The sequence below is a fragment of the Leptinotarsa decemlineata genome, unplaced genomic scaffold (genome assembly GCF_025532065.1).
Source record: "Leptinotarsa decemlineata unplaced genomic scaffold, Ldec_3_MD MMD2_tig00026354_RagTag_RagTag, whole genome shotgun sequence".
NCBI classification, from domain to species: Eukaryota; Metazoa; Arthropoda; class Insecta; order Coleoptera; family Chrysomelidae; genus Leptinotarsa; species Leptinotarsa decemlineata.
In genome coordinates this window covers 4,069,155-4,213,333 of record NW_027412702.1, presented here as the reverse complement: position 1 = coordinate 4,213,333, position 144,179 = coordinate 4,069,155, and the positions used below count along the sequence as shown (strand labels likewise).

General features: G+C 34.0%; 1 long non-coding RNA gene across 1 annotated transcript; it reads left to right on the top strand.

Annotated features, from left to right (window-relative positions):
• Nucleotides 1-44,472: 44,472 nt before the first annotated feature.
• On the top strand, nucleotides 44,473-108,154 carry LOC141486336 (uncharacterized). Its single transcript, XR_012467779.1, has 4 exons — nucleotides 44,473-44,595; nucleotides 95,428-95,566; nucleotides 99,247-99,446; nucleotides 107,040-108,154. It is a non-coding gene; the product is annotated as an uncharacterized lncRNA (long non-coding RNA).
• Nucleotides 108,155-144,179: the final 36,025 nt, after the last annotated feature.

The following is a 144,179-nucleotide window of genomic DNA, read 5'->3' as shown; positions in this document are numbered from 1 at the left end:
ACAAAATATTCGAAAATCAGGAAAAATTTTAATGAAACGGGGTATTCGATTTGATTTAGATTTTTTCCTTTGATATCTATAGTATCTTCAGGAATTTCAGGAGCGGTTTGGGGCAGCCAGCTGCAGAGTTGATGTCTGTATCTGAAATTTCTTCTGAAGACTATATCGAAGAGAGATGCATATATACTTACTAGAAAATGAATATTTCCAAATGAAATATTTGATGGAATTGGCTGACACTTGATGAAAATCCATGTCGTATTTAAGAAACACTATATTGTGAGATTTTCACTGAACAGTTTTACGAAAATGCAATATGTGTTCATCTATCCAGGGGTCCGGATACTATGGGAAAATTTTAACGAGGTCCAGAAAAACAACGGATAATAATTATTTAATTAATAATTATTTATTATTATTTTGATTTAAAATCAAATTATGAATTATTACGAACTCGCCTTAGGTAGCCAAGTCTGTTCCTTCAACCAGCTGTCACATCCCTACGAACGACAACCTTCAAAAGTCGAAACTTGTGCTAGCTAAGGACTAACGAGGTCTTACCCTTTAACGTGTGATTCCTAACACAGATTGGATTATAGCAAGTGAAAATCGAGCGTTCAGCCTGGGGCTTGAACCATCGACTCACACATCGGACGATTGACTCGCGCGGCTACTGACCGATAAAACACAAGACCTAAAATTAATGTGAGAAACTACCCTAACGGTCTCGAGCCTGTTTTTTATGGTTTGATTCTCGATAGGAACAGCAAATTCAAATGTTTTTTCTAGGTGAGCGTCCGTTAATATCGAACGATATATGTTTTTCAAAAAAGTCAATTTTGAGAAAGATATTTCACATACGGATGTTGAGCCAAACATGTGGCCAAATGTTTAAAAAAAATCTGTTTAAAATCTGTTTTTCCGTTAACCAGCTGTCGCACCCCTACGAACGACAACCCTCAGAAGTCGAAACTTGTGCGAGCCAAGGATTAACGAGGTCTTACCTTTTAACGTGTGATTCCTAACACGGGTTGGACGGTAGCAAGTGAAGATCGATCGTTCAGACTAGGGCTTGAACCACCGACCAACACGGCAGTCAATTCGAGTGAGTGAACAAAGCACCCACGCCGAACCGCTTGGCTACCGACTGACCAAATGTACAGATAGTTTCTTGCAATTTTCATGTTTGGTCCAAAATTCTTCAGCGGATACCTTGTTATACATTTGCAAAGACATATCTTCTCGCAAATCAAATATTTATATTTGAAGTGATGGCTGTGACAGAATCAACAACTTGGCAGCCACATCTATCAATTCTGCCGCAACATGAACTAATTCGCACAAACACACACAGGCTAGATAGGAAACTAATCAAACCATATTAGTAAAACAGGTTAACTAGGCAACTTATTGAAGTAAAATAAGTACGTACTAAGTTGAATTGTATGTGACTCAAAAATATTATTTTGATTAATTAAGGTATGGTATACCTTATCTACGTATTAATTTATACTTGGTATACAACACATTACAATATTTAGCGGACCGGGGTTGGACTTTCGCGGTCTGTTTGCGGACTGCGGTCCGCCTGTTGCTGACCGTTGCATAATAGCTACTTCAGACGTGTCTTTACTGATGAAGCTATTATAGAGCGAAACACGTGTTGAATTTTTGTAAAACTATTTAGTAAACTTCTTATGATAAAGTGTTTCTTGAGTTCGAGATAAAGTCTCGAAATATTCGTCTCTCCCAACTACCTTTCCCGTAGGTTCTGGTAAAAATGACTTTCCCGGCTAATATCACGCTGGATATTGAATCGTATCCGATATACATTTATGCAAAATACCTCACGGAGGTTAGACTTGTAAATGTTTCTTTTTCATCCAGGAGCAGGACCATGCTGAAATTATTTGTTTAGCGCCATAATACATACTTTATTATTTCTGATTCCTTGTATCTGACTATTGAAAAGACTTGTTTTATATAAACAATCTGTCGACTCCCTTCGAAAGACAACCCAAAACAGTCGAACCTTGTGCATGCTAAGGATTAACTAGGTGTTAGGAATCACACGTTGAAAGGTAAAACCTCGTTAGTCCTTAGCTCGCACAAGTTTCTCAACTTCTGAGAGTTGTCGTTCGTATGGGGGCGACAGCTGAATAACGGAAAAACAGAATGTGCGATTTCCAGCACGGTTTGGAAGATACGATAAAACTAATATTATCAGGTATTATGTTTTCAGATATTTAGATTAGGGATTGACATTCCCAACCTTGTTGATGAAACAATTAGGTTTAAAGTAAAGTTAGAGCACAGAGTCAGATGCTACAAATGCAATACGCATATATACAGACGGCTCAAAAACCAAAGAAGGCTCAGGATGTGGAGTATACTCCAGATCACTAAGCTTAAGGGTTTAATGGGGAATGGGAGAAAATACCAGCGTGGTTCAAACAGAACTGGCTGGTATCTCAATCGCCACAAAAGAAATAACCAGAAAAGTAATTTCTGACAAAAACGTAACAATCTGCACTGATAGCAGACAAGTCCTATTAGCCTTGAACAGACAACGTGTTACCTCAGGGCTAGTACTAGAGTGCCACCAAGATTTAGCCAAAGCCTCGGTAGATGATAACAATATTTTGAGGTGGATTGAAGGGAACTACAAGAGTAAAAGTGATCACATTGCCGACTTTTCAGCCAAGGAAGCGGCTGGTCTGAAAATTTTGGGACCCAGTGGCACCTACGGCCTGATTACTTCGACAATGCGAAACTAGCCAAACGTCACACCCATGCTCAATGCCTAAAGAGATGGGATGAAATCATAAGGTGTAATCTTACCTGGACCATCCTTGGCGACCCAGGGAAGCTGGCACCGAAGAAATATCAGGCGATGACCAGAAAAAATCTACGCTTAGCAGTAGGATTTCTGACTGGCCACTGTCAACTAAAGTAACACCTCCACAATATGGGGCTAGTGGACACACCTCTATGCAGGATGAGTGAACAGGAAGATGAAACTGTCAGGCATGTCCTATGCGAATGTCCGGAGTTATCATCAAAAGAGTGTGTGTTCGGCGAGTCTTGGCCTACACCTGCCGATATAAAGGAGATGTCTCCCAGAGACCTGTCCACCTTCCTGGCAGACAGGATGGACGATGCCGTAGGGGGACAACTCCTTGGGAGGATGTACAATGGGTCACATGTGGCCTAAGTGCTGTGGGCCCACGCTCACGCCCCCCCCCCCCACTCTACAGTTACAGAAGTTAGATCGTTCACAAACAAGGGCGCATTAATGAGTTGGGTACATACTGATGCAATTTCAAATATGATTTTGGATCATGTGAGATTCACAAGTGAGAACATTACAGATTGGAAATTTCATTGAAATTCTGATTATTCTTTCGAACAAACACGACAACTAATACAAATTAGTAGAGATGATGATTTTCTCCAGAATTCGATATGCTTGCCTGTATATCTTGCTCTTAATACAAACAATTTTTAGCCAAAATGTCAAATCTCTGAAAAAACAGTTATGATCATTATTTTTTTTTCATTTATTCCCGTAGATTTGATCTCTTTCAAACATTAAAATATTCGGAGTCAAAATGTTCAATCATAACGAAAAGAACATTTCTCTCAAAACAAGAAAAAATCCACGCAATCCTCAAGCACCAATAAATTGAAAACAATCATTCGAACGGAAATCGAATTAGATTCGATTCCATTCACCAAACAATGCAAAACTTTTGAGCTTCAGGTGAACATATTTCGTGTGGAAGTTTTACTTTCCGTGCACAAAATGTGTGTAAATTTAGGTAAATGAAGTCAACGCTGGTATGTGAAGTATGAGAGAAGAGAGACATTTTAAGTAAAACACTGCGGATTAGAGGTTTTAAAACCTCAAGTTTGCGGAATTAGGTAAGTTTTCGACTAATCCACCGTACATGCCATATAAGAATGGATTAACATAAACATACAGATAAAACTACCAGCAGCTTTCTTCGTGATTTATATAGAAAATGGGGATATGCTTTAGGAAAATAACATAAATGTAGTAGGTGAAAATTACAAAAACGGTTTTTCGAATAACGAATTTGATTTCATTTTTTTTTCAGCAGAATAATAGTTTAACTAATGATATATCACAATTTGACATTTTAATATACCCAGATCAGTCGGTAACCAGTTGGTTACGCATAATTCAGTCTCACTGAGTTGCAGAAGAATCAGTTAATATTCCTGATTGCTTTGGATTTGATGATTCCGTACACTTGTCTCTACAGCACACTTGTCTCGTCGCGTCGTTCCATTTGGATTCCAGGACATCGGCTCCGGAGGTATATCTTTACCGGCAGCAGAGGGTTGCATTTCTTAATGAGGATGTAGAAGTGATTTCGAATTGAGGTGAAAGTAGCCAGGCTCAATTCAATACCACAAAAACCCAGACATCGGTTCTCTCCAAGAAGATAAATGTATCCGAACCGGATATAATGATGTCAGGTCAGACAATTCCGCTTTCTGCTTCGATAAGTTTGTTGGGGCTTAAAACCTCAGCAAATTTTGCTTTCTTTGATTTCTCAACGTCTTTATTTTATTTTTTTTATTCTCATGAGGCATGACTAGTTCCGCGATTCAGGAAAAAGGCTTCTTTTTTCGTTCCATATGAAATCATGAAATCAAAAACCATTTTGAAACGAAAAAAATATGTAAAGCAAGTCACTAAATTTGACAAGAAATATTACTACGTTCGGAAAAAATTCAATCGAGGATTCATCCAATTCATGAGTGACCCTATAAATTTTACCTATAAACTTCAAAAAACAAAATGAGTGAATTACAAAATGTATTTTCTTTAGATGACTTGTCGAGAGCTATCTCTGTTTCGTTTCTCGAATCCTTAAAGGAAGCATCTCAAAATTGCACACAATTGTAAAAACGTCAATTCAGTTCATTTGAAAAGTGTTTTTTTTAAACTGAATTGACATTTTTTTAAAAAATCTGTGATTGTATGCAATTTTCATATATTGTCTACAGGGACATGGTCTATCAACCTTGGACTTCAAAAGGAAAGTCAGGCATTGGCAGAGCACTTTTTTTTTGTCTACCTCGCTGCGAACAATTTCATGTTTTCATGATGTGGCAGAGTCTCACTCTTACCATCTAATCTGAAAAGTTTCTCACCAAATGAAGTAATCGGCTTAGTTGCAAAACTGAAAATTTGTTTGGTCGAGCCACAATAAACTCTCACGGGTTACAGTGAGTCTCACTCACTCTGGACCTACCTACCTATTATTGAAGCGATAACTTCTCATGGGAGGGTAAATCGCTTCGTTACGTCTGTATGTTTCCCTTTCTCTCATGCATACGTCAGTGGACGGCAGGCTCCCCCTCTATCGTCGGACAAACGCTTAGTGTTCAGTGTAGAGATATCATTATTTATTGTTACAGAAGTAACAATTGGCTCATCATAGTATGAAATAATCAATGAAAGACTTTGAAAATTAATAACGTTTCCTTACATTATCCTATTAATATTCATAAAATTCAAGTCATAACCTGTGATGTTATCAAGTGATAAAAAATGTCAATATTGAAGAGTTCTGACGGACATCTCGAGACGCACACGTTTTTTATTTTAATTGAAAGTGAATTCTGATGACTTCATATCATTTCGTATCTTTTTTCAGGTGTTATTTTTCTACCAACCCCTAAAGCAGCAAACAAAACTCAAGCATCCAAATATGTTTGATGGCATATTTCATCGTTTCTTCAGTACCTACCTCTGATGAAGTACGTAATATTTTAAATTCTCCGGTAAAACAGAAATGAATCAAAACAAATAGTGCAACATTTAATACAGAATTATTAATGATGCCATATTTCTAAGTACAATTTCTATCTAGACCGTATTCTACATCCATCTTACCCCATGTAAATTCAGCGAAATATCAGGGAAAGGGTGTGAAAAACAATAACAGCGTACATTTTAAGAGCAAAACGAACGAAGATGATAAATTCAAGTCCATATTTTGAATGTATATTCGTAAAACACAAGGTTGGGAACAATAGACGCTATTTATTTGATAAATTACTTTGTTTTCACTTATTACTTTGCGCTAAGCAATTCCTTCCCTCAAATTTTCTTTGATAAATTTATCATATGCCTGCTTTTGACGAAATTAATTACAAAAGTAAAATATCTGGTAGCGTCGATGAATCTCAGGTCTACAGTTGAATAAATAACCTGGTTTGGAAACAACATTTGTTTTCTACCACTATTCATTACATGCAGTAAAACGGTATCAATAATTGTTTTTAGTTAATAATTAAAAAACTATCAATACTGAGAAATAAATAAAAATTCTGGGAGAGGGGGCATTTTCAAATCTATCAATTATAAATATTAAACGGTTTTATTTAGCTTGCCATGTTTATTTGGGTCGAATTCATTATTTGAAATTTGACCCCTTTTCTGTTGACAGGTTAAGGTACACACATTTAGTTTTGACGACTTTACAATTTAATGAATTCTGTATCATTGTAAATCCAAGATGGCGGATCACCTCAATATCGGTATGGGTATCAAATGAGAGGGCTTGACTAGTAGAATAGTAGTCTGTCTTCAATAGGTCTTTCAAATGAATAAAAAATGTTGATGATGTCTCACACATTTTGTTTTATTTGAATTTAAAGATAGACTTAAAGATAGACTTAATGCAAGACCGTTCATAAGACTACAGAAACTGATGAAATGGTTACAGATTCATTTTCTTAGCAGATAATTCAACTTCTTCAGAATCTAGGTATATGTTTGATATTTAGAAGTACTAAAGTAGTCATTCGTTTTTTAAATATTTATTTATCGGGTATTTATTTATTTATTTATTTATTCACCCTAACAGACCACATATATCTGATTACAAGGATGATCTCATTACATACAATATTTTACACTAAAAAAAAAAAATACATACGAAAATAAGTCAGTTACAGACGGGGTCGTCTAATAAGTGAGATTCCTACAAAGACACTGCCGCTAGGTGTATAATAACTTTTTTCTTAAATTTGCTAGAGAATCTGTCCAATCTGTATCGATTATATCATTCAGTTCATTTGCGAGACGTAACATACCTGCAAGTGGGACACCTATAGAGCAGAAATTCTGTATATAAAACATCGCATTTGATCTTGTTCATCTGGTTGGAACGTGAAAATCAACTCACGATAATAAATGGGTTATGTTTAGTCTATCATTACGTAGCCGGTGGAGAAATGATATTACACATATTTTGGGCCCATTTTGGAGAGACAGTATCCTGAATTCATTCCTCAGGTGAGACGTTCTCACTAAACGGTAGTCTGGCCATACGAGACATTTTTTTAAGTGAAGATATCTTAAAAATTTGTTCTGAAGTTTTTCCAATTCATATAATATGGAGTGATACTTCTAACCAATGTACAGTATGTTGGAAATACGTTTAATTTTTAGTGAATAAAATTATTTCTTTGACGTATTTGGTTTTGTTCGTCTTTCGAGGTGGGGTGCGGCTGCAGCAGGGAACGTCCCCTTCCTAGGTGCATTAATGGCTTTGGATATGTTCTCACAAAAATCAACACTGCAGGTTCTATGTTTATTATAATATTTCGCAGATTAAAATTTCACGAAGACTTTTGAGAAGTTGTCAATTCTGAAAGAATATTCCTCCTTTAAAGACTGACTTCTAAACTTACGGAGGAGCCTTCACTGAAAGTGAACAATCAAAGAAGGTTCCCCACAATAACGATTGCAGCTCCCTCGTTGCAACCTGCTCAACAAAGCTTGAAGTGTTTTTTGAGAGTTATAATTGAACGGGGTCTGAAACAAAGCTCATGCCGAAACTTGAACGTAATCTAAAGTAGTTGTTTCATAAAATACTCTCGAGAATAATACAATAAAAACTATAGTCAAAATTGTTTCGGTCCAAAGTTTGCTTATTACATTTCCCTATGCGAATTCCATAAAATATAAACTTTCCAAATTAAAACTGTTTTATAATTCAGCGATCTTTTTGTAAGTATGTGTTTTTATTTATCGCATACTTTTGTTTGATTTATTCTAGATTTATTCACATCGCTTGTTTTCTGACCAGGAAGCAACTATTCTGAACTTCAAAAATGAAATCAAAAAGGGATAGAGAAGGGGTAGATTGAGAAATACAAGGCCAGTTGCAAAGTGGTAGAAACCATATTCGGAAGGGTTGTTAGAAGATAAATTCAATATAATTGAAAGAGAAAATGATAAGAAAATTTGCAATTAATGAAAGTGGAGATCAAAGCGGTCACCTGAAAAATAGAAGAGCATAGAATCAGTTTCTTGAATTTGAGGACAAATTCCATATTGGCAAGTAGTCTTTTAGCAAAGGGACATAAGTTCAATCACGACTATGACGTGTTATATTTGGAAGAGAATGATACGCAATCTCTTGAAATGGCTAATTGACCGAATGACTAAATACAAATGAAATATTTCATACTTATTTTTATTACTTAATAAGTAGGTAGAATGTCAGGGTGATACATTATATGAAGCACTGATTGAGTTGAATTCAGTTGGTTAGGAACACGCTTGATGAAGTTATTGTATGATGAAATACGTATTACTGCGGAATGTTGACGACACTAGGTTGATTTCTCACAGTAAGGTCAGCATTTGAAATCGTCCAGACTCGCCGATTTTCATTTCTGAGGGAAAAATCTCCCGAATGTATTTTCAACTTCATGACTTCCACCTCCTCAAGATGAATTGTAAAGTGAAATATTATTGATTTCTTTTTCCAATTGGTCCAAAATTTATAAATTTGATGCGGTAGATTTCGAGAAAAGAACTTTTCAAAAACGAATGTTACACTTCGAGAATTGTCACAACCGGTGATCATCTCTATTTAGAGACCTAACATGATGTGGAAGTATTGATGAAAATCACAACAAAATTCGAAATTTTTTTTCAAATGTAGTAGTCAGATGAGTGTAAAGAATAATTTGAGAGGTATCATTTCAAATTCCACTTACAGATATTAAATTTTTCAATTTTATATAAATATTACTGCTATACAGCATAAAAACAAAAAAGAAATAACTACTCATCACCATAAATATGCTACACGTCGGAATCATACTATCTTCATACCAATAATGCTAAAATCAGTTGGGCAGAAATCCTACCGGTATTTAGGACCAAAACTCTACAGTTTTCTTCCTGAAAATTTAAGATGCGAAACAAATCTCAAAAAATGTATGAGAATGATTAAATTATTTGTCAAGAATATACCACAAGCAGAGATACATAGTCAAATATAAATTTAAATACTTACTTCCATGATGGTGGATGTATATTGTGTATTAATTTGTTTGTAGTCTGGAACCCTTATGATTAAAATCTCTATATCCATTGATTGTTTAATTCATTTATATTCTGTTCAAATATGTCCAGTTTAAACTTATATTCTTATCCATATCTAGTACTTATTCCAATAGATTGATTGGTTTTATTTATTTAGATTCTGTTCGAATATAGCTATTTCAAATTTATATCTTAGTACTTAATTTCACGCATGAATCTCATTCAATGTCAGATTCAGTATTCTCATTCCTTACACACAGGCAGATCCTTTTGCCTCGTAAGATGAATTTTATTTGTTAACTGTTCATTTCTATATGTACATGTATATTTACTGTAAATAATCTTAAGAAAGTAAATAAATACATATTATTATGATTATTATATATGGATAATTATGTAATATCTGTTTCCGAAAATCAAGAGAACAGAGAATTTTTTACTATCTTAATTTCTTTGTTATTTTTACATCATTCATTCTAATATTTAATTTCTATTTCTCAATTCTTCATTTTCAGCTGTTTGCATATAAACAACATTGTCCTGAATGATAAGATAGATATTTATAGTTTTCCAATTATCAATAATATCATCAGTTATTTTCCAAATGCCCCTTGACACCTACCTCTACCTACCAACGCAACTTTTAATATTTGAGTAGATGACATCATAAACCTAGCTTAGGTTAGGAATCACACGTAAAAAGTAAGACCTCGTTAATCCATAGTTCGCACAAGTTTCGACTTCTGAGAGTTGTCGTTCGTAGTGGTGCGACATCTGGTTAACGGAAAAACAGATTTTAAACAGATTTTAAACTGAAATTTCACTTATTGTCTAACCAATTTATTGATTAATTTCAATTTCAGATCATGATAATTTGGTTTCTTTACAAATTTATATTTTTTATTTTTTTTGTTTCTATCGTTTTCAATTTCATCTCTTCTTTGTATTAATTCCTGTTTTAACTGACTCACCTGAATTTTTCGCCCCAATTATTTCAGTATAATTTCAATAATTCATCCATTTCAATCTACTTTTTCTTCCCATAGATTTCAAATCTTTCAATACCTACGTGTTGAAAATGGAAGTCCAAGACTATAACCGTTCAAGCGAAATAATACCATGAAAAATGTTTTAAGGACCCCGCTCCATCAAAAACAACAATTAAACGTTGGTTTGCTGACTTCAAACGTGGTGGAAGAAACACCGATGATGCAGAAAGCAATGGACTTCCAAATGAGGCAGTAACACCAGAAAATACAAAAAAAAACACAAAATCGTTTTGAATGATCGAAAAGTGAAGTTGCGTCAGTTTGCTGACATTGTAAAGTTATCATAAGAACGTGTTGGTTTTATATTGCTTGATCATTTGACTTGATTATCTCGGAGCAGTGTTTGACCATGTATGGACATAGCAAAACGGAATTTTTGCGTCGATATGTGACAATGAATGAAACATGGATATCATCACTTCACTCCGGAATCAAAACAATCGTCATCAAAGTGGTTAGCAACTAGTGAATCCTATCCAAAGCGCCTGGAAGCACAATAATCGGCTGGAAAGGTTATGGCCTCGGTATTTTGAGATGTGTGTGGTGTAATATCCATCGAGCGTTTGAAGGCCGAAATTGCAAAAACGACCACGTATGGCAAAGAAAAAAATATTGTTTCATCAATACAACGCACCATGTCACAAGTCTTTCAGAAGAATGGTAAAACTACATGAATTGAACTTCGAATTGCTCCAACATCCACCGTATTCGCCAGATTTGGCTCCCAGAGACTACTGGCTGTTCTCAGATCTCAAAACAAAAAATGCCCACCGACAAGAAATTTCGCTGGAATAAAGAGGTTATTGCTGAAACTGACGTCTATTTTTAGAAAAAAGATTGAATCGTTCTATAAAAGTGGTATTGAAATGTCACTGTGGCGCTGGAATGATTGTGTGGCTATCGATGGAGATTACGTTGTTGAACAAAACAAAAACGCGTTCTCTTTGTTAGGCCCGGGACTTTTCAGCCCAGGTGTTAAGTTTCTTTCGATTTTATTGATAATAAACAAAAAAAATAAATGATTTCAAAGTTATATTGCAACTTCTGCTTGAAATATAATATTTATATTATCGATTCATATTCGAATTGGACACAGCAATATTCGTTTTGAATACAAATTTAGTGACATATGATTATACTGTCTGTTATCAGTAACAATGTATAAACTATGAACTTAACAAATAAAAAACACCTAGAAATTATTGGCTTCATGTGAATATGGTACTTTATTCAAAGAAATTTTCTGGATAATTTCGTTCACTTAATAATACCGCCCTCTTGGCGAGTCCTAGTAAACTACGAAACACGAGTTGTCTTTTCTCGCCATCTACGGGGAAATAAGTGAATCAACTTTAGTAGAAATCTCTAGTCTGGAAAAGGCTCGCTGTAATAATTTCGGTGGAAAAGGTTTCAATTTTTGAAGATGGATTTAAAAAGAAACATTTGGTGTCGCTTAGGGTGATGTTTTTTGTGCAACACCTGGCTGGAGAGAATGGATCAATTTATTCAGGCACATTGTTGAAAAATTAGTAAACGGAAATTGTATCGGTTGGTAGATTGTTGGACGTAACGGTGTTTAATACATGAATTTCGTATTTTTCATTTCTCTCCAAGAAGAATGCATAAAGGAAAAATAAAATGAGGAAATATTTAAATCTTTCCATCACCACACTAAAAATATTCATCGTAAAAATCAATTGAAACTTTCATGAAAACAAAAATACTTTGTATGAATATTGACGGTTATAAGTACAGTGAGAGAAAGCAAGCGGGTCGAATGAGCAATATTTTAGACAATTTTGGTACTAATCGAAAGGATATTGCAGAAAAAACCATAAAGATGTATTTTCTGAAGCTAGGTAAACAATTTTCACAGTTTTCAATATTTGAAATTCTCTTAAATCATTCTCGTAGTAACTTTTGACGCTATTTGACTTTTCGTTTGTTACATTGGACATTACGAATCTTCAGAACTGTCATCAACTTCGTTTCTTCTAACCGACGTCATGCTGAGTATTCAATTTAATAATGAAAATGTCCTTTTTTCTTCACGAATTCAGAATGGAATTCAGATAGGTCAATTACATGAGAGAAGTACATCATTTGAAAAATAAATTGAGAGGACTTCTATACAGGTTTCGCCAGCTCCGAAATATACTAACCCTTAACAAATTGAAATCATTATACTACGCATTTGTAGAATCTCTTCTACAATACAGTGTAATTGGTTGGGGTGGTATAAATGCAACTGCAGTCCATCCACTAGAAAAAATACAAAATGTATTTTGAAACTCATTTATAACAAAAGCTCTCGTTATCCAACAGAACAGCTCTATGGGGAAATAAAAATTTTAGATTTAAGGCAACTGCAAACGATTATCACATTTTTTCTGAGAAATAGAAATTACTTGAAAAACTTACCCCACAATCAAATAACATGAGCACAGTGCACATACCAAGAGCAAATAAAACAATTGGTCAAAGATGCTTCACCTATATTGGAGCTAAACTTCTAAATTATGTTCCTGTCTCAGTTAAAACACCTAATAATATTGGTCTGATGAAGAAACGCATAAAAGAAAAACATTTGTTTCCACAGACAGGTTCCATGTGAACCAAAGTGGCAATCGTTTTCATTTGTTCACTATATATAAATGTACTTAGGATACCTCTATGCTTTTCAATAATCAATGAATTAATTTCAAGAATATTTGGCAAATAAACATTATTATTATAAAGTTTTTCAGAATCATCAACTTCGTTTTTCTTTATAGTATAATTCACGAGTTGAAATTCGTATACAGAAGATATAAAGCTCCTGAAAATATTGGATTCAGAATGATGTGCCAAGAAATGGGTTCTGATGATAGTACAGCACACAAAAATCTAAATTGAGATTTTCGGTAATAACTCCGAAACTACCGATACTGCTGGAACTGTACCTCCATCATTCATTCTTTAATTCAATGCCAAAATTAGTTATTTGCGCGCCAGATACGTCCTAGAAGCATCGTTGCTGAAGACAGCCACGTGACATTTTTTTTAGTACCAAATATTAATTTGGAAAATTCGAATGAGTTATGGTATTATCAAGCCGTTCAAACATCCGTGTATGAATGATATAGAAGTTTAAACAAAAGCTTGAAGAATATTTGCTTCTTGGAGCCTCTTTGCTACTTAGGAAGATCATTCCTTGAGAGTTTTTCAAATTTTTTTGGTTCAAATGTATTTAAATATCTGAAAAAATGAATTTTTTTCACAAACAATAACAGCAGTTCTGGACGCTAGGTAGAATCTTTTTTACATCGTTTTTTAATAAGTCATTTAATAAAAAACAGTCAATCAAGTCTTGTATATAAAAAAATATTGTTGTGCAACTGTCAAAAAAACTTGACATATCTGTATCTCTGCGTATAAATGTTTACTTTTTTCACAACCAAATATCTGAAAAAAATGATTTTTTTTCACAAAAAATAACGGCAGTTTTTGACACTAAGTAAAGTTTTTTTTACATCATTTGTTAATGAGTCACCTATTTATAAAAAGACAAGTTTGTTATATAGAAAATATTTTTGTATCAGCTATTACGACCAAAATTACATAAAACCTTTGTGAATTGTAGCCCATATGTTATTCTGATGTATAAGCTGTATTTGTGTAAAGTTTCATCTAAATCCGTTCAGTCGTTACAAACTTTCACATTTATAATATTAGTATAGATGATATTTTTGGATTGAGCCAAATGTCCCCTTCGAAGCAGTCTCTCTCGGATATATTACACTTATGCCAGCGTTCTTCCAATCCTCGACGCATTTCTCAATTACGAGTGAGCACAAGGACATCGTCGAGGAAGTGCATTATCCTGATGCAAAAGCCATGAATAGTTTTTCCACAATACCAGACATTTTCTTCGTATTGCTTTTCGCAAAACGAAACCATTATTATACCAAAACTAAACTGAATCAATTGTTCAAAATGTCCGCCTCCTTCTCATTGACTCGCATAGTCTTTGGAAAATTCCTGGAGTATTCCGTATTGCTTCACAAGAAACTATTACGCTGCTTCGTAATTCTTTCTCAGTTTGAATTGGTTGACTGTATACCAAAGTATTAAGATGTCCTCAAAGAGGGGATCTAGCTGGCCATGAGTCTGTTCTCCCACGACCTATACAGCGATAATGAAAGTTTTGGTATCAGTAATGAGATCTGCTCCTAGAGATGACATTCCAAGTTTGCACAAGCATTTTCTTCAGCCTAAAAATGACTGTAATGACAATTTCTGATCATGTTTTTAGTAAAACTAGCTTTGTTCGTTAATGAAATTTCCCTGTAATATAAAGAATTCAAGCTTACTTTTTGCAGAAACCATTGACAGAAATTCAGTCATGATGGAAAGTCTCAAGGAAGTAGACCCTCAATCTTACAGAATCTTTCATACTGGAATATGAGCGATATTCAAATTATTGGCAACTTGCCTCGTACTTATTTCAGGATTTTCGTCAAGTGATTCTGAAACAGCTGTTTCAATTGATGGAGTTCTTGCTTCTTTTAAGTAATGTCATAATTCACATAATGTGCTGTGGGTGCTTGAAATCGTTCGAGTACCAGCAACCGTTCCCGTCAGCAAGCCCATACATTATGTGCATGTGTGCTTATTTTGAATGTACCATGTTTTTTTAATAGAGAACAAAAGAAGAAGTGTACTAGTCGACGTCAATTTTCGTACCTAATCGTAACATGAATGAAGGATAGCTTGTAATATTCTCCAAAGCACTATGGACGTTGTTCACAGTTGGTGCCTGAAGGAGCAGATGTCTGTCAACCCTAGCAAAACTTCCTCACCAAGAGGAGGAAATCGGACGATCTAAGGCCACTTTCCCTCAATGGTGAGGTCATTCGATTTGGAACGGAGGTGAAATATCTTAGCACTGTCCTTGTTGAAAAACTCACCTGGAACGCTCACTTGGACTGTCCCTATGGACATGTCGAAAGATTTGTGATAAAACTTGGGATCCATTGGATTTATGTGATGATTTTTAGACAAATGATCACTTATGGGGCAATTGCCTGGCGGTTGAAGGCTTTACAGAAAACGGCCCAGGCGAAGCTCCCTGGCTTACAGAGACAGGCTTGTCTGACCATCAGTGGTGCCATCAGTACCACACCGTCAGCGGCCATGGAAATCCTTCTAGATCTCAAGCGGAAATCTACGCTATTGAATAATGTGCGGAGAGATTAGAAGAATCCAACCTCATACACAAGTCAATAAAAATATTCTCGGACAGTCAAGCGTCGTTAGAAGATTTTGGTTCCTACCGAGAAACGTCTAAATTGGTATCAAATTGTCAAAAACGACTCTCCTCAATAGAAAGACTTAACAGATTGTCTCTGGTCTAGATTCCTGGCCATACTGGCCTGAAAGGCAATGAGGCTGCAAGCAGCTTCATCGGACCAGAACTTGTCACTGGCATTGCTCTAGGCTTTGCCAAACAAAGATATTGAACACCTGGATGGCAAGAAGATTTATGGACTTCTGGCAAAATTTTCCAGGAATGGCTCACTCCAAGGCGTTTATTTACCCTCAGAAGCTTGTTACCAAACAGTTGTTGGACTACAATAGGGATGAACTACGATGTCTAACAGGCCTTCTTACAGGTCACTGTCATTTGAATCATCATATGCAGAGACTCGGACTGTCGGAAGACAGTGTGTGTCGCCTCTGTTTGAAAAATGATGAAACAGCAGAGCACATACTTTGTGCCTGCCTCGCTGGGGACCGAATCAGGTTTTTAGAGTTCGGCAGAGCCGTACTCTTACCATCTGACCTGAAGGACCACTCATCATACAAACTAATCGGCTTCATTAAGAAGCTGAGTTCATTTAGTCGAGTGTGAATAGGTGCCTTGCGGGTTGCGGTGGAGGATCTAACCTAACCTAACATGGATGAAAAGACTGCACACTGCTCAGAGGAATACCAGATCTGTGAATTCTGGAAACAGAAATTTTAAATAATTGATATGTTACAATCTACAATTCAGAATTGTCGGAAAGGATTTCTTTGTGATCAGATTGTCTCGCAAATAGCATGAAATGAATAGTGGAAAATTGAAATGTCACAGCATGAACCAAAATTGAAGAAAAAGCCAAAGCGGTATAAGAGAAATTGAGGAAGAAATGATTATTTTTTATTGATTTCAAAATCCTGTATCTCAGAAACGAAGCCATTGTGGACCTATGAAGCATTTTTTTTTTAATTATCCAAGGAATATCGCCCTTCAGGATCAGCATTCAATTAGGAAACACCTTGTATATTTTGTCATAATCAGAAAGTTGCAGTTAGTATGATGTGGAATCAATTTGAGAAAGTTAAAAAAGCAGTTTATAAAACAAATATAGATGGAGACTCAAAAGCTGAATAACAATACGTAATTACACGAAGAAGTCATCTGTGGATTCGATAGGAGACTCAATCTTTGAATATGAAATGAAACGAGACTCCCCAAGGCAGTTCTTTGCAAAATCAAGGTTCGATATTGACCGACATTGAATGAAAATCATCCCCTGTCTAACAACAGTTTTCACTGCAAGGTAAATGGTTGAAAACAGAGCCCAAAAAGCCTCGCTTATCTTTAATATTCATGGACTGAGTCTTCTATCGATCTCATAGCGTCCTAATACTTAGGCGTGTCCTTGTCGGGCTGTCAAGCGGCGTTGGAAGCTCTTGGCTCCCACCATGCAACGTCTAAATTGGTAACAAACTGCCAAAAAAGACTCTCCTCGATAGGAAGACTAAACAGATTGTCTCTGGAAGGCAATGAAGCTGCTGACTCTTTTGCAAGCCGCTTCATTGGACCAGAACCTGCCATTGGCATCGCTTTGGGCTTTGCCAAACAAACACTTAACACCTGTATGGCAAGAAGAGTTATGGACTTCTGGCAGAATCTTCCAGGATTGGCTCACTCCAAGGCGTTTATTCACCCTTCGAAGCTTGATTACAAACAGTTCTTGGACTACAGTAGGGATGAACTACGATGTCTAACAGGCCTTCTTACAGGTGACTGTCATTTGAATCATCACATGCAGAGACTTGGACTGTCGGAAGACAGTGTGTGTCGCCTCTGTCTGGAAAATGATGAAACTACAGAGCATATACTTTGTGCCTGCCCCGCTGGGGACCGAATCAGGTTTTTTGAGTTCGGCAGATCCGTACTCTCACCATCTGACCTGAAAGACCACTCATCATACAAACTAATTGGCTTCGTTAAGAAGCTGGGTTTATTTAGCCGAGTGTGATTAGGTGTGAGCCACAATAAACCCTTATGGGTTGCGGTGGGGGGTCGAATAGACCCACTTACTTTAGACCTACCTACCTTCCTACCTAGGCGTGTCCTTTAAAGACAGTTGAATTCAGCCATGCAATTCGTGATCTGGTATCAGATCATAAATTCTGTCCATTTGGGCTCTGGTTTAAGCAAGTTGCCTTGCGGTGAAAGCTGCTGTGAGAGGCGGTGAAAGCTGCTGTGAGAGGCAGAGAAAGATGTTTGTTCAGAGGTTGATGTTGAAGCTTGACTTTGCAATGAGTATCTTTATTATCAGTGAGGGGAGATGTCGTCGTCTCTACTCACTCAGCTTTGTTTAAGGACAATTGAATCCAGCAATGTATTCGTGGATCAGCCTTGCACCACTAATGAGACTTATGACCTGTCGAGACAGAAGTGTCTGTTTTTTTTAAATAAAATTTCTTTACGTGCGCTTAACTTGAGGAGTAAGCTGGTGAATGTGCGACGAGAACGTTACAAAAAGTATGATAGGACGAGGCGAACGTTAAATTTAAACTTCTTTACGCGCACTTGACTAGGAAGTAAGCTGGTGAATGCGTGATGAAAGCGTTACAATGTGATCGGGCACGGCCAACGCAAGTTGAGAGGGAGGTATAAGTTAGTGAATATTGAAACAAAGAGAGTTACGTTTCGTATATCACTGTAGGGGCATGAGAGAGATGCGAGCACACATTTTCGGTCGAGTAGGCTCTAAAGAATTATGAGAAAACTATCATAGTTGCCACTAATTTCAGCAAGAGATCGATGTTATTTTGGGTCCGAAAATGGACAATTCTTGGTAAACTCTTGGTTAGAACTACAACTCTTGGTTAGAACTACAAATGGATAATAACCGAAATGAGCCTACCACAAGAACTGGAACAAAAATGGATGCAGTTTTCTCTGGATATCTTTCTAACATATGAACTGGAAAACATATGTATCTTATTTCTCATACCATAAGCCTATTGTCTCGGTTTTACAATCAATTACAGTAATTACTGATGTGGAATTGGCTGCGGTGGTAGTGCGCCCGACTCACGATCGGAACACCCTGGGTTCGATTCCCGCCTCAACCAGATATTTTTCTCGAGAGAATTTATCTGATGGAAGCTGGAATTATTCAAGTAATTATTGAAGATTCCAAAAATAATATTATACACAGGGTGTTTTCCAAAGGAAGTGGCCTCACCGCATTTTTGAAAATATTTCAGTTGGGTAGAAAATGCTCTCCATTAAATTTTCAAAGTGATCCGGTGTCTGGTTCACCAGAAACTTCAATGTCCCATTCGACGTGAATCAGCCTGTAAATACATACATATAGATTGACCTAAAGAATTTTTACTTCAATCGTGTGGTCTAAAGCACACTCTTTTTTTCAAGGACAAAACACAAGCACTACAGGAAAATCCTTAAGGCGGTGTCTGTAGGGAATTAGCGATTCACATTTGATTTGAATCACTGGAGTTGGATCACGAATTTTTTTTTTGAGCTCTGGTTTGAACATTACTGAAAGTTTGATATGTTTATACGCTAGTCAAAGATCAATAAAATTGCTTTTCAGATTCACTTTACCATTATTACACACTTCTTCTAAAAACCATTGTTTCATGTCAACGAACCTGAATTTGGGTGTTATTTAAACGTCTGGTCTTCAACATGTTTCTTTTCTCAATCTTCATCATTCCAGCAAATCCGCTTGATGGTAAACCCCCCCATCAAAACTCAGCAACGAGGAAATCAGGAGTGGCAGCTTTCATATAATTTTAATTTAATATTCCCGAGGTGGTTTTGGTTTAAAATGATAATCCTACCCTTCTAGGGTTCTTGTACTAAAAAGCGAAGGAAGTTGAAGGTCAGAGTCGTATCTTCTCAATATTTTAAAGGAACTATGAAAGGGTAAGCTAGTGTCAGGTACTGAAATTTCTACAAATGATTGTAGTTTTTGTGATAAAACATGTGACTAGAAAATTGTTTTCCGAAATTATTGTACGATATTCTACAGAGTGAGTGATGAATCATTTTCAGACCTGATATTTTCAAAGGTTGTCATTGCTTTTCATGTATTATTATCACTGATGTTTTGAAAAACTCATATTTCAGTTATTCATCTGATAGTATATGAAAGCTTTGTCAATAGGTTGTTAGTGAGATAAATAATTTTCTGAAATACACATTTTTTCACTTTTTGATTTGTTAGAATGAGAGACAGATTCCTAATTCAATTTGATTGAATCCATCATTCACAAATAATATTTCCCAATAAGTTATATTCCATTTTTGAAACTAATGCCCATGTCTTTCTTGATATTTGAAATATATATATAGGTAGGTAAAAAGTAACTGGGTCTATTCGATCCTCTGCTGCAACACCCAAGGGTTTATTGTGACTTGTTTACAAAGCTAATTATTTAATTTGGTTAGTGATCTTTCAGTTCAGATGATGTAAATGTAGCTCTGCCAAACAGTGAAAACCAGATTCGGTCCGTAGAAGAGCAGGCACTGCTGATTTATCCACAGAGAAGGCAACAGATCTTCCAACGATACAAATTGTAAGTAGACCTGTGAGAAGTTATTCTAACTGTAATTTAACATTGGTAACATATATGGTATCTGTAGAGTAGGGAGGGTTAGTGTAGACTCACAGCACTTAAGCCACATGTGACCCATTGTACATCCTCCCGAAGAGTCGCCTCCTAGGTCATCGTCCATCCTGTCCTTTCCAGGAAGGTGAACAGGTCACTAGGAGACATCTCCTTTATATTGGTGTAGGCCAAGACTGAACACACATTCTCTTTGGCAACCTTGAGGTTGCTCACGGTGATATCCGCGAAGGTTGTGGAAGGTGCACAAGTGAGGGAGCTTTCCTGCAGGGGCAGCCAGTTCCTTGCCTTTATTCAAGGCGGAGCTCTTGGTGCCCGCAGGAAGTGTCCGTCACTGTTGGAGGTGTTCACCTCCAGCCACCGCCTTAGATTGAGGTGAGCACTTCTGTCCAGCCATGGGATTGGTTTTTGTTCTTGTTGTTTCTGTTTTTGTGTTGTTTCATTCATGTGTGTTCCCACGAGTAGCAAGGGAAGAGTTGGTCACCACTGGCAGAGCCCCACATTACCAGAGGAAGGCTAATTACAATGAGGTTTCGCCCAGATCCCCAAGGGGATCGTTCGTGACCGCATATCACCCTGCAGCCATTCAGCTGTCGGCACGATAGCTTACACTTTAGCTTGGGTAGGCTGGTCCACGGTGGCATGTTTTGCAAAGGCTTTTGGGGGCGGCGACCCCGTCTGTAAGGCCACATTGGCTTCACGGACAGGGCCTCCAGTCCCCTGGCCGTTCCCCTATCCGCCACCTGGGGACGCGCCCGATAAGTAGTCCAACTCACGGGATTGGTAACATATTCAGCAGGATGTATGATATGCCTTGTGATGGGCCAATCTTGGTAGATTTTGCTTACAGTCTGAAACATTGAAAGTCTAAACCTATGCTGCTGACAAGTTTTCGTCTGATGAACCGTTTGCAGCTCACTTCCTTGCAAGGGAGTCAATGACTTTTATATATTTCAGGCTAGTGTTGACAGGAATCACAACAGATACAATTTGTCAAGTTTTCCAATTGAGGAGATACTTTTTCGTCAATTCTCTACCAATTTTTGCATTGCGTTGTGCTTAAAGTTTTCTCAAGACCCCATGAATATCTGAAATAGTTTTATAGATTTCATTTCCATCAATCTCTCCAATCATAGATCAATGGTGTAGATTTCCAACTGAAATATGTTGGTTTAGTCGGGTTGATATCTCGGTCATGAAGAGCCTAAAGATGATCTTAGTATTCTCTCCTACCGAAGGATTCAGTTCCCTGTATCCGGGATTGAGGCAGGACGTAGTTGTTGTAATGTTCAATTTCTCAATTTTGTTTTAGACTGAAACCAAATGTACTGTCTAGAACAATGACCTCTGGATGATTTGAGGTATTCCCCAGTTCGTATGCACCCGAGACAATATATTTACTGATAATAGAGTATAGTGCACGTCTTCATTTTGAATTCCTGCACAGTTTATTTTAACTTTCTGAATGGGCTCAACCTATATATGCATTTCACAATATCTGGAGCTTTTTATATACTTTTTTGATACAAAATGCTCTCGAAATGCTCTACTCAGTTCAATTTGATATAGTATAATTCAATCATTCAGCAATCATCATCCGTTTTCTTTCTAACAATGTTCAGCTATGATTTAATAAGATCTACTTCAGTTCTTTGCTAGGCCCGCGCTGTTACTTGCTGATATAAATAATGAAACGATCAGGAAACATTCCAAGGTACACTTTTCCAATTGAAAAATATGGCATTATGAGAAATGAAAATTTTGTCTAGGGCCACTTGTCAACAACACCTTAGAAATATTTCTTTTTGATACTGTATCAAAACTATATCAATTTAAAATTTACCGATAGGTATTCGTGCCATCGATCAATGTAAAATATTTCTCAGGATATAAATCAGGACATAAGGATGGGCACTATCTGGTCAGAGACAATCTTTGAAATGTACCTGACACTGAATTTACGGTTGAATTTAACCTATGAATGATTTTATTACTTACGAGTTCATTGGTCTGCAGGATAGATCTTGCTTGCTATAATTTGTATAAGTGAATGAATTTCTACCGCAAACATTTGGACATTAATAAGGGGTTAAGGTGTTATTTTCTATTTTTCAAAACAGAACTATTGCCAGCATAGTAATTTCTTCTAGCAGATATTGTCATCCATTTGTATCGACCGTCAAATGCCAATATCAGTTTCTTATTCCGCCTCAGTGAATACCCACTGTTGCGCCAATGTCGTCTTGGTCGATGAATGGGCCTGATATTTCTTTGAGCAATCCGTACAAAATGGCAGAGTGCGCAGGTCAAAAATAAATGATTTTCTCCAGGAAAATCCTGAGCTTTATTTCCCTTATACGTTTTCAAGGCGTTTCTTATTTTCTGAAGGCGGCGTTGGAGAAGGAGGGAGAGGGACGGAAAATGCTGACATCTGAAAGTTTACCTCTCTCTGTCGCTTCGTATCAGGGCTGTGCAAGGCGTCAGTTTCACAGCTTTGCCTGGTCAGAAACGAATGGATTAATTTTGATGAGTTGTGTTGACTCTCTCATATATTTTTGTGTATATGGTAATCAAAACTATTCCTCAGCTTCAATTTTTTTGAAAATGCTTTATGCAATATCAGTACTCTAAACATAATTTGTTTGTAGTATTATTGGGTTCTAGATATATTAAATTGAAAGATGTAAATACGCTTCTTTTATGAATATCGATCGATTTTTGAGAATGAAGTCTCTAAAGCGGAATTTATGAAAATAGCAATTTGCAAAGAATCAAAGTCTAATGTTCTCTGCCTCAACTCTTTTGAAAATGATGCAATATCAATATTCTGAAGAAATATTCAACCGAGAATAGATTTATGAGAACATAGATAATTTTTATCTTGGGCATTGAGTTCTGTCGAAAATGTCTTGGATTTGGATATATTTGGTTTTCATTTTTTAGTCATAAAATAATCACTGTCAGATATTTCATTGATCCAGGTTTTACTATCCATGATTTCGTCGTAGCGTAAATTTTTGGATGCCTGTCGTTACTATGAAGTCAAAATATTGACCAAAAAATTTACAATTTTATATGTTTTCACATCAAAATTTGAAAGCAGGGAAAGTACAATTTCTTTTATTTGATTCCTCGTTTCGATCTTATTTGATAGAACATTCTATATTGACTGGAATAAAATTTTTCTATAAGCTTTTCAACTTTTCGCCTAACTCCAAAGTATTTTTCCATGTGATATACAAATAAGTGTTCAGATATTCTGCCATGAGTTAATTTTTTTGTTTGAAACCCTTTACTACTTCCTTATTGAAACAGATCAGATATTATCTTCATTTCCTCATGATCGGAGGCAAAAACTCATCTGAAATGAGTAGATTTGTGAGCAAAAAAAGAAATTGTTCATTGACTTTTACAATTTTGGACAAAACATTCCTGTTCATACCTCTGAGCATGAATGTGAGCCGTAAAAAGTTACATTTTTGTGTATAATAAAACGCCTCCTTACCAACATCTTCTGGTATAACATTGTTAACATTAATCATTATTGCAGGATAGTTACTATTCTTCAATATCAAAGGAAAGTTGACTTTAGGTGTAAATAGATCAGATTTTTCTGGAGTAATCAGTATAATTTTCGATTATTTATATTGAGAACTTCAATAGGTTTCTCTAATTAAACTCCAAAAACTCCAAAAAGTTATATGCGAATCCTTCAAATCTTTCATAATAACTGATTTGGTATTACTTACATTCATATTGTTATTTATCAACTGTTCGTGAAAGTCAAAAATAATCTCTTCCCGCAGTTCATTTGGGAGGAACATACACTACAAGAGAGGCAATGACTACTGAATTTTTCATTACGATTATGGCATCAAAACTACTTTCCTTCTTTTCCCACTATAATATTGAAAATATTTATTGGCCACCACCATAACTCGGAAAAATTTATAACTTTTCAAGATGTTCATGAATTTTTCTGAGAATTTCATATCTTTCTGTATTTATCATTTTCCGATCATATTTCAAAGCATGGAGCCATGTTTTCCTACCATTATGTCGTGATTATTGATGATATTGAATAATTCATTTTGTCACCTGAAGACATAGAAAGTTCTGATGAAGTGAATTCACTGCACCATGATTAATATAATCCAATAAGTATCATCTGTATGTATATATACTGAATTCGAAAACCAAAAACCAAAAAAGAAATTCAAATATTTCAAATGAAACATATATATTTGTCGTCCGTACGCTCTTCTTTTTATTGGACCTTCTGAATTTATCAGTTCGAATCACTTAATTTGACTATTTTCAATTTTTTCCCTTCAAAATTTACAAAAACGATGCTCGATGTTGTTATATTGTTTCGACCAACTCGATAAGAGTAATCGGTATTAAATGAAACATTTATTTCAAGATTCATATTTTTGGTTAACAAATCATTAAATAAATCTTTCGTATCATTTCTTCATTTTTTTGTTAACCAAATATGCCTGTACAGTTGCGCTTGTGAAACTGGTCTCGATGGTTTACTTGATGTTGCAGCTTTTCATAGTCATTTTCCAGTAATTTGATTTTAATAAATTGATGGATGCAGCCGTTACTACGTGGTAGGAAATCATAATGAAGGAAAGAGAATTGAAACTTTTTATGTTTTCTACCACTTTTATTTTTAACTTACGTTACTGCAGTTTCGTTCTATAAGGACATTTTCAAACTTATACTATTGTATAAGTTTGAAAATGACCTTATAGGACGAAACTGCAGTAACTCAAGTTACAAATAAAAGTAGTAGAAAACATAGAAAGTTTCGGTTTGATTTTACCTTCACATACAACAATATTTCTATTGGAAATATTTTTATTGGAACATGAAAGCCTGATCTTCTAAGATAGCTTTCATTGTATCGTTGATCAACTTTTGGAGGTCTTTTTGTTCAATTGTCATGATACTTCAAATCAACGAGTTATATACACTCTTAGATTCTTTTATTACTACCAGCAACATAAGTTTTCTAATTATTCAATTCGTCATTCATTGAGCACACAAATACACTTCTGTTCGCTTCGGCTACTCATAATATTATAACGTTCACTTTTACGAAACGTTAATCTAGGTTCAACGATTTAATTTAGAACCCCTTCATTGAAATTTGTAAATTCAGAGTTTATGAATCGTATTCACTTCAATACCTGAATAAAAAAAATAGTTCGATATCAATTGAAATTTTGTAAATTTCAATGTGATTCATTTGTTTCATATGCTTTTTTTAAAACGGTTTCATTTATATAGTCCATCCGGTATTGTTTGACAGTAAAATAATTCCAAGAATGCAAACATGCCGGTACATCTAAGAAAGCAACATAGTCTTCTCAATCAAGTGGTACTGCAATTCATTCACAAAGTCACTGATATATTTTTACCTGCTATGCCCCTTGAGGACGCCGCTAACGAGCCATTAAAATAGTGACTTGTGACAAACAACGTCAAAAGAGGCGGCCGACGCTTTTTGTCATATTACGTTGAAGATAGTATTATTAGCTGTTAGACTGGGAGTATTAATATGAGTTTTCTAATGATATATTCTGTATGATGCGGTGAAAACTGAAATATCCTGAAAACAATTTATATTTGAGAAAGTGTTTTATTTGTTATCTTCTACAGATACATAAAATAATCAGAATTTCAAATTCAAAAATAAATACAACTGTAGAATGGGCAAAAAATTACTGCATTTGATAAATTAGCTTTTTGATAAAAAATCTAATTTGTCAGTAACATGAATTTATAAAATTTTGCATATAAAAATGAATATGTATCATCTGGTGATGTTTTAAAAACTATCCATTTCCTTTATTCAACCTATTTGAATAAAAAAAACATTATAATTTGTAGGTATAATTCGTTTTCTGATGTAAATCAATTCGATATTATTACTGACACTGATGATATCAAATTCATCGTAGGTTTGATAATGAAGATGAATAAAGTCTTCTCGACGTCATCAGATGAGTTTACAAATAGAATAGGTTTCCGCAACATTTGAATTTCGTTTTTTTAAAACTTACACCTCACGATTTGATCTCCGAAAACTTTATTTGAAAAAATATAATCACAACATGTTTTGCTAGCACAGTGTATGAATAATACACACAAGTGTATGATTCATACACTTGAAAGTTTATGAATCATACACATCATCATGAGTGTATGAATCATACACTTGTGTGTATGAATCATACACTAGTGTGTATGATTCATGCACTTGAAAATGTGTGAATCATACACATCATCATAAGTGTATGAATCATACACTTATGTGTATGAATCATCGCAACAATCAAGCTACTGTGCTAGCAAAACATGTTGTGATTATATTTTTCAAATATGTGCATGAATCATACACACAAGTGTATGAATCATACACTAGTGTGTATGATTCATACACTTGAAAATGTGTGAATTATACACTTGTGTGTATGAATCATGCACTTGAAAAAGCTACTGTGCTAACAAAACATGTTGTGATTATATTTTTTCAAATAAAGTTTTTGGAGATCAAATCGTGACGTGTAGTTTTTGAAATTACTATGGATCTTCATTAAGTAACGGACGAATCAATCAGAAAAAAAAATCAGAATTTTGGGTTAAACTGCGCTCAAAGTTCTGTATTGTTCGACATTTTGGCTTTGACTTTGAAGCCATTTTCAAGAAGTAGAAAAGTGTGGCTGTACTCTAGGAGTACTGTTGATTTGAAAATGAAGATCACGACAAAAGAACGAAAAGAATAAGTTGCAAAAGTGAATGATATCTCTAATGAAGGTGCACTTGATACATACTTCAAAAATCATACATTTGACGGTTCTGACAATAACTAAAAATTTCACCTCAGTATCTTGAATTCACCTGAAATATTGAGTATGTTCAACTCTCTGCATTTATTGGGATCGCTCTAATTTTTTATATCTAGAATTTTTATTTGAAAAAAGATTTTTCATTAATAGAACTTAGTATCAATAGCAGGCAATAAAATTCAGTGGCAGTTTTCTGGGGTTTTCAAATGACTGATTTGAGTGTCTATTCAAGGAATGTACCTACCATTTAGTTAGGTACTCAAGATTTGAATATATAACTTTTCAATTCAGAAGAGGAGTATTTGTGGAATCTCACATAGTGATACACCAAACTCAATGTTCTTTGATGCTCAAATATTCATTCACAAGCTATATAGCTCCTATGATGTCCCAATCACATAATATTCATTGAAATTTAGAACAATTCTTGAGAGCTTTCAGAAATTGAAATCGTGTAAATTTCAAGTATGAAAAAATCAAAATCGTTTCATAACTTTCTTCCATTTCAAGATGCGGTCTTACTTGAGATCCAGAAATTCCATCTCTTGTTTGATTTTCAAATTCCTTTCTCTTGTTACTGTCTTTGAATTCAATTTCGGACGTTAAACATTATTCAAGTCGAATTTCTGTGTTCCTGCATTCATAGACATCGGACCCTAATAATTTCATCCTTTGACCACCGAGGCCGAGTGGCCAGTCCCATTACAATTGGAACAAGTTTTATATTGAAGAGCTCAGTAGGAAAATAACAAGCTATATTTATATCGCATAATTGGATCATAAACTGAATAGCTCCGAAGGAGAATACTGTTTGCTTCTGTGAGTGAGATTTTCATTTGAAAAAAAAACGTATTATTTTATTACATAATAAACTGTCGAGGAATTTGACAAGGAATCCTACTTATTTTTAGAACAACAATGCTATACTACTTGAAAGTCCAAACTTTCATTTTTTAAATTTTTCAACAGGCGTGAATACTAGTTACTTCAACGACCTTTCGACTGAGATCCACATTCGTCTTCGAACGATAACTGTTAGGGGACTGGGAGGTTTTTCCTTCCTAAGGACCTATTTGACGTTATATTGACAGGCCTTAGCATATTTGACGTGATTGCCTATTCTCGATGGACATTTTTCATGTGTTCACTGATACAAACATGCATTGTTCTCTTCCTTTTACCGATGAATTCGGTACACGTAATTTTTGCAGTCGCTTTTTACTTTCCGAGTTTGGTTCATAAGTTTCGGATCATAACGTTGTTAAATGATGAAATCAGCCCAATAGCGTTTTTGACACCTACTAGATTCTTCCGTAAACTCACTTAACTAACTTATTCAAAAGCCTTCTCCAAAAATAAATATCGGATGAGGTCTAAGAATTTGGAAATATGGAGTTGAAATATATTTTTTTTTTCAGTAAGGTCAGTAGCCAGTAGTCTATTTCTGATTGAAAAAGTTATTATATAGCAAAACTGGTACCACGAATTTGTAAATCTTTCAGGGTGAAAATCCCACAGCAAACTGTATTATCAGTTTTCATTTCAAGTACTTTCTTTGACATATTTTTCCTGTTAGGACGATTAATAAATTAGTAATAATGTCCAACTAATCTCAGAGCCTGAGAAATTCAAGTATTACCTTCTGAAAAGGACATATGAAAATAATATTAGAAATGAACTGAACTCTTGAACTTTCATTACCGAAAATTAAATTCTAACTTTGGTTATCCGGCCTACGCAACCTTGTTCCATTGGAAATATTAACTTCGAACGTTTCGCCCATAAATACGATGGGCATCTTCAATCTTCAGTGGTGGTTGGCAGCAGTGCGTTGCGACCTTCTCGTTGATACACTCATTCGCTGAAGAATTCCATCGTATTAATGGGCAAAGCGTTCGAAGTTAATCTCTCCTTTGGACCACGGCTACCTAGCCCGGATAACTATAGTTCGCAACTTAGAAATGCAAAAATTAATGATGATATCAATGCATCATGGAGTGTGCCGAGAATAAGCAGTGCATTGCGACCTCCTTGTTGGTAGACTCATTCTCTGAAGATTCCCATCATAGTATTGGGCAAATCTCCCCATTGGAGCTCGGATAACTATAGTTCGCATATTAGGAATGCAAAAATAATTGATAAATGATATAAACTCATCGTGAAGTATGCCGAGAATGAGGCCAGGCGGATTTAAGTGATGAAGAATTATCAAGTAGCCACTACAGGGCTAACCAATCAGTAGACCCAAAATTTGATTTCAGAGAATCGAGAGAGAGACAAGGTGGTGGGGCCCATAACGATGATTCGCCTGCCAATGACAAGCCTGTCAATGACAACGGACGCTTTGAGTGCACGCATGAGGTAAGAGATAACTTTAGGCATTACTACGAGAGTAGTGAGTCCTTGCGAAAAGGGTGTATGGCAAGAATGCATACTCTGTGGTGTTGAACATATCCGAAATATGCCGCCTTTTCCAACCAAAATCTTAGGGATTACGTATCCTATCTTCGGCGGCAGGGATATATAGCTCCTTCCCAGCCTGCTAACAAAGTGGTAGAAGATGGGAGTTCTACCATCCGATGGCACGGCTGGAGAGGAAACTCGCATCATGCCACCGATGGAGACAATCAGAACACAGAATTAGGCCCCTGAAACCACAAGAGAAGGCTTGTTTGGATAAGGATGTTCATATTGTTCTAACAGACGAGGCGGATATCTGGCAAATCAATACCGCTAGGTGTAGCGTCATCCAATCACCTCTCGAATCCGAAGAACAAAATACCAGCCTTGTGGTTCGGAAGACTGAATGATGTGTACCCAAGATGTAAGCTAAGATCACGTCGAAGAGACAATAAGCATCTCGTATCTGATGTGTGATGGATTACAGGGCCACCAACAGGCATTTCACGCTCACACTGCGGCCAATAGCCAACAAACTGGGACGTATCCATCACACTTCGAATCATAGCGTGCTGCTGACCACCAAACAGCACTGCCTTGATAGGAAACCAATGCTAGTGGCTGCTAAGAAGTCACTAGTGAGGCAAGCGAGAAGTATCGAGAGAAACTTCAGGTTCCGCGAGAGCCTTCACGTGTTGTGGATAATCCGTCGATTGGTGCTCGGGTGGAATCCTTCTGGAAGGACATCTATGAATACCCGCAGCCACTCAACTGGGATACTCCAGCCCAAACGCCGTTCGAAGCTTTCAGCAGAGAGCTTCGACAGCCTGAGCTCAATGAACTGCGCAACACGATAACCCCGGAAGATTTTTAGAGTCCCTGTGGGTTCCAAGAACTTTGCTGCTCCAGGCCCAGATGTGCTGAACACTTATTGGTGGAAAAAACTACCTAGCACTCACCACCATCTAGCCAACGTTTTCAACTTACGGCTGAACTGAGAGCAGTCGATTCCGGATTGGTCTGTCGAGGGGCAGACCGTTCTCATTCTCGAAAGCAGAGATTTGTCGATTCCTAAGAATTACAGACCGATAAAATGCTCCAACTCGTGGTCATCATGGCATCATGGTGTCTTCAGTGAGGCGCGAGGCTTCCGAGACCCTAAGCATGCCCAGCATATGCAGCCTTGGCGTGTATCCATCGATATAACGCGACCCTAGTAGTGATTCATTAAACCATCTACCGTCCTTGTACGGTATTGACGAGACACTGGTGTTGCCCTACATTCCGGGGGATATTGAATTCGTTGTGGGGAATGAGAAGTGTCAAATTCTCATCAAGCTCATACAAGCTAATAAGCCTGATGTAGTCCTTCTCGACCACCAGAGCAAGACGATATTTGTCTTGGAGTTTTCAGCTCCTGACGAGACTAATATCGTCCGGAAAGTGGAGGAGAAACGAATACAAAATCGAGATTTCCTCTTCGAACTCCACAGACTCTATCCAGATCACTCTCTTAAGATGTTTTTTTTTATTATTGGAGTCCTTAGTGGAATGATGCCCTCTCTCCTCTCGAATCTTAAAATCATACCGGCTTGCCGCACTAAGGCAGAAAATTTTTGATTTGTTTTCATCGGAAAGTATCAAAATGTGATATTTTATCAACAATAGTAATAATAAAAAAGGCAAAACATCAGTGATAATAGTGACGTGTTATAATAAAATGCAACTGACATCTCACATGTATATCACACTGTGCTTTACTGAAGGGAGCACTCTTCCTACCACTTAGCAATAATTTCATTATATACCAATACCATTTATATTATTATTTTTAATAACTCTGTATCAATCATCATACTAAGAAAGTCAAGTGGCACAGTGATATACCATGTGATTTTTTCAGTGACGTAGCTGATTCTTTCACTGATCAACTCATGTATTTGGTCACTCGAAGGGAAATATTTTTCCAGCAGGTTCCAGCAGGTTCAATTTTTATCATTTATTTTCTGTGTGTAATATGTCGTAGTCCATGTTGAAATCGTGGCTGTACTCTAAAAGGTAGCAAGAATATGTGTAATTGGTTTTCTCCTTCGAGTAAAAATCATGCTATACTATACCTTAGAGACAGTTCAAGCATTGATGTGTTACTTTCCTTTCACTATGAGTGTATCCACAGAAATGACAGTTCTGGTCAAAATTATATTCTTGTAAAATATCATTCATAAAAAACAAAATAACCAATCAACTACGACAAATGTGAAAATATATCCAGTAGTAACCAAGAAATTCTCTAACAAATAAGTATTTAGTTGAAGGAGATTGAAAAAACATTGTTTTTCTGAAGGCGATATAAATAGATAGAGGGTTTAGTCACAGTTTCAGTCTCAGTATTAGCTTTTGACTGTGTAGATCATGGAATACTGCTGAAAAAACTATATCACTATGGCATCCGTGGAATTACTCACAAGTGGTTCGAAAATTATCTCACAGAAAGAAGTCAGATTGTGAAAACCTTATCATCCTTATCAGAAGGCGAAATAAAAAATGCCACAGGTGGGCAGCTGTTTCAGCCTATTGGGCATCGTCAGTACCGGGCAGGTGGTCCTCGATTGAAGACAAAATGTGAAAAACCAGAAAAGTACTTGATAAAAATAGCTGCGTGAACGCAAGCGAAACATAAGTGGAACCACCTTGTGTAGAGTATCTGTCTACCGGTGGCTCTACCGGTGGCCCTTTGTGTGATCCTAGAGAAGATCTAACACAAAGAAGAGTACCTGATGCAGAACAAATACAGGCAAATTTACCTAAAGTACCTGAAATACCTGAGTTAAGACGCTCTGACCGTATAAAGAGGCAGACAACAGGATGACCAGTTCAGTTTGAGGAGTGCCTAGAAGGTGTCAGTACTACCAACTGTAGAAAGCGCTAGCTTTGTCAATAAGACCTAATGTTCTTTGAGCAATAAAGGATATTATTAGTGAGCCCGTTCAATAAAAAACATAAAAGCTAGTTGTCCAACACTGTTAGCCTTAAATATAAATGAAAAAATAATTGTTATGAATGTTTATAATTCTTTAAGGATACAATATCCTCCCGAAATAAAAAGTAAGGAGGAAGAAGTGCATAAATGCGCGAGTATAAATGGTAACAATAGATCGACAAAAAATTCAAGAAAAGAATTAAGAGAACAGTGCACTCTTTTTACATAAATAATGAAATACCTACATCAAAAAATGTTTTGTCAGTTATTTGTGGGGACAGTTTCTTTCCCGATATAAGAAGAACTGCATTATGGAAGAAATTTACAAGAGCTGAACTTCACTTTTGGAAAACAAGATGGATAGCATGTTATTAGAAAAATCAGAGATTGTAGAATGCAGAAGAAACTATTTAAGAGAAATGAAGAAAGACAGAACACTGGGTGAATCTATTTTTCATTTGGATGAAACATCAAAACCATAGCAGCAGTGAGGGATTCGTGAAAGATGGATTAATGCTCTTTAAATCGAAAATGGGGATTATCATCAAGAAATGGATGCCACAGTATCCGAAGGATGGTTAAAAAATATTCTTGTGAAACTTTCGCAGGGATCCGTAGTAATCATGGATAAGGCAAGTTATCACAGTAGACGAGCCAAGGAGCTGTCGACCTCGTGTTTTTCGAAATTACCAAAATCCAATAAAGGAAGAAATTTTCAAGTGAAGTTTGTAGGTCGTAGAAACTCAAATGAATAGAAATATGTTATCTGCCATAACTATTTTTTACGAATTCCACTACCTGAAACAACTACTCTGTTGAAACTACTTTGTTGAATGATTGTGTTGAATACTCAATTCTTCATCATACTAAGATTTTTTAGGCTCCTTAATTTCCTGAAACGTCTTCGATTAAGAGGTAACTATAGGTAGTAATTAAACTTTTCCCATCTCGGTGGAATTGAAGATATATCTGGGTACAGTATTGATATGCCATTGTTTTGAGATAATATTAGACTTTCTGCGCTCGAGGCTCATTGCATCTCCAGCTTGTGAATAATATCGAAGTGCCAAAACTCAGGGAAATGGAGAAAAGTACAAGATGGCGTCAATTTCCAACTTCGTAATTAGACGTTTCAGATTTTAATTTGTTTTGCTGTCTTTGTCCCACCGAATCGAAGCTCATTTATACCATTTAGGAAAGGTCTTTCTCTCTCTTACGGAGCTAATTGTATATTCGTAATGACGAAAGTTTGCGTAAAATATACACGTACAAAGTTTGATTCATTTGCCTCCAACTTTGTAATTTGAATTGTAACACAGACACCTCAGTTCATTTCTATAAATGTGGAAATTCTGGACAAAATCTTCATGCAATTATAGCGCTGGAGTATAGAACACGACAGAGACTTCCATTTTTGTTACATCTACCACACCACACGCAGGGAGTTATAATTTTATTTGCTAACGAGTTTCTCGCCATTGTTTAATAATAAGTTAGGAAGTTACATTACATCTCATACCGGGACAAGAACCAGAAACGTGAAATATGGATAATATACAAATTCCTGATTCAGTTGTGAGACTTACTTATGAAAAAATATTTTAGGTGGATTAAATGAGAAGTGGGTTATGGTTTTTTTTTATTTTAATTATTCAAAAAGATCCGAAATTAAAAATTACAAATTTGAATAGAACTCAATTATTGGATGATAATGAGGTCATTGAAATATAATGACATAGCTGGAGATACGTGTAGAACTGATAGTACCATGAAGCTGCATTAAAATTATTAGATATTTGGATATGAAGCTGAAGTTAAAATACATTATGGAAAACGAAATATGAAAAACTGTAAATAATAATAATATAGGAAGTAGAAAACAGAAAAAAATTACCAACGGAACAAATTGTATCTAAAGCCATTGTCTACTTGGGAAAAGTCAATCCGGCTAAGGGCACAGCATGGAAGGCGATGTGTCGAGCTCCTCTATTATTTGTATTATTATTATATCTATATTTCATTTATAAACTCATATTTGTCGATTCATTCCTTTAAAAAATAAATAAATTTTTTTTCCGACTCCATTTGGACTGATCAGAAAAACACCCCACATTTTTTCATCTGATCAATACGGTACATTTCTGAGGAGACTGATGTGATGACTGCTACCTAGGACCTTCCGTATTATTTTTTATTTTCAGTACATTATCTACATCATTATTATCTTTTTTTTTATTAAGTCGTTTACCTTAAAATTGTTTTTCACCATTTCATTCCAATATCCATCGGAAAGTCAACATCTCTTATAACACCACGTCGAAATTAATTTTCGTTGAAACATTAGTTGAGAATGTTTCAATAGTTCTTATTGTCCAATGACGTTTAGGTTCACATGACAGAAAAAATCTCGTTCTACCCGAATCTTGTAAGATGCTTGGCAATTCTTATAGTATTTTTTATGTTATTTCAAAAGGAAATCATGAAGCTCATTACTTTACACAGTCTTGGCCACCTGAAAAATCCATGGTTCAATTCAGTCCCTCCTAACCTAACCATAATAACACGTGGACACTGTATGAATTCAATATAATGTATGCAATCCCTTATCACGTCGCACATCAAGCGCCCGGTTCTACATAGTATGTGACCCGCTTGTGTCGTAAATAGTTGCATTGTCCTGATATGATAGTCCTGCGTATATCCTGTCCGTCCTCAACTGACCAGCGAACGGGTTGTCTTTCCCACGACCTGGAGGTGATATTCTGACAAAACGCGTCGTCTTTACCAACTTTCACCCCTTTTGGGTTGTTTTTATTCTCTAAACGGGTTTTTTAGCTGGCGGCCACTGGTCACTATTCAAACATCCCCACCGAAATTATTCACGTTACAGATAGTGTTTTGGATATTTCGAAAGAATCAGTTCAAGGTTCATTTTGGAGCTATGTAACAAATTTATTCATAAATAATGATACACCAGGTGTCAAAAAATCTATGAGACAAATCATAACTTTAGAGAATTAGTTGTATTAAAATGATATTTTTATTTCGTAATTTTGACTTTTATCTCGTAATTTCAACTTTTATCTCGTAATTTCGACTTTTATATCGTAATTTCGACTTTTATCTCGTAATTTCGACTTTTGTCCCGTAATTTCGACTTTTATCTGGTAATTTCGACTTTTATCTCGTAATTTCGAGTTTCATTTCGAAATTTAGACTTTCATCTCGTAATTTCGACTTGAAAGTCATGATTTTGACTCAAAAGTAGAAATATGGCTCCTTGAGTGCATTATAATTTACTATGAGGTGATGTTAACAGGAGGTTCATGAAATTGTTGTGTGATTGAAATTTCAATGGAAATATGTGGTTGAAAGTGGGATCAACCTTAAGCGACCCTAAGGTTAGAAAAAAATCATTAACTCCGAATCAATCAATACTTTCAACAATAATCATTTCGAACTGATGTTGAAACAAAAACAAATATTTCAGTTGAATATACATTTTTTAAGATGCTCGTGTCAATGATATTTCATTAAATTTTACCACACTATTTATTATTTCTCATCTTCACATTAGAAAAAATTTGTAATTTTGAAGGTAATTGGAGGATATTTCTTAAAAGAAGGATGTCCCAGAACTTTATGAACCGATATGGACACTGAAAATGAAGTAATGGAGAGGATACAAAAAACCTTTCATGAAGTATTTACTGAATCAACAAATCAACCATGTTTTTTTGTATGGAAAAAGCATGCACAATCAAAGATTACAATCTTGGTGGTCTATATTACGTAAACATAATGCACAATACAGAATGAATTTATTTCAAACCCTAATAGAAGACAATTTATTTGATGCATCATTTTCGGACAAGTCTCTAGTTCAATTTTGTTTCATACCATTAGTACAAGTAAGAGATGAGTTGTTGTTATTGAATTTTCAATTATACTTTTTATTTCAGAGTGACCTTGATCAAGTATGTTTCGAATGGAATATTCATAGAATACGGAAAACAAGAAATGCTATTGCTCCAGCAGGGAGAACAATATTGTATGCGATGCCTTCCCTTTATGGAGTTACAGATCACTTCATCAAGATTCCATCATTTTTCGTCGGAGTGTACATATCCCCGGACAGCCTGTGATGGGGATTTTTGGAAATTATGTTCAATTTTTATGAAAAAAATAAATACACAAGGTCCCTAGATCCGTATGCCACAATTGATATATACATTAACCTGAGAAGTGAATTAATTATGTTATTTGAATAAATTTTAGATTGATAATTATGCATTTATATTATTCAGTACCTTTCTGGAAAAGTAAATGCTTTTCGCACAAGTAGGAGAAAGTGGACTTTAGCCAAAATATTAGTTTCTCATCATAGTAAATTAATCTGATCAGTAATATCCTTACTTCATTATCAAAACTTATCTAAAATTCAGTTTTTCACTACAACTGACGAAATTTCTAGTAGAAATTTATTAACATTTTGAAATACTTTCAGTATGTTCATCGAAGAGATACAATGTTCATTTCTTAGGTATTTTGGGTTTTCTCTCCTCGTTTCGAAAAATCGTAGAGATCTAATGACGCAAAAAAATTAACTGGAGCAGAATGGTTCCCGAAGGTTCAATCGAAAAATGAGTAGGCTTCGAATATTCAATAAAATCGGTTTCTGTCATATTTATTCGTAAAAAACATACCACTATGAGAAGATTGGAGCACTGTCGAAATGATTTGAAAAGAATGTCCAAATTTCGAGAGGAAAGTCGAAATTACGAGATTAAATTCGAAATTACGAGATAAAAGTCGAAATTAAGGGATAAAATTCGAAATTATGAGATAAAAGTCGAAATTACGAGATAAAAGTCGAAATAACGAGATAAAAGTCGAAATTACGAGATAAAAGTCGAAATTTTGACTTCTAAGTCGAAATTATTGTGGATCAAATAAACAAATAATCTGTGGCCCTTCTACGCTTCCGTACTTCATAGACAGACAGTACATTTTTCTTGATTTCCATTAAATTTCATATCAGTTTTCAATCGAAACAATGTAAACTTAAATTGAAAAGGTGAATATGTTATAATCCCATAGAAATTTTGAAAAAGATGCTGAGTTTGATACTGAGCTATATCCCAATCGACCAATATCTAGCCCATCGGAGTTTTTCGTGTATTGAGGATCGTTTTAGGAAGGAAGAAAATCGAAAGGTGGATCTGAGGTTTATCAAAAATGAAGAGTTTGTTGTGGTTGAAGTTGATAAAATAGTTTTTTCATCAGTCAAGAACTGCAGTTAAGTCACGTGTCAGCAAGAAAAATACTGAATAAGCGTAGAGTTTTATCCTAACACCAAATCGTTATTTTAACACTTCGACAGATGGAAAAGTTCAATCTTTCTCTTGAAGATGATCACTTTGTGATTGAAACAAGTATCGAGGTGTTAAAAATAACGGTTTGTTGTTGGGAAAAAACTCCTGTAATATTGGAAAGCGTAAAAAATATCAGAACTTTGACGCTCTGATTTCTTCATATAGTGACAATTCATTCCTTCATTTCTATGAATGAAGGAACCGATCTGTGTCCTTGCCTGTGCAAATAAGAAGCTAGTCATTCCAACTGGGCACAAATACTACTTTTTGCTCTACTCGTGAATCAAGAAAAGAATAACGATGGGGTATAATTCTGCAAAGGTTGAAAATATATATATCTCATATATAAGTTCATTGCTTGAATATTATTATTTTCTGATGAAATATATTACAATATTAGAATTTTGCAAGAATTCGACACAATGACTGAGACCTTGAGGAAAAATGTTGAAATTATCACTTTCTTTCACTTCTTCTTGGATAAATTAATATTCATTATTAATAAATTGATATCCATAAAATCAGATACATCAATGTGATTTTATGTTTTTATGTTCTAAAGTTACTTCAGGTATAAACAGGAGAAAATTAATTGGAAATAACTACTCTCGATTTTGAATATTGAATTACATGAAATTCACTATTTCATTCATTCTATTCACTAAATACTCGTAATGAAATTGAAACAGATATACAAAGAAGAGCTTCAGAACGTGAAAATTGAAATATTTCTGAAATAAAATGTCTAGAATATGCTGATGAATCGAAAAATTGAATTATAATTACAGAGTTATGTTTGAAATATTAAATTTGTTATTGGGCACTGTTACATGGTACCTACACCCTGAATAAAATGAAAAAATAACACTGCCCTATTCATCCATTATTTCTTTGGTATTGCAATTTTTATAGGTATTGTCTTTCAAATGCAAGTAAATAACAAATTTCCACTCCTCTCCGTCGTACATAAACATTTACGAAACTAAGGAAGGAAAATGGTGAGGGGGCGGTGTTCTTCTGAGCCATGGTCTCTTCAAGTCGCATAATCAACGTAGGCCTCTCGTAGAAGATGAACAATATCTTGAGAGAATTGTATTAGAATATAGTGAAGTAAATTTATCAAAGAGACGTGCCTTGCTTGGCAAAGTAAGTATAAACGACATTAAGAAGTTGCCAATTAGTTGAGTGTGTTGCCGCCAGGAACGCTGGGGAGTTTCATTTGCATATCTAATATCGCACTGTTATATAATATAAATGAATCACGCTACAAGGCGATGACATGAACCAGAGCAGAGTTTCAGGTTCTTTGAAGTAGTTCACAATCTTGGTCTGAAATAATAATGAAATATTCTTTAATTTGTGTTATTTTCAATCAGGTTACACTGTCACATAAAATTCATTCTTGAAACAATTACTTGAAAATGCTTGTATTGAAAAAAATATAAAAAACACTAGACCAGTATATTTGAAATTTTACTATTTTCGACTTCCCATGATTAATATGATTCTAATATGATTTGAAACCTATGAAAAAACGAAAAAAATTGAAATGAATAGCTGAAATATCAATTATATTAAGCAATAAAACGTGAAATGAAATTACAATAAAACGAATAAGATAATCAAGATAAAATAAGCAAAAAATTGAAAATTGAAAAATAAATAAGATTGAAACCAAGTTACTTCACGACGTTTCGATTGTTAGTATCCTCAATCGCCTTCGGGTGATGATTGGACTATTCCTCTGAGAGATGAATACTTATAGGTCATTCGAACGCTTTTATCTGTCCACTCTTCCCCCTCACCGTTTAACTGGTTTTTCTCTGCCTGATTACAGGGTTCCCTATATTGCGTATCTCAACGCTAGCTTGGCTGAATGCATTGTTGGACAGCATGAATGTAGCTTCTTTAAATTTTATCTTCAACCAGTGTTTCTCCCTGTAGATGATCTCAACTAGGGCCACTTGATGTTTCGTTTATGAGTCCAAACATGTTCTGCTATTCTCGATTTCCTGGTTTTTCCTCGCTGTGTGTTTCCGTTGTGCACCGATATAGGATTTGCCGTATTCACGGGGTATTCGGTAAATGTAATTATTGGAATCGCAGTCCGTGTCTGGTGGACTGGTTTTCGTGAGGCTGCTGCGATTGGTGTTTCCGGATCTGAAGCAGGTTTTGATTGTACTTAGACCCAATTCTTTCCAACCTCTTCGGCGATTCTCTGACATAGGGAGGGCAAGCACTGGTTGAGACGGCTTCTCTTCCTTGCGAAGCTTTTGCTGTTTTTCACCCAAAGTCTTTTTTCACCACCACCGGGATATTTCTTCGTATTATAGAGCCCAAAAGCACGATTCACTATAGTTTTGATGACCCCTCTTTTGGTGGAATGATGGTGGTGGGACTCGTGATTCAGTGAGTGGGTTTTTGGTATACAGATGTTTCTCACTGGTCCTCTTCACCAATGCGTGCGGACTTCTTTTTCCATTGTGATGGGCTTCAGAAAGGTGTCTAGTTCTGCATTTCCATGATTCCATATCAAGTGTCATTAAGGTATCTTAACCAGACTCGGAGCTTCTTGAGGTCTTCTTCAATGGGCAGAGTTTCAAACCACTCCAAATATATGTTGGCTATAACTGGTAAAAGTGACGAATCCATAGGCAATCCCTCATATTGCGTATAGGTGAGTTTATCTTCCAGGTCCTTGTCTTCGGAGAGCTTCCATTAATTTGAAGTGCTTCTTCGACAGAAATTTTGGTGTAAAAGCTTTCCACGTCAAAACTGATTATTTGATTTTACTTCGTGACATCGATTGCTTCCAGTTAAATTCACCAGGAAAAATTGTCAATAACTTTCCAACAAAGGTATGTTAGTGTCGTACTGGCTAACAGACCGCTGCATCGAGACCGTTATGCGTATTGGTCAAGTATGTTAACAGGAAAGGCTTTATGTCAGGACAGAGAAAATTAGAAAATGTTTATAGAAACTTTATTATCGTAGTGCATGAGTTACCATTCATACTCAGACCATATTGGCTACGCCACTAAGCCATATATAGTCATAGAAGTCCAGATCAAATGTAATAGTATAGTGAGGAGATGCAAGTCGTAGCAGGGACTGATAGTTCGAGAAAGAAGGACGGAATATGGATATAATGAAATCGATCATAGTAGTATTCACCATCAAGACTGAGAAAGACTGAGAAATCATCACCTCTAGAATTTCGAAGTGAAGAAATACATATGTTGTGGAAGGTTGAATATCTGTAAGTGATACTAGATTCCAAGCTAATCAGGAATCAATATGAAGAGAGAGTTGCAAAAAGACAGAGGTGAAACCGCTGCTAGCCAAAATCACAGACAAACTAATGATTGTACTAGAGACGAATCAAATACATATGTATGCTCTGAACTGGCTGTGAGGTAGATAAGTCCAAATTGAGTACTCTGCTGCAACCCACGAGAGTTGTTTGTAGCTCACATCTATTAAAGAGACCAGCTTCTCAAAAATGTCCATTACTTTAACTGCTGAGTATTCTCTGAAAATAACGGCAAGAGAGGGACTCTTTTGCCAAAGGCTGTAAACCTGATTCGGCCGCGGCAAGGCAGGCACAGAGTATGTGCTCTGCTACCAGAGGGTCTCAATTCTCTCAACTAGCCAAAGAAAACAAATGAAAGTTTCATATATGAATGAATTTTATTATCAACAGAATTCGTTAAACCTACTTTCATAATAATTGTTTTTATGATATTAGTGGGAATCAATATTAGAGATAACTTGATTATTATGAAATTAGTCACTTAGTGTGTGCAGTAGTGTATGCAGTGTATGGCAACACATGAATTAAAAACAAAAAATCATAAACTAGAGCACAAACAAGCCATAAAGTAGTGGTTTTCCTAATGGCATCAGCGAAAGAATTTTGACATAATAGTTTCCAATGAAAAGAAAGTTTTTTTATATGAGTAGGTACATACATAGGAGACAACGAGTATACTCAAAATGATAGTGTGATTGAATTGATAAAGGACGTTCACGGAGAGAAACCAAAGCGAAAATGGATTGAAGTGATATCTTAAATACAATAGCAAAATATGTGTGATTGCAATTTATAAACAGCATGCCATATGTTCTTTCGTTTTCAACGAGAAATGGAAAACTTTTATTGGAAGAAGTATGTCAAGATTATTCGAATATAATAATAATAATAATAATAAATTTATTGCCCATCAAAATAACAAGATAAAAAAACAACAAAAAATATAAGAGAGAGAAAAATGAAAACACTTTGTATTTGATGTGCAAATGGCTTTTCGTTCAGATCGCGAATTTGCATTCTCATCTGCTCTTTTACCAATGTCAAAAATGTATAAAAATGAAATATTCTATTAGGGCTTGAAGAGAAGAAAATAAGGAAGGAAAGTAGAAAAATAGAGTAAAGAAGGTAATAGATATAGAGATATAGGAATAGCTAAAACCTTTTTCAGGACTCTCACCGCGGACATAGTTATTCTGAATGTTGAACAGATGTTGATTAAACAAACTTTTAAATACAGTTTCAAACATGTTAAAACAATTGTTTTTCCATTTGTGGAGATAATTCATTGTGGTGGAGAAATTATAGAGGAAGGATCGTTCAAATATTTCCTTTTAATATACAGTAATGTTTAACACTGTCTTTTTACGCAAATTCAGGTTATAGACATCTGTTCTATAAGATGAATGTTCATATAAGTAGGAAGGATTCCTATATTTCATTATTTTATTCAACCACGTCAAATCTGCTGATTTGTGTCAAATTCTGGAACTTCTGATACCAAATATTAACCTTATGCAAGAGTTTTGAATTTTTGTATGCGACACCTTTCGTTCTTGTTTAAACACGAATGATAAACAGAGTCACAGTGGTTGAAATGAGATATATGAGTTTCAATGATGAATAAGCAATTTCAAGTTTGTAGGTTACATGTTCATGAAATCTCAGTTTATGATATAAAATCAACCCCAAATTTTTTGAATACGGTCCAAATTGTATCTCAGAGTCTCCCATTTTCAAGCTGTAGTTTTCTACATCTTCTCTGATGCTATCACTTGCAAAGATAATAGCTACTGATTTGTTTGGATTGATTTTTAACATTTGATCAGTGAACACTTTTGAAATCGTATTTAGATCAAAATTTATATCTGTTACTGCTTGACCTATATCTGAAGATTTGAAAGATAAATATATTTGAGAGTCACCTGCATAAAATTGATACTTAAAAGACTTCAACTTCTTGATAAATGTGGCACTACAGAGGGTATAGAAAAGTGGACCTAAAATGCTCCTGCCTTGGGGTTGCTTGGGCCGCCTTGGGGTAGTCCTGTTTTAACTTCTCTCCAAGTAGAACAAATACCATGAAACCGTACTTTTTGCAATATATTATCTAGATAAGATATCAACATTACTGATGCATCACTGAACTCAAAAAATGTAATGTGACACAAAGTATTTTATGATTGATGGTGTCAAATGCTTTTGAATAATCCAAAAGATTTGAAATAGTGGCTTCATTTTTATCTAAAGCATTATTTGTGTCATCTACAATCTCTATTAATGCTGTTGCACAACTATGACATTTTCTAAAACCAGACTGTTTATATGGCAAAATATTGAAACGAATAATGAAATGGCGCATTTGGTTTTCCATTACTTTCTCTATATTCTTGTTAAGTGGGTTTCACTTCAATAAAATTAGTTAATACACACAAATTTATAACAGGTTTAAATGCTTTATAGATCATATTTTCACGAGAATAATAACGGATTCTTTCAGTTTTGAATCATTCGTTTTAGGATCATTTTTCATTTCAAAGATATTGACAAAAATGTTCACCACAACAATCTGAAACAAAAAAAATCAATGATAAAAAGATGATGTGTAAAGCAGTCAAACATGAATAGTTTCCACCCACATACTTGTCATAGGGCTTCAGAGTTTTAATTTTTATTTTCACCTTCATAATTTTTTAAGTCCGTTGAAAATGAAAATATATCGTTTAATAGTGATTTGGAATATTTTCAGACTACAATATTCGTCGCCCTTCAATCACAAAATATACCTATTTCCAACGTTTCCATACCTACTCATTGTTTCTCCAGATTTAAACTTTCTATAAAAATGCGTCAGGTTACGTTATCATAACTGACACCTCAAAATTCCACTGTCCCACGGACTCGCAGTTGTCCTTCAAAGTCATCCCTTTCGTGCGGACAATGCAACGCGTAACATACCCTTTCTATTTCGTATAAAAATCAGGTTACCAATGTATACATTAAAAAAATAACACTGGTCACTCGAAACCTGTTCCTCCGAGTCCACATGTGGGAATCGAGAACTCAAGAAAGGGTCAGTTTCGTCCTGGCAAGGGACCCTGTTCCTTACGGACGGGTACAATAACGACGTCGCGCCGCCAAGAAACAACTGCTACCCTTTTTCAAACAATTGCAATGTCCAGCGGCTAACCTGATTTTCTAGTTTTGCTACATGTAAATTTCGGAGGGATTATTCTAAATTATTTTGAATACTTTATTCAGTCCGATTCGAAATTTTACAGTGATAACATCGTGGTTATTTTGAGTGTTGCGCGGGTAAGTTCATTTTCCCTGTCATTCACCGTCTTGGAATATTTCACATGTTATTTTAACCTGTTGACTATACTGTCAGACAATTAAGAATATATCAATATATCATATATTCTGTAGAAATAAGGCATCATTTCCAACTTCTGGACTTTTAATTTTCTACGACGTATGTAAACTAGATTCTTCTGAAAGCCTCAAAAATTTCAATTTCGAAAAAAGTAAACTCTGAATATTAACTAAATAATTCTTGAAGGTCTCACAATCAAGAAAACGTTTTGTGTTTTGATATGCTCATCACTAAAATTTTTAGAAAGACATTTTTTACTATAAACATCTGTAATATAGTAATTTGAATCTCAATGACTATCACTACCTGACAAATCTCTAGTTCCATTATACAGGGTATTTACTTACCTCGGTACGAAACTTCAGATGGTGATTCGTTAGGTCGTTTTAAGAAAAAAGTTTTAATGAACATAATATGTCCGGAGGTACTTCGTTTCTGAGATAAAGGGCTTTAAAGTTGAAAAAACCGGTATTTATAAAACATCATAAATATCCTTACACCGATTTGGTTGGAATTAGCTACAGTTATTCCAAGCAACTAACTAGATTGAAATTATTGGATCCAGGGAAGTCTCAGTGGGCACTACAGCCAACAATATTGGGAAAAAAAGAACGCCACTGACTAGAGATGCAACTTTCATGTTGTTTGTGTTTTCTTTACATCTATTTTCGTTTTCGAGAAAAAAATGTGAAGCCACCGCATATAGTGTTGTATGAAGGCTATTTTCCGAGTTTTCTGGCCATGTTCTACAGGTTTTTATGCTTGACGTTTCGTCTACTGCTGCGGTAGACATTTTCAAAGGCGATGTAGTAACGTGATAGTGTTGTCATATCAGTAAAAATCAGAGTTGTTAATCAGCAGTGATTTCATCATAAATAATTCCACTAACGCTAAAATGGCCGTTTTTTTCAACTTCAACGCCCTGTATCTCAGGAAAGAAACAACTTCGGACATAAGAACTTTTTTTTCTTAAAACGACTTCACGAATTACCCTCTGAAGTTTCGTACTATAGTCAGCAAACACCCTATATAATAAATGTTCATCGCTTTAAGAACAAACTCTTTGAACTGGACATATAATGAATTGAAAACTACCTCTATTGTCATATTACATCAATTAGGATCTGATCTAATTACCACTTTCATCATAACAAAACAAATTCAATGAAGGAAAATTATACAAAAATATTTGACAGTAGTTTCGAAATTCTAAATCTATCGATTTCTAAGCATTTCGAAATATTGAGATTTGAGCTGTTATCTTCCAAATGAAATGTGTTGTGATCATCATTGAATTCGGCCTCCTCTGTGAAAACATTTTTGCAAATATTGAATTGCCATCAGTGTTCTTTCATGGACTAAGTTCTTCCAGTTTGGCCAGTATAAATTCTGGGACAAGAACCACAAGTTAACTTATATATTCCAGATCTATTCGACAATGAAGTTTCAACTTTATTGTTTTTAATGAATACGCACGAATTATTTTTTGTTCTGTAGGCTTCGTCGAAAACTTTCTATGAAACAAGCGATATTAGTAGCGGATTCACCACTGAAATTATTCATCTACCTACACAAACATCTATATCAGCATTAAGGAGCAGCATTTAATATTACGCTTCACAGAATACGAAATATTCGACTTTCGGAAAGAAAAAAAACTTAATTTCATCAAACAAATGGCTGTCAATCAAGAGATGAATATTATTGAGTGGGTTTTAAAAAATTTCTGGAATAGACTTCAAGCCAGGTCTATCCAATTTCAAAAAATGATGGAAAGCATTTGCGATGTTAACACGCTTTGGTGAACTCACTAATTATATCGCTCATTTAAAAAAAACAATGATGGATGTGATCTACGGAAGAAATGAAAATATGAGACAATTTATTGAAGACAAAACTTCAACTATCGGTTAGATCGAGAGACTACATGTTGTCTCGAGGTTTCTGGCCCAAAATGTATATTGGCAAAAAAATGAAGAAAAAAGAGTTAGTTTTTTATGCGAGAAGACCAATTCAACATTTGCAAACCTTCCTTCAACAGAGGAGTACGAGTTCAATGATGATTACAACGTACTGCATTTGGAATTGAAACGCCCTGAACTTCTCTTCAATGAATTTTGTTTTGGAACAATAAGATTGTTGATTAAGGAAGATCCTGATTGACATATTTTGAGGTCTCAGGTAGTTTTATTTTTTCATATGTCAAGTTTAATGAGTTTGTTTTGGAATGGAAAAAATATTGGATAGTAAATTTATTAGGTGAAAATTTGTCAAGTAGAAATAGTCATTGTGATTCAAATCACTATAATTATTGAAAGTACGATGTAAAAATTGTTAGTTAGTACCTACTGCTATGTTATAATGAAACATGTGACGCCCGAAGATGCACTCATATAGCGAAACACGTGCCACGGTTTTGTAAACTTTCAAGTTGACATCTCACTCTAAAGTGTGTTTTTGAATACGTTATAATGGATTTTCATCAAGTATCACTCAGTTCTATCATATTTAAAAAAAATATGGGATGTCGAACATTGCAAAGGTTTTTATCTTCTACTGATGATACAAACTTGATAAGCGAAACGCGTTGAAAATAGTGTTTTTGTCTGGTGGATAAGTGTCTTATTCAGATTGTTAATGTAGTCCAAATGATGGAGTTTTAAATCATTCAGATTTTGAAATTTCTTTCATAACCCAAAACCTGCAATTTGCAAATTTCGCAAAACCGACTAGAACTTTATATATACATATAAATCAGCAAATTAGTTTGTTTCCCCAACTTCTCGCATGAATGTTTCCAATCAATATCTAACGCCACGAAGTTGCATAGATCGTGGCAAGGAAACCACTCCAATGTTTCCTTTTTCGAATTCATTAAGTTCAGGAATTTGCATCGTGCCTGCATTTTGGAAGTTGGAAATTATAAGTGGGATATTTAAGAGAACGTACACCTACTCCGAGAAATTTTGCCAGAGAGAGAGAGAGAGAGAGAATTATTCCGTGGTTTATCCTCCGCACACTTTGGTGATATTAAATTAAAATTAATGACTAATAAGATTATGTATGAGGGAGATGAAAATCTAATCAATTTATATTAGCTCCTTTAAGGAAATCGGCAATTTTCAATCGGATATATAACTACTTACATAAGATTTTGCGGAGATTGAAAATACCTATATCTATTAGCGATTGTAATTTTCTACGAAACAGATTGAAAATTAACGATCCGTCAGAATAGGTTTATATAATATGCTCATTTGACTGTCTCTTGGGGTTAACTGAGAAATTTTTGGGTTCTTTTTACCAAAATAAATATCAAGAAATATTTACGAAGTCATGACTGCACTAAAACTGCACTAATCCAAGAAGATTAACATTTTATTACAACATAAGATCATAATATGGAATGTTACTACATGTTCCATCCGACCATAGCCTACTACCACAGGTTTTGTTCTTTTCAACTATATTGCAATTTTTCTTGCTGAACAAAACAAATCGATAAATTCAATATTGTCCAGATAAACTATCAGGTTTTCGTGGAAATCGTGATTATTTTTACGAAATGTTAAGTTTGATAATTCCGGGCAAAATGCATAGAAACCCTAGTTTTTAGTCTAAAGCTTGGGACACGAGTGAAGAGAATTAACCAACTTTGAATTGACGCTGATAGATGGTGCAAGAATCGAATTTTCTAATACTGGTTACGTTTCGGATGAAAAGGGATAAAGCTCTTTCTTGAATATGAAAAAAATGTAACCCTTAAGAATAGTTCAGCTCCTGGGATAATATGACCACCCAGCTACTGAATTTCCAACCAGGAAAGAAAACTTTCACCTGAAAACATAGCATAATCATGCTACTGTTGGATAAACATGAATTGTTACGAAAATTGGTGAGCTAACATAATTAAAATTATTAGTTCTATCCCGGTGAAAACTAGGCATAACTAAGAGTATATTGGTTATTACATTCTTTAAACAGCTTGTCCTGAAAACTCCCCTTTCATGAGCCCGTATAGGAAGGATGGTCGGTTAGTATATGTTTCTGTTTTTCGTTTCTCCATTAGCGTTGAAATATTGTGGGGTGAATTTTAAATGCCAAATTATTTCTGTCAAAATGATCCACAGACACAATTGCTACTCAGAATCTACAATGTTTTAGGTAACTGTCTTCTGCCCGAACGTATGTAAAGTAATCTGAATACATTTTGGAGTGCTAAGTGCTAAGACAACGTTACCAGAACGTACAAAAATAAATCGAATCAAATATTGGAATACGCTATTTTTCACATGGATCCACGTACCTTTTGAAGCATACCGGGACTGTTTGTAATCAATATCACTGTTTGTAATGGTTTCACAAGAAACTATTTTGCTATTTCTCAACTGCTCCTCAGTATGGGTTGGTGTGCTGTATACCAATGTTTCAAGATGACGCCACAGAAAATAATCTTAATTATTCAAAACCGCTTCCTCAGTGTCTGATGTTTTCACAATGAGTTGTAATCAAATTGAAAAAAGTATATTTTAGGAGAGAATAATTTTTGAAAAAAAAAAGGTTTTGGCTTATTATTTGAAAAAAATTGGGAATCTTTCATATTGAGAAATATTTATTTCAATGCCATTAACGATTGTGATATAATTCATCGATGGTATATTCGATGTTTTCGTGGATCACCATCTCCTAACGGTCAGGAAACTTCATAATGTTATGTAGATAAAACTCGAAAAACGATTTGATATCTGATTCAATGGAGTTTTTCAATTTAGGAATCATACGTTAAAAGGTAAAACCTCGTTAATCGTTAGCTCGCATAAGTTTCGACTTCTGAGGATTGTCGTTCGTAGAGGTGCGACAGCTGGTAACGGTAAACAAATTTTAACAGATTTTTTTTAACAAATCTAAGTTCACATATTTTCTATTGATGATTATCTAAGTCTTGATGAAGCAAAATCTACAAGTTGTTGATCAGGCTTGAACGGAATGACAATAGTTTCTGGTACAGTTGCAATTGTTGACAGTAGAGAACAGCACGAATGTCATTCCTATCAGAAGTTTGAAATGAACGACAACGAAGATATTACACCAGTCACACATAACTTTTCTTTGGTGTACTAAGTCCTTTTTTTGGCAATCGGTTTACGCTTTCGCCTGAGAGATACCCACTCTATGTTACAACTAGAGAAACCATTTATCATCTCCACTCTACTAAAAAATGAGGTGCTGGTCTTCATTTGGACTATATAGAACCCCAATCTTATCGTTATATAAGTTGTATTTATGTAAAGTTTCATCTAAATCCGTTCATTCCTTAAAGCGTGAAAGAGCCAGAAACATACATATAGTCCGTTCATAATTTGTCGATAGCACAAAATGAGGGCCCAAGTCATAAAACGGTCGTAAAACTCGTAAAATCATAGGCGGAGGTTCCTGAGGTGTTTATTCATTAAATATAAAGCTTCAGTTTATATTCGAAACTTGCCTTGAAAGAGTGAAGTTGTTACGAACGAAAATAATTTTTGGTTTAGTACATTTTTTAATCGCATTTAATTTACGGCTCGTTGGTGTTTCGGCGTCTACGGCAGTAATTAACGTCTCTAATATTTATTTTGCGAATTTTGTGCAGTGCGTGAGTAACTTTTTTTCATATTCCTACAAACATATACGTACCTTTCGTTCCTGCTTGTTTTGTTTGATTGCTTGCGATGGCTTCGTCATCATCATCAACATCATCAAGTTTCACACCGGTACTGTTGCGTACAGTCAGTAAGTCTGTCTATTCACCAAGAGAGAAGACTATTGTTTTGAACGTTCACGATGCTCTGGTTTCTCAGAATCCCACAAACACTGTTCAGAATATAATCAAGAGTTGTGCCAACATGACGGGCGTAGGGGAGTCAACAATATATAGGTTCCTATCAGAAAGAAATAAAAAGGTATAGCTAACCCAAATACAAACGAATACTTAAAGAGGGGGAGAAAACCTATTGAAATTGATGAATTTGCCAAAAATGGTATTCGAAATGAAAATACACGAATTTTTTTTACAAAGAAGAAGTACCCAAATTTTACAAGAAGTTAGAGACGACCCGGATTTGCCTCATGTCGGACGAACCAAATTGTGGCAAGTTTTAAAAGAATTAAATTTCCGGTGGGAGAAATCAGACCGAAAATCACTTTTGATTGACCGGGAAGAGATAATATGTTGGAGAAGAAAGTATCTAAGATCTATACGAAAATTTCGGGCTGAAGGAAGGACAATTTACTATCAGGACGAAACGTGGGTAAACGCAGGTCATACTCTCACAAAAATTTGGACAGATAAAAATATATCAAGCTCCAGGCAAGCCTTTATGGAAGGTTGGTCTACTGGTATTTCCCCACCCTCTGGTAAAGGCAGTAGATTAATAGTTTCTCACATTGGCAGTGAAAAAGGATTTGCTAAGCATGGTTTGTTGGAATTTGAATCCAAAAGCACAAAAGACTATCACGAGGAGATGACAGCTGATGTTTTCGAAGAGTATTTTGAGCAGATGATTGAACATATACCACCAAACTCAATTATAGTATTAGATAATGCACCTTATCATTCACGACTAGTTGAAAGACTTCCAACGACTGCGTGGAAGAAACAGGATATCATTGACTGGCTGCGGAATAAGTCCCTGCCTTACGAAGATGGAATGGTTAAAGCAGAACTTTTAAAAATTGCCCGGCAACACAAATCTAAGTTCAAGAAATACGTAGTTGACAAAATGGCGGAAAGACGAAACATCACAGTCCTTAGACTTCCACCCTACCACTGCGAATTAAATCCAATTGAACTCATTTGGGCACAAATGAAAAGCTATGTGGCTAGAAAAAATACGTCATATAAAATACAAGCTGTACGTGAATTGTTATATGAGTCTTTACAACATATTACAGAACAAAATTGGCGAGATGCAGTAAGACATGCAATAGAAGAAGAACAAAAAATGAGGGATCTTGACAATATAATTGATGGGACTGTAGAGACACAACCGCTAATTATTAACCTGCAAGACGACTCGGATTCCGAAGATGATCCTGTTTATTTTGAATTTGAATAGTTTTGTAAGTAATCGTAGTTTATATCATTTAAAAATAGGTATTAATTAAATAAATGTATCTTTTACAAATTGCAAGTAACTTATTATTTTTGAATAAAATAAAGAATTTTTTTTTAAATAAAAATACAGTTTACAGTACCTACAGTTTAAGAATATTAATACATTTATTTATTTAAAGTAACTAATGTTTTAATCATATACTCTACGACACTGGTCACTCATTTCCACTCAAAGTACCTACATAATCGGATTAAAAGTTTTATAGCTGTATTGTATTTCTTCAGATACAAGGTGGGTTAGTCGAAAACATCTTGAACTGCCAGTTTTAGTTTGGTTTTTGTTATTATATCATATTAGCTGTCCTCTCTGTATTTCAGTTCTCTAATGAGGATCAAACTTGCAGTGAGCTATCAACAAATTATGAACGGACTATACATACATCCATCCTCATAAACTTTCACATTTATATTAGTATCTATAGATGACTATGAAATTCTGTAAAATTAACCGACACAAGATAATCTGTTTGATAAACAGATCCTTGAATATACAATAATATAGTCTGAAATAACATAAATCCCAACTAACAATTTTATATTTCATAATGGTTATGGAAACATTTCCCACAAACAAATCATAAAACTGTATTTCTCCCAGAAATGTTTTCATAAAACAGCTATAAATAGGAAATTGGCACTGTTTCATAAAACATTATAGTCTTTATAAATATTTTGTAAGGCCTTTTACAAACACTACAAAATAGTTTTATAAACATTTCAGCAGTTACTATAAAATTTTTCTAACACTATTAAAAAGTAGTTTCGTAAATAATCTTATAAAATTATTGAAATACAATTTCATAACAATGTTTTAGTAACTCCAAGTAAGCATTATAAAATATAATACATCCTAAAACTATAGCCTAAAATAAAAAAGTGTTCAAAATGTTTTTTTGAAGGCGCAAGAAGTAATTTTGTAATGGATACTGGAAAAATATAAAAGATATGTCACCAACTAAAAACTAACAAATAGAAAGGTAGGGGCCATTTTAATAATTTCACTTCTGTACTTATAAAACCGGTGAAGACATTGTTTGTGTTTCAAAGATTGATATTTTAACTGCGAATGTAATTTTTTCGAAAACTATATAATATAGCCTTATTAGTAAAAGTTAAGAGTGCCACTCTTTCATTAAAATTTTTGGAAAAAAATATTAATTATACAAAAATTCACATTGTTCATTTTCAGTTAACTCAGTTTGTTCTAAGTAATATAATCTTATAATATCTATTTACTTTTTGTCTGTAAAAATCACTATATGTGCAGTATTTTATATTTTCAACTTATCTAATGTCAGTATTCAGAATTGCTATCATTTCAAAATGGCGTTGTTCTATAAAATAATTTGGTATCAATAGCAAGAGTTTTAACGTATTTTTTATTTTACCCTATAAAACTGTTGAGAAACACTTAGTTCTAGGAGCTAAAGCTAAAGATTTCTATAAAAATGAAGATAGGATTTCTCACGTATTGTTTGGATGGATATTATCTGTCGTGATGTTTTGACTATGAAGCTTCTTCCATCGATTATAAAGGCTGAATTTCGAAGGAGTTTTGAGCTAGTGATTTGAGCACATGGCGCTCCACCTAAATCGACGGCTTTTAATTATTGATAACCTTTTTCTGTTTTTAGCAAGAACAAAATTGAAGCACTAGGTTACGTGGGTCTTCGCCCAAAACGAACCACTTTTCCTAATTTTTTTCCAATGACCAATATTACACGACGTTATTAAGTATATAGTTATTGGGACGCTAGTCAAATAAAACTGACAAATTATACTTCATTAAACAACCTCTAAAATCAATGTCATCTGGTTCTGCATTTTATTCTTGACGGCAGCAAGAAGCAATTTGAATTCATCACAGTTATTTTATTGTTTTGGACATGTAGTAAATATACCATACTATGAAATAGTTGGAAAATTATCATTAAAAATGCAATATGGTAATGAAAACAAAATTGTGTTCGGAAGCATTCCAATAAAATAATTTCAACAAAGCTGCACAGGAAGCAGTCATGATATAATCTTGAAATAGTTGTATAAAGAGCATACAAACCTCGCAGAAAAGTGCTATAAAACTTCTACAAAACAATTTACTTTTATAGGAAAATATGTTTTATTATAAGTTAGTTGTGAAATCGTTTCTGTGATAATTTCGTGACTATTTCATAACGTATTTATAATTTTATTTTATAAACGTTTCTATGACAAATTTATAAAACACTTGCCTTGCCTACAACTGTATTATATTCACGGCTCGTCTAATATAATCAGTTTTCATTTTGGAAGTAATTATAAAATACCAACAAAATAGAACTGTTGCAGCACCATGAAATTATAAAACAATTTTGCTGGTTGGCAATACCTTATCTGAGATACCAATACAATAATTATTTAACTTCCATAACATATCAAAATTACTGAATATTGATCCAAAAACACCACTTGTGGATTGCTTCAAATAACAATGTAACTCTAGTCCAGATTTTACAGTTCTACCAGTTTTTCACTATTTTTGAACATTCATTTTCGTCAAAGCTCCCTTGCATTCATTAATATGATGCTGAGCAGAAAATATGGCCATTCATTCTACAAGAAACGCCATCTGCGATTTCTCCATCTGATTCATTATTTACATAATAAAATGCCCCAAGCAATAACTCTCCTCCTCAGACCGCTCCAAAAATACCCCTATTCCTGAACACAAACCTCATTCATAAATCATAGTTGTCTTATTTGGAAATTAGAAATGCACCACCCCGAGAATTCGTATTAAAAGATGAAAAAAGCCCCCGGATTTCAGAACTCCTCGTTCTCCAACTGTACACCCTCATACAAAGTTATCCTGAACGCGAAGAGCGATAATTTAAGGGAGGAAACAAAAGCAACCTAAGATGCAATTAAAATTCTGAGATTTCCATTGGCTGTTTCCAACGCAACGATTCTACCCCTTAAATCCCAGAAAATAGGTCCGAAGTTTGCTCCAAGCCTTCATAATGTCGGGTCTAGCATTTTGCTTAATGTTTCCCATTTATAAAGTATGTCTAGAAGTTTTAAAACCGCACGTCAGGAGTTAGTGCGAGAAGGAGGACTTTCTAGAAAAGCGGGATAGAGAGAGATGCACGAAGACTTGAAGAAATAGCGAGAGGAAAATGTGTATACTTCGCGTTATTATACAAACAGAACTTTAAGCAAAATACATAGTAATTTTATGTATCCAGCGAAAATGTAGCTTTCTGCAAATAAGTCTGGTAATTTGGTGAGGAAATTACTGTTTATTCTCGGGAAGTTTGTTTCTCTCCGTTGGGTATTTAATGATCAGATAATTCAAGTATGGTATATGGAAACTTGATTCAAAAAAAGTCGACCAAATCAATAGCATATCTTATGGCTGTGTTTTTATATTGGTACAGACTTGATTGTTCAGCGAGATCGAATTATTAAGTGGTGAAATTGAAAGTGATTTGCACAATATTCAGCTTCTACATCTACGTTTTCTATTTTATCGCCTACGGAGGTGAGTAATTTAATAGTTAGAACCTATTCAGCTGATTTCCCATGTCAAAGTCGTACAGATTGAGTATCTTAAACTGCTCAATTTCTTCTCCAACAACATCAAAGACCTGGACTTATCTAAAGCACTTTACCTCTGTCTGGTTGAAGTCAAATGGGTTCATCGGAAACAATGGATTTTGAATTGTATCTGGATGGTGTCTTGACTGACGCCGACTAATACCAAAGCAGGTAGAAAGATTGTGCTTTGCATTCTATGGGATATGGAATTTGTTGCAGATAGTAAGACCTACTCATTCGTCACTCTCAATACAATCTTAAATACAATCTGATAAACCTGAGTTATTTTTTTTCGACCCACAAACTGGGACGCATTTCTCAGATGCAGATGAGAAGAGTATCATTTGAACAGAGAAGAACGAAGCATAAAATATTGAATTAATTCACGAATCTAGCAAATTTCATTTGAATCCTTATGTTGAAATTGAAATTCTGATATATCAGTCTTTGATAGAATGTTGCCTGGTTTACTATTGAACTTTTAGACTTTACCCGCTTACTTACTGCAGAAATCGTCTACTCAGATCTACTTAGACCATATGATTCTTGAACCCAGTGATTCCCTCACTCGATGATGAGGAAAGTGGTCTTTGGTTGATAGTACTGGTATGTCCTCCCGAAGTATCGGATCTTCAAGTAAAGTGGTTAACAGATAACAAAATAGTAACAAAATAAATATTACTGGAGTAAATATTACTTCAGTAATATTCATTACTACACCAGCCAGTCATAGGACTGAAGTAGGGATGCACTGCGATGTCTAACAGACCTTCTTACAGGTTACTGTCATTTGAATAATCATATGCAGAGACTCGGACTGTCGGATGACAGTGTGTGTCGCCGCAGTTTGAAAAATGATGAAACAGTAGAGCACATACTCTGTGCCTGCTCCGCTGGGGACCAAATCAAGTTTTTAGAGTTCGGCAGAACCATACTCTTACCATCTGACCTGAAAGACCACTCATCATACAAACTTCGTTATGGAGCTGGCTTACTTTGGTCGAGTGTGAATAGATGTGAGCCACAATAAACCCTTGCGGGTTGCGGTGGAGGGTCGAATAGACCCACTCACTTTGGACTTAACCTAACTTAACACCAAAGGTTCCAAATAGTGCATCACAAGTAACGAAATAGTAACATATTCGATGTGATAACAAAAGTAAATATATTACAGCATTGAGGATACATAGAGAACTAACGCTATTCAGACTTTTTTTTTCGGTATTCCCTTCTCATATTCACTACTCTTCTACAATATGTACAAATATGTAATCAATAAAATAACATAATTTTAAAATTACAGACATAAATCGTAATATACATCGTGGTATACCGAAAGAATAGAATTTGTATGCATACTCTTCCAAACTGTGGAAGCACTTTCCCAAAACAAGGTTCTTCACTGCCTTTCTTATTTTTTCAAGTTCATTAATTGATGTAATATGTTTTGGTAGATGATTAAATATTTGTCTACTTCTATAGATTTGAGACTGCCTGGTCAAAGATGATGTGAGCAGTGGAAGGGCAAGTTTTTTATCGTAGACCTTTCTGTATGGCTTTCAAACTTTTACGTTTACGTTGTCAAGTAAGCAGACAGTCTTTAGAATGAATATTTCAAATATTATTAATATTTAATTAACCTACACGAATCACGCATCTTCAATTTGAATATTATTCTCAAAGGTCTTTTCTGGAATATACTCTGCATCAAAATCTGGCTGCATGAGCGCCAGAAAGGAATTCCATACCGGAGGTGACTCTCCATAAGTGAATAGTAGGTATGCATTTATTTCTGCTGAAAATCCGACTTCACGAGATATGATATTTATGGCAAAGCAACCAGAAAATGATTTCCTTTTTAAAGCAGTAATTTGCGCATAAAATTTTAAATTACTGTCAATGAATATATCAAGAAATTTAGTTACAGGCTTACTTTCAATCATGTGTTCGCCTAGTATTACTTGTTGTTAGTCCCACTTGAATGTTATCAGATTTATTTTGTAAACATTCAACGATAGCATATTCGATTCACACCATTTTTTAATTTTTTCTAAATCTGAGTGGATAGACCCAGTCAAAGTACCAGTATCTTTATTACGCCAAAGTACCATAGTGTCATTGGCAAACAAGGTCTTCAGATATATCAAGTTTTACCATATCGTTAATATATAACAAGAATAAAATTGGGCCTAGAACTGACCCCTGAGGAACTCCGCGAACAATTTTTCCAATATCAAAGTGTTGTTGCTCAATGTTATTTTTTGACTTCTACCAGTAATATAAAATCTGAACCATATAACCATATAAAATGTGATGTGGTTTATATAAATATTTATGAAAGAAAGAGTTTCCACATACATTTCGGTTTTATGAAAATAGATCCAGTATTGAATTTATAAATCTGAAACCCTTTACAGACACCCTTGAAGAAGCTATTGCATAGCGAAACACGTGTTGCGTGTGTTTTTTGGAAAAAAACCTTTATATTTGCTCATTTTTAGATTTGAGACAATTCTGGATCAGAACGTGACATTCAAAACTGTGTTCACCTAATCATGTCACATTTTGATTCAATTGTTAGATATTCAAAAATGTACAGGGTGTTCCATTGAAAAATTCAAAACCGGAGCTTTCTTTGGTAAAACCGGAAGTGACCAGCAACTGAAACATATGTGACTCTTTTCTTCACATTCTCGTCTTACATCAAATCTCACTTTGATATACCTGATATTTTAGAAGTTACGACTTGTTCAATAGATCCGTTCACACCTGGTATAACTATACTATTTTTTAAATAAATATTTGACTACTTTCGCCGCACTAATCATCTTCACAAAATAATTTTCATCCGCCACTGCTTCTCTCTCTACCCCTACTCGCTGGTTCTGAATATTCTCGTTTTCAGACTATATCTACAAAAACATCAAAGGACCCTACAAATTTGCATATCGACGTCTTCCTAGCCCTAAGAAACACGTTTCTCTGTACACATCAATTTATTATAAAAGCTCGTCGTCTGGTACACAAACAAAACAAGCCTTTGTGTTCTCTTCTATTTACAACGACTTCAGTTGTCAATATATTCTGAGCACGCTTTTACAAATTGTTTAATTAAATCAATGAGGCCGGGTACTCCTGCCGACTGTCTTCTGACATCACAACTCCTCCAGAGCCGCCTGTGTCTTCAAATTAAATTTAAGACTTGTCTACGAACATTCAAACTACGAATTTGATGGCGCTCTGTTACTTTGGGACTGCTTCATTCCCGATTCAATTGCATTATTCTCTAGAGATCTGGAAATTCGACAACAGAAGAAGATGGTCGTTTTCATCATGATGTTCCGTGCATGGCTTTATAGATTACCCTTACTTTTTTGTTAAATATACTTTGGAAAACATACTTTAAAGATCGTGTAGCAATTTATTTATAAAATTGTCAATAACTGAACAACTTTTTACGGAAAAAAATAATTTTTGGCACAATTCCACTTTGCTCGTGTTCATGGAATGGAAATTACTTCTATGGTAGTCCGTAATAAACATGTTATCATTGTTTTCGTTATCCGCTTTTAATTTCACAATAAATGTTGGGGATTGCCTAGGCAATGAATCTATAATATAAATAAGAATGTTTAATGGAACAATTAAAATATAACCCAACCTAACCTAACCTCTAGCCTAACCTTTAATTACTAGTACTAATATTAAATTGATAAACGTTTAAAAGTTAAATTGAAGTGCGGCGGGACCTACACTAGGCAATATCCTAAATGTCAGATTCCATTTGAAAATTGCAATGGTCGTTGATGGGTCGCAGTGTTGAAACTTGGCCAGAAGATTTAATTGTGTGTATTCGGTATGGTTTTACTTACTGAGTTCAGTAAAAGTATCTCTAATTCAATCAGCATTCAATTTCCTTTTTTGAGAGGAATGTGTTATGTTGGCCATATTTTACCGGAAATTTCAAAAACAAACAATCCAAAATTCTCGTGATGGACACATTTTCCAGAACCAATGACCAAATATTGAAATTTCCCAATAATAATATGATCATATGACAATAAATGAAATGAGAAAGAAAATATTATTGAAACACGAAACCAACGAATGAGGTTTGTAAAAACTGTCCCAATTGTAAATGAGACTGACTATAAAACCACTGTAGATAACGTCAATACCGAAACAATATCTTGCATATAAAAAACAAAATTACAAAAATATGCAGTCCAACAATTACAAGATCAAGTGCACAGGTTAAATGCACATTTGAACAGTAGGTTATCGTCATATAAAAGGGATACTAAAAATCAAAGTTATCAATCTGACAGCTTGCATTTACCAGAGATGATCACTACTTCAAACTATTCAAATTCTGAAGTGCAAACTTTTTGTTGTTAAAATCAATTTTTTTCACACTTAATGGTGTGATGAAAAATGAAGTGAGTTTTCAAATGGAAATTTTAAAAATATCCCCATTTTGAAGTGAAATAAAAACTCAGTATACATTTTTACAGATATTCCAAATAATTTTTTTCAGAGTAGTATTGCCTTTGTGGGTAATATCGTTTGTCCCTTTATACCATCTTTATTTCCTTTGTACTAAATTTGTCACGTTTATATATTTTTATTTATTCTTCTGAAATCTTTCTTCACATCATAATATATACATTCACAAATATATCTACAGATGAATTGGTAAATATGATTTTTGTCGTTATAAAAAATTTTTGGCTTTCTATTTCTCCATCTTGACACAGAAATTTGGGAATCTTCCGAAGATATAAAAATACATCCTTTCAATTTAAACAAGATTCCTTTGGCTGGGATTCAATCAAATGAGCGAATGAATGTACCGTCATCGATGACATGAGTGGATTTAACTTATTCCGTGACCAAAAGTCATAATTTTATGAACGAAATTATTCTTTTTCCTTATAATGTTATCCGTATTTGGTACTGAAGAGCCGATAAGGCAAGTGTCTTACGGCGAAAAATCGGATATCTACCAGTGAGAATGACAGTGTTCCATGTAAGTGAAATTTTACTTCTTTCATTTACTATATAGTGTAGGAATCCTGTGAATACTATCTGATTCGATTCCATATGAATGTTTGGAATACAAACGGAATAGAGAGTTTTTCGAATAATTCAGTGTTCATTCAAAAGTTTTTGTTCAGAAAGTATTTCCCTGTCGTGTAATTCAATGTTTACAAAAAATAGGTGTTTTGAGAGAGCTTTTTCTTTCAGTTTGTGTCTGAAAGTTACTTCTTTGCATGATCTACAAATCTTTATGTTGAGTTAATTTTTGGAAAATTCCCACATTTTTGTATCAAGATGGATCAAAAATTAATCTATCCCAAAAAATAAATCCTTTCAATTCTAATGAAAAATTAGTTCAATATCGTGGTTGTGGTTCAATAAAACAAAATGAACTTGATGATGTTCTAAATGTTAGTCAAAAAGTTTAACACGTCGTCTAACCTATTTACCTATACCTATATTTATTGGATCATCTCACCGTCACAAAAAATCTGCTAATTTATGAACTATTATGATAATCACTATATGTCAAAACCATGGTTACTTATAGTTGTGTATGAAAAAAATCGCTTGGAATAGTAGTTTATTTTTGAAGGGTAATTTTCTGAATATTATCAACCAATATTTTCTAAATCAGGTTAACTCGTTGAATAAATGTCACTTACACCCCCCTCAGAGGGGTGTGATCCAACCCTTGAATTTCAAATGGGATTAGTTAGGGATCAAGATGAAGTGAAAAATCATTGATTTATCTTTCCAGAAATTATGTTTTGAGTTAATGTCAAGTCAAAATAACGATTTGGTGTTGGGAAACAACTCCATTAATATTCATTACTACACCAAAGGTTCGAAACAGTGCATCATAATTATCCATAGAAGAAATATAACGATTCTTATGGAAAAGAAGGGGCGTGACTTTTAACTCCGGGCCTGGGATGGTTGTCACAGTATCTGGGGCAGGTAGTCACATAGGTAATTGAGGGGTAAAAAAACATTCAAATCAATATTTTCATTGAAAGTGGAATAATATACGGATTTGATTATATCCAAAAAGAGAAAAAAAGTGTCTCATTTGTAGGAAAAAAACATATTTGCTACAAATAAATAACTTCCTTCTGATAACTAAAATACGAAAAATATCCATCAGGCCGCAATGCGTGTAAACTAAAAATACCCATCATAGCGAAATTATAGTTAGTCAGTCGAAGATTCAGCGAATATTCGAAATTCCAACTATGGTAAGTAATTGAAACTTGGTAGCCTGTATGGCAAATGTAACCTCGTAAATGTAAAGCTGTTTTTTGAATATCCTTGGGAGACGAACCTAATTAAATGCTTGAAGCCATAAGTATGTATCTTTCTAATTCTTTCTTCTATTTGTCGGTGAAGATTTGTCTATACCTTTGATAACCACTTTTTGTTGATGGTATTGATAACACCGTGTTGCCTATTTTTTCGACAGTGAATTTTTCAAAAAAACCGTGTCAGGGTACTGTAATAATTATTCCCAAAATCACTTCTTTTGCAGCACGCAGTATCACTGCGTGTAATACTAGTCGATTAGACTTCCTCATACGATGCCATGACATTTCTATGATTTTTTCTAAAACAAACAAAATTGTGTGTAGCAGAAGCTCAAAAAGCCAACAAAAATTGCAGCACACATATATGGTGTTGGTTATCACATGTGAGTACCAGTCCCCGTCAAGTTGAGACAACCAGCCCCAAAACACATTTTAAAATAATATAACCCCCTGAAATAACTCTGAATCGATATTCATTCATAAAAACGGATAGTGATATCATGAACCACATATATCACATCAAAAATACATGGAATGATATATATCTAGTATACTTATGAGACTCGACACAAATGCACAAAAATTTACTTTTGTCGTCCGAAAAAAACAAATGTACATATCTCCCTCACACTGTATGAGAGTGAACTGAAGTGCAGTTAGGGTGGAGATATTGCTCTCGCGATCCTTCGATTTTGTTCGATAAACTCTTTCGTTCATTCAATTTTCCAACATGGCCGCTGTGACAACCAACCCATGAGACAATCATACCCGGTCTCCCCTACCTTCTTCAGACGTTCACTTTGCTCATATAGCTCTTGATTGAGCATCTGGTTTGTCCGAAAAAACCGGTTTTTTCCATTTTACAACATGACGGAGTCTGCTTACTGTTTCCGCAAAACAGTACATGTATTTACGTATGACATGAATTGTGCTAATAAATTTATCGGGTGGGATATTTCCCAATAAAAACTCAAATGTCGAGCTATAATTCATACCATGGGGAGCTACTCAATTTCTTTGAACGAAATCGATATCAGTGATTACAATCCAAGTGCGATAAAATGTGAAGTTACGAAGGTTTTGAATGCCATGAAAAAGTCAACACCGAAATTTACCCTTACGCCTAGCAACATTATTTGCTAAACAAATTGAAACACTCTACTCTGCGAGCAAAGAAGTCGTTTTCTTGAAACAAAACACGAGTATAGTGAAGCTGATAGAGAGTGTCAGTTGCCAGAACAGGTATTCTATTCCACATAGTCGGGAGCATAGAAAGTTTTATATTCTACATATACTGACAATAGTCAAATATTGATAGCTTTATGACTCTTGAGCTTATTCAGATAGAATTTTGGTATCTTCCACATATAAAAATTTGTCTTTTCTTGGAGTGAATTCTTCCTCAAAGGAAATTCAAGCTCTGGTAACAGAGCACATACTCTGTGAATGTCCCGCCGCGTATCAGGTTTTCAGCGTCTGGCAGCTGATTCGAGAAATCAGAAAGTGAATATAGTAACCATCACCTTGAAAATTTGGATTTATTGCTCTCTAATAGCAATGAATGGCCGATTGGAACCACTTACTTGAGCCTTATCTACCTACACAACATCCTCTCTATATATTTCCATGCGTAATAACACCACTCAGTACTGAACTTTCAAGTAACTGATTTTTTTTTCATCCTCTCCCATCCCAGATCAGTAATTCATTTCAAATTTCGTCATCGCGGCCCATTACTGGGAATCAAAAGTTCCCTGAAGTTCCTATCCCTCCATCTAAACGAAGTTCAAGCAACAGCGAGAAACTCCTTCGAATATGAAGGAGTAGTTGAAAAACTTTTAATTTGATAGATACGAGGAATATTATTACATGGCAGGCATCTCTCGAGCCAGCCACCATACAAGAGCATAATTTTCTTAGTTTTGCGAAAGTTGAAGGAACGTAATTTTACTTTGAGCTACACTCAACACGATCGCTCAGCAAAATTCTGCTCGAATATCAGCCGAGAAATAAACGAACGCCGAGTCTTACTTTGCACGACTAACTTTGCTCCTACAATGAAATGCATGGCAGCAAAATACGTAGCTAAAATGGCGGTCCCATCTATCTTATTTCAACTGTTCTTCATCTCGACGAGTTTTACAACCCGCTTGCTATCCCACTTCTGCACGAAGACCCTTGCTGCTCGCCGTCTCTTTTCCTAATGGATGACGTGAAGACGTGCACTGTTAATTTTGTTTTGGGAAGAGGGATAATTTATATTAGTGAACACCTTTGGAGGAGAGAAAGGAGTTCATAATGTCAAAGCAAAGTTTCATTTTGTTCAACGGAGAAATATATAAGGACCTTAAAAGCACGCGTCGCGCGATTTATTGGAGTGGAAAACCATTTAACTTAAAAGCGAGCAAGACTAACTGCTCTCTGATGAGGTTGACGCTTATAATTTTCACTAATTTGTCATTAATAAGATGTTATTGAAGCTAAAAATTCCATTAATAAGATACTCTATCAAAGCGTGAATTCATACCTCGAGTTTGATGAGGTTCGGTATTTTTCTGGCGTTTCACATCAATCCACCTGCTCATCAACAGGAGTGGAGCACTTATGGCAGGTATCATTCTCTAGATACTAGTCTAGAATCTAGAGTGTATTGATGTATTGATCAAATGAAAAATTTAGTGAAATTACAGTAAAAGAAGCAATAAATAGTATAGGATATAATTTCAAACTTAAAATATAGAGAAATTTATGCCATAATTCTACTAGATGTACTATCAGTATGTTGAACTGTGTAATTTCACTGAAAATGTGTCTGTTCCGAAGATACTTTACCTACAATGTCTTTATAATGCTTTACAAGGTTTATAATGAGGTCGACTCATCACGTCGTACTATGAAACCATATTCATTTCGAAACAAAATGAGAGACAGTCTCTTGGCCAAGAATGAATAACTCAATGTAATATTTATTTATACTTTAACATTTTCAAAATGAAAAAAATTATTTCCACGCGAACAATTATGATTCTACTTATGTTAACCTGGGGCTGCACTAGAACTTTTCCAAATTGTTTTCAGCTCCATTTTGCATTTCTGTTTCATATTATTTCGCATATATATATATATATATATATATATATATATATATATATATATATATATATATATATGATGAGCTGTTTTCTCGGGTTTCGCTCCGTGTTCTGTGTATTTTCTCCCCATAAGGATTATTTTCACAACGTTTCGGCAAAGTCTCATTTGCCATCTTCTGGTGATGTCTGGTTTTTTCAACTAGACTGATTACTTCGAACTCTGTGTCTCAATTTATAGGGATGGATGTTTCCCTTTACCTGCGTTGCTGCCACTACCTGTGTTTGTTCGACTACCTGTTTTGGTCTTATTACCTGAGCTGCCTCTCCTGTCTCTGTTATTGTACCTGTATTGTCATGTACCGAGTTTTGCCTCTGAAGTTGAGCGGTCTGATTGCTTGTGCGAAGTGATAAAACGGATCTCCATGTTGATGGTAATCTTTGCGCATCATCCCTCTTGTTCATATTATTAGGTCGTTTTTCAATTTCGATTGCCTCTCTGATTGTTCGTGAGTAAAAGTTTTCGTTGCTTGCTAGCATTTTTGTGTTGTCAAAATTGATGCTATGTCCTGTTTGAAGTACGTGTTGGAAGAGAGAAGACGTGGTGACTTTTCCCTTCACTGCTAGTTTGTGTTCATCTTTGCGAATGTTGATTCGTCTGTTGGTCTGGCCGATGTAAGTCCTGTCACAATCATGGCATGGTACTTCATACACTCCTTGTGATTCCAGTGGTATCTGATCCTTGGGATTACGAAGCATGGACCTTATTGTTCGTTCTGGTACGAACGAAGTTGATATGTTATGTCGGTGAAGAATTCTGCTGATTTTATCTGTTGTTCCTGCAATATATGGTAGTGTGGTTGTTATGACCGGTGTATCTCGAGTTTTTTGTTGTTTCCGTGTGGTCTTGGCAGCCGCTTTTATACTTCTTTCTGAGTAGTTATTCATTTGTAGCGTTGTTTCGATGGTGTTCAACTCTTGTTGTCTGTGATCGTTGTCTGCCAGCCTCCTCGAACGTGTAATGAGTGTTCTTGCCACCGCGTGAATTTGTTTTGGGTGGTGGTGTGAATTTGCGTTTAGGTACCTGTTCGTGTGTGTTGGCTTTCGATATACCGTGTGACCTAATGTTCCGTCTGGCTTTTTCATAATCAGTACATCGAGAAATGCGAGCTGGTTGCCTTCTTCACACCACCACCCAAAACAAATTCACGCGGTGGCAAGAACACTCATTACACGTTCGAGGAGGCTGGCAGACAACGATCACAGACAACAAGAGTTGAACACCATCGAAACAACGCTACAAATGAATAACTACTCAGAAAGAAGTATAAAAGCGGCTGCCAAGACCACACGGAAACAACAAAAAACTCGAGATACACCGGTCATAACAACCACACTACCATATATTGCAGGAACAACAGATAAAATCAGCAGAATTCTTCACCGACATAACATATCAACTTCGTTCGTACCAGAACGAACAATAAGGTCCATGCTTCGTAATCCCAAGGATCAGATACCACTGGAATCACAAGGAGTGTATGAAGTACCATGCCATGATTGTGACAGGACTTACATCGGCCAGACCAACAGACGAATCAACATTCGCAAAGATGAACACAAACTAGCAGTGAAGGGAAAAGTCACCACGTCTTCTCTCTTCCAACACGTACTTCAAACAGGACATAGCATCAATTTTGACAACACAAAAATGCTAGCAAGCAACGAAAACTTTTACTCACGAACAATCAGAGAGGCAATCGAAATTGAAAAACGACCTAATAATATGAACAAGAGGGATGATGCGCAAAGATTACCATCAACATGGAGATCCGTTTTATCACTTCGCACAAGCAATCAGACCGCTCAACTTCAGAGGCAAAACTCGGTACATGACAATACAGGTACAATAACAGAGACAGGAGAGGCAGCTCAGGTAATAAGACCAAAACAGGTAGTCGAACAAACACAGGTAGTGGCAGCAACGCAGGTAAAGGGAAACATCCATCCCTATAAATTGAGACACAGAGTTCGAAGTAATCAGTCTAGTTGAAAAAACCAGACATCACCAGAAGATGGCAAATGAGACTTTGCCGAAACGTTGTGAAAATAATCCTTATGGGGAGAAAATACACAGAACACGGAGCGAAACCCGAGAAAACAGCTCATCATACTTTATCCGTGAGAATCTTCGAGTTAACATATATATATATATATATATATATATATATATATATATATATATATATATATGTTATGATATCCTAGAATTTCTAGGATATCATAACATCACCACGGAGGCAGCTACAGCTACCTGCGTGACTTCCGAGTCCAGGATATAAATATATAGAAGGAGGTGTTATCGAGTGTCTATGATTTAATTCAAAAAGGAAAGGATTAGTCGGAACAGCACTGTTCCGCAATATGTAATTCAATCCCTTCACATGATTTCAGACAACAATTTAGCAAGCAGGTAAAATAATCTAAATTCTACCTGATCACCGAGTGCAATTTTTTCTTTAAAAATTGTTTCGGTGTTGCAATGAGTATAAAGATTAATTTTGTTTCGGATGGTAAAATGTTTCCTCAATATTTTGATAAAGGACCCCGCACATTTCTTATGAGAAATGGCTTGCCTTGAATTCTGCCGAAATTTTGATATGTTGTAGTTCTTGATGTGCTGATTGAAAGTGTCCACAGCCAAAGCTCAGAATTGTAGTTTTCTAGATGTGAACCTTTGAATATACATTTTTTCCATTTTTTGCAGTTTTTGCTCATCAATCGAGAGCTTTCACTTCTGGTTGGGATAGAATTTGGATGTTCAGCAACCAGAATTAGTTTTACGAATAATCTTCTTCAGTTATAATAGATGCCGATAATTTTTCATACACTGCTTCACACTATCTCGATAATCTGAGAATGTGGTGCTGTGACATTTTCCTCAGATAGGCTCAAAATAGATGATAGCATCTCACAGAATCTGTATCTTCTATACCTGAGAGTACTCTCCAGATAGAATGAAGGGGTTCAGGTATTGGAAGCGAACTATTTTGCGCCGTAATATGTTTTACCTAAAAATGGGGTGTTCCATCGCGAGTGGCGGACAGTGTATATCACTTTGGCCAACCCCATTCAGGTGGTAGGTGAATTTTGAGCATTTCCATGAGTCCTGTGAGTTTCATCGTTCCACCTCGAATATAACGGAAGATACGGGGGTGTTTCCATAAGAAGTGAGACACAGTCGGATTTTTCAGGACTGAAGTTTTTTCAGCAAAAAAGTGTATTCGTAGTAAGTTGGTAGTCCTGATCACGAATCTGAAGGAATTTTGAGCCTATTTTGCCCCCTAATATGCTTTACAGTGTATATCACTTTGGCCAACCTCATTCAGGTGGTAGGTGCATATTGAGCATTTCCATCAGTCCTGAGAGTTTCATCGTTCTACCTCGAATATTACGGAAGATACGGGGTGTTCCATGGGAAGTGAGACACACTGTATTTGCTCCTGATTTTTTTGCTAGCAAAGGCGCAAAAGACCTACTGAAACAGCGAGCTCTATATTCTTTGGTCCCGGAAGGTTCAGAAACTCAGCAGTGGTAGAGGACATTTACCCAAACTTTTATCATCAAATATTTTTCATCTGGCGCCTCATTTATAAACCTCTGGACTTCAAACGTAAGAGTTTTTGACTCTTTGGGCTTCTAACTTTCATTTTTCCGCTTTAAGAATGCTATTACCCTCAAATATTTGCTTGTATTAACACCATTTTTAACGAGTGAAAACATGAAAATATTTAACTGACGAGATATGTCAAAATGTGTTTTTATGCAAATATTGAATTTATCTATTTCATTATGAAAGCAAGACAGTTGTACAAAAAAAAAACTTTGTATGATATTTATGTTAAAAGTAAGTTTTATTTTGTTCGTGAAACTTTTTCACTCACAAAATAAAACCTTACTTCAACACTGATATCATAAATAGCTATTGACATCAGCCTTATTTTTGATAACGTTGTTGGTTTTATTTCGGTATATATCGGTCGGTAACCAGGCGGTTCGACGTGGGTGCTGTGTTCAGTCACTCAAATCGACCACCGTGTTAGCCGCTGGTTCAAGCTACAGGCTAAACAATCGATTTTCACTTGCTATCGTCCAACCTGTGGAATCACACGTTGAAAGGTAAGACCTCGTGAGTCCTTAGGTCGCACAAGTTTCGACTTCTGAGGGTTGTCGTTCGTAGGGGTACGACAGATGATTAACGGAAAAACAGATTCAAACAGATATTTGGTACTGTGAACTGTGTATTCATGACAGCTTGATAAGTTAATTATTTTGTGTGATGTGTTACACAAAATACTAAACATTTATTGTTTGCACCTAATAATCTTCAATATTTATAAGGATAGAATAGAAAATTGTTTTATATATTGTTGAAAAATAAAGTATATATTCTGAAACAGAAATCCAATATTCTCCTGCAATATTCCAATATGTTAGGAGATCATCATCAAAAACGAGAATCAAAACTTTCTATGTTTTATGCCACTAATTAATTATTTGTAACTAACATTACTGCAAACGAATACAATGAATTGTATTCGTTTGAATATGTCCGTATAGGACGAAACTGCAGTAAAGCTAGTTACAAGTACAAGTGGCAAAGTAGCATCATTGAATTTTCAATGTTTCTATTTGTTCCCGTTATAAAATGATGTGAACATTGAACAGATATTTTGGTGCAATTAGCTGCAAATCTAACAAAGCCTGACGTTTAAGAAACTTAGCTTCACAATTGCAATGACAGGTAACAACTATAAACAGTGAGGGATCATTTGAGTGGCTATAAAGATTTTAATTCGTTAATAATGTAGTCCAATTCGATGGTAAATTGTGCTATCGCTTAATAATTGGAGTATCGAATAAGTTACCGGAATAGTAAGTACTCTTTTGAAAGAACTAGTTCTCAAAAAAATATATTAACTGTGTGCCTTTTCATGCTGTGGAGATTTTTCACTGTTCTTAATATCCAAATGATCTAATATACAATGACTGATGTACAATAAAGAGTTCTCAAGAATATGAACCATTTTCATACCAGCTAATATAAGAATATAGTGACAGTGTTTTTTATTTATTTTTTCATTTCAACGTGAATATATTAAATAGATAAAAATCTTATTTCTTCAATTAATAATATCCTTGAGAGTAAATGAAACTTTTCTTGCGGTGTGATTTCAACTCGTTATTGTGTCAAAACAATATTAATGAATCTGAAAAAAAATTAAACATATACAACGTGGTGTTCGACCCTCTTTCATTTGTTTATATGAACCGTCAAAATTCCATTACTGCATGCAGCCCACCAAACGATAAATAACGCGAAAAATATTCTACAAGTCATGAGAAACAGCTACAAAAACACACTTAGCAACCCTTTCAACATATTTCAAATGAACGATTCTTCTAACCTATTACAAAGAACGCAAAAAAGCCCTTAGTATGAAACCGCTAAGGGTGGAATTCCTGTAAAAACTTCGAAACCCTCTGGTGGGATTTGATAAAAGTGATCCTAAGTGGTAATTTTCTAGCGGTTACACGCGCAAATGAAAAATTACCTCGTTGTCCGAAAAACAAGGAGGGGCGATTTTTCTGGCAAGAAGAAAAGAGTGAGAAAATGTGTTGACTAACTTGTTAACTCCCGTGGCCGTTTTTTAAACTGAAAAATAGCTGACACTTTGGAAGTTAAGTGAATTTTAAGTGGAGTAGATCGTGTTACATTATTTAGTTGTTAGCCGAGTCCATTGAGGAAAAGGATGAAAGAGAAAATAGAAATGAACGGAAAATTATACCAGTCGTATTATGAGAATGTTGATAGAATTAAGTAATGGTTTTTTATATTGCAAACTGAATCAGTACATCGTGCATAAAGTACATATTAGACGGATATATCAGGTCAAAAAAATGAAAATTTACTATTTTCAAATGAATGTCATTGACAGATTCGTGTAGCAATTGTACTTTAATAGAAGCAGAAGAGACAAAATTGATTGTATCAGAAAGTTCATTTAAAAACGATATCCAAATATTGTATAGTTATATTGCATATATTTCGTTCATATTTGATAGACATGAATTAAATGTTGATAATCCTGCTAAATTATTCCCAAAACATATGTTTCCGATGAATATCTACTGACAGTCAATAAATTTTCACAAGGTTTGGTACTCATTGTTGTCATGTATGTCAATGAGGACGATTTGAAAAAAGTCGTCAGTTGCTCATAAGAAACAGGAACACTGTGTAACGCAAATGTTACGTTGAGTAAACTGATTTCAGCTTATTATGAAATGTATTGATAGATATTAGTGAAATTGGACAAGATTTTTCAAACTCATAACATTTGTTTTATCTATTCTAGTATTTTGGAAGTGCAGCCAAAAAAAATCAATCATTATTAACCAAGTATTGATATAACTTCAATTCCCTTTATTTTATTTATATTAATCAACATGTCTCAATCAGCATATAAGTCACTACGTCATCCTTTTCCTCAACATCATTTTCAATTTTGAATTACCAGGATGGTCCCAGAAGTACCGGGACTGACCTAGATATGGCGGTAGTTGTTCGAAGAATATCACTGTATTAGGAAGAACACAATGTATAAAGCATGTATTTCAAGTTTGAAGGCGCTGCGTTTTTTAGCATTTGATTGGCAGTGATCAAAAGCGAACATTTTCGGTGAATTTGTGGAAATAGAGAAAATTGGTCATCGTTGAAAGGTCTCAGCCCAACCAATATAAAAGCTGAACTGGGTTCTACTCTGCTCCTTCGTTAACAACGGTGAAATATTGGGTAGCAGAGTTTAAACGAGGCCATTCGAGCTGCCAAGACGACCATCACAGTGGCCAAATGAGGTGACGAGTTCAGAAACGGTGACGAAAATTCACAAAGCGGTACTGAGCTAGTCGACTGAAAGTGCACGAGCTAGCAGACTTAGTAGCCATTTCAAAAAGTTCGGTACATCGTATATTATCTAAAAGTATTGATACGAGAAAGCTGTGTGCAAGATGGGTGCCGCGTTTGCTCACACCAGACAGTGTCGTGAAGATGTTTCAATTGAGTGTTTAGCTAAGTTCAATAGCAACAAAGCAGAATTCTTGCGTCGTTTCATAGTCATGGATGAAACACGGTTCCATCACTTTACACCCGAGACAAAAAAACAATCAAAACAGTGGACTCAAAATGGAGAACAGACTCCAAAGAAAGCGAAGACCGTTTCATTTACAGGCAAGCTTAGGGCATCGGTTTTTGGGATGCGCATGGGATACTTTTCATTGACTATATTAAATAAGCTAACACTATCCACTGCGAGTATTATGCGAACTCATCGCAACGTTTGAGTAAAGACATCAATCAAAAACAATCGCATTTGGCTAAGAAAATAGTTTTGTTTCATCAAGACAATGCGCCTACTTACAAATCCATTACGGCAATGACCAAAATTGACGAATTAAAGTTTGAATTGCTACTTCATGTAGCAAGATTTAGCCCCCTTGGCTCAGTGGTCAAAGATTTTCTAACGATGAAGAAGTAATGTCGACAGTTAATTGCTATTTTGAGGAGCAAGATAGTTCTTATTATGAAAATGTTATCGAACGTATTGGACGTCGCTGGGAAATCTGTATCGAGCTGCAATGAGACTATGTTTGTGTTTTCTTTGTTTTGCCGGGTACCTACTTCTGGGATCACCCTCGTAGTAACAGTATTATTCTGATAACATTTGGTAAAGTCATTCATATATTTTACTTCAAAAACATTATGCCGAATAAGCTATTCGGCTGTTCCTTTAGACGTTGATTACCATTACTCTCTTGCTTTTCTCACTGACGGAAATGTAATATTTTCGTTGATTTTGAGGGTTTATGTTAATTACGTTAGTTATTGATGCATGGTGCTTATCTATCTCTGAATACCGTCAAGTTGGTTTACTATCAAATGCATATTCATAATTTTTAGTTCTGTTTTCAACATAGGTGCTTTTTTCAATTCAATTTATACCTGAAATGGAGCAAATATATTTCAGTGAACAATCAAATTGTAAATTCCTACGTGAATATCACCGAATCTTCAACATAAACATGTCATATCGTCCATTTTTTTTGATTTTCTTATTTTTCTCGCAGACTTAAAATTAAAATTAGACTTGAAATTAAAAAAATAGACTATTCACGTGAATATATCAAAATGAGATCATTTGTTTCATGGGATATTATAATAATCGTCTTTATTATTTCTACATTCAAAAGAATACAATGAATATTAGAAATCAAGGTTCATATATGGAAATAAAGGGCGAAGTTTGTTATGTAAACACGACAGAAAATATTCTTCCACTTATCCCCAGATTTGCCTCATATAGTTTGTCGATGTCGCTTATGATGCAGATTTTTTCTTGTCGTTCGACCAATTCAATCTCATCAACCAGATACAAAAAAACGAATACAGAAACAGAACTCGTATATTCTTTGAAATATATTTTTTGTGATGTGGGTGATAAACCTTACACAATGTGAGAAATAAAAAATAGTGAATCAATAAAGAATCTGCTGAAGAGCATATTGAAAAGTTCACCACGAAAAGTTATTGCGTAGTATAAACCAATTATTTTTCTTCATATGCTTTCCGTTTTTAAAATCCAAACATTTTCTCATGTGAAAAACTACCTACTCAATTGCAATCAGCTATATTTTCTTCGACACACTTCAGAATGTTTTCAGAGAATTCAGTATCCGTTTTCAACTTTTCGTCATAGCAATGGCAACCAGGTACGAATCATTTTCACCAAGCTATTTAAAATATACTTTTTATCTGCTGACAGAATATATGTGGATTCTTTGAGTTTTATCATTTTTTCGAAAATTCCTTGGTGATAATTTTTGTTCCATTCCATTTTATTACAATGATTACAGGTTGATTCAGGAATGTGCTCTGCTATCCCCGATTCTGTTACGTTTTCTATTTATAGGGTCACGATGTTCATTTTTCTTTATATCTATGGGTTTCAAAGTTTTGCCTATATAACTTCTCCACAGAAAGAATTACTCTTTCATTTTTCAAAATTTTTTTCGAGTTTAGTTTGTGTCAGCATAGTTTTAAAATTTATTCTTACATGTACAGATTCCACAATCTCAACATCACACCTACGTCACAACTAACGTCATAACTATGTTCGCCATTTTTCCAAACAATTTTAACCAATCGGTTTCAGATACGATGTATAAAAACTTCTGAACCGTTAACACATGTCAACTGAAACGAAATGAACATGAAAATACACGTGGAAAACGGAAGAATCTTTGTCCCTGTAAAAAAGATTTGTAGGCGAAACTTTGAAACCCGTATATATAAAAAAATTTGAAATAATGTTGACGAAAGGAAAGGTGAAATTGTAAGAAAAAATGTACATGACGATTATATAAAGGAAAGGCAGATAACAAGACCGGGAGTAGCTCATATTCTAAATTCAACTGATGATGATTAATATTACTGGAGTTTTTTCCCAACACCAAATCGTTATTTTTAACACCTCGACACGTGTTTAGATCACCAAGTGATCATCTTCATCTTTGAAGATGATCACTAGGTGATCGAAACACGTGTTGAGGTGTTAAAAATAACGATTTGGTATTGGAAAAAAAACTCCAGTAATATTCATTACTACACCAAAGGTTCACAAACAGTGCATCATAAGTATGATAATGATTACGCAATGAAATGGAGTGAAACAAAACGGTCATCGAGAAACCTCACGAAAATATGAGAAAACTCAAAGACTCTCCATATACGAGTATTCTTTCAACAAGTAACAAGTATGTAAAAATGGATACTTTTTGGTTGCCGTTGCTAAGGCGAGAGGTTCAAAACGAAAATAAGAACTTAAACTGAATTCACAGAAAACGTCCTGTTCGTGCTCTCTCGTAAACCATCGAATATGACATCTGGAGATTCCATTATTTTGACGTGTATCAATGGAAATATTGCTGTTTCCATTTGTGGCGTTGTTCACTAGAGCTTTATATTGGCTTTGAAAATAGAAAATTATTATTTTCCGTCATGTCAACTATCTAAAAATAGCTAACTAGGTATACAAATTCCATTTATTCCATTGATCATTCAATATCTATGAAAAATTTATGAATTCGACAAGTTACTGACTAATTTAGCTCTTCAGTGGTTTATATTAGGTACGTAGTAACTTTCTGTGATGGACTTTTCAGTTTGCCCTTTATTGCATTTAAAGGTTATATACCCAAAAAAGACTTATAAAAAGAATCAGTATAATTTAAATACATGATACAATAAAGTGTTATAATCAATTTGGGAAAGAGATAATATGTCTAATAATGGAAATACTGCCAAAAACTGTGAAAAATCTACATAGTTGAAGATGAGCTTGAGTAAGATTCGAATGTTTTCAGCAAAATCATGAAATGACATATTTCATAGCATAAAATATCTCATAGAGAAACTGCACAGAGATACTGCTGATGGAAAGTTCAAATTTTGCATTTCCCAGCCCTGAATATTTCATTTCCAGAAGCGGGGATATATTCTTATTTTCCCTCCCAATCACATTCTTCTGGATAGTGTGACTTATCATCAACGTAAATAAACTCAAGTTATTTCAGCCCACTTCGATGCCTCAAAATATTATCTCTCTTAACACTAGACTAAACTGGCAATAAACATACACGCACAAAAACAAAATACTATCAGGGCCTCTCCTTCTCCATTCCTCCTATGATTAATGATAATATTGCGGTCTAAAAACAACCCAACGCGTTAAACACCGTCTTAACTAAAGTCCCTAAGAGACTAATAGGAACATTTGACGTTATCTGGGTAGTAGAAATGCGAGCGCACGTCTTCGAATTTAAATACCCTGGAGAATTTCGACTCGATAAGGTGGTAGAATTGCAGGAATATGACCAAATAAAATATATTATTACCTGAATAGTTTCTGGAATAGGAATTCCTACTTTAGACAGTTTCTACATAGTTAATAAACAGACATGAATAACAAAATCAAACGAGTCACGAACGCTTGTTGGGAATGGAATCTAGATTTTCAGTGGTGATATTCGACGTTTATTGCACGCTAATTGATTCCGTATAATTAATGAATGGATGGATATCTTTTCAACTAAGGAATTCAAATATAATAACTATTATATTCATTCATAGAAAGAATTCCTAAAAAACTTGATGGGGTTCATTTTCAAAACCGTCAAATTCAAGAAGGTAATGAATATAATAATAATGATAATTTCCAATTGGCATTAAATATGCATCGAAATTGTTGATACTCAATTACGTTGAAAAACAATGATTTAATGAAAGTTTTTGAGGCTACGTGTGAATACAAATTCAAATAACATCTTTCAACAGGAGCTTCCGCCGAAGTTCCTCGCCGTGTTTGTCAGTCAGAAAGTGATAAATTCAATAAGAACAGAACGGATTTTGATACTGATAGACGACGTTATAAACGAAGTGATCTGATCCTTTTTTTCTTCCCATTTTTACTTTCTCTCTCGTTTTTATATCATCTACTATACAGAGTACAGCACACTGACCTTCGGTTAGCCGTATTTTGGGAAAATAGAATTCAAATTCATTTGAAGGTGGTTGAAATAACATACAAGCAACAACCACAAAAAAAATCAAAAAAATTGAACACGAGCTGAAAAAATTAAAAAATTATTAACAAGGAACGAAAATTAAAAAATATAAAATTGAAAGAATCTAAACGAAGTTACTTCACAACGTTTCGATTGTTAGTATCCACAATCGTCTTCGGGTGATAAGTCCGAACTGATGAAATAGAATTCATATCCTGAACATTGGCAAACATTGGGATTTTAATACGCTCTATCGAATGAAGCTGGTATCCGCTATCCGGAAGCTGGTACCAACTTCACATTTTCGAATAGCTGGCGCAATTCTAATGTGAGTTTATGTAATACACCGAAATGAGACCGTTCTCGTGATATTTATTTGTTTACTCAAAAATAACCAGAAAATTCGACATTAATAAACTATCGACGATTCATCAAAATACTTAATTTCATCCTCTTGCAAGTGTGATATTTCCAAAATGTTATAAAAGGTGTTCGGAATCGATTACTAATTCTGAAGATATAAAAATGGACCCAGTTTTTTCAAATGGAATACCATAAACCATGCCACCATATAACTAAGGGCTACGAAACCTTCATTTCGAACAACTAGGTACAGAAAGTGAATTAGAGCTTCTTATTTGCCGTCATGGTTTTTATCGAAGAAAATATATCAGATGAATGAAGAATTTTATATAAAAGTATTTTTTTTTAATGATTTTTCTTTCGTGTAATTTCATGTTTATATGAAAGGAGCTATCTTTGCACATCTATGTATAGAGTTACTTCTTTTGAAATTGATTGCTTTCTTTCTTTCTTTGGAAGATTCCCACATTTTTTTATCAAGATGGAGTAGTTGAAAGCCAAAAATTTTCTTTCTAAAAATCAATCAATTAAAATTTAAAAAATGTTTATTCTGAATGTTTCATAAAAGGCCGAAAATTCAAAATATTGCATTTTCTTTCCACACAAAATATTAAAACTATTCCAGAATATGGTCGAAGACATTTCCGTTAACTTCCAGACGTTTATTAATTCTCCCCATCAAATTGTTATTTACAGTACCACGACGGCCATAAAACGTTGAAAAAATGCCAGAACGACTGATTTCATCGACATCTAGGGCGTTGAATGGTTCTAACAATATTCTCCTTACTTGTTGCAGGATCTGCATATACAATATTTTGAATACAAGTATTCCCATACATAGTCCATAGAAGACAAATCTCCTGTCATAAATTAATTAATCCCCCAATTATGAGCCGGAAAAATGCAATGAGTTGCTTGACTCTTTTTGTTTTGATTTCTGTGGAAAATGACTCAATGTAGTACTTTATACTGAATTTGTTTGCTTTTGTTAACTTTTCAACAACAACAAAGTAACTGAAAACAAACACTACCCATCTCATCTTGTACAAATCGTCTAATTCCACCTCCCCGCCCTCACGAAATGTTATATTCATCCGGCGCGATACTCTATTCCTGGCACGTTATTTTGTAAGCACAACCTTTGTCAGCAGAGAAATACAAAATGGGGACTTAATGCTTAATGGAATAAGCCATTCGTATTCCGTTTCTTAAAGCCGAGAGGCGTCCTATTTAATTTTACTACTGTCAAATGCATCTGCGACTGATATATAGCCGAACTTCGACTATTTACACCATCGAGTCGACTTCAGCAGTCATATACAGGTGCTGATGGAAATAAGGGATTCGAAAGACGCCGGGAAACTTCTATTTGCTGAAGTTCTTTAGAAGGGATTGATTTAACGGTACTCGGTTTTATAACCATAATATTCCCCTGGCCGTGAAGGATGATATTGATCTTCAAGATATGAAATTCAATTGGAAAGATATGTCAAATGAGTCAAATCACTTCTTTGTAATTCTACATAAAAAGTTTCGTCCTTCAAGAATGATTCAAAATTTGCTGGTTTATGAATTACCTTCTAATGTGACATTGCAACAATTCAAATTATTATCCTTCCATAAATAACATAACCCAGGTAGATATTACAGAACATATAATTTGATTCAAATATGATTCGAAATCTATGAAAGAACAAATACAATTAGAATGAATAGCTGAAATATCAATCATATAAGACAATAAAATGTTAGAGAAAATACAATAAAACGAATAAAATATTCAAGATTAATGATGAAAATGACCACAGAGTAAAAATAAAAATAAAGAGAACATTAAAAATGAGCAAAAAAATTGAAAAAGAAGATTTCAAACTAAGTTATTTCACGACGTTTCGATTGTTGGTATCCACAATCGTCATCGGGTGATGACTGGACTACTCCTCCTAGAGGTGACTATTTCAAGGTCATTCGAACGCTTTCACCTATCCCCTCTCTGCTTGACCGGTTTGGCGGGAGTTAACAGTTTTTTCGCTTGATTACAGGTTTCCATATATTGCGCTAGCTGGCTGATTGAGTCATTAAATTTCCTCTCAAACCAGTGTTTCTTCCTGTGAATGATCTCAGCTTGGAACCGACACTATACTGACTGTTTACTGAATACTGTATACTGAAAACTCACTAACACAGGACAATATTTGAATCACGAATCCAACCACCATCAATTTAGCAAATGAGAAATCATCAAGATCCTAGTGGATACGAAGAAAGTTCTCGACAAGGAACACCAAACGCGGACTGCGATTCCAAGAATTGCAGTAACCGGATACTCTGTGAGTGCGGCAAATCCTATATCGATGAAATTGAGAGGCCCTTGAAAGTCCGCATTGCCGCATCAATATAAAATCAAGTGGTCCCAAGCTGAAATCATCCACAGGGAGAAACACTGGTTCAGAAGGAAGTTCAAAGAAGCTGCATATATTTTGTCCAACGACCCATTTATCCAAGCTTGCGTAGATATATGGAAACCTGTAATCAAGCGGAAACTTGTTCATTTCTTTAATACCTTTTCAAAAATTATTTTCAACAATAACCTATTTAAAAATTGCATTTTTATTCAAGCCTAGGTTTTCTTACGATTTCAAATTTCATATAACATCGTGTACTTGTATATTCGTGAATCACTCCTGATGCAATGTCAGTGCCCATTATATAGAGATCTTCGTAACCTTTCAATTATTTGAAAGCAATCTTTTAGTACCTATCAATATCATTTTTAGTTATCATGTTATCAAAACATCGTAAATACGATAAAAAGAATACGGGTAGGTATCTGTTGAATCCTGAAGCCATTGGTTTTCGTTTCATTTATCGAACAAGATGACAATTACAAAGGTGAAAATCTAATAATGTAATAGATACGGAAGTAATACAAAGATTTAATATTTCTATAAAAACACATTTTAACATCTCTTGAATACAAATCATGAAATTATAAAACAACAAGAATTTCAAGAACCAGGTTTTAACAATGAACGGGAACGAGAATGTTTCCTACTTATTCACCAAACTCAAACACCTCTTCATGCAGCCGCAGTTTCGTAAGAATGTATCATCTTTCCCACCAACCGATTTCCTGAAGTCTTTGAAGTCCACTAGATACTCGTTAGAACAACAAGAGGATTGTTCCGAATTCTTGGGGTTCTTGTAAGCAAAAAAATAGCAGAATCAATACTCCTGACCGCTCTGGTTTGAATGATTTCGTACAGTCTATCTCGTCTTGTATTTGTGAATCTTTTGCTGGAAAAATCAGCACTTGTTTACTTTGTAGTGACTGTTCAAGAGGTAGCAAAAACTTATGTGAATTTCTGGAACTTCAACTAGCGTTTCCTATATGACTAATAACCAGTCCGTGCAAAGCTTATTAATAAATCATCTGAAAATGGAACTTTTAACAGGTGATGATCGACTGTATTGCCAAACATGCGCCAAACTAACCGACTGTTATAAGAAAACAAGTATAGCTGAGGCACCAGTCAATCTAATAATAGCATTGATGATCTTCAAACATGACTCAATCTCTTACGGAAGCACCAAACTCTGACGAAGGTTCGAAATAGATGAACACTTCAATCTAGCAGACCACTATTATACTCTTCATTTAGTCATTGTTCACTGTGGTTCTGGCGTTGAATCTGGTCATTATTACGCCTTGGTCAAAGACGAAACGGACTGGTTTAAGTTTGACGATAGTCGTGTTTTGGTGGATGTATTGAATTTATTGGAGCCTCTGGAGATATCCTACAATTTGTTTTATGAAAGAGAAGACATTGGCAGATCAAGATTTTGAGATAATGTGGTGCTACAGGTTTTTCCGGGATTTCCTGCAGCTGAAAAAGCAAATTCGCCACTGGAATCATACAAAGATTATCAGATTAGAAATGTTCTTTTTAGAAAATGAAAAAATGATGAATGAAGTTTGTTGTCAAAGCTCTTGAAGTATTTGCAAAATTTGTCTACACACAATACTTTTGTGGTTCTTCACCTCTTGGAATGATAACTGGAATTATTTGCAATAAAAACATGCAGTTCAGATATCACATTCATAATCTAACGAGGATGAGAACGTATGCCTCAATTTGTTGTTTGAGGATATCGTTTCATTTCAAACGATTGAACAGATATTTATTTTTCATATTTTTTATTCTCAAAGTTTTTATATTCTTCTGTTTTTTTGAAATTCCAATGTTTGAAATAACTAGTCTATAATGGCATATATCTAAAGACAATATCTATATGTAGTATGATTGGAAGACCAAGTTTCTTCGTCATCACGAAATGATGAATGAGCGTTCAGAAACTGCACTTTAAATAATAGTTCTCCTTCAATATATTTTCAACTTCCATTCATCATTGGAAAGAGCACCCAGTAGAACATTCCCGTTCGAGATTGTCATCCAACTAACAATCTAAATAGTTCAACTTAGCCTCAGAACAAGCACAATGGAAATTCTAGAGAAAAAGTTTCCAGAGTCTGTACAAAAGCGATGAATAAGGTGTTAAATTGGATCCCCACTGCCGAATCGGGCTTTTACATGTACTTTGAAAGGACTTGATGAAAACAAAGACGAATGGATACATTACTAAATTAATCTTTGAAACAAAGCACTTTCCTTGCGCCTTATTCATCAAAGCCAAACTCATTTATTTAGTTAGAAATAAGGGAGGCAGACTTAGAGTCTATTCGTTAAGTTCTCGTCTTTCTCTTGAGCGAATATAATTTATAAAGGACTGAATGCGAATATAATTTAAATGTCAATCTACAGCGGCACTATACAGAGAAAAGTTTGGTGTAAATGGAAGAGACGTAATAACTACGAGTTTAGGAAATGAGGTAACGCTGTTTTCCATCTGCACTGTAGGTTAGGTGATAGTTAGGTTCTTGAATCAGATAAGTCCAATGTTGAGGCTTTATATGTTCATTCCAAAAAATTATAAAATTAGTAATAAGTCCATGAAAGTCCAACTAGTCATTGAAGGAAAAAAATGTCAGAAAGTAAAGAAGTTTACTCGAAAATGAAGAAATTTAAATAATCGAGAAAAATGGATAGAATTCCAAGGACTACATCACACAATGTGATCGATAGATCAAGAAAATTCACTTTCTAAATAATTTGTATCCCACTATCTGGTTTTTAGGAAAAAACATCATAAAACCAAAACGGTTCAACACCAATGAAGATGTTCTGGTACCATCATCGTTCTTGAAAAGTATTCATTGAACTAGTGGTAGACTTTCGACCTGCAATAGAAGAAAGCTTTCCTTTTTGTTGGAGAATAATTCGAGTGTGATCCATACTCAAGGACAAGAAAAAAGAACTTCACAGAAAACAATTTGAAATTAATAGTTTACAAAAATAATCAGGCTATCCTACAGAATGAAATTATAATAAATATCTCAAGTGAGGTTAGGAGTGTAGGGAAACTAGTTTGTTCTTTGAGAATAAGCAAGTGTGGCTAGACTTTGAACAGGAATCTCAAAACAAAACTGTATCTTTTCTATTAGTCTTTTCTATTTTTTTTGAAGAATATTCAAGTAACCTAAGAAATGCAAAAAACTGTGTGGTGTGGATTTATGTTTTAGGAAAAGCTAGATTAGTTTTTTAACTCACATAATAAAATTCAAAATAGCAAGAGTTGAGTGGTAGAGCACCCTCAGATGAACTCCCTCTTGGGATTTCTGAGTAGCATAAGGAGAATACCGTAGAATATTTTATTTTTCATTGGAAATAGAGACATTATTATTATTAACACATTTTCGGTGCAATTTTTATCAACCAAGTTGGCGTCACCAGAAAAACATAACGTAATCATTTATTTTCATTTCATATACTTCACAAAAAAGGTATAGGCTTTTTATTGTATCTTTCATCATATACGACTCATTTTTGTTTTTGGTTTGGGTTCATTAGTGTTCCAGTGCAGCCTGACTGCCTGTGGAAATATTGGTCCATATTTTTTGATGTCTGAAATAAATGTCCCTCTTGTGGCGTTCCTACTATCAGGTTCATATAAATCATCTAGAAGCTACAGAGACGCTTCCTAAAATAAATCTCTTTCACACTTGAAAGCACGTATCCTAATGTAGTAATACTCCATCATGAATTACTTGAAACTCACAATTTTTGTAAAATCGAGATGAGGCGGAAATATTATTCATTTCTTTTTTTATTTAAGGTCATAAACAATATCATCACCTGCTCTCAACTGTTACATATGTTGAATTTTTGGGTTCCTAGACGGTCATCTAGGAATAGTATCACATTTTATCTCAACACTTCGCGTACAAATATAATGAAAAAATCTCCAATTTATACAATGTGCGATACCTCTAGTTATGTTAGTCATGATAGATTCAACTGCCAGATTATACAAATCGAAAGACATTTCTTAGCTAAGTGACAGTTCTGTTTTTATTTTAATTTTCCATAGACTCACAAAGTATATTATGTAAGTACATATTTGTAAATGCCACTGTTACTCCCTAATTCTGTACTTGGGTTCATCCTGTAGAATAGTTCATGAAATAAATAAATAAATTATATTAGTGCATACACTTCATCAGGAAGACTGATGTGTATTGACCGATTGGGTAACTGAAATGTAAATTTCTGCCCGTAACATAAAATCGTATATTGTCACAGGTTTAACCATCATAGAGTACATACTCCAGTACACTCTCCAGTACCTCTGCCTTTCTTTTTACTCTTTCTAGTAGTTCATTCCAGGTCAACGTAGAGTCTAGTATCACTTCCAGATATTTGACTTTCGTCAATACTTCATCTCATCTGAAAGTTTAAAAAGTCCTAAGCTATTGGTCTTGGTCCTCTTGGAGAACGCTACTATTATCGACTTCTTCGGGGTTATGTTCAGCGTTTCTCGGTTCATCTTGTTATAATATTTAGGGCCAGCTGCATGCGTCAACTCACTGCATACCATATTATACCTATTTGCCATGGAATAGGATGACTAGTTCATTTACATAGCTCATTATGGTCCGGAACTGGTTCAAATATTTCTATCAAGTAATGTTTTTAATACAAATGACATGATACTAATTGCTCTCAAGCAGGGTCGTCGCCATGGGGGGGAGGAAAATTTGGAAAATTTTGAGCCGTGAAGATAGAAAAAAATAATAGTAAAAAAATTAATAAAAATCAAAAAAATGAAAATGAGAGAAAAGAAAGAGAGAGGTTATAAGAAAAGGAAAAGAACCAGGAGGAGGTTGGGATTTCCCAACCATACTTTCCGCAGTTTTTTCGGTCCGTGAAGACAGAAAAAATAATAGTAGAAAACAATAAGCACAATATTATTTAAGTGTTGTTTCCTTTCATTTGTGTTGAATATTCCTATACACGGTGGATATGTTGAAAGACCAAGGACCTCGGCCTTAAGTAGAATAATTCCCATTATTAATTTTATAATTACCAAAATTTATTTGTGTTTGTGCATACCTTATCGAGCATAAGCATTCAGCCAATCTTTGGATAGCTAAGAAAATTATTATATTATAGTAATAACTAATCCCGGCTTCCATTTTTTCATAAGTTGGAAAATTTTGCTGGTGGTTTGGGAAAATTTGGATTCCCTCCCCCCTGGTTTTTCTTTTCGCTACGGCCCTGGTCTCAAGTACTGAATCCTGTCTAACATTCCAGATTTTGGCATAAAGGTGGCCCTAACCAGTTTTTAAGTTTTTGGGTATGTATTCGACAGATACTTTTTATTCTCTAATGTTGTTTTTCTGTTTCATAACTACTGCAAACACTTTTAATTATGTTATGCTGAAAAAGTATAATTTTGCATATACAACAAAATATATCAGATAGTGTTTAAAAAAAACTGTTTTTCCGTAAATCAGCTGTCGCCCTCATACGAACGACAACTCTCAGATGTTGAGAAACTTGTGCGAGCTAAGATCTAACGAGGTCTTACCTTTTAACGTGTTATTCCTAGCGAGGTGTAATTTCAAGATTAATACTGAATTCTTATTATGAATAATTTATGTATAGAAGTATTTTCCAAACTTTCGGCTTCAACTTTCAATTAATTATATTCAGCATCCGATGTCTTTTATCTCCATCGACTATCCAAATTCGTGAATAATTATTTTCCGTTTTAAATCATTTTCCGTGTTCGTGCTTCATTCTCATTCTGAAGTTTTTAACCTAATCAGTCGTCTTCCCAATGTAGGGTGCATATTATATTGCTAGTTTCCAATTACTCATCCATATATCTACTAGATAAAACAATTAATTACGTTATTCACGTTGTGGAATATATTGAACGATTTTAGGAATAGGTGTGAAAAATTAACTATAGTTGGGAAACGGAGCCTAGATTCACTTATCTAGAGGAAAACATTCCAAGAATTAGTAAACAGAAAGATAATTTTAATACATCTGAAAAATGAAATCATTATTTCACTTTTGAAAATTCTTGAAACGAATGAAAATTCAGTCATTTTTGTCATTTCAATTATTCTTGTGAAATGACCTAATCCACTGATAGAAATTCCGTAATATACAGTGATAAAAATATACTTCCTGAAATTCTTTGGTTCACGTGGTCTTATATTGTGCTCAAAACACGTGTCACTCTCGACTAAATAGTATGTTGTCATTGAAATGGTTGGATGTGAAGAGCTAATTGGAATATTTTGTCTTTTGCTCACTGTCTAGAGAAGAAAACCAGGAGCTCACAGCAAAATACAACAATCGTTGCAGGTGTCTTCAAAACGGTAAAAGCAAATATGCTTTTTGTCATTATGTTGATTATCATATCAATACACCCACAAAATTTTCTCAAATAAACTCTCCGTTTAGTTTTTTCTTTAAATCAAACCTAGCTCTCAAAATTTTTCATTTCTTAATTGTATTTTGAATGCGATATGTTAGGCATGACTAGTGAATATAGTTCTTCATTTGTTTGAATTCTACTCATTATATATTTTAGATATTGTTTCTTCAAATGATTTTTTACTCTCTTGAGTTTCCTTCAGTTTAAGATAGCGCATACATTATGACCATTCCGTACTTTTGTTCAACTGATTTGTAAATATCTGCTAATAGTGACTTATGGTCGATTTCAGGTTAGATTTAGGGTCAAACCTGTGATAATAGCGATATCACAACATTCGATACAGAACCCAAAAAGCCTTTTATTACTCATATTGTTCAAAGAATTTGCTTCATGCCTGTCTTAAAACGTCTGACACATTCGAAATACGTCTTCAGTAATCAATAACTATTTCGCCAATGTCAGATAAATTATTGTATCTCAGAGTTGTTGTGAATGAACACTGACCATCAACCCTCTGAATTTATACGATTACGATTTCTGGAAATTTGTGTGGAGCTGATATAATCTTGAGGTTCTACTATAATCATAATAACTACTTTGAAGAATTGGTCCAAATGAAGAGTTAGATGGGTCAAACTCCTCTGGTCCGTTGGTACCAGAATGACCCAGCAATAGCTTGTATGTGCTTTACAATTGCGAATGAGTTGTCCTAATGAATTCACACTTCCTCGTTTCCTAAAGAGAGATCAATATTCTCTAGAGGTAAGGAGTCACTCACATGTATGGAAAACTTTATTTTGACTTGCTTATGGCAAACACATAGTAATTATAACCATAACTGAACATGGGACGGGAACTGAAGTATACTGTGGAGATTAGGAAACATCTTTATTCTAAGTGGAAGTGTATAAAATGTCATAACGCACAAGGAATTGTTCTTACAAACCGCTAGAGTGATAAGAGATTGGCCTGGAAATTCCATGATGGAGTGAAAAAACTGGTGGACTGTACTCGCTGCTTGACACTCAGGAATTACAGGAAAATGAAATGCTCATAATTGGACTACACATCGATTAACAGTTTCATATTAGGGCCCTGAATTAGCCATGGAGTACCAAAATCTATTGTATGGATCCTGATCGAGAAAAGGAGCAACGAGGAATATAAAGAAAGCTGGCAAAATACACCTTTAAAGGAACATGAGAAAACATTTATAATAATAATAATAATGTTTAGCCAGATTCAAATTACAAAAAGAAATAATTAAAGTAATACATACAATTGAACAAACATCGTAAAAACCACAGAAGCATCAGATGTTGCTTATATGTGGTGAAAAGGAGATCCAAAGGGAAAAAATGATTATATGATAAATATTAAAGTATGAGAATGAATTACATGAAACGGATTTAGTGAAGCAATTTATGGACAATCAAAACTAGATCCTGAAGAATAAATCAGTCAACGAAAGAATGTACAAACAAGTACAGGCTACAATATTTTTCGAAGATTCTAAAGAAATGACGGATCCATAAGTCGCAAAAAGTATCAGTCATCTCGCGATTGACATGCGCCTTGTGCGAGAGGTCTTCATAGTCATGAGGTGAACGCGGTTCTATTATTTTGAGGAGCTCAATCAAAATCGAATTTGTCAACGATGTCATATTACTTTTTGAATAAATGATCATAATATGTGAAGCTTTGTCTAAAAGGCAATGAGTTATGTCTCTAATACACCTTCGTTGGTAAATTTACCTGAAATTTGGTTCACTTGACTTTTCTATTGTTGTTTCATTCCTGAATGAAATACTTTAAGATATTGTTTTAGAGTCACATATTCAATTTGAAAAGTATAAACTGTCAAGTACAAATGAAACTGATAATTTAATAATGCTCTTTTATTCGATCGATGTCACCCTGATGGAAAGTACCTACTATCATCAATTTTCTGAAACGTAGCAAAATTTTTTGAGACAGACATAGCTATTCAAGATGAAGTTGTTTTGAGTGAAAACCAAAAAATCACCATTTCTGCCATCTCCAATATACCTTCAGTAAGAGAAATGATAACATTTCTAATAGTCACTTCCATCGAGACCCTTTCCCTCCGTAACTCGTGACACCCAGTTTTCTGATTGGAACAAATGTGAGCAGAACATGTACCATGGATGTCATATAAATTATACAAAAACTAAAAATAATGTAGACGCAGTATAATGACTATAGTGATTAATCGAATAGAAGTATACAATCAGAAACATGAAAAATAGATGAACTCATCGCTCAGAATCATTATTGTATTGATTCCCAATTACCTCGTGGTTTGTTAGTAGATCATGAGGTAATTAAATACTTACAAATCCTTGAGAGGTGATATCAATCGAAGATATGTGATGTGTTACAATTCAATGGAAAATGAAAAGAACAAATTTACTTCAGTGAAATTAAACAAATGTATAACAATAACCTACCACGGAAATTTCCATTTCGTCATATACCTCCTTCGAAAGAAATACTTTCTAAAGTCACTATTTGTTATGAAGCATTACATTAAATCAAACGAAATATTTCAAAATCCACAATATACAATGTGTCTAAGATAAAGAAGGTCAGCATGGAGAAATCGGAAACCATGAGTCGGTTGAATTAGAAAAAAACTTGCCCAGCTTAGAGTTAATTTGAATGAACTTTGAAAGTTTAGAAATACCCGTGTGATACATCAGTGAACTTGTTGCCAAAAAGGTTGACCCATACCGGATGATTACCTTTTTTTGATCCCCATAAAAAATGAAAATTTGTAATGGCTACATATAAGCAGATTTTTTATGGAGTTTTCATTCATAGATCGAAGCTACAACAATATTGAGCACAATTCTTATGTTCTGACTCAGTTTATTTTAGTGAAGCATTCAGTTTATTGTGAGTCCCGTGAATTTGTAAATACTAATTCATATTTGACCACTCGCAATCTCAGGCCAAAACTATAGTGGAAGGTGTTTACATTTGAAATTTCACCACACTCCTAAATATACCTCTAGAGCTACTATTCATATCGCAAAATCCCCAGTTACACAAACTAATAAAACATTTTCCTTCATTTAATTTGAAACCTGCCGGAGGGCAATTATACCTCCATAAAATCCTCCTTGAACTTAAACAGAACTAAAATCTGAAATCTACATTGAGAAATTCAAATTAGAATTACTTTCCCTACATTAAATACTACGCCATTTTGGCACAAAAATCATACAAATATCACCCTTATACTATTACAGTGAAAGGGCGAATATCTTAAATAAAATATCTAAGGCATATACTTAAGGGATGAGGGTTGAGTTTTCTAGAGAGGGATATTTGTGTTCGGTTTAGATGCCACCCCAAACCAAAATAGTCGCTATTCAGGATGGAATTAGGGGTTGGTTTCGGCTCGTTCGCTGGGACTGTAAAGAGGGAGATTTTAAACCCGGGGTTGGCAAAGTTAGAAATGAGGGTGCAAACTTCAGGAGATAAATAAGGAAGGTTTTGTTTGAAGAAAAGAAAAACAACGTAGGATGGATAATGAGAGAACCTAACATAATTTCCCAGACGGGTTTCTCAAGTTTTAAGTCGCTTTTGTGTAACGTATACGGCTAATTAAGGTGGCAGTTGGGAATAAATGGAAATGAAAATTGTGATGACTGTTACATACCAGGTGAAATGAAATTAAAAAATTATTTGGGGCAGCTGTTCACCTCAAGATGAACGATTCTAGTAATTATTGTAATGAAAAATACTTTTGAAGATTTCTAGAGTGAATAGATAAACAGAATTTTGTTTTTCTTGATATTAATGATTATAATTGAAATATAGCTGGAGTTATTTGCTGAGTTTGATTGCCATGATCTACTGGTTTTCATGTTGCACGTTTCGTCTTCGACTGCGATAGAAATAGTTTTCTTCAATCGTGAAAGTTTACTCTTTGATAATTAAAATTATTTATCAATGTAAATTTTCAACAATAAAATACCAATCTGATTGAAGAAAATTAATGATACTTAATAGTATATTATTCTTCTAGGAAAAAATGTGGTCATTACTCGTGGTAATAAAATTTGTGGAGAAAAGCCGAAAGAGAGTATTGTAAGTGATTTCAGCGAGCAATGACTATTTTTCCCGAGTAGAATATTATACTTTTTCTATGACGCATTTCAGGATAATTTCAAAATTAGATTCATCTATGGAAAATATTCAAATCTACCTCCTACTATATTTATTGTTACAATAATTTTTTAAATTCGGTGGTTGAAAATATTAAAAACTGCCGCCGTCAGTTTCCATGTACTCTCATTTCGTTTTAAAGTGAGTAAATTTAAAAAATATCAATTCATTCGCAAATTTTTGAAAGACCACGTTTTATCCTTTTTTTTATAGCAAACGGAAACTATTAATATTGAAAAAAAACGCAAACAAACGCCGATTTTTCATTTCTTCAATGAAGCACTATTTATCATATTTACTCTGAAGTAGTAGTGGATTTTTATGATTCGACTAGAGAGTTTTGTTGAAAAGTACATCTGAAAAATTTAATTTTCCACAACAAATCTGGTTAGATTTGTCTGAAACGATTGTATAAGTAAAAAGCACCCAAACAAGTTCAAATTGTTTACAAAACTGAAAAAGGAAATTCAAAATTTCAAAGACTACTGCGAATAAGATCAATTCTTCAAAATAACATTTCACTTCACCCTCATGGTTATATATGGATGTATCGTTTTTATTCATCCACCCAGTATAGAGAAATAAGAGTTGAACTGTCATAACATGTCACAATGAAGTATTTGTTCAATACGAATATTTATATTTACATTATCACGATGACAAATGTGTTAAGGAATTGATAAATCAAGTAGAACTCTCTTGAAGATGATCAGTGTGAATGAAACAAAAATTGTCAGTAGGTATAAATATAAATTTCCAAAAAGTCAACTTTTTGATGTAGAGTGAGATTCGATTTGCTTTGCCAATAAAAACTGTTCGTTGGTAGGGAAACTGAATTGTGCATAAAAATTAACATAAGAATCAACATTATCAAAATTACGTTGGAAATAATATGAATGAAATTTATTTTCCACACACCAACGGGCGACTCGTTAACCAAAATGGCATCATCCGGAAATGAACTGGTTAATTGAGATATCCGTTGAAAATTTGTAAATTAGAAGAAGAAAGAAGTATATTATAATGTTGAGATTCGAGTATATTTTTTTGTTGGCTCAAGATACAATAATATGGATATATGATGTCCTATATATCGAAATGTGGATTTATTCTAACATTGAAAAATATGATCATTGTAAATCCAAAGTCAGTAGATTCACTGAAAAAATACAACTACCATTGTTTCACAAGACCCATACTCAGAGATTTGTTTTCTTTTTTGTACCAACACTCTACAATATGTTCCCAGCACCTGTTCCCAAATTAAAAAAAAAAATTATACCTCGCTGAAAATGCAACAATGTTAAATAATATCTATTGAATCCCCTAGTACAAAACTGACACAAATTTATCTTATCATACGAAAATGCCAAAGAGTATTCATTCGTGAAATACACGCTCTCAGGGCCGTCGCCATGAGGGAGATGGGCGGGAGCCTCACCCCCTGCTTTTTCGACTTGGGAAAAAGTTGGGATATTTTGGGCCGTGAAGAAAAATAATAGTAAAATAATGAATAAAAATGAAATAAATAAAAATGAGAGAAAAGAAAGGGAGAGGTAATAAGAAAAGGAAACGAACCAGGAGAAGGTTGGGATTTCCCAACATGCATAACTTGGAGATCCCATACTTTGAAATTTTGAGTTGTTTGAAAACTTCAAAAAAGTTTAATTTCTCACAATTAAGAGAACAGTCCTGAACAGTCAACACATGTTGAAGTGACAATTTTACAAAATTCCCAAGTTTTCGCTGTTATTTCGACTAGGAAAAGTTGGGAAATTTCGGGCCGTGAAGGTAGAAACAATAATTTCCATACATTGGTGGAACACCAAGGACCTTGGTCCAAAGTAGAATAATTCCTATTATCATTTTTATAATTACCAAAACTTATTTTTGTTTGTGAATACATTAATGGGCATAAGCATTCAGCAAATCCTTGGATAGCTAAGTAAAAAATTAATATATTATAGTAGTAACTAATCCCTCGGCTTTCATTTTTTCGAAAGTTGGGAAATTTTTCTGGTGGGGTTGGGAAATTTTGGTGATTGGGTTGTGAAAATTTGGATTCCCTCCCCCCCTGGTTTTTCATTTCGCTACGGCTCTGCCCGCTCTCGCTCCTTTCTTTGGTCCACTGCATTTACTTTCTCTTTCCAATATATTATATAACCAATAGTATGAAAAATTTTTGTTTTGTTTTCTATAGTTGTAAGGATTCATTGAAATTGAGAGAATAGGCATAATACAAGTATATTCTATGCTTGTGTTATTCGCGACTTTTTGATGAATTCAAAATAGCACATAAAATAGTTATTCATGTCATGTATTTATTTAACTGAATATTTTGTTGAATATTCAACTGAACTGGAATGAACAACTGTTGAGGAATGGAGCTCTAGATATTCGATAATAAAGAAGGCACCCGTTCTCACCTTACATTTCTTAAGAACAGAAGCTACCACTCCTATAAATAATATGTCGAACAGAAAACGTAATTGACAGGCAAACTTATGAACGAACGTTAATTTTTCATTGTTCCTATTCTCCAGTACCATGAAAAGTCAACATTACTTTTTCTATAATAAAATTATAAATCGGTTCCATGAGTTACCTACTCTGATATCTTCATTTTAGTTCATTCGTACCTACATGAAAGTTGCTGTGAAATACTGAGCCTCTGAAATTTATGTTCCAATATGCCTTCATTTATACTTATGAATTAGTAAAACTAACGCGAAACTTGTGGACTCTGATACTCAAATTTTAATTAGTTTTCAACAAAGTTCCTGGCGAACTTTCCTAATATTGGAACGGAAATTAAAAGATAAGAAAATAACGAGCACAGCATTTGCACGAATCATCTCTCTCAAAGCACTTATCCCATGAAAGTTTTTGATGTCTTCACAACCCCTTTCCATACAATCTTTCACATGTATCTTTTGTTGAGGGAGGGGTGAGTAATATATTCTCCGCAGAATAGAACAAAATCGGTTTTGAGTGTGTACATAAATATATTTTATAGTACAATAAATTATTCACCAATCGAATACGAAATGTCTAAAGTATATTACTTTAAATCATTGTTACTTCAAGTTTATTATGATCGAACCAGTTTATTTGAAAAAGTGCTTGAAAACTACTAACATTTTTCGAAAATAAAAGGTTTCTAATATTTATTAATAATAATCCATCGTCCAGTTCAAAAACGAATCATTTTCGAAAGGAAACATGTGAAACAACAATTCAATATTGTTTTATCCTGTATATAATTTGTGATACTAGTGTTTTTGATAAGTGATATATTTACTGAACAACAAATTTAGTATACAGGGTGGGTCAGTGGAAATACAACCTTGTCACTTCCACCCTCTCGGCCGGGCAAAATTCTCAGATCATGTAATCATGGGTCAAGTGATACCTAATTTGAAAGATCATCGATTTCTCTTTTTTAACGCTTCCCATTTTTTAATTTGACAGGAAAAATTTTTATTAAAAAATCTAGCAATAAACGAACGTATAACGTCTTTTCATTGTGCAGCTAGCCCGATTTTGATTTGAAAATTACTTCACTGGCCTATTCACAATTTAGTGAACAAGATGCTGAGTTTCCATCGATCTTTCTTCAATAGTATTTAGAACTCCATTCATTTAGTATCTCACAGTTTTTGACCGTGCCTTTTTGGTATTATTATTATTTGCTCAAAATCGTTTAATCAACTGCAGAAATATTTATCGTTAATTGAACTTTATTATGAAAATCCAGGTGCACTAATACTACATCACGGTTGTTTATTAACCAAAATCCGGATAAACATTTCAACCGAAAGAACGTGAATAAATTCGTGCTAAGTGTTCCTTATATCATTATACCTAGTTCCTCAAGGAACTGGGTATGAAATATTATGGACAGGCAAAAATATCCATCAAAATAAGATATAAGGAACACTTAGCACTTAGTAAGACCTGAAAATTCAGCAGCCGGCCATCATATTTTGCAACAAACCCATTTCATAGACTTCAGTTCATTAAGATTAGTTAGACAATTAATAACAACAGGCATCTAGATGCCTATGAGAGTGTAGAAATGAGTAAACATAATAATATTATGATAAAATAATATTTTAATTATTATATTTACTTGACCAATACTTAAGAAGACATTGTAAAATTAATTTAGTAGATAAGGCAATATTGTGAAATAATTTTATATAGCTTGTTAAAATATTATTTCAATATTAGATTTACCTGACTATTATATAAGGACACATTGTAAAATTAATTCAAGACTAGTAGATAAGCCAATATTGTGAAATGAATTTAAGACTCTTAAGACACAGGTACCTAGAAGAGGTACCTATGACATAAACGAGGATAACTTTGTAAATAGGATTAGTTTAATCTTCCTCTTGAAGATGATCACTTGGTGATCGAAACACGTGTCGAGGTGGTGAAATGACGGTTTTGTGTTAGGAAAAAACTCCAATACTCATCCATTACAACACCAAAGGTTCCAAACAGTGCATCACAAGTATCCAATATGTTGTTTGAGTGAAATTTACCATTAAATAAATATTTATTTTACGTTTTGTTCAAAAGTAGATCGGCATAACTGTAACAAATTTTGAGTAATATATAATTTGAAGAAGTTGCTGATGGTTTCATAACTCCCAAATAATTATAATTAAGGATAGATACAGTCACTTCGAAGCCGTATGAATGTATAATAATATTACATACAATGGATTATTTTCAATAGAATATTCATGTAACTTGTTTGTTTTTCCCAAGAGAAATTAATTCTAGGGAAAAGTTTTCGCTTTCTACTTCTCTATAATATTTTTTTCGATATATGATCGAATCGGCCGATACTTGATGAAAATCCATAACTAACGTATTCTAAAAACACTTTATTGTGTGATTTTCACTAGATAGTTCTACAAAAACGTGTAATTGAATGTTAATATGAATGTAGTTGTTTCGAAAGGGCTTTTTCGTCCAGTTTGTGTCTGAAAGTGACTTCTTTGCATGATATACACATCTTAGTAAAGAGTTTCTTCGAATCAAAATTGCTTTCTTCCGTTCTTTGGGAGATTACCACATTCATGTAACCCTTTTGAAATTGTATTGCAATCGGTTACCAGATTTTTGGAATTTGATGAACAACAACAAAAAATTTAAAATTTAAAAAAATCATAATGACCGGATTTTGAAAAGAATTCTTTGAATATTTACCTACGAAAATATTTTCAATATTCTCCATTCACCAATAGCAAACAGACCAAAATATATCGTTTGAGAATCACTAAATTATAAAAAATGGGGCTGCCAGATGTTCCATTCACAAACAGTATTTCCAAAACATCGAAACTTGTGATAGATGAGGATTAACGAGGTTTTACCTCTTGACGTTCATTAAAAGTCAATTTGAAAGATATAAGTGTAATGTATGTCGAAGCGTGTTTCAGTAACCATGTATATATAAATGTGAAACTTATTTTTCTATTCATTTTTCAGGTAAAAGGCAAGGTATAATATTCGCGGAACATTTTCAATAATCATTATGTGAATCGGACTCACCGCTTTTCCCAAGTTAACAAGAAACATATCAGAAGGCCATCTAGATAATAGATGATTATCCATATTTCAACTGCAGGTAAGTTAATCCATTAAATTATTTTCTATTGACTGTTCTCACAAAAAAATTCAAACTGATTACATAGAATCGCTTGACAATTTATAAGTAAAATGAGAAATTGTTTCCAGATTTTTTAATGAAGAATTGTTGAATTAGTCTCTGATTGATTTCAGTCTTTCGAACACTCAAAAATCCATGTAAATAAATATAACAGCTGCAAACGAATGTCAAACGGGAAATTATCAATAAGACATTCAATTGATATCGAAAAATTCTCTCCTAAAATTGATACATTTTTTTGAAGGGATTCATTGATATTTAGTAAACTGTAAGTTTGAAATCGGAATAAATGAGTATCTAAATAATAGATTTCAAAAACGTGAATCTTTTCAATAAAATTAAGTTATATTACGATTCCATTGTTTTCCATAAAATCACTTATATGGAAATACGTCTTAGGAATATACTCGTCACTAGATTAAAATTTGTAACCCTATCCAAATAATAATTGAACAATTTTGACTAAACGAACTTTACTCGAGACGCGTTTCACTACACATTAGCATCTTCAGTTGAACTGGTACAGTAAACTATTTTGTAGCTACAGAAATGAATTAGTTAATAAGTAATTCTTGGAAAACAGTTAACTGTAGCTCACAGAACCAATAATAATCAAGTAAATTTATTAAAAACAATAAAAACCCGACAATTCGGTGTCGGGTAGATCAGGAGTATATGAGTTGACTTGTGACTCTTGCCCAAAACTGTATATTGGCCAAACAGGGAGAACATTTTCCCAAAGAATTAAAGAGCATAGAAGTAGTTTTGTAAATAAAAAGACCAATTTCACATTTGCAAACCTACTTTAAGCAGAAAGATATGAGTTCAATCATGAATACGACGTGTTACATTGAGAATTGAAACTCAATCTTCTAGAATGTTTAGAAATCAATAGATTCAAGAATTCGGGTAATTTACTGAATGATCAATTAGAACTGAATAACTCCCCGTTACTAAATATTTTTTCAAATGTGGAAATTGGGACATATGTTCAGGTAATTTGAGTCATTACAATAGGTGAAAATCAGGTACTTGAAATGTAGGTACTTCAAATGCAGAATATAGTAAGTACAGACACGCCCGAAGAAGCCATTGTATGGTGAAACATGCGTTGCGTTTTTGTAAAATTGTTCAGTGGAAATCTCACAACAAAATCTTTTTGGAATACGTTTTGATTTACATGAACAGAAATTCTAAAAAACCCTTTTGGCTTTCTACTTCTTCATCATGACGTAGAATGTGGAAGACTTCCAAAGGAATAAAAAGAAAAATAAATACATAAAAAACATTTCGCAAAGATGTTCAAATCATGCATAGAATCTTTTTTCTTGTTCGATTGAACACCTATTTATTTTGTAGAAATTCATATTGAATATGGGATGAAGAAAATAATTATTGTTGTCGAAAATTTACTTGAAAATGGTTTAATAAACCGAAACTAGTCTTAACAAATGAAAACCTCAGTAGAAATTAGACGAAAGTTATTTACTTCGTCATGTATTAAATATTCTTCCTGAGAAAAGAAACTGAGAAAAATATATCTCAAATAGTCGCTTTCCAATATGAACATTGAATTACCTTTTTCTCACTCCAAACATTTGTGAGCAAATGGGTTTGGAATTATTTTAAACCCATCACACCACACCATATGAAAGTTTGTCGCAAAATTCACCAATTCAATGAAGAAACATAACTATGAATTTTCAATGCGATATTGGGTCAATACCCCAACAAGTTTTGATATCATTTAAATTGTGGAGTGTATAAATTGATGTGCTTCATTTGATTCAAAACTTTCTTAGGGAATGTAAATAAAAACTTGTTTTGGATTTTCTTCGAGATTAGGTATAAGTATTTATCGTGAGTTGATTAAAAATTATGTTATCCGAAAAAATAATTTAAAATTTCAGTTGGACACCATATTGAAATCTCCAATTTCAGTCCATCAGCAACAGTTCTTCAAAACCAGTCTCGAATATCCCAAATCAAAATATATAATCTGGGAATATTTGATCACTTTACGATAGCCTAATTACAATTTGTTGGGTGGTCGATCGATTACAATATCAGAGAAAGACTTCCTTTACCGGCACAAACGCCAAACCGAGAACACAGTACAACGCCGAAATGACCCATCGGTGACATGACTATCACCCTTGTTACGAGGTTGCTTACATCTCGCTATAACACGAAGTCATCAGTTAATGATGCATCACTAGTTGCTACATGGACTATCGTCTACCTGGCACGTATCCACACCTACCTTAGCCAAAGAGAATCAAAATATAATGTAGAGTTCGAAGATTTTTGTCTTTGTCTGGTTGACTTTTTACTGTGTCATGATCCCTACAAATTTAAAATTTGTCGGGGCGCCCAACAGAAGTGATAACTCAAACTGATATAAGTTGAACTAATCAATATTAAATAAATTGAAAGGGTTAGGTAGGTATATTCAAAAAAGTGATTCCAAAGAAAGGAAGGGAGCAATCAAAAGTAGTAACTGAATACATAGATGTGTAGATCATGCAAAGAAGTAACTTTCAGACACTAACTGAAATAAAGAGCCCTTCTGAAACAGCTTCATTCATATAAACATTGAATTACACGAAAGAAAAATTCTTTCAAAACAAATACTTTTATATGAAAACTGAATTATACAAAACACACATTCCTCTACTCAGTTTCTATTCCAAACATTCGTTATGGAATTGAATCAGATATCATTCATAGGATTCCTACACAAAGTATTGAATGAAAATTAAAAAATTTCACTTACATGAAATACTGTGATCCTCAGTGGTAGATACAGATGTTTCGCCGTAAGAAACTTGCCTTAGGGCTGGATAACATAAGAAAAACACAATTGAAACATTATTGAAATTGTTTAACTTGAGAAGAGCTTGGGTTATCTGGGTCTGTATCAAATAAACGTACTGTCATCGTGACATGAGCAGATTCTTCTCATGCATGACATAAAATCGAAATGTTATGAATGAAATAAGTGCTACCTGAGTACCTAATAAGACAAGTCTCATATTCCGACACTTCAAAGTCCGTCATTGGTGATGATTTCACATAAGTGATATTTTATATTGCAACTCTTTCATGTACTATATTATTCAGCGTTCCAATTAATTACATCTGATTCAATTCCATAACGAATGGTTGGAGTACAAACTAAATAGGAAAAAGTGATATTCGTATTATTCAATGTTCATATGAAAGTAGTTGTTTAGAAAGTATATTTTTTTTCAAGTAATTCAATTTTCATGTGAAAGTAGTTATTTCGGGACGGCAATTTTCTTCCAGTTTGTATATGAAAGTAACTTTAATGCATGATCTACACATATTCGTAAAGAGTTTATTTCAAACTAAATTCAAACTTAATGCTATCTTCAATTTTTTAGAAGTTTACTACAATTTTTTGTATGGAGATGGATAAGTGGAAGCCAAAATGTTTCTGAATTTTTGTTAATTATCGAAAAAAAAAATCGAATGTTATTTTTAGATTTTGAATAAATCGTTAATAAAAATAATATTAACCAAATAACCTTATGTATTCAATACTTCACAATCATTCACATAAATGTGATACGCGGCGCTATTGAATTTAACCAAAAGTATTATTCTGTTTTCAGACACTGGCTCGACAACTCGAATTCCCTCGACCACTGGATGAACAAAAAGATGTAAAAACAGATTCGCGGAGAACAAACACACATTAATTTCGTTGACACGTGAAATAGGTAGCACTTCAACTGTCATGTACAACACAATGACATCGACAGGCGAAAGGACCAAGACACCTGAATTGTTGGAAAATCGAGTCGAGAAAAAGGTAATAATAAAAATAAAATTTGAATACAATACATTTTGGTTTGATGTCCTATTCTAATGTGTAGATTTTTGAGAAAAATGTTTTTTTAGTAGACTGGGTGTAATATTATTCTTCAGAAATCTATTAATTGAAATAAATCTTTGGATTGAATGTTTACCGTTGATGAAGCATCCTATTTCATTAAATTTTTCCCGCCCTCTTTCCGCATTTCGTAATTTTTGACGTCGTTAACTGAGAAGTGACTCTAACTCTCAAAATATGATATAGATAATTTTTTTATATGAAATTATATCCACTCGCAATTAGGAAAAACATATATCTCAGTCACAGAAACGTAAAATTATCACAGCTGTCATTATAGCTCACATTTTCTATGAAAGGTAATGTATACAAAAATCATCTTTCTTATGTATATAGGTCAACTTGGTGTCGATTGTAATACACACTGCGGTGTCGCTTGTAACATGTTACAATTGACACCTACTTTTCTAATGAATATATTATATTCTTTTCATTAGTTTGAACTGAATTTGTATCATTTCATTAAAACAACAATAAAAATTAATTGGCGCTCCGGGGCGAATTCATTGATTCCTTTTCTAATAAAGTTGAATTATTTTTTTGGTCGATCAAAAATGGTGAAGCCAAGGCTAAGAAAAACGGAAATGGGGTTAACACCGGAAGTTATTTATGAAAAATCAGCTAGGAAGGTAACAAATACTAATCAATCTATTAGAAAAGTGGCTGAAGATTATGCCATATGCCATGTTTCTTCATATCGCTATGTTAAATCGCCTTGGATTGGATACAATCCTCACTACAGAGTATTTAATAAAAAAAAAGGAGTTACAGCTCGCTAAATATTGCGAAAAAGCTGTGGATTTATATTTCTGACTGACCACAAAAGATCTACGCAAGTTAGCTTTTCAATTTGCATATCGTAATAACCTAACCTACCCAGAAAAATGGATCATGACTGAACATACAAGTGAAGACTGGCTCATTGCTTTCATGCGACGAGATCCATATTTGAATCTTAGCATATCTCAAGCTACTAGCCTTTCGCGACTCATGAACTTCAATAGAGAAAATGTAGAGAAAATAAATTGTCATCTGTTTTAGACAGATATAATTTTGAGCCTCAAAATATATATAACTATGACGAGACAGGAATTTCGACTGTTCAGAAAGCATCCAAAGTTATATTTAGAAAAGGAACTAAGCAAGTAGGATCCATATCATCTCAGGAACGCTGAACTCTAGTAACACTGGGTTTAGCAGTTAATGCAGTAGAAATTACCGTACCTGCAATGATCGTTTATCCACGATTACTTTTTCAAAACCACTTTGTTAGAGATGGGCCAGTTGGATTTATAGGAACTGAAAATAAGTCTGGATGGATGCAGGAAAATGCATTTCTTGATTTTATGAAACATTTTGTGAAATACGTAAAACCAAGTGAAGATAATAAGATGGTAGTATTGTTAGACAACCACTCTTCACATATTTTGATTTCTTTGATAGAATTTTGTAGAACCAATTTTATCACTCTACTTTCATTTCCGCCTTACACTACACATATACTTCAACCTTTAGATCTGGGAGTGTATGGTCCTTTCAAGAAATGCTGGTGATCAATGATTGGAAAACAATCCTGGCAAAAAAATGACTATATACGATTTGCCTTCATTTGTGAGAATTTCACTTCCTATAACCACTACACCTCCCAATATTCTTGCTGGTTTCTCCTGCACTGGTATTTGGCGTTTCAATCGAGAGATTTTCAGAAATAGTGACTTTATTGCATCAGCTGTAACCGACAGGACTCTTGATGAAGAAGCCGTAGAAAATAATCAACCAGAATCTACAACAATAGTCACGTAGAAAGTCAACCGGGTTCATCCACTACCTCATCACCAAGAAGACATACTACTCCGTTACCCAAGCTTAAGAATCCAACAGCATTTATTTCGCCTCAGGACATAAAGCCATTGCCGAAAACAGATCTGACCAAATCCAAAAAAGGAAGAAGAATGAGACAAAAGACGGGTATACTGACTGATACACCGGAGAAAAGAAAATGATTCGTCCGAGTCTCCCGATGAGGATGTTTTGTGCTTGGTGTGTGGTGGTCCATATTAATCTAGCTCCGGAGATTGGTTACCATGTTGCCAATGTAAGTATTGGACACATTCGAAATGTACAAACAAAAACCCATTCTATATTTTCTTCAATTGTGAATCTGACAGTGATAATTTTTTTTCTCGATAAATATATTACCAGAGTTTGTTACTGTTTTTATTTCTAACGCTTACATATATGTTCTATCATAGTCGTATGAAACATATGTTTTACAACATCCTATTTATTCACTTCATGGATTGATATCTGTTACAATCTTCCAAAACCTTCGCGGAGGCCACCGTGAGACACCTCAGGGTTGCCAAAGAGAGTGTGTGTTCGGCGAGTCTTGGCCTACACCTGCCAATATAAAGGAGATGTCTCCTAGTGACCTGTTCACCTTCATGTTCAGGACAGGATGGACGATGACCTAGGAGAACAACTCCTCGGGAGGATGTACAAAGGGTCACATGTGACCTAAGTGCTGTGAGTCTACACTCACCCTACCTACTCTACAGATACAGATCTGTTACAATCAACACCAGCTATTGACACCAATGAGGTGTCAATTCTAACACATTAGTTAACCTGGCACATAGGACCATAATGTCATTTCTATCATACTAAGTCAGCTTTTGAGCTGAAGATACTCTGCAATTGAGTGTCTAGTACACGTTAGAGTAAATTAAAAATTTCAAAAAGTTCAACTGGCTTAAAAAAATAAACTTGTGGAAATTATTACAACCGACACCAGTCTCCCCTACATCCAACTAGCCGCGTCAAGTAAGTCGTGTGACTCGGGTGTCGGCTCTACTGTCTCATGTCGAGGCATTTTAGATTTTAATAATTAAACCTTATTTTCGGAAATCACGATGTTAGTCATTTATTATATATTCGAATATTGCGTCTTCAATAAGTGTACTTTCGAAGAAATTTTATGGTTGGAATCTCTCCTTATTCAGGTAGTGAAATTGTTTCAATTTAAGATTTGATAAACCAACCAAAGAAACTAACCACTCGTCTTATGGAGTCGTCGTTTTATTTTGCTAGTTACTCCCATGATATTGCTAAAAACTTATGTTATCTTCAAATTATCGATATTATTTTGAGTTTGACAATAGTCGTGTCACTAAATATTCTGGCAATATCTTGAATTTATTGGAGCCTCTGGAGACACCCTACATTTTATTCTGTGAAAGAGAGGAGATTGGAAGATCAAGAACTTCAAATGATATGGTGCTGAAGATTTTCCGGGTTTTTCTGCAGCTGAAAGAGCAAATGCGCCACTGGATTCAATCAAGTCGCCCCGGAGCGTTTCATAATTTCATTATTTGTATTACTTTATTTTTTTATACATCAACAATTTCAATAATACATTTTTTGAGGTATTACTTTTGATAAAACGTTCTCATTATAGCATTGCTAAGTTTCCATTCATTGAGCATCATCATAATTTCTACTCATCTCCTAAATATTGGTTAGCGAAATGCGCGAACAGGATTTTCTTCTGATGTGATTTCAATACAGCCATATAACATATTGAATGGGTGTATCAGTTCTGTAACTTAACTACTTCTTTTCAAAATATTCAGTAGATGTAATCTGATAATGACAACATTGAATACTCTAGTACTAGCCTCAGGGCTACTACTAGAGTGTCCAGTACTCCAGTACTAGCCTCAGGGCTAGTACTAGAGTGTCACCAAGATTTAGCCAAAGCCTCGGTAGATAATAACATTGTAAGGTGGGTTAAAGGGCACGACAGGAGTAAAGGCAATCGCATTGTCGACTCTTTAGCCAAGGAAGCGGCTGGACTGAGAATTTTAGGACCCAGTGGCACCTACGGCCTGATGAATTCGACAAATGCGGAACTAGTCAAATATTACACTCATCCTCAATTCTTAAAGAGATGGGACGAAACCAAAGGATGTAATCTTGCCAGGATTACCTTGGGCGACCCAGGGAAGCTGGCGCCGACGAAATAAATGGCAATGCCCATGAAAAATCTAATAGTAGAAGTTCTGACTGGCTACTGTCAACTAAGGAAACACCTTCATGATATGGGGCTAGTGGACACACCTCTATGCAAGATGTGTGAACAGGAAGATGAGACTTTCAGGCATGTCCTGTGCGAGTGCCCGGAGTTATCGTCAATAAGAGAGGGTGTGTTTGGCGAGTCTTGGCCCGCACCTGCCCATATAAAGGAGATGTCTCCCAGTGACCTGTCTATTTTCTTGGAAAGGACAGGATGGATGATGACCTAGGAGGAGAATTCTTCGGGAGGATGTAAAATGGGTTACATATGGCCTAAGTACTGTGGGCTTACACTCAACATACCTGCTCTACAGATACAGATGTGTGATCATGAGAAAAAAATTAACATCCAAAATTGGATCAATCAGAAGACTGTTACAGGAGTTTTTTAACGTCTCAAAAATATTTTCCATGCTCCAGAAAGCTCAATAAAATTTATCCCTCAAATAGAGGCTTCTTATATCAGATCTTACCTGAATGTTTCTAATTGTTTTTCGAAACTACTTCGTGTCTATAACGGCTTGAAACTGGAAAGCAACCAATGAGTTTTAATGTGAAATAGCACTCCAGAATATGTGGTGAGAGAATGTCTCTTCATTTGATATCGAAATGTTCGAATTGCTGAAGTCATTTAATAAACCAATATTATTGTTTGTTATAACAAATACTGTATAATTTGAAACTAAACAAGAATCAATATTTAGAACTTCATCCTATGATATATGCCATGCATGAAAAATATTGACATAGTATGGGCAGAACAACGATGGAAATGAGATGTTTCAGTTAGATGGGATCAACGGGAAGAAGAGCCGTTGAATTGAAACAGCAACAGTTTATTAGGGATCAGTCAAAAGTCAAGAAAATAATAATTTCACGTTGACATAACATTTTTTTCATAAGTTGGATAATTTATCATTATCTGATAGTATTTACCAATGATCTCAATTAAATTTCATGAATTACTAGGTTGGATGTACCTAATCTGAATGCATTATTCACCTGATGTAATATTTTACAAATACAAAAAAAGGCGTTTGTTATGGTGTAATATTTAAAAAAGTTTTTAGGTGGATTCGATCAAATATCGTTCAATTCATTTCATCTCTCAGTGACATTTCATGGAACATTCTTTCTCCATCATCAGGCCGATATGCAAGCGAATAAACCTGATGTAGTCCTTCCCAACCATCAAAGTAAGTTGATATTTGTCGTGGAGTTCTGGGTGAAACGAATATCGTCTGAAAAGATGAGTAGAAACGAATTAAGTAACCAGATTTTTTTTTCGAACACCGCAGATTATGTCCAGACCACTATGTCAAGATGATTTTTTCGATTATTGGAGTCCTTGGTGGAATGATGCCCTCCTTACTCCCAAATCTCAAGATCTTGTCGGTTTTCCGGACTAAGCCCATAAAATTGCAGAAGACTGTCATCATTGACTCATTGCGGTTTCCCAGGGCACATGCTTCTCGGATACAATGATCACTCACCTCACGGTGTGGGGAGTGGTCATTGTTTGATGATAATGTCACATTGGTGAGCTTTTCCAATGTATCAGAGCTCCAGGTTAGGGACGATTGGCACGACTTTTTTGGAAAATAATGATAATAGAGATAGGTTTATTTTCCATCAGTCACAATCAACTGGACAATACACAGAATTATACTCACAATGCAAAGAAGACAGAAACAGAACTGAATGAAAAAAAATCTAATCTTTATTATCTAGACTAAAAATGAGTTTGCAACTTCGGCACATAATAATAATGGAGAATTTGGAATTATATTTTTTCTTGTTCTGAGAAATCTGAAAAAAAAGTGAAACTGTGACAGAGACCGTGGTACGTTGAAATCAATTTGTCCTGAAATTGCAGAACAATTCACTTTATTATTCACCAATTTGAAAAAATGTCAGCGAAGCACAATTCATTAATGATAATCCTTTCAGGATAAGACATGAAACAATAGTCTCATAGCATCAATACTTTCAAAATTCATTCAATTTCTGATAATGAGTTCATTCGACTTCAGGGATTCAGGAAACTTTTTGTGAAGTATGACTATTGAATGTCAACCTTTAATCAAAAATTATACCTAGGTCTTTGATATCATTGAATCTCTGTTGGTCTGAAGCATAAATAGCATACGAAAATTCATACATGTCTTTCTGTGGGATATAACTCAAAGACTTACAATTTCTAACATCAAGTTTCAATTTGTTACAGCTACATCAGGTATCAAAAAACACCAACTGATACTGAAGATCTATACATTCATTGATATTATTAATTATGGAAAATAATGTCAAGTCATCGGCGAAACATAAATATATTCAATTCAAATGTTCACAAAAATCATTATTGAACAGCAAAGACAAAGGAGGGCCTACTGTGGAGCCCTGAGGAACATCAGAAGTAGCTTGTGATGCACTTTTTGAAACCTTTGGTGTAGTAATGACTATTAGTTTTATCCCAAACCCAAACCGTTACTTTTAACACCTCGACACGTGTTTTAATCACCAAGTGATCATCTTCAAGAGGAAGATGAAATGGTTATTCTTCCTTTTGAAGATGATCAGTTGGTGATCGAAACACGTGTCGAGGTGATGAAAATGATGGTTTGGTGTTAAGGTAAAACTCCAGTAATATTCATCAGAAATAAGCTACTTATGTTCTAGAATAGAAACGAATTACTACGGGACAAAGAGCTGGCTGACAGTATTTGAAAACCAAAATTCATTAGCTTATCAAGCAAATTACCTTGATGAATTTTATTTCATGAGTGTGAGACTTTTCACACATTTTAGCTAATTTCCAAATCTCGATGATAGCCATATACTCCGAAATCCGATTGAAACTACAAAATTCCGACTGTTTGATAAAAATAAACGTTCATAAAGATGACCTGCATCAGGAAACTTGCACAAATGCCCATTGGATATAATTTATTTTCCAACTTTGTGGGAAATACTAGTTTTCTTAGTAATTATTTCAATGCATTGAATAACACACGAGTAATTTTATTTAACTTTTGTTCATTGATAAATTTGCATTTCCTCTCACTGTTTTTTTTTTCCCAAAATGTATTTTCATCCACCTCTTTTTATAAAAACTTAGAAAAAATAAAGAGGTAAATTGTAAATGGTATATTTATGTAGAAAGTAAAAATAAAAAAATTACTATTCCTGAAAATTTCTCTGAATTCGATTGCTACCCATATATTTATAAGAACAAAACTATTTTATAATTCAGAAACATATTATAGGAACGTTAACAGATTTTGCTTCCTCTCATAAATAATGTTTGATTATATTTTTGGTCTGATTAAATGTATGGAATTTGAATTTTATATCTGAAAATGGATTCAAGTATATATCTGAGTTACATTAAGACAATCAATGCGTAAAATATTTTCTGAAACAGTCTTTATTTTTCAGGGATGCCCCTCTACTTCATCAAACAAGCAGATTGAGAAACAGTAAAGAAAAGCAGAAAAACTACCACCACTCAAGCATCGTCAGGAGAATAGTCATGCCAACCTCTTACCTCTTGCAGGTTACCTCTCTGTTTCTCTCTTACATTCTTTCGTTTATTTCCATCGAGCAGGACCAGGAATAGGGGAGGTTCGTAAGAACTGAAATCTAGAGAGACCGTAGGGGATATAGGGGAATTAAGGAGGGGTTGTAGTTGTTACAGGGAGTGGCTTCATATAAGAAATCAATGATTGCGCTACCCTTAGAAGAATGTCTGAGATTTCAGCGTTTCGCTCCGGAATAAAAAATGATCGATGGCTGTTGAAGAAAAGAATATTGATTTCGAAAAATGATTGAAAAAGTAATTCGTTTTTCTTGGTTATAATTTTTCTCTGTAGATTGGTAAACCATAAAATGTAGAATATTTTTTAATGATCATTAGTTATTCCATTCAACTATGTTAGACATTATGAAAACTTGATAATCCAGAAAAGGTGTCAAATATCAAGTATCGAGCAATAATGAACAATTTATCAATTTCGAAAATTGTAAATATTAATTTCTCTCATGATTCAATTACTGATTTTTTTCTACTGTAACGAAGAACTTCTGAGTATTTATTCAATGAATATGGAATGTATCGAATTTCGCGAAACTCCTTAAATAAATTTCATTTGAAAGTAACAGTCATAGATGAAGTATACTAAATCATTCAAATTGATTCGAAATCGAGTTGAATCAATTTAACTCTTAATAATTATTGTCGAAATAGTTTGTAATTATTTGATCAAGCACTTTCCTTGAATATATTATGGTTTTTGCAGATGCAAATTTGATGTATGGAAATTATTTACATTTTTGGTCTGAAAATTTCGAAATATTTGAATATGGAAATTTTGGTAGCTATTAATCAGAAAATTTCAGTGTAACTTCGTATGCTATACCATAAAATTGATATTCGAATGTGTAATTTCAAAAAGTCAATTCCATTTCAGTAACCATTTTGATTTAGTATAAAACATGAACTGATATATGATAATTCAAAAAAATAGATCATACTTACAAAATAATCAAGAAAAACAGTGGATATTTTTTCAGCTCGGGAAATATATAATTGAAATTTAGCCTTCAAACAACACGTTTTTCATTCTGGGTGGGGAATATTTGAACTTCATAATCCACGAGTGGTTTCAAATACCTAATACATTTTCTATGTAAACAATTATTATTCTTTAGATTTTTATCTATCTAGTGTCCACATAAAAACAATAAAGTTAGGGAATGAGGTGGATGAAAAATATATTTCAAAGTATAAAATATATATATTTCAAATGGAAAACAATACTATTGAGCATCGTTTCACAGATATACCCAAAAGAATTAAAAGTTAGGTAATATTTCAATCGATATTAGTCAGTTGGAAGTTTTGCGATGAATGAATCTATGTGAAATACAATAAATTCAAACCATGAAATTTGGATGTAACGAATTGAATTTATCCATAACGAATCAGATATAGTTCTGGTGAACCACTTCATGAATTTTGGGAATTAATTTTCCCTCTCAATCGAATAAACATGTATTTATTTTGCTCCAAATATATGAGCTTGGCATCCAATGTCATCATATATTGTAGACATAAATGATGATTTTAGTTTCATATAAACGTACAACATAACTTACTCAGAAAATTTTTCACATATTATAATAAAACTTGGTTATATTTGATTGAGGTTACAAAATATCTTTTCTCAACACGAATAGAAACGGAATAATAAATCTAATAACATCGAAGATTATTACCTTGTTGACATTTGTAGTGAAAATCATTTTATCTATAGGTTTCAATTCATCATCACAATTGAGTATTTTCCGGTTCCTCGAATAAAAAGTAAATAAAATGCCCATGAGTTATTCATCAACATTTTTAAATGCTTCAAACTATTTCAAATGATTCCAAAATGGTGATTTCTCCATTTGTTTTCCTCTGCCTCTTTAATTTCATTCAATCACTGTTGGGCACACTAATGTCTAAAAAACTTGTTAAAGTATAATATTATTATTATATTAATTTGTTTCATTGAAAATTGCAATAACTGTTTGAGTTCATTCATATTTTTCAGAATTCTACTAAGAGGAATCTTTAATATTGTCAGAGATATTTTTTTTCTTACATAACGAAGTAATTTTCTTTTATTGTTGATTTACTTCTCCCTATATAATACCTTTTTTATTTTCTAAAAGCTGTATTCCTACATACTTCTATTTTAAAATATCATCTACAACCTTCTCCAAACTGAATATTTTAGCAAAAGCATTATTCATTTAAGCCCATTTGAGAGGAGACCATTAATTTTCTGTTCATACAAAATTTGTTAGTGATAAACCTTGTCAGTATTGTTTCTGATACTCAAGAAAATAGGTTTGAATTCAAAATCGGTGAAAATATAGATAATCTCAAATCAAATAGTCAAAACACTGAAAATAGTACAAAAAATGAATGAGATAACTCCGAACTTCGAAATACAAGGAAATTAGTTTTTTACGCTAAAAACTCCCCCCGCAAAAATAATTTCTGTTCAATACAAAGGAATACTTTTGACATCGTGGATGTGGTAAAAATATATTTTGGCATTTTTGACGAGAGCATTAGCAAATTTGAGTCTTCTTGTCTTCTCAGTCTGATCTTAATTCTGATTTTTTCCTTGAAAAGTGTTTGTTAACTTATACTTTTTAAATCGTTCTGCATCATGGGATAGAAGTGAAAACTTCATTGATCAACTGACATTTATGATCTGTTCAATACATATTTTAATATATCTTTATTCATCTGGCGGAATATGAATGACTGGTGTAACATTTATTTCTATTCATGAACTGGAAATATGTTCTGGAAAATACTTTTCGAAAATCTAAAGAATTTGATTGATCGAGTTCGTTGTTTTATCCCAAACATTTTTTGATTCACACTTTATTGAACATCTCTAATAATTTCCAGTGATATTTTGTTATAGTATACTGAAAAATGTATTGTACTAAAGCACGATTTCAAATGGAATAGGCAATACATTTCTATCTATAGTTATATCAGAGTGATTTTCACACTCGACATTTGTATTTATTATCTGAGAAATGAGTTGATATGAATTCTAAGATATTCAACTGAATCATCAGACGGAATAATTCAACTGATCAATTTGAAAATTTCATACTTTAATAGCAACATTAGTCCAATAGAAAAAGTGTTGAAAGAATGAAATATGTTTAATGCCAAATTCTTCATAGAACATCATTAAAAAGGACGCTTCTTCGAGAAAAATTCGAAATCCCTGCCACAATTAATTCATATATCAGAACAAGTCTAAACATTCAAATGGAAACTCGTGAAACTACACCCCTTTCTTCTTCTCGAGAATATGGGCGCTCAAAACATGAAACAAAGTATGAAATTTCAGAAGTTCCAGCCGGCATGTTCGGTATCCCCTTTTCTAACAATAATTTCGTATTTCACGTCTCTTCAGTTGCTAAGAGCAAGAAATTGCTTTCCCTTACTCATAATTTATAGGTAAATTACTTGAATGCCCCATTAATTCACATTTATGCACTGATTTCTAACACGTAAATGGTAGGGATTTATATGACGCAGGTAGTCGATAATTTATTTCTCTGGAAGTATTATTAAGGTTACGACTTTTGATTAATTAACTTCATGTTTGAAATATGTGAAATGGAATGATCAATAGTGAAATATAAAGGAAGAAAATAGTATTCGTAGTTATGATGATCTGAAACAGAAAATCGATTATGTTTCAATAAAATTGTTAGGAAAAACCAAAAATTCTTTTCAAAGAAGATCCACAACTTAACATAGTTTTCAAATAGAAGGCCTGAATTTTTTTTTAACTTTAGGATATGTTCTGAATGGAATACATTCAACTATCAACAACCTAAAAATTGACAATGAAGATTTCCATTCCCGGCATTTGTGATATGATCAAACATAATAGCCAGAAATTATTCAGGACATCAAATAAAAAATTGTAGTAATGATAATCTGAAGTTTATATAAAGTATTAAAATGCTTCTGAAATAAAAATTATTGCATATTCATCTTATTAAAACGAATGAAAAGCTAGAGTAATAATTAACACATCCTATTTCAAAGAGTTTCATTGAAATTTTGAAAATATCGACCCTCATAATTCGGTTACTCCAAATTGAATACATTGGAAAGAAAACCTGAATTTTCACACAAAAATAGATAAACTGAAGTTTCAAAAGAGCGTACAAATTCATTTGACTATATAATATATAATGACAATTCAGTCAAAACTGTATAGCGTCAGTTTTTACTCAAGAGAGATTATCATGCTTCACAAAAAACTTGATTTCTTCGTTAACCAACACAAATAATATACTTAATAACCATAAAATGACCTAATTGTCTGATTAGTTATAGGGACCATATTATTTTAATGTTATGTTGAATTCACGTATCACAATCAATTTGTGTAAATAAATTAAGGTGCCATTTTTCCTGTATTGAAAATACATTTTCACAAGAGAACTAGAGTAATCAAGAATTTCAAACGAAACAAATCAGTTAGACTCATAAGAAAAGAAAGTTGCTGCAGTAATTTACATTATTATCATAGCTACCGCCCTCAAACACCAGAACTGCAACTCTTCTCGACGTGCGTTTTGCCAATCTAGTTGGCGTTGTCAAAAAATAGAATATACACAAATCATCTCTCCTGGAGAAGACAACTTGGTTGTTGAAACGCGCGTCGAAAAAAGTGTTACAGTTCTGGTGTTTGGGAGCAGTACTTGTTATTGATACATTCTACGCCAGTGCTTCAGATGCAAGGTTTTAGCTCCACCAACCAGAACAAAATCACATGAATTAGACAGTGACCTATTCTATGGCAGTTGAAAAATTACTTTTATGGAGAGTAATGACTGGATTTAGTCTCTGGTATTCAGAAAATTATATTAGTTTTCTCCTTTACAATCTGTATATTCATTCGATTATAATTTATTCAACAGGGCATCTAAGTTGCAAATGCTAGTGAACACTTTTATTTGTAATAACTTATCATTCATATATCAATAGTGAATAGAATGACATACAATCAATTTGAAGAATTGTCATAATGGTTGTTACAACTTGCAAGTGATCATGATTTCGATTCAATTCCACACATCCATGAATAAAAACGAATAAACAGAGTTTGAAAAAATGATAATAGTTTGTAAAGACGAAATTTATGAAGATCGAATCGTTTTCGGTTTAGATTGTGGAATTACCATGAATTTTCATCAACTAACGGCCAAGTCAATTAGAAAAAAAATATAAAAAAGTTAGGAAATTATATTCAGCTACATGCAAAACTAATACTGTTTTTTTCAATTATGGCTATTATAGACAACATAATTTAATTTTTAAATATTTTTTTTGAAAAACACAGGGACATCCTTGAGATGCTCTGTGCTATCTATTGGAAACATAGAATATAGAGATGTGGAATTTGATTCGTTATATATTGCGATAGATTTCAAATATTCTTATGTTTATGAGCTTGGGGTCAAAGAAAGGAAGAGATATTCAAAAATGATACATCTTTTTCAATAGTTTTTTGATCAAGTATTTTTATTCAGGCGTTCTTCACAAACGAAATATCGTTTCACCTTCTGATTTGTTTTGAGACCTTCGTTTACATACAAAAATTAATGAAACATGACACATTTGTAGTAGATGAAACTAGATTATTTCTCAATCAATAGACATCAATCTAGGTTTTGGTTTCAGCTTTCCGGTTATATGCATATTCTGTTATTTGTTCGGAATACTTTGCCTTAATCTACATTTTGATAAAAGTAGTCGTTTTTGAACTTGAAGGAAAATTAATAAATTTGCTTTCGATGCATTTTTCCTTTGTCGAATTATGAAATCAATGAATAGTCATTAAGAAGTAATTATTGATATTATGAATATATTTATGGAATTATTTATCTTTTTGCAATGTTTCATAATGAATTGGCAAATGCTCCGGTTTGAACAAACTAGTAATTCATTCAAGGAAATTAATAATTTGTGTCAAATTAATTGTGATAAACTTTTTGATTTATTTGGATTTCGACAAAAATTGAGTTGAACATGATGTTTGAGCATTTCATGGAATGGCAAGCTATTTTACTAATAGAATTACAGAATGTTCGTTCCCATTTTCATTATAAATATTTGTTTACCAATGAATAAATGGCATTCAACAATTACATTTGACCAGAAAAAATGCATTACTTTGAAATGACCTATTAATATAAATTTCTCATTACTCTAGAATATTTCATCATGACATCTAAAATGTACGACCTAATCATCATCGATTTTCAAAATAATATCTTCAAATATGATTCAAAACATAGACATTCACAAATGTTAGAGTTTCAATTTTAAAGTTTAATAATGGCCCACTTTATTTTCACGACATCTATAATGGAGAGCGCTAGTAGCTCCTAGGGCCATTCTCCAGATACCAACAAGTTCCGAAGTAATTCAAAACCATCCCAAGAATCCTCTATAATTTCTTGGTAGCGCCATCCATCACCCTCTAAAAATAATAACGTTCCCTTTGTTCTTGCCTCGGTATTTTATATTATAGTTCAAGTTGGTGGAATATTAAATTTCTTGCGTTATATTCCAGTAGGCGACTCTGTGCCACTATGTTTATTCTGTATATGCTCATTTATCTTAGCTCTTTCCAAGGCACACTGTCTGAATAATACATTCACTCATCTTTAATTCTATGAATCTTAAATTTCCAGCTCTGCACACCCGGAGCCATACAAGCACGCCAAGGTTACATGAAATTTAATAGCTTTGCACAAAGAACTTTGATATAAAGTTTTTGAATGAACTAATTAGTAATCAATCATTGAAGTCACTTTATCTAATCCAGCCTAAGTTTCTACAAAATTTGCTCGTCTAACAATTAAAACATTCATTACTCTATAAAATAGTTATTGAACTTCGTATCCATTGAGGTTTCAATCAGACTAAAATTAACTCAGTTCGCTTCTGGTTGATATAAATTCAGAAGTCAGATATTAATGTTTTTTTATACATATGCCTCTTTTTTAAAATACATCTTATTTAACAGAAATAGTAACAAGTTAACTAATTGAAGTCACTTTACCTAATACAGCCTAAGTTTTAACTTCTACAAACTTTGCTCGTCTAACGATTAAAACAGTCATTACTCTATTAAATACTTATTGAACTTCCTATCGATTGAGACATCAATCAGAGTAAAATTAACTCATTTCGCTTTTGGTCGATATAAATTTAGAAGTCAGTTATTAATGTTTTTTTTTATGATACATATGCACGATTTTTAAATACATCTTATTTAGCACGAATAGTAGCAAGCCAAATATTTTGGAAAGATATATGACCTCTTAAAAATTGTCTGGTACCTATGGGAACTTTGATGTGAAGTTTTTGAATGAACTGATCAGTTGACTAATTGAAGTCACTTTACCTAATACAGCCGAAGTTTTAAATTTTACAAACTTTGCTCGTCTAACGATTAAAACATTCATTACTCTATAAAATACTCATTGAACTTCGTATCGATTGAGGTTTCAATCAGAGTTAAATTGACTCATTTCGCTTTTGTTTGATATAAATTTAGAAGTTAGTTATTAATGTTTTTTCATACATATGCACTATTTTTCAAATACATCTTATTTAGCAGAAATAGTAGCAAGCCAAATATTTCGGAAAGAAAAATGAACTCTTAAAAACTGTGTGGTACCTATGGGTACTTTGATATAAAGTTATTGAATGAACTAATCAGTTGACTAATTGAAGTCACTTTACCTAATCCAGCCTAAGTTTTGACTTCTACAAACTTTGCTCTTCTAACAATTAAAACATTCATTATTCTATGAAATAGTTATTGAACTTTGTTTCGATTGAGGTTTCAATCAGAGTAAAATTTACTCACTTCGATTCTGGTTGATATAAAGTCGGATGTCAGTTATTCATTTACTTTTTTTTGATACGTATGCACTATTTTCTCAATACATCTTATTCAGCAGAAATATTAGCAAGCCAAATATTTCGGGAAGAAATATGACTCCTTAAAAACTGTCTGGTACCTATAGGATCAATGTCGATAATGTTTATCAATGTTTACTCACATCTAAAAGTAGATATCAATGGTTATATTGATTAAAATGGGTATAGATCGAGCCTGTGAACAATTTATCAGGATTATTTCAACCAAACGACATCAGTATTATAGTAAAATAACTAATTAAATAATTACTTTTCGAATTTGTTTGGTATGAAGTCAGAATTACATCAGTGTTAACTTATTTTCATTGATTCCACCTTTATCAATTCATATTTTGAATATATCTTGTATCAATTCAAAATAAATGACTGTTAATTGAATAATTCAGAAAAAATATTACATGTTACAAAAACATATACATGTACAATAAATAGTCTGGTTTCAAAGATATACAAGGCAGATGGATAATCGAATTTTTTCGAAGAGATATTCATTCATTCAATATTTTTGACGACCCAAATGTGCATACACACCATTCGCCCTGCATTAAATAAAAAACGAACTTGTTGTCATAATTACGAAAAGAGTAAATAAAAAACCGAGCCAGGCAAATACATTATAACGATCACAATGTCAAAATTAGAAATGATATATAGGTGTAGAGATTTCTGTTCCATCCTAACATAGAAATTCAATATTGGCTATTCTGGTGCACAAATTAATTTTCATTGCTGTACAAATTCACTGATATGGGAATTGAAATTGAGCAATGATTCAATAATGGGTACAGGAACTTTTCATGACTGATCAAACGGTATATTTATTCAATTTCCGAGAGAGTTATTACTATCTGTTCTGCCAACGATGAACAATCACTTAATGATATAATGATAGTATCAATAACGCTACTTTGAATTTTTTCTTGTGAATCGTACCTTTTCAACTCTGCTAGTTATATATAAATATCTGAGATTTCACAATCGCTTTTTCATTTTGATATACAAAGCTTCTGTGGGGGAATTTTCTGAAATTCATTTGTCTCGAACAATTTAAATTATTATTTCTAAAACTGATGATGAGTTAACACGTAATATCCAACTGCTGCTTATGTTACATTCTGTGGAATAAATATCAAAGCAAACCGTGTAGTTATAGGTAACAAATCCTTTACTGAAAATGTGGACTTGAAGAATTGAATACAGTAATTGAGTATATCAATAGTCAATGATTTTTCAAGATAAACTTCAACATCTCTTCAACTGCCTTAAAGGTCATTCAAATATTCATTATTTCATTGAGTGGTTTCGCTAACTTAAAATAATCATCGAAAAAAACATATTTTGTTTTTTTCTACGAATTGTAAAATGAAGTATTTGCTGAATCACATCAACTTTCAGCTATACCTCAAACTGACTTTTTCATATCTAAGACGACAAGTAGCTAACATTGTATTTTGAAAACGTAATTCTCATACAAGAAAAAAGCGAGATTTTGTAAGGACTACTGAGGTTTTGTCATATTGAAATAGTTATAATAATTCATCAGACAGTGTCTTAGTATTATTTTTTACTGGATTGATTATTATCATGGGTTTCTACAAATAATTCAAGCGACAAATAATTTTCAGGCATTTTGTAATTCTATCAAACCACTAATTCTATAATACTACTTAATCTATCATTGAGAAAGATTTTATTCATTGCTAATCATTATTATATTATTTCAACACTTGAAAATGCAATATATAATAAAACGATAGATATTTTTTTCTCCAATGTCTATCATAGCTTTACCAAATATACACCTCGTTTAAGAATTTCAACTAATGGAAAAGTTTTCCCAATATTTGTTTATTGGTGAACCATTATTATCACTGCTAGGACTATGATTTTCTTTATGAATGATATATTCGACATAAGCTAGGAATCTTTATCATCGACCAATCTATTCTCAACTGATAAATTTTAACGTAACATAACGTAATGATGGTATTTTTATATGTTCCCCTGTCACAAATACTCACGTACGTATTAACCTATAATTTGTTTAAGATTTCATACGTCATGATTATTTGAATATATGTTTCCTATGAAACATCAGCAACATCAAGTTAAATGTAAAAATATATATCATCACTTGAGTACATTCATTTGTGGCTGTTACAAAAAATAAAAAAGTATGCATATATAACTCATACGTTACACTTTACAGACATTGTTATATTTGTCAAGTAAATATAGGGGATTTTCAATCAGATATTCCTTTAAAGTTCGTTTGAAGATACTCATGGTATTGATTTCTTTGAAATGTGAAGGCAGTGAATTATACATTTTTATACAGTTATTGTACGGACCTTTCTCAAATAGACTTGTTCTATGTACTGCTTATACATATAAAAATCAATCGAACAAAAATACGTAACAAAAAAAAACCAAAATTGTATGAGCCAATATTTCTTTGGTTCTCTTCACATTGATATTAGTTCTACAGTTTTTCAATACTCGTTATTGATAACGATTTAGTTGATAAAAAATAATACATGCCTTATGAATTCTGAAAGTTTCGGCATATGACGTTAATTAGGTACGTAATGACATTTCAGTTATTACAAGTTGTGTGATATTTTTTCAAACTGTTTCTTGAAAAGATATTGTAATGACTAATAACACATCTAGACATACAGTTAAATTACAATTTGAATTCCAAATATGAGGTAATTTTTCCGTGAAATATATAAAAGACTGTGTTTTATCACAAGTGAAATACAGCAAGTTGAAGAAAGCAACGTAAAAATCTAGCAAAGTACTTATATCAGCAAATACTTTCAGGAAAAACTATTTTCAAAAAGAATACTTGCATAAGTTTGAGTTGGATGGAATTAATTTATTTGAAAATCCTTTATATTTTTGGTTGCATCAACTCTGGCCTTTTACAATATGTCCTACACATGGATACTTTAATTTTTTCATCAGTCTGTTGTACATTGTAAATTCATGTACTTTGTTGTCATTGTGTCCATGTTGCACTATTTCCATTTTGATCAAATCACAATATTTTTTTTATTTCTGTCTATTCCTTCTGTGCAGATAAGTTTCTAAACAAATTATTCTGACATCAAAATTGTTTTACTTCTATATCTACTAAACTTATGGAAACAGACTTGAAATATAGCCATATATGTGTGAGATAACTTTAAAATTTCAAAAAACTAGATGGCATTTCGTCGATTCTCTAAAAAATCATGAAATATTGAGAAAAATCACGGGAAAATTATACAACTTGATGTTTCTGGAAATAGACTTCCAAAAAAATAACTGAAAAATCATACAACTCAGGAAATTTCTGATTATGAATCAACCTCAAAAAATTTGAGAAATCTTTAGGGACTTTTGTGAGCTAAGAAACGATAACGTACATATGTTGTATTCATTAGAAACCAAAGAGAAAAATTCAAAAATTGGAAAGGAAATATATTTGTTCCACAAATTACTGGGTGGATTTCAAAAATCTATGTGATAACATTTTCAAAACAGAAATGAAAACAGCGTATATTCTCAACAACGCCAACAAAAACAATCCAAATGTACACTTTCGAACACATTCATCACCCCACATCGCAAACAGACGATAAAATCCCGAATAACCCGCAAAAAACCAATGAAAGTATCACCATAAAAAAGTGCCACTAATTGGGTGCTACCACAGAATTCCAATTTGAAAAACCTCTAAAAGGTAATTGTGTAAAGCAGTAATGAACGCTCCAGTTAACCTCTTCCGACAACAAGCAGATTATCCGTGTTTTTTATCCAATACCGTTTTGGACGTGCAATTTTTCCAAGCTTTTTTAAAGTGAAGGGTTGTTAAACAAGCGAATTCCTGGGGTTGAAGGGTTTCGATAGTCACTGGGCTCTGAAAAACATTACTAACATAAACAGTAATTTTACTTACTTTTTTTATACTACATTTACACAAAACTTATTCATGCTGAATTTTAACACGCATGTTAAGGAATATATAAAACAGTCATAGCAGTACTTTTCAAACTTCTTCCAAAATGTATGATATGATGCAAGTACAAAATCATTTGATGATGATCTGAAACCTGAAATACAAATATTCTCCTTCTGGAACTAAATCAAGATTGATAATGATAAACTAAAAATATTTCATTCATTCTCCTCTGATCTTTCATTCATTTATTCTTTGAAATATTTCATTCTGGTTTCCAAATGAACAAAATATGAGATCAAGGCTATAGCATTATTCGGAGGAAATTTTGTTGATTGTAAATTGATGAACCACTGAAAATCTGAACACTGAAGTGAACTAAATGAAGCTTTCAGAAAGGGTAGACAATAAATGAACTGAGGAATCTGTAATTTTATTTAAATATCCATGTAACAAAGTAACAAAGGGCAAATTCTATAATTGCTGTTGAAAAAAGACTATTATTGAAAGCAGAAATGCACAGAATAATAATTTCATAAATACAAAAAAAATCCATTCATTGAATTATGGTTATTCAGACAGATAATCTTGTTTTCGTTGAAAAAAATCAAAGTAGTCTGTATTTTTCTAATCGCAGAGCCGAAAAAATCACTTTTGTTGTAAATCACCAACACACAATCGAAACAAACAATATTGAACTTTTTCATTATCAAACATCTTTTTATTTGAATTTGGATATCTGAGAACTCGTCCATTACTACTTGGTTAAACAACTCTAATCTAAGCTTTTTCAATATCAAAACTCCACACTGAAGATTCTTTCAAACCAACGGTTTATAATCATTAAATCAAGTAAAGCAAAAATATACCTCGTTGTCCATGGACTATACAGCAACAAGTTGTATCAAGGGTGCTTTTTTACAGAAGATAAATTACCATTTTACGCCAATTCGAAAAAGTCGGCCAATCTGTTTGAGCGGATCATGATGAGATTTTTTCCGGTTTCAAAGGGATAATGTAACTAGATTAACAGAGCGCTTAACGAGGTTAAAATTCTCTTTTTCGTGTCATCCTTTGGTTTCTTTGATTTATTATCCTATCTTTCAGCAACTGACTAGGAGATGATTATTTGTGAGTGAGAATTCACAAAAATGAAGAAACGTAATGATCATATAGTATTCGTAATTGGTGTTTACAGATTTTCTCAAATTTTGGAGAATCAAATTCATGAATAATTTCCATCTTTGAGTCAACTTGAGATATTCAATTCCGTAACGTTGACTTATTCCCAATTAATTTCAAATATTTTAATAATGATGATAAACACAGTTACTCTCAATTGAAGACCGGAATTGCGTGTATTGATTTTCTAACCGACCACTCAAATTGCCATACTTGATTAAAAATGACTTTACAAAAATGAAATCTGACTTCTCCGTGGTCAGTAGGGTTCTCGAATGTCAATAGATGAATGGGAGAATATATACTTATATATATCCACAATCACAAAAATAATGGCACAAAATAGGTCTAGTAAAAATTACATTTTCCTATTCAATTAAAAAATATTTATTGAAATATATGCTATCAGTTTTTCAAATTTTAAAAGTCCTTCTCGATGATTTTGGAACGATTTTGTTTTTTGTTAACCTTGGAAAAGCTGTTACATCTAATATCACACATTTACTTAAAAGCACTATTTTATTTAGCTTTACAATTCATTTCTAATAGCGATCTTCCACAACATACAATTTTGCCCAGATAATGTAATGTTATTATTGATTATAAATATTTATATTCTAAGTATCCTGTTTTGCACAAATTGTTTCACCAGACATATTTCCAGAAAAGATATCCTCCTCAACAAACATCTAAAAAAGTCGGCCCCCAATAGTTTCTGGAAATATTTTTTGAACTCTTGGTGAGATTTTTTGATTAATCGATAAGAAATTGTTAATTTTAAGTTTTGTTACACATATATTGCATGAAATTGTATGTTAATTTAAATTTAAGTTTTTTTTCTGGTTTAGCTTTAGTTACGTTTAGACTTTTTAGAAAAAGTAAGACTTGTAATACACAAACAACTGTTTATGACATTAAGTTAGTTTATTTACTCGTAATATCAGATGTTTCTTATGACCATAGCTTTAAGTGTTTTGACTAATCATATTTTTATATTTTTTGTAATGAGTTTTGTAATTTTGGTTTATTGAATAAAGAAATTTAAAAGGAAAACACATTTTTTTTTATTACTCACCAAAGGTAACGAGTCAGAAGTTCTGTCTGTTTTGAATTTTGACTCTCTTCATTTAGTCGAATCAGAAAAGATTTGTTGAGAACGTCCTTCTTATTTTTTGAATCTGAGTATGTCAGTATTTTTCAAAACCTTGTGTCGTCAATAAATGGCCATTAATGAGGAGAATATGTAGGAATATCCAGATTGGATATCGTCATTTGAGTTGACGCTATTTTTATTTGAAATCAGGATATTTCGACCATGACTCTCATAGGTTGCATTTTCGTAAGGGAAACTGTCATCACTTCATCAGGATTTCAGACTCTACCAGTGTTGGTATCTTCGAATGTTTCGAACACTCGTGTCTGCCAAACAAAAGACGGTCAACAATCCCGACCAATAACGGATACAATGGGACCCTATCGCTGAAACCTCACTCATGCTGAACGTGCTTCAAGTATATCAACTTTCTGTAATCAAATGAAAACACAACATTTCCTTCAAAAATTATGGGAATTATGGTGAAGAAATGTTTTAAAACTATTATTAAATGAGCATCAATATACTTATAATCAAAGAATGTTTTTCCATTGAGTTACAATATTCAATACTATTTTTTTAGTTTTCAAGCGACATTAGGGTATATATTATTATAGTTATGTTACATTTGAGGCCATGAAATAGATAAGAACTAACGGCTTTACTGGCATGGGTTTAAAATTGTAATCGAGTCATCTATCATCAATAAAAATGATTTTGATTAAACTAACTAATATTAGAAATAATGAAACCATATAGACATCACCTCCCTGATTTAATGTTGTCACTATTTATAGATAAATAAATAATCGAAATTATTTAGAAAACTTATCAACGTATTTCGAAAATTTACACCTGCAACAAATGTGATAATTTGAAAGTTTGGAAAAATCTCAAATAAACTATTTTTCTGTCAAAGAAGTTGAGAAATAAAAATAATCACCGAAGGAAGAACTGCGTGTAGTCTTGAATTTGGTTCATTTCTGTAGAGGGAGGTAGATTTTAGCCTCTGAACATCAAGATGAATTGTGGAAGGTGAAAATACCCCAAAAAAGTCGATAAAAAACTGATTTTCCTTCACAAAAAATGTCTTTCCATCGACACTTCCTTGAAGTAAAATTTTACTCTAAATGAAACATTTTATTGTCATCAGGACTAGGAATAATAGCAATAATATTTAAAAAAATCATTACAGGAGTGTGGACCTATATCTACATATTCCGTACCTTTCATTGTCTTCAGGTATTTCATAGAATTCCAAAATGCCTTGAGATGCGATTTGTACCTGTAATTGACGAGTTTTTATCTAGTTTTGATTGAACTTTTTGTACTCAAAATATGCTTTTTTCTTCAATTCATTTATTAGCTTCAGATTGGGAGTTAACCACGGTGCATGACTCACTCTTAGTAATTCTCACGGTTTTAATGGAGGCATGAATGTCAATTAAGTGGTGGAGATTAGCATTCCACATATTTACCATATCGTCGATGTTCTGCAGTGAAAACATATCCTCCAAATTGTATAGAAAGATCACAAACAAATGAAGCGTAAGTGGAATTCGAAAAGTATTGGCTATGATTTTTTGTTTCATCATACGTTATAATTACGAGTGGATCGTTTAGAGCACTTGAGTGAAAGAGCATAATGTCAATTTTGAAATAAGTAACTCCATACATGGTTGTGTAGATCATGCAAAGAAGTGACTTTCAGACACAAACTGGAAGAAAATCCCCTTCTGAAACAGATCCTTTCATATAAACATTGAGTTACACGAAAGAAAAAATTCTTTCGAAACAAATACTTTTATATGTACACTGATTTATACAAAAGACACTTTTCTTTACTCTGTTTGTATTTCAAACATTCGATATGGAATAAAATCAGATATCATTAACAGGAGTTCTATATTAAATGAATGGTAACAAATTGTACTTCATGAAACACTGTCATCCTCATTGGTAGACATCGATATTTCGCCGTGAGACATTTACCTTAGGGTAATAAGTTTGATCTACTTATGTCATCGATGAAATCGTAATGACATTCATTCACCTATTTGATTAAATTCCAGCCAAGAGGAATCTTTTTTGAATTGAAGGGGTTATATTTTCAGGAGTGACTAATTTTTGGGAAAGAAAGTATTCGGCTTTCTACTACTCCATCTTTATACAAAAAAATGTGGGAATGGATTTGATATTTGATATTTTATGACGATTTTCCATATTTAACAGTATTCACCTTCATTTTCAAGTCATATGTATATTGAGAGATGGAAATATTTAAAAACTTACAGAAAAAAAAACTTAGAAATCACAGAATACTTTGTAATATAGTGATACAAGCATAACAAACAGTCAACTCTCACATTGAAGTGCTTCTTTGAATACACAAATGAAAAAGTACCTACTTGCGAAACAAAAATTTCCATATGAACATTGAATAATACGAAAATCACCTTTTCCTTTTGAGTTTGTACTCGTTATATGTAGTATTGAATTAGACAACATTCATAGAAACGTTACACAACATAATATATGAAAGAGTTACGATATAAAACTTTACTCAGATGGAACTATCATCCTCAATGATAAATTCAGAAATTGGAATAATATAAGACACTTGTAATATTACCCTATCAGCACCGTTCTAGATAATATTACAAGATGAAGCATTCATTCAACTCATTCATAACATTATGACTTCATATCACTGAAGAGTGAAATCTATCCATTTCACGATGATAGTAAGTAAAAGCATTCATACGCTTATTTGATTTAATCCCTATCATAGAAATCATATATAAAATAGAAATGAGTTTATTTCTAGGGAGTTATTATTTGGAAAAGAAAGGTTTTTGGCTTTCTACTCCCACATCTTTATACAAAAAAGTGGGGAACTTGCGAACGAAAGGAAAAAGCATTTGAGTTCAAAATACACAAAGATGTGTAAATCATGCATAGAAAATAGTTTCTATTTATTTATTCATTCAACGGCAAAGCCAATTTACAAAAATTTTTTTGACAAAGTGTGAGGAATTACAAAGTATTTTTTAATGCTCATGTCTGATGTCTACATTACAATTTAAAATTTTACAAAATATTTAGCAAAGTGTGAAATACAAAATATCAATAAATCCTTTTGTCTAGTGACTAAATTACTGAAAGATGAAACAATTCTGGTATTCACAAGATGTAACAAATCTGGTACTTACAAAGAAAATGGTAAGGTAAAGAAAAGCTTCGAAAACGCTATAGCCTTTTCAATTGATTTTTAAAGACCTTAAGTGATACATTAAACAGATCTAAGTCATTATGATATTGATTTTCCAGCTTCAAAATACGAGGCATCGGACTGTTCAAAACATAATTGGTATAGAAAAAATTTATTGAAAAATGTCAGGATATCTTTTTGTTTAATATGAAAAATTATTAGTTGAAGTAGTTCTGGGTAGTTTATCTCACTATTTATTAATTTGAAGAAGAAACTCAAGGTCATAGAAATTCTCCAATGATTTTATATTTAACTTGGTTAAGAGTTGACTGTACTCATATTCATTTCGTTGAATACTGAAGTGAAAAGCACAATTCTTCAAGAATTTCTTTTGAACATTCTCAGTCAAATCGATATTTACTTTATAGTATGGGTTCCATATAACCGAACAATATTCTAGAATGGATCTAACGAAAGCACAATATAAAATCTTTTTTGTTTCAATTAAAAATCAGTAGAAATTCTCAAAACAAAACCCAAAATTTTGAGACTTTTTGCCACAATTTCTGATACTTGAAGATTAAAATTAACTTCGCTATCAAATTTAACTCCCAGAGCGCGAATAAGTGTTTTTCTTTTAAGAGCTATACTATTCAATGTATATTCAAAGAATAATGAACTTATAATTTCATTGAACGTAATGATTTGACACTTATCAATGTTTACCTCTAACAAATTATTTCTACACCACATGAAAAAGGTTTCGAGATCTTTCTGAACTAATTCAGCATCTTCCCGGCAAGTGATAGCTCGATAAAGTTTAAGAACATCAGCAAACATAGGAAATTCTATGTCCAATACAAACAAGTTGAACAGCAGCGGGCCCATATGGGATTTCTGGAGTACCCCTGATGGAACCTGAATGGGCATAGATGTTGTATCCCTCTATTTTACAGACAGGGTTCTACCAGTTGGGAAACTATTTATTACTTGCAAAACATTCCCGTCTATAACAAGCGCTTAAATTTTAGATATAAGTAGGCCGTGGTTGACTCTATCAAAAGCTTTGGAAAAGTCAGTATAGACTAAGTCAACTTGTAGCCTCCTCTCAAGATTTTCAGTTGAGTAGTTTGTGTTGGTACAAGTGGATTTACCTTTTGAGAAATCGTGTTGGTGGGAATTGAGTATAGACTTACAGTCCCAGGTAAGTTTCTTTGTAAGCATCAAACATTTTAGCCATCTCTGACTTATTGCAAATTGCTCTATAATTCCTAGTATTTTTCTTATCTCCTAGTTTATGTTTTGGTTTCAGGAAGCTATGTTTTCAATAATCTGGAAAGGTGCCTAGAGAAAAAATTTGATTGAAGATGTTTCGTAATGGAATTGCAAAAGTGTATAGACATTTTTGTATAAAAAATAAAGGTATCCCATCAGGTCCCATTGGGAGCTTAGGTGAAACAGAGAGAACGTAATATATTATATCCGTAGCAGTAATACTGTAATTGTTGATATAGACTTTATTTTCAAAATTATATTCAGTGGTAAAATTCACTGTCGGATCATTATATACAGTTGAAAAATAAGAGACAAACAAATTGACAATTTCAGAAGTATTATTACAGACTTCATTTTCATAAAACATGGATGAAGGTAATTTATAATCCTTCCTCTTTACCTAAATATAACCCCAAAAAGCCTTTGGATTATCAGAAATATCATCTTCAATTTTATCAATGTAATTTTCATAGCACTAATTTCGAATAGCTTTACAACTGTCCTTCAATATTTACAGAAATCATAATAGCAATTAATGCTGCTCGTTTCCATATATTTTTTATGAGTGTTTTTTTTGTCGTAGATCATTTTTCTGAGGTTAGAACTGAACCAAGAGGGAAATGTAGAAGTTTTGAATTTTTTCAAAGGAATAAATAGATGGATTTCCTGATAAATATCATCATAAAAACAATTGATGTTATTATTAACATCTGAGTTACAGAGAATATGTTCCCATTTAACGTCAGCCAAAAACTCATTTATCCCAATATAGAAATATTCAAGAAAAATTCAAGGGCAGTGTGCCGAATACTATTTTTGAAGATTTCATCTATAGCGCTTTGTAAGAAGAAATGATTATTGGAGAATATCAAATCTAGATAAACATTGGTACTATTTGGTATGGAATTCAGTTGGAAGAAATTATGAAAGCTGCACGCTTGGTGAATTGCTATTCCCGGGGAGTTTTCATTACAGTTAACATTTAAACCGAGAATGTCATTAAACCATGTGGCATCCAGAATATTATAATCACCCCATATAGACTGCAGAAAAAAATACCTTCCGAAATAACTATATCATTAAGTTGGAGAATCCGAAAACAATTTTTCAGTATCATTAGTCATTTTATTTTTCTGGTTGGAAAATTGTGCTTAGGAAAACAATCAGTTGAATCAATTCGCTAAGTGGAGAAAATATAACTACAAATGTTGCACTAGCCTACACTAGAGCCAATATGATGTCTCCCCATCTCAACCAATTTATATCTTGCTCAGTCTCTCACCATATCCATATTGGTGGAAGGCTGATTACAGAAATTCTTGCCGAATTCGGGAATACTTAGCTCAATCTTAGGAACAAATGAGGTCGAAGAAAGGCGCGTATATTAGAAATGAGAATGGATGCATTCAGGCAGATTCCTCACTAATTTTAGTTAACGAATCATTAAGCGGCACGAACTTTAACTGGAGATTAAATATAATAGTTACGTAACTGAACTCTAATGTCACTCATCACTTAAACGTCACTTCCTTAATTATCACATTAAGTCGAATAAAGGGGAGCGAAGGAGCGCTACCCTCGCTCTCCTATATCTTCCAGAAGTTGTGCAGTGAGATGGACGAAAAGTATTTGCAAAAAATGGTGAGTGGCTGAAAGACAGAGAAGTGGAATATTCTGATACGATGTAACGGATGGAGATTTACTATTTGTTATTACGATAAATGATATTTTTTGCTACTTGGATGACGTGTTACTTGTCTATTCCTTTCAAATCTCCAGAAAACACCACAGCACGATGGTTTATTGCGTTTTCCTTTGTATTTGGTCGATTCCACATATTGCGTCTTTCTAGGAAGAGTCGTCTTCGCTCTTTCCCATTTTAAGTTTTCCTCGCTTCAATTCCACTGAAAACTTACCAAGTGTCAAAGTAATTGTGTGAATATCAATCAATATAAGTTGAAAATTCATTCATCAAATATAAGTAAGTAAATCATTCCATTTTTATATGATATGTTGATTCCTAACCATTTCAATTGACTATTTTCTTCAAACCTACTGATTATTTAAATTGAAATTTATTCATTCAGCCACATTACAGAGGATTATTCTATTTGTGGTAGGTCCAAAACATAGCGATATAAAATAAAATAAAATAAAATAAAATAAAATAAAATAAAATAAAATAAAATAAAATAAAATAAAATAAAATGAAATGAAATGAAATGAAATGAAATGAAATGAAATGAAATGAAATGAGATGAAATGAGATGAAATGAGATGATATGAAATGAGATGAAATGAGATGCGATGAGATGAAATGAGATGAAATGAGATGAAATGAAATGAAATGAGATAAAATAAAATAAAATGAAATAAAATAAAATAAAATAAAATAAAATAAAATAAAATAAAATAAAATAGAATAGAATAGAATAGAATAGAATAGAATAGAATAGAATAGAATAGAATAGAATAGAATAGAATAGAATAGAATAGAATAGAATAGAATAGAATAGAATAGAATAGAATAGAATAGAATAGAATAGAATAGAATAGAATAGAATAGAATAGAATAGAATAGAATAGAATAGAATAGAATAGAATAGAATAGAATAGAATAGAATAGAATAGAATAGAATAGAATAGAATAGAATAGAATAGAATAGAATAGAATAGAATAGAATAGAATAGAATAGTATAGAATAGAATAGAATAGAATAGAATAGAATAGAATAGAATAGAATAGAATAGGATAGAATAGAATAGAATAGAATAGAATAGAATAGACTGGAATGGAATAGAATAGAATAGAATAGACTGGAATGGAATAGAATAGAATAGAATAGAATAGAATAGAATAGAATAGAATAGAATAGAATAGAATAGAATAGAATAGAATAGAATAGAATAGAATAGAATAGAATAGAATAGAATAGAATAGAATAGAATAGAATAGAATAGAATAGAATAGAATAGAATAGAATAGAATAGAATAGAATAGAATAGAATAGAATAGAATAGAATAGAATAGAATAGAATAGAATAGAATAGAATAGAATAGAATAGAATAGAATAGAATAGAATAGAATAGAATAGAATAGAATAGAATAGAATAGAATAGAATAGAATAGAATAGAATAGAACAGAATAGAATAGAATAGAATAGAATAGAATAGAATAGAATAGAATAGAATAGACTGGAATGGAACGGAACGGAACGGAACGGAACGGAACGGAACGGAACGGAACGGAACGGAACGAAACGAAACGAAACGAAACGAAACGAAACGAAACGAAACGAAACGAAACGAAACGAAACGAAACGAAACGAAACGAAACGAAACGAAACGAAACGAAACGAAACGAAACGAAACGAAACGAAACGAAACGAAACGAAACGAAACGAAACGAAACGAAACGAAACGAAACGAAACGAAACGAAACGAAACGAAACGAAACGAAACGAAACGAAACGAAACGAAACGAAACGAAACGAAACGAAACGAAACGAAATGAAATAAAATAAAATAAAATACATTTAAAAAAACTACAATTCCAAATATATTCTCTCATTTCTAATTATTCAGAATTAAATTGGGTGAAGAGTGTTCCTCAATAGCATGTGTTGTAGTAATGTGTTTGTTATGACACTATGTAGTTTTCCATGAACTCACACCGGCCTCCAAATACTCCCCGGCCGAGTAGAAGAAGTGTGACATCAAATATTTTCGAATTAGTATCTTGAACTTATGGGTAGGTAGTCCCTTAATATGCACTGGCAATTTATTATATAATTTCACGTACTCCGTTCAGAAGTCAACAAACAACGTCTAGTTGGCCGAATCAAGTTACAATTCATTGTAGCCTAATTGTGATATGAATTATTTTTTTAAATTTTTCTTTATTTCTATGAATATCCGGCAAACAATTGAGGATGTGAATACACAGTAAGGTGAGTATTTCTAGGTTTTCAAATATGGGGCGACAACTGTCTATAATTGGCTTTAGATATTATTCGTAAAGCTCGTTTTTGGAGCCTAAAAATTCTCACAGAGACTACAGCGTTTCCCCATAGAGTTACACCGTAATTAATGTGAGAGTGGAATAAGCCAAAGTAGCCTGTTTTCAAAACTGCCAGGTTAGCAAATCTGTTTAGTTTCCGTAATATGAAGAGAGATGAGTTTAATTTTTTGATTAGGTGCTGAATATGCGCTGACCATTTTAATTTGTCATCCATAACAATTCCAAGTAGTTCAACTTCTGAATTGTTGGCAATCGTATTGTTGGTTGAAAAAACAATATTCTGAGTTTTGTTTTTATTGAGTTTCAAGCAATTAGAAACGAACCATGTTCCAGCTTTTCTTAAAAAAATCATGCGAAGTTTCTTCCAATTGATCAAGTTTCTTGCCAAAAGCATAAAAGGAGCAATCATCTGAATAATAAATACATTTGATTGGACATATGTGATGAAATATGTCATTAAAATAGACAATGAATAAAAGTGGGCAAAGGATAGAACCTTGGGGTACCCCAAAATGAATGTTCTCGATTTCAGAATGGCTGTTGTCTATAAAAACAGCTTGTCTCCTACCATTCAAGTACGATTCGAATAATTTCCATGCAGTACCGCTTATACCGTAAATGAACAAAATAAAGGCTGGGCCACCAAAACAGCGATAGAACGCTTCTTTCCAACAGCGATAAAACTGTCAGCTATGAAACCCTAGGGTTTGTCCTACAACTACTTACTTTGGAAGCATTTCATATCGTTATTGATTTTTATTTTTGTATTATAGATTCTCGTTAGGAAATTGACTTTACATAACTCTTTTGTCGAGCAGTCGTACAAAATATCCATCTGCTTGAGTTTTTTGTGGTCATTCTTTTATTTTAATTTTTACTTATCATTTTTGTGTTTTTTCATCGCATATCACTAAAATGCCCTCTTCTCTCGAAAGGTAGGTTTGTTGCCGGAAAACAAATGGATATTTGGAGCGAAGCCACTTGGGATGTTTCGAGTGGGTGCTTATTGTTAGCACTTCTATGGAGTTGGACAAAGAATTCGGGCACAAGTGGTTAATCCTTTTTGACTGAATTTATGACTCGACCTTTTGTCAGTGAGAAAGTTACTTCCAACACATTTCTTGGCCGAGGCATGCATTCTATTCTGAGATTTCGGCCGGCAACTATTGCTTATTCAGGGTTTTCCGCCGAGAACTAAACCCTCTCTACAGTCTCCTCGCTGTCCGAGAAAAGACTTCGCGTTAGTTCCTCGAGGTTACCCTGTAATTTTCTTTTTCTCGTCTTAAGTTTGTAATTGTGTTTTGTATTATTAAATTTTATCACTGAATATGCTGAATAATAACGGCAAAACTAACGTCAAGTTGTCATTATTTTTTAATGAAACGTAGGCTTACTTATGCATCATTCTCGTTATTTCACTCACTGTTACTATCCAATCAAACTGAACCAATTGAATTGATTATTTAAATATGATTATGACTGAATATTACAACTTACTGGCCAGCCAGTAACGGTTTCACGAGGGGTATTGTAGATGAAATAATATAGAAGAAGAAGTTTATGTTAAGAATGAACGAAATATCGACTTTTACAAACAACAAAAACCAAGATAAGTATTTTCATAAACTACTCCTTACGATTTGATCCCCACAAACTTTGTTTGAGAAATATATAACGACATGTTTCGCTAACTCGGTAGCTTCTTCAACAGTGATTTAAATATTCAAATCAATTCGTAAGGTGTAGTTTATAAAATTACTATGGATATACATCAAATAACGGCCGAATCAATCAGAAAAAAAAACAAGATAAATATATCTTATTTCCATACCACCAATACACGAAGAACTTTAGAAAAATTGAATGTGATATTTAAAACAAGTCATACACTACAGAAGCTTTTAGGAAATCCAGAAGACAACGTCGAGAATTCGGAAAAATCTGTAATTTACGAAATTTAATGTAAGGACTGCGACAGACTTTAGTACATTAATATTAGTTGGACAAGTTAACAACAACAAGCATATCTGTGAAAGTAAACATAATAAGATGAATAACGATGGGGGACCAATACCTAATAGTATACTATATAGCTTGTTAAAATAATATTTTGATTATTAGATTTACCTGACTATTACATAGAGACACATTGTAAAATCAATTTCAGACTAGTAGATAAGGCAATATTGTGAAATTGATTTAAGACACTCAAGACGCAGGTACCTAGAAGAGGTATCTATGGTATAAATGAGGATAACATTGTAAGTATATTTGGTTTAATCTTCCCCTTGAAGATGATCACTTGGTGATCGAAAAACGTGTGTCGAGGTGTTGAAATAACGGTTTGGTGAAAAAACTTCAGTAATATTCAATTCATATAACCTCAAGAAAATAAGACAACTATCATCCGATTCAAACATCACCTTGAATACCAAAAATTTAGATATGATATCCAGAATCTCGAAATCGTAATTGACACATATTAATATAAGGTTAGGTTAGTTGAGTTAGGTCTTAAGTGAGTGGGTCTATTCGACCCTCCACCGCAACCCGCAAGATCTATTGTGGCTCAAATTTATTCACAGTCGACGAAATAAACCCAGCTTCTTGAGGAAGCCGATTAGTTTGTGCGGTGAGTAGTATTTCAGGTTACATGGTATGAGTACGGCTCTGCCGAAATCTAAAAACCTGATTCGGTTCCCAGCGAAGCAGGCACAAAGTATATGCTCTGCTGTTTCATCATTTTCCGACAGTCCGAGTGTCTGCATATGATGATTCAAATGACTATTTGGTATCAAGCTTCGAGGGGTGAATAAACGCCTTGGAGTGAGCCAATCCTGGAAGATTCTGCCAGATGTCCATAAATCTTCTTGCCATCCAGGTGTTCAATGTTTGTTTGGCAAAGGCTAAAGCGATGCCAATGACAGGTTCTGGTCCGATGAAGCTGCTTGCAGCACCCTCTTTTGCAAGGGAGTCAGCAGCCTCATTGCCTTCCGGGCCAGTATGGCCAGCAATTCAGATCAGAGATAATCTGCTGAGTCTTCCTATCGAGGAGAGTCGTTTTTGGCACTTTGCTACCAATTTAGACGTTGTTCGGTAGGAGCCAAGAGCTTCCAATACCGCATGACTGTACGAGAATATTGTTATTGACTTGTGTATGAGGTTGGATTCTTCCAACATGACTGTAAATGAATATTGTTATTGACTTGTGTATGAGGTTGAATTATTCCAATCGCTTTGCACACAATTCAATAGCGTAAATTTTCGTTTGAAATACAGTCGCATTGGTTCCTAGGTAGGTAGATATCTCTGTCCTGGGTCTGCGATTAAAATCACCTGCACCAGAACCGAAACGTGTTTTTGATCCATCTGTGAACCAACAACTATCTGCTCTTAATATTTCCTTTCCCGGAGGATCCAGTCATCTCTACTCAGGAACAGTATTTCATAAGGCAGTTCGTAGTTGACAGTTGGAGGTATGAAGTCAGATGTCATTTCCAGAATGCTGTGACTTCAAGTGTCAACCAACAGTCTGTTGCACTCTGCATTAGACTGATTTGTGCAATTGGCAATATGCACAAGACTGTATGCAGTCCATCTAGCCCCTCTCTCCAAAAAATGTGTATAGGAGGTAGATATAGGAATCTCCAGAGAGCTTCGCCTGGGCGGTTTTCTCAGTGAAAAGTATTCTTCAGAGCTTTGACAATTGATAACGGCCATCTTGTTGAAGCTGAATGTGTCAAATTAATTAACATTTATTTAGTCTGTTTTGCCAAATCACCATGGATGGGTAAGGCATTCAACAACATGTGCAAATAAAAATATTGTTGTATAAAAATGTTTGTTCTGTTCAGGCAACTTACCGCGAGCTCCGCTCATTTTACGGTCGACATAATCGTGCTACCAAGAGGACTTTTCGCTATGTGGTGGATAAATTTGAGTCCAGTAGTTCAGTAAACGATCAACAAACACCCGTACGTCGACGAAATGCAAGATCTGCCAAAAACATCGTCGCTGTCTGTGAGAGTATGCAGAAGAATCTGAGGCAGTTGATTCCGCGTCGCTCACAAGAACTCGGCCTTTCGCGGACCACAACTTGGTGAATTTTGAGTCGTGATTTGGGCCTGCACCCGTACAAAATCCAACTGACCTAGGAATTGAAGGTAAACGACGATTGACAACGACGTGTATTCGCTGAATGGGCTCTGGAGCAGTTGGCAACTGACCCTAATTTTCATCGATAAATCATCTCCAACGATGAGGCCCATTTCTGGATGAATGGGTACGTGAAGAAACAAAATTGTCGAATTTGGACTGATACCAATCCAAGAGCGTCCAATGCATCCCGAAAGAGTCACTGTTTGGTATGGATTTTGGGCTGGCCGCGTTATCGGTCCATATTTCGTTGAAAACGACGTTGACCAGGCCATCACTTCCAAAGACAAGCACTAAAGGTAAATGAATACCAACTTCTTTTGGCCTGAATTGGATGATCTGGTCACCAACATGTGTTTTCAACAAGACGACGCTACTTACCACACAGCTCATGCCACTCCATTGGATATTCTACACGAGCGATTTGACGGCATGGTCATCTCACGTGGAGGTGATGTGAACGGGCCACCGAGATCGTACGATTTGACCCCGTTAGACTTTCTCTTGTGGGGTTTTCTTGAGTCTCACGTATATGCGAATATGTTATGAACCGCAGCTGTCCTCAAAGCCAACATAACCCATGCCATCGGTCAAATTCAGCCTGATTTCTTCGCCAGAGTCTTGAAAAATTTTTTGGATGCATTCCACTCAGAGGAGCCGTGACGAACATTTGAACGATGTAACAGTCCACACATAATGGCATCAATAGGTCTCTCAAACTAATAAAAATTTTTGATGATATCTCATACACACTTTGTTTTATGTAACTTCAAAAATAGGAAGCGCCTAATGAAAGACCCTACATGCTAAGATATTGTCAATTTGAATGAAAAAGTTATTCTGAACTCCAATGAAATCTAAAAAATAAGCAATGCATCAAGTCAAATAGGTCGGATACGGATCTGCGGTCTCATTTCAGAACACGATACATTTCAACAATGAAATCCTATTTTTCAGTCATTCACGTACTCTATTCATATATTCGAACATTGTGTCTTTAATTAGTGTACCTTTCAAATAAATGTTCCTGTTGAAATATATGAATATGGTACGTAAATGACTGAACTTCTATTTTTTCCTTGAAAAATTAAAAGTTATTGATAAAATTTTGAAGTTTTGTAGTAAAAATTTCATCTGCTAACATTTTGGTAAAAAATTCATTTCATAAGACTAGATACCTACTACCACTCCCTTTATATTTTCTTCAAGTTCATCTTGAACACTTCATTATCGAGAAGCCTCAAAAGTGACCACAGATTTTCACCCCAGAAGACCCACATCATACACATAGTGCTCATAATCTATATCCTAAGATTGCGGTCTGAAAACATCCAAGGAATTTCATCGCCTGAACGAGTTTTATCGAGCCCTTATAAGGAATTCATGGTGCATTTAATTAGGAACTTGCTCCTGGCTTCGGAGACCTTTTTCAGTGAAGGGAAGGGTGAATTTTTGAAGTGAGAAGAGTGTGTTTGATAGTTCGATTTTAGACGAGGTGATTTATAGATGCTTCTATGTGCTGAAATTGTTTCGAACGTCAGTAACTTGATCGAAATATGCGAATACTAGAATAGACAGAGTCAAGAGGATATATCCGAGACAAGTAGACATTCAATTATACAGTGCATTCCATTTAAAACGAGCCACCCTGATTAACTTTTGAAACAATGATTTACAGGAAAAATAAAAAAACACATTAGCAATTATACAGGAAGCCAGATTTTGAAATATTCGTTCTAGAGACAAATATGGAAGCAATGAATCAGAATTTTTTTTTAATAATTCTTGAATCAAAATCTGATGACTGGACAACGAGAAGAAAAAAAAGTTTCTATAGTAAATGTTGAAAAACGTTTCCACCAACTTCCAAACAATGGTACAAACGAGCTTTAATTGCCGCCCTCACATGGTTGAGAATTTCAGGAGTTATTTCTCTTGAATGCCTCATGATATTCTCTCTCAAATCTTCTAATGTTGTTGATTATATCTCATAAACTTTAGACTTCAAATATTGTAGGACCTCTTCTGCCAATCCAGCGACCAGGAAACTGATCATCAAAAAATTATCGCACTGAAGCTGCATATTGATGAAGTGCACCATCCTGCTGAAAAACTATTTAGTTTTCGAATAAATTTATATTCCCCTCAATTACCCTATTGATGCACGGTATTATTCGATTCTCCAACATATCCAAATATTTATCACTATTCAAATTATCATCGATAAAAAAAGGTCTTGTGTGGTCACCTGAAATTCCTGCCCAGACAATCAGTTTTTGAGGTCGTTAGGTATGAACTTGACGGTATAAATGAGTATTCGTGTCACTCCAATATCGACAATTTTGCCGATTCACCTCTCCATTCAAACTGAACGTACATTCATCCGAAAAACAAATTTCATACAGGAAATTCTGATGCAAGTTGATCCGTTCAGTGAGACTCTCACAAGACTCGATACGTCTATCGAAATCATCTTCGTTCAATTCATGAACTAGTCTAATCTTATATGGATGAAGTTTGTACTTACAAAGGACCCTGAAAACAATTGTACGACTGATTCCTGATTCTCGAGATGACTCAGTAAGAAATTGCGAATTTTCCAATAGTCCAACATGCCATAAAACTGCAGTACAAATCGCTTCATCGTTGACAACTCCTGAATGGTTATGCTTTTTATTGTTAACAGATCCAGTTTCCATAGATTTGTTCCATAATCTCGAAACGTATTCGTGTCGTACATTTTTTCCTGGATAATTATCATTGAACATACGGGCAGCAGCTCTAGCACTATTTCCATTCTGGTAGTACAAACTCACTATTTCAATCCGTTTTCGAAGCGTATAAACCATTACCAAAACAACCTTCACCTGATATGTAATAATGGACACTTTATTCACAGTAAAAAAAAACAATATATGAATAATACAATTGCATGGAGTGAACAAGTGATTAAGGATAAGTACAAAGTACTTGTTCATTATTGTAGAATGAGAAATATAAAATGAAGAGAATATCGAATTCAACCTTAACTAGGCAAAATAAGACTTTTTTGAAGTATACTTCACAAAAACATCTATGAAACATAGGTAACAGATTGTACAGAAGTTCATTCAAGGTAGCTCGTTTTCAACTAAAATTATTTTTAGCTTCCAAACTATGAGCTTCAGACCATATAATGTATTCTACTTTGTTGAAATCTGTTCATCATGGAACATCTGATAATGCAAAACAATTGATTAATTTGAAAAAATGGTGACATGCTCTGGGTTGCGATAGGGAAAGTTAGATCAAATGTGAATATGTCAAAATGTGTCCCCCTGTATTCTATTGTTGGGTTTTTTATTTTTCCTGAAAATCATTGTTACAAAAGTTATTCAGGGTGGCTCGTTTTCAACTTAAACAATTTGTAGCTCACGATTACAACTCAGTTTGAAATGTCGAAAAATTGAGCCAATTTTTCAATTATTAATGTCAATTTCGACAGGTTTCTGTTAGAGAAAAAACCCATATGTTGCAGATTTCAATTGTGACAGTGCAAAAATCAAAGTTGAACAGAACACCGACAACACACGCAATTTCATACTTTTGAAAATAGTTCGAACACATTTTCAGTTAAACAAAACAAGAGATCTATATAACATCTAATGTCGTGTCAGTTACAAAATATGTTCTAATATTTGAATCAAACATTATGGATATGACTTTCAACGTTTTAATTTCAATCTGCTCTCTGCTCTAGCGAGAAAGGCATATTGGATACCTATAGTGCCATCTAGACCTGAGTAGCTCAACTATACGGAAATGTTTTCAGAGCTGATTACGATCAATACTTCCTAGTTTGAAAAGAACCCTGCTTGAGTAACTACTTGACCCGAAATTCTCGGTGACATGTGGGTTGCAGCATTTCTAGATTCACGAATAAAATCAAGCGATCTCCAGAGGAATTAATATCCAAAAGTTACTTATCCACAATAACATGAAAAAGTAATGTCTTATAAAAAAATATTAGATTAATGAGAACGTAGATTAATTTTGCACAATAATTAACATTAGTTTTCTGATTGATCCATAGTAATTTCATAAACTACACCCTACGGTTTAATCTTCACAAAATTTATTTTCAAAATATATCACATGTTTCGCTGTCACAGTAGCTCTTTCGTGATAAATTTTGAAAATAAAGTTTGTGAAGCTCAAAGCATAAGGTGTAGTTTATGAAATTTACATCATGTAATATAATCATTTATTTACAGAAAGAAGTTTCCAACCAGATACTGTCCAATAATAAGATGTTGAATGCAATCACTCAGCTTTCCAATGAACTGAGTTTGAAAAAGGTTTCAATAATTTACTTCTGAATAACGCTAGTTGCACACACACCGATTTTGGACAGCCGACTTCGTACCGGTCGTCCAAATTCCAATAGTGAACCACATGTGGGAACGGGACCTGGCACACACGCCGACCGGTGATCGTCGCCGGTAAACTACCGGTGAGCAGCCGTCCACTGCCACTGTATCTACGGCAGTATCGGGAAGTAGTGGCGTACATGACTAAATACACTCTTGCATACTCACCGGTTTTTTACCGACCATTCCAGTCTCGAATGCTCGGTGAAATTGTAGTTACTACGCATTAACTTCGTTTTGGTAGTGCGTGCTAATTACGACGACGAAGCAACTGATTGTTTGACCGATAAAAATCCGGTGAGTGTGCAAGCACCCGCTACCAATAAAATATCGGCCGATTTTATACTGGCCGTCCAAAATCGGTGTGTGTGCAACTAGCGTGAGGTTTTGCAGTAAGATTGTACTCTCCCGTAATGTTAGATAGTGACGGAGTTGTATGTTGGTTGTGTACATCCGGATTGCGTACAAATTATAAAAAACGGGGGTTAAAACGGCAAAGTAAGATGTTACGCTAGTTGCACACACACCGATTTTGGACGGCCAGTATAAAATCGGCCGATATTTTATTGGTAGCGAGTGCCTGCACACTCACCGCATTATTATCGGTCAAAGAATCAGTTGCTTTGTTGTCGTAATTAGCACGCACTACCAGAACGCACTACCAGCACGCACTGCCACTGTATCGCCGCGGCGATACAGTGGCAGTACGGCGCTCACGGCTGCTCATCGGTATTTTACCGGCGACGATCACCGGTCGGCGTGTGTGCAAGGTCCCGTTCCCACATGTGGTTCACTATTGAAATTTGGACGACCAGTACAAAGTCGGCCGTCCAAAATCGGAGTGTGTGCAACTATCGTTAGATGTATTTTACGTGTTCGGCGATTTTCTGCTATCGAAAAACATGGATCAACGAATTTGCATAAAATTTTCAGTTGAAAATGGACTGGCTACGTAAATTCGATTAGCGTTTTTTCAATTTTTTTTATATTGGTTCATCCATCTCGAACATATGTTCACTGTACCAGCTATTTTCGTGTTGAGTTTGTTGATGAGAGGCATTAAAGTTCGAAATATTTCACGTGTTCGGCGATTTTCTTCTATCGAAAAAAAAATGGATAACCAATTTGCATCAAATTTTCTATTGAAAATTAAATGGCTACGAACATTCGATTGGCGTTTTCTTTATTTTTTCATGTTAGTATATTCGTCAAGAACATATGTTCACAGTATCAGTTGATGAGCTTGTTGATGAGAGAGAGAGGCATTAAAGTTAGAAGTATTTGGCGTGTTCAACGAATTTGCATCAAATTTTCTGTTGAAAATTGAATGACTACGTACATTCGATTATCGATTTTTAAATTGTTTTATGTTGGTTCATCCGACTCGAACATATGTCACTGTACCAGCTATTTTGCATGTTTAGTTTGTTGATGAGAGGCATTAAAGTTAGAAATATTTCGCGTGTTTGGCGATTTTCTGCTATCGAAAAAAAAAATGGATAACGAATTTGCATCAAATTTTCTGTTAAAAATGAAATGGCTACGTACATTCGATTGGCGTTTTCTTTATTCTTTCATGTTAGTATACCTATTCGTCTAGAAGATATGTTCACAGTTTCATCTGTGAGGCATTTTTAGTTTTTTGATGAGAAGCATTAAAGTTAGAAGTATTTCGCGTGTTCGGCGATTTTCTGCTATTGAAAAAAATGGACCAACGAATCTGCATGAAATTTTCTGTTGAAAATGGAATGGCTACGTACATTCGATTAGCGATTCTATGATTTTTTTATGTTGGTACATTCATCTCCAACATATGTTCACAGTTTCAGCTGTTGAGCATGTTTAGTTTGTTGATGAAAGACATTAAATTTAGAAGTATTTCGCGTGTTCGGCGATTTTCTGCTATCGAAAAAAATTTATCAACGAATCTGCATGAAATTTTCTGTTGGAAATGGAATGGCTACGTACATTCGATTAGCGATTCTTTGATTTTTTTATGTTGGTACATTCGTCTCAAACATATGTTCACAGTTTCAGCTGTTGAGCATGTTCAGTTTGTTGATTAGAGACATGAAATTTAGAAGTATTTCGCGTGTTGAAAATGGAATGGCTACGTACATTCGATTAGCGTTTTTTCAATTTTTTTATGTTGGTTCATCCATCTAGAACATATGTTCACTATACCAGCTATTTTGCATGTTTAGTTTGTTGCTGAGAGGCATTAAAGTTAGAAATATTTCTCTTGTTTGGCGATTTTCTGCTATCGAAAAAAAATGGATAAACGAATTTGCATCCAATTTTCTGTTAGAAATGGAATGGCTACGTACATTCGATTGGCGATTTTTTTTATTTATTCATGTTGGTACATTCGTTTAGAACATAAGTTCACAGTTTCAGCTGTTAAGCATGTTCAGTTTGTTGATGAGAGACATTCAATTTAGAAGTATTTCGCGTGTTCGGCGATTTTCTGCTATCGAAAAAATGGATCAACGAATTTGCATCAAATTTTCTGTTGAAAATTGAATGGCTACGTACATTCGATTAGCGATTCTTTGATTTTTTCATGTTGGTACATTCGTCTCAAACAAATGTTCACTGTACCAGCTTATTAGCATGTTTAGTTTGTTTATGAGATGCATTAAAGTTAAGAGTATTTTATGTGTTCAGTGATTTTCTGCTAGCGAAAGAAATTGTGGATATTTACTTATTATTTATCATTTTGTATATTTATTTTGTGTTCATTTGTTCTATAAACAAGATTTGTCAGTTGAAGATTGAAAATTAGTAAAAACGTCAATAAAGTTCCTTCGTGACCAAAATTGGATTTATTGGCTTGAGTTGATCAATTCTTCTGAAAGAATAACAGAAATGGATCAACGAATTTGCATCTAATCTTCTGGTAAAAATGGAATTGCTACATACATTCGATTAGCAGCGATGTTTTAATTTTTTCATGTTGGCTGTGTAGCATGTTTAGTTTGTTGATGAGAGGCATAAAAGTTAGAAGTATTCTGCGTGTTCTGCGATTTTCTGCTATCGGAAAAAATGTATCAACGAATTTGCATCAAATTTTTCAAATGGAATTGAGTGTTCAAAAACATACGACATATACAAGCTTTTCGCAGAAGGTCGAGAAGATCTGAATAACGATGCTCACCCTGGACCCCCAGCACATCAACAACCGATGAAAATGTTGAGAAAGTGAAGAAATTTTTTATGGGGAATCGTCGAATCACTATTAGAGAAGTTGCTGAGAATGTAGGAATATCGGTTCACTCATGCCATACTTTTGTTTGGAAATGTTGGACATGAAGTTTGTTCCAAGATTGTTGAATTGCGAGCAAAAAAACCGTCGCATGAGCATCGTTCAGGAATTATTGAATGGCATCAAAGGCGATCCAGATTTGCTTGAGAGGTTCATAACTGGTGACGAATTATGGAAATATGGTTATTATGACATTAAAATCAAAGTCCAATCGTCCCAATGGACGAGCCCAGGAGAGCCAATACCACACAGAACCAGTAACCGAAAATCCTGACCGATATTTCCAACACTTACTTCGAGAATATGACCTTTTCGCGGGATTGTAATAGGCTGGAGTATTACGAAAAAAGCTACCCATGAAGGTCTACGCCTGCACAAAAAATCAGATCTCTGTAGAGTGTATGATATACACCATGACTATATCACTTCTACATTTTGGTAATTTAGACAATACGTAATTTTTCTTGCCAGCAGAAAAACAATGTTCATTACAATTTTTTTGAATTCACGATATATTCTGTCTACACTTTTCCATTATACCCAAGAAATAACCTTGAAGATCATCTATAACTATTTCTTGTTCTTTGTCGCCATTCTCTCAGAATAAATCGCTCTCCGTGTTTTAACCCACGCTAAAAAGTCCCGGGCCTAAGAAAGAATGTTTTATTCTCAGTTGACTTTATTCATCAACATAATCTCCATCAAGAGCTACACAATCAATCCAGCGCTGTTCTAACGTTTCAGTAGCACTTCTGATTGACTTGTGACACGGTGAGTTGTCTTGATGAAACAAAATTTATTTTTTTGCCATATGCTTGTCGTTTCTTCGCAAATTCGGCTTTCAAACGCATCAATAACGCTATATAATATTCACTGTTGATGGTATTTTCCTTCTCGAGACAGTCCATGAGTATGACACCACGCACATCCCAAAACACCAAGGCCATTACCTTTGATGCCGATTGATGCGTGGTTTCCGACGCTTTGGATGAGATTTACCAGTTGCTCTCCACTCACATGACGATCGTTTTGATTCCGGAGTGGTGTAATGAATCCTTGTTTCATTCATTGTCACATATCGACGCAAAAATTTCGGTTTGTCATGACTGTATACCAATAATACCAATGAACTCAATAAACCAGAACGCTTTATATCAACTGCGCATGATCCTGACGTTCTAGAACCTGAATTTTGTAGAACCAGAACAAACGTAGAGTAAACAAGTTTTTTTGATACCTTCACAATGTCAACTCACGCAACTTCATTTCTCGATCATTCAAAACAATTTTGTGGACTTCTTTATGTTTTCTGGTGTTACTGCCTTATTTGGACGTCCACTGCGTTCTGCATCATCGGTTCTCTACGACCACGTTTGAATTCAGCAAACCAATTTTTAATTGTTGTTGAGGAGTCCTTATAACACTTTCCAGGCCATTGCTTCGCTTGAACGCTTGAAACAAGAAACGCTTGAACGCTTGAAACAAGAAATTGTTTTTGATCCACTGTTTTGATAATAACAAAAGTAGTGTCACTCTTAGCACACTAACCCAGAAACTCCGAGTAGAATTTCATGAAATTTCAGCAGCTTCCTTTTGAAGGTTAGTAGTAACAGAAAAAGCAGTGATTGAAATAAAACTAGTGCCATCCAGGCCCTAGACTTTTCAACCCATGTAGTATTTTGTCATTCTTTACCTCATTTGTAAATTCGATCTTCGCCTCTTCAGTTGACCATAGGGCTTTCCTGTTCCTTTACAATGCATTCCTCGCAGTGCAAGACATTACACAAAGAAACAAAAATTGGATTTTGCTTCATAAAGTCATCTGATTTCACATAATCATTTGCTCATGAAGTGGAACAAATTCAGTACGTTTGGTTCAACAAGGTTACTTTTTCAGAAATTTCAATACTCTTGCAAGTTTCAATAGCACTCGTGTTTATTCAATAAAACGTTGGGATAATTCGGGGTGGGGGTCAGAAAGAAAACGGTTTCGTAGTTAGAAATAATTGTCAATATCATCATTAGTTTTGTGTGTACCTGGGAATAAATAGAATAGTAATATCCCGGAATTTAACTCAAAAAGGGTAAGTATCATTTTTTCAACGAAATGTGAATACTCATGGAGTAACTACTCATTGCTTCGTTATTAGTTAAATCGAGAAGCATTTCATACCACATATCCAGCTCAGATCAGCTCAGAACTGTTCTGATTCATGGAATACTTGGTGGAATGCTGCCCTCCCTACTCTCGAATCTCAAAATCATACCGACTTAGCCGGACAGATGAAGAAGGCTGTCATTCTTGGCTCAATGCGCTTACTCAGGGCACATGATTCTCGGACCCAATGATCACATACGTCACGGTGTGAGGAGTGGTCGTTGGTTGATAATGATGGTGCGCTTTTCCGAATGTATGTATGTATTAATAGCGTTTGGCAGGAGTTTTATATATTATTAGACAA